Consider the following 144179-nt stretch of genomic DNA (forward strand, 5'->3'; position numbering starts at 1 on the left):
TCATGAATATGATAATGGATAACAGTTTCATGGTCACCATTACTGTGACTAGCTTTCAGTTCCAGATGTTATCAATTGAACTTAGCTTCCACCATTGTTCTGGCAGGTTTTGAACCTGTGTCCTTGGAAATTATTCTGGCCTTCTAGATTACTAGACCAGTGACATTATCCATGCTTGAGCTTACAAGTGGCAAGAAACATTCATGTCACACAAGTGCCAGGCAATGACCATCCCGAACAAAAAAGAATCTAACCATCGCCCGTTGACATTCGATGGCAGTAACATTGCTGGATTACCCACTGTTAAGATTCTGGGGTTTACCATTGACTGGTAACTGAGCTGAATTAGCCATACATATACTGTAGCTACAACTGCAAATCAGAGGCGAGGAAACCAGCAGTTAGGAACTCATCTCCTCAAACCCTTAAACCTGTCCACCATTGATAAGACACAAGCCAGGTGTTTGATGGAATATTCCCTGCTTGCCTGGATGGATGCAGCTCCAACAACACTCAAGACATTTGACACCATCCATGGCAAAGCAACACGCCTGACTGATGCAACATCCACAAACATTCACTGCCTCCAGCACTGACTCCTCATGGGTGTATCATCTACAAGATGGGTTACAGAAATTCATCAAGGCTCCTGAGACAGCAGCCTCCAAACCCATGATCACCTTCATCTAGAAGGACAAAGGCAACACACATTTGGAAACACTACCAACTGCCAGTTCGCCTCCTAGCCACCAACCATTTTGACTTGAAAACAAATTCCCCTTCCTCCACTGCTACTGGGTCAAAATCCTGGAATTTCATCCCTGAAGGCTTTGCGGGTCCACCTACGGCATATGGACTGCAGAAGTTCAAGAAGGCAGCTTACAACCACCTTCTGAAGGGCAACTAGGGATGGGCAGTAAATGTTAGCTGGCCAGTGATGCCCTTGTCCCACAAATGAATATAGAAATGATGTCAGCCTAAGCAGCATCAGGATGTTATTGTTAGCCAGGTATGGGATTGGAGAGGTTGAAGTTAATGGCCTGAATGGTGGGAGGTGAAAAGTTTGACCAGTGTTCCCATTCTTATTTGCTACTGAGCAACTATTGCTGAAATTGTACATGTATGGTTCTTAGGAATGTACACATTCAGACACACTGTAACACCCACTGTGGTTAGACAGCATGTCAAAACTCTCACCGAAAGAAATCAGTCTCTACAGCAGTGGACATGTAGTGGAAGAGAAATGGCCAGAGACAACACTGAGTCTAATTTGCTTTTAAATTCATTTACCTATTTTTGCTACACTGAATATCTATCTAAAGTCTGTCGAACTTAATGAGGAAAATTTCAACTCAACCAGTAGATGCTGTGGAGAAGCGGATGTGGGCAGACTGTGGTGTTAACACATTTTGAATTGCCAGTATGACCAAAAGTTATATTAGTTCTCATTGATTCCTATCAAAATCATGGATTTGGCATCTCCTGTTGAGGAGAGAATGAACAACAGGAAATAAGCAAAAAGAATGTATGAGATGGATCTGGAAGATGAGGTTAAAGATAATCCCAAGAGGTTCTATAGCTATATTAAGAGTAAAAGGGTGGCTAGGGAGACAATAGGGCCCCTTAAAGATCAGCATGGCCGTCTATGTGTGAAGTCTCAGGAGATTTTGGAGATTTTTAATGAGTATTTTTCCTCAGTGTTTACTGAGGAGAGAATCATGGATTGTAAGGAAATAAGGGAAATAAGTGGGAACATTTTGAGCCGCATACATATTACCAGAGAGGAGGTGTTGCAGCTTTAGACCGCATTAGGGTGCATAAATCCCCTGTGCCTGAGCAAGTCCATCCTCAGGCAATGTGGGAGGCCCTTGCAGAGATTATTGCTTCATCTTTAGCCACTGATGAAGTTCCAGAAGACTGGGGGTTGGCTAATGTTGTTTGATTGTTTAAGTAAGGTAGCAAAGGCAAACCAGGGAACTACAGGCCAGTAAGCCTGACATCAGAAGTAGGCATGTAATTGTAAAGGATACTGAGGGTCAGAATCAACCAACATTTGGATAGTCAAGGTCTGATTAGAGATAGTTGGCATGGATTTGTGAGCAGGAAAGCATGTCTGATAAACCTTTTAGAGTTTTTCAAACAGGTAGCCAAGAGGATGGATAAGGGTAAGGCAGTGGATGGCATCTGTATGGACTTTAATAAGGCCTTTGACAAGGTCCCACATGGCAGTCTAGTTATGAAATTTAGATCGCAAGGAGAGTTAGCTAATTGGATTCAAAACTAGTTCGATAGTAGGAAGCAGAGGATTATGTTTGAAGGTTGTTTCTAAGACTGGAGGCCTGTGTCTAGTGGTGTGCCACAGGGGTCAGTGCTGGGATCTCTGTTATTTGTTATTTACATAAATGGAAGTGAATACACAAGGCCTGATATTAGTAAATTTACAGATGATACAAAATTAGGAGGTATCGTTGGTAGCGAGGAAGGTTATCAAAAATTGCGGAGGGATTTTGATCAGATGGGGAAGTGGGCTGAGGTTTGGCAAATGCAATTCAATACAGATAAGTGTGAGGTGTTGCACTTTGGAAAGGCAAACCAAGGTAGGAATGGTAAATGGTAAGGTTCTGAGGGGTGTTATGGGGCAGAGGGACCTAGGGGTAGAAGTACATAGTTCACTGAAAGTGGCATCACAGGTAGACAGGGTGGTGAAGAAGGCATTTAGCATGCTGGCCTTCATCAGTCGAGGCATTGAGTATACGAGTTGGGAGTTATGTTACAGTTGTATAAGTCATTGGTGAAGCCGCACTTGGAGTATTGTGTACAGTTCTAGTCACCCTGTTATAGAAAAGGCATAGTTAAACTGGAAAGTATGCAAAGAAGATTTATAAGGATGTTGCCAGGACTAGTAGGCCTGAGTTATAGGGAGAGCTTGGCCAGGGTAGGACTTTATTCCTTGGGGGGTATAAAATCATGAGGGCCATAGATAGGATGAATGCATATAGTTTTTTGCCCCAGGGATAGGAAATTGAAAACCAGAGGACATAGTTTTAAGGATAGAGGGGATAGATTTAAGAAGGGCCTGAGGGGCAACCTCTTCACACAGAGAGTGATGCATATATGGAATGAGCTGCCAGAGAAAGTGGTTGAGGCAGGTACAATAGTGACATTTAAAAACATTTGGATAAGTAGACAGATGGGATGAGTTTAGGGTGATATGGACCAAATGCGGGCAATTGGAACTAGCTCAGTGGGCCCCATGGTCAGCATGGACCAGTTTAGGCCAAAGGGCCTGTTTCCATGCTCTATTACCCTATGACTCTATGACTCTAATTGATCCCTGGGCTCAGTATGTGTGTTGGTCCATGTTTCTTAGATAGTAACTCAACCAAAATCCAAGAAATATTCAGAACTCACATCATTTTCCACACATATGACTCAGATAGATGTTCTTGGGCGGTTTGTAGGAACAGGCTAAAGTTCATTTTCCATATGGACTCACTCAGTGTTTAATTGACAGATATGGTCTGCGTCTGAAACTGAATATTTGCACTCTGGGAATTTGTACATGAGAATATTTTCTCCAGTCCACAATTTTTGAAAATTATCACAGCAGACAGGAAAATCCTGTGCTGGGTTGGCCAACTAAATTTGTACAACTATTTTTTTATTTCTGTTTAGAATCTGAACTAATGAAAGCCCAACACTTAGCCCTGCAGAAAGAAATTCAGGAAAATAAATTGTAAAAGTCTTTCTATTCACCACAAAAGGTTACTATTAATGTTCCTGTTCTGTTCAAAATAAAGCTAGTGCCTATCAGGTTCTGTTCAATCACAGGGATCAGATATGTTCAAGCAGACACAAGCAAAAGCATTGCGTCCTATTAAAATGCCACTTAGTTTATTTATTCTTTATATAAATGACAAAATTCTGATTTAATAATGTCTGATTTAATAATTTAATAATTTAATAGAGGCTGGTGGTGGTGGGTGTTTTAAAACAAACTGGTCAAAATGTTTCGCATTGCTGTTAGTAAAACATATAGGATTCTTAGGATTTTGACAAGGGAGGCATGGAATGGTTGTTTCCCTTGGGGGGAGAGTCTAGGACCAGAGGGCATAATCTCAGAATAAGTGCTTGCATGTTTAAGACAGAAATGAGGAAGAATTCCTTCTCTCTGGGGGTAATGAATCTGCGGAATGTTTTAGCACAGTGGGCTGTTAAGGCTTTAAGCATATTCTAGATTGAGATATAAAGATTTCTAATTAGCAAGGCAATCATGGGAGTATGGGTATCGGGCATGAAAGTGGAGTTGAGGATTATCAGACCTGCCATGATCTCATTGAATGGCAGAACAGTCTCAGTGGGCTGAATGGCCTATAACTACTCCTACCTCTTATTGTCTTAATTTTGACTCAGTAACGATAAATAATGGCATATGTTTCTAAGTCAGTATGGTATTAGAATTTAAGGGATCCTTAGAATTGATGGTGATGCTTGTGTCACTGGATGGCAATTTCATGGAACATGGAGGTGTAGCAGAAGTAACCTTGCTAACTTGTTGTAATGTGTCCAATAGATCATAAAAACTACAGCTAATGTGCCAGCACCTGGGGGAGGGCAGCAATAGATTGTGAAACCAAAGCATAGGCATCAATCAGCTCGTCTGGTCTGTTTTAGATGGTTTGGGAGTGCTGTAGCACTACCCGTCCATGCAAGCCTACTAGTAAAATGGCTAACATTCAACACTGAAATACTGGAGCCATATTCCCATTGTGATGGCCCGCTCTATGCTGTAGCTCTGGCCCCAGCCCATCAAATAGGTCAGAACAAAAATATACCGAGACACGGATGTGCTGGGACTTGACCTCAGTTTGGAATTCTGACCTGGTCATTGAAGTGATAGAACCACTGCCTGTCCCTTTGCAAGCCACATTGTGTAGGTAAGCAACAGGCAATTCTTTCTATTTCCTTTGCCTGTAATGCTGGACTATGACAGATCCTGTGAGATGACTGTACTTGATTACAAAAAGATCTAAGTGGGCCCCAACAGCATGTGCTGGTCAGGGAAACATCCTGCATGCCGTAGCTTCATTGTAGCTCCTTTACAAATCATCAGGTCTCCTGGTGAGGAAGCAGAGAGGCCTTAACAATAGTGAGTTGGAGTTTCAACAGCCAGGGCATAAAAATACTGGAAATACCTCTGTGGTGGCATGGATATTCACTAGCTCTATGCAAATGAGGTGGCTCCCTGTTGACCCCATCACCACAGCTGGAGTGAAGTTCTGAAGGAGATTAGCAACTGCACAGGGTGTACTAACTGCAAAGAAATTGGTTTACTCACTCCACTGTGTTTTAAAAAGTGAGCCTGCAGAGTCCTTCTCTTCTTGTTTTTCAGATTTAATGAACTAACTAATGATGTCATTACTCTAACTTGAGGCAATTTATCCCAATTTGTGCAACCGATCTAAATTCCAATCACAATGCTGCCAGATTGATTGCACATAAGCCAGAGAGCGACAGCAGCAAAACTCACATTGGCTCCAACATCTTGACCCGCACCAAGGAGGCAGAAAAACTTGATCAGCTACCAGCAGGTGGCACTGAGGGAGAGCCTATTTCTGCACTGTCGGTTGCACTTTTACTTCATCCTCTGTAATAGTAACAAGACAGATCTATCTGTGTGAAGCGTCAGATTTAGACAGCTCGTTATTATGGCCTGTTCAAGGATGTGGATATGTTTCTCTCTCTCTCTCCTGTCCTGGAGGTACTGATTTTCTCTGGGACACAAGATAACAGCACTGTTGAGTGGAACCAGTCTGAGTGCAGCGTCCTCATTTGTGGCCCCCAATTAGAGCTCTCCAGTCAGAATCCTGAAGTAAGATTCGGAGCTGGTTTCTCAGCCTCCATTATCAACAGTAACTAATGTCAATCGTGTCACATCAGCAACTCCGCACAGCCCAAAGATTGAATCTGGAATCTTCCTCTTCAGTGTATTTTTGTGTCAAACTACCTGTGCACTCAGTGATTTAATTAGTTATATGGTTTCTCATCTGATTTCTACATTTATTTTTCCTTTGATCCCATTAGATCTTGTATTTCTGTATCGGTCTGAAAAAGTCATTGGTATTTTATGTAAGTGGGTGACATTGATGAAATATTATGTTGTAAGCTTCTATTTTGAGTGGTAAAACACATGGGATTTTTGATAACAAAGTGTGAAGCTGGATGAACACAGCAGGCCAAGCAGCATCTCAGGAGCACAAAAGCCGACGTTTCTGGCCTAGACCCTTCATCAGAGGATTCTCCAGCATCTGCAGTTCCAATTATCACATGGGATTTTTACCTATTCTTGCTCTTTCCTGTCATTGAATGAAATGTGACAATGAATCCTTATCTTCTATGTCCCTGGTAAGTGCAATGCTTCCTAGTTCATCTGATTGTGTCCTTTACCACATGCTACATGAATATAAAGCAGGATGTAGACACTAGACTGTAGTTGGACCTCACTCTTTTAAAAGACTGAAAGGCAGGACATCAGACTGTAACCAAGGAGACCATATTCCTATGCAAAAGAAGTACCATTTCCTGAGAAACAAGTTCAGATTGATTAACTAAATTCACCTTAATTGGATCTGGATGGGCCTTGAAAGAATAAATAATGAAGTCACATTAAAAAATCATTGGAAACCTAATAATAGAATCCACTACATAAACTGAGGTATACAAATCTCTTTGGGGTATTTGAGACCAACACTTTATTATCATGTTCTTTCAATTCCTGCACAGAAATGCAGAATAACAAAATCTAAATAGATTTTTGAGTCATCTGTACTCATTAATATTTAAACAAAAAGGCAGCTGGAAACAACTTCAATCGCACGGATTGACAGATATGGTTTAATTTTAGGAGTTCCGATGATATTCAAACCTACTCGTGTGTCAATCTTCCAACTGAAGATGTCATACAATATTTCTGTGGTACAGAGTCTGGGATTCACTCTGTCTTTATCTGCCATTCATTGCAACTCAGCTGCAGATTTGCTGACTGCACTTGTAATACTGGGCTGATAATTTGTTCTTTGCTCAACCTCTGTTTTACAAATATAGATTTTGGACCACATTTCTTTGTCTAAGTTTGCATTCACAGACAAGAACAACACAATGTGACACATCACTAAACTTTAGAAACAGATTTCTTTAATGCTGCATTGAACAGAACCTCTACATAAAATCACATGGAAAGAGGAGGCAAAAAGCAATTCAAAGCATTAAAACCTCATAATGTCAAGAAATGTGTAATTTGTATTGCATTGGGAGACTAAATAGTCAATGAAAAATTCCAAATCAGAGTATCTATTACTGGCTTGAACTGGTGAGTCCACATGCACTGTATAAATTATAAATCAGAGATCATAGAATCCCTTCAGTGTGGAAACAAGCCCTTTGGCCCAACAAGTTCACATTGACACCTGGAGCATCCCACCCCACTATAACCCACCTTAGCTACACATCCCTGAACACCATGTATAACTTAGCATGGCCAATCCACTAGCCTGCACATCTTTGGACTGTGGGAGGAAACTGGAGCACCCGGAGGAAACCCACGCAGACACCGGGAGAATTTGCAAACTCCACACAGACAGTCACCCAATGATGAAAGTAGAATGCAGAATCAATGCATAGCCTTGGGGTTGTATTCAAACAGCAGACTGAGGCTTAAATTACTCTTACTGTTGAGCAGGAAGGATCATATTTAGCTTTACAAGATAAAGCAATATATTTCACCTGAGTGAGCTTCTTTAGATATGCAGCCATTGACAGATTAAAGTCTGAGGCACAGATCGCAACAGAAGTCAGCTGTTAAAGGGTCAAAGGGTATTATTTGGTAGGTCTCGGAGTTTAATTGCTCTTCAGTGAGGGAATATCACAGCAGGGAAAGGGGAATCAGCATGAAGAGACTTTGTCTTCATGTTTATCTACAAATACTTTATACACATATTAAAGTTTGGCCTTGGCACAAGAATAATTGTTGGGCAAATATAATTTCATATTAATTAGAATTTATTGTTCTTCAGGCTGAAAGGGAGAACATCAGGATAAAATATCTTGAATCGATTTTTTAATGCTGTATGCTAAAGGCATTTTGAAGTCATATTCTGTTAATGAGTAAATTCCTGGTACATTTCAAATAATCACCTTGCCACATTGATTGGAAAAGCAATTTATGAGCTTCAGTTGCACAACACTGGAGATTTTCACAATCAAATGTACATAAATGTCACATTTGTCATATTGACTAGTCCTCGTGCGGATTGTAGACGGCAATCAAAGTCTAGTGCACCCTCTAGGTAAAGTTGGCCTGGAAGGCTGTGTAAAGTTGAAACAGCACATTCCACTTTTATGTTAATACCATGATTCCTGTACTTACATTTATAGGTTTCAATTTCATTACAATGTCTAGTTAAACAGCAGTATTGGAAAGTGAACGAGCCCTAACATGCTGGAGTTTTGTTCCAACATTTTCTGTTTTTTGTGTCAGATATAGAGCAGTTATCCATGAAGTTAAAATGGCTCCTGCACGTGTGCAGACACGGCCTATGAAACCAGCTAGTTACAATAGGCTGCAGGAAGTGTGCTCTTGTGTATGTGCCCTGTTGCCAAGCTGGATGTGAAGGGGGAGGTGAAGGCTTGGCTGGGCCATGGAGACTGAGGTCTGACAAGACAGAGCTTCCCCTTTCTGGCAGTGTTTGTGCAGTAGGTCTCCAATGGCTGCTGCTTCTTCACTACACTCACTCCACTGCTGTTCATCATAAATTTGATTGGAAATGTAAACAGATCCAATCCATAAAACACAACACAAGTGACTGTATTATCTTTCAAAATGTCTGCTGCTTTTCCTCTCGTGCAATTGACATCAGATTCCTCTTTATTAATGTGCTTTCTCTGTGTCACAGGAGGTGGTGTTTACAGTGTTCACAGCCTTTTAGATAAGTAGGGCTACAGTTCTTTGGCTAAAGAAATAGTAAGAACTGCCGATGTTGGAGTTAGAGATAACACAGCAGGCCCGGCAGCAGCAGAGGGGCAGGAAAGCAGACATTGCGGGTCAGGACCCTTCTTCAGAAATGGGGGAGGGGGTAAAGGCTCTGAAATAAATAGAGGGCAGGGGTGGGGCTGGGGAAGGTAGGTGGGATGTTAATAGGTGAGTGCAGGTAGGTAGTGGTGGGGATTGGTCAGTGAGGTAGGAGGGACGGATAGGTGGGAGAGAGGATGAACAGGTGAAGGAGACAGGGGTGAGAGGGAGGGTTGGTCATCGGATGAGGCTGGAGGTGGAGAGATTTTGTAGCCAGGAAAGTCCACATTGAGACCATTGGACTGTTGGTTCCCAAGGTGGAATATGAGGTGCTGCTCCTCCAGTTTCTGGGTGGTGTCATTGTGACACTGGGAGGAGGCCCAGGATGGATATGTCACCCATGGAGCGGGAGGGGGAGTTGAAATGGTTCGCGACTGGAAGGTGTTGTCGTCAATCGTGAACCGAGCACAGGTGCTCTACAAAGCAGTCTCCAAGCCTCTGCTTGGTCTCACTGATGTAGTGGAGGCCACATTGGGAGCAGCGGATACAATTGACCACATTGATGGATGTGCAGGTGAACCTCTGTCTGATGTGGAAGGCTCCACACTCCTCACAAGCTCTGGCACCTTTTCCAGCAACCACAGGAAGTGCTACACCTGCCCCTACAACCTCCCCCATCACCTCCATCCCAGGCTCCAAACAAACCTTCCATATCAGACAGATGTTCACCTGAGTGATCACCTAAGTGTGATCTCCATAGACCAAAGAAAAAGCCAACTGAAAAATTCCAAAGTAAAATATCTAATGCAGCCTTGAACTGGCAGTAAATACTGGAGCCATTTGGCTGCTCCTCAATCCACACCCACTGTATAAATCATTTAACTACAGAATCAATGTACAGCCTGGGGGTTTTATTAAAACTGCAGACTGAGGCTCAAATTTCACTTATTGTTGAGCAGGAAGGATCACTTTTAGCTTTACACAGAACAAACATTACCTGAGTGAGCTTCTTAAGCTATGTAGCCATTGACAGATTAAAGAGAACATGCAATTTTTGATTGATTATTTAGTCTCCTGCACTAGTCTGAGACATAACAATGTTCAGCTGTTAAAGGGTTAAAGGGTTCTATTTAGTAAGTCTTTGAGTTTAATTGCTCTTCAGTGAGGGAATATCACAGCAGGGAAACAGAAATCAGCATGAACTCTCTAGACTTTCATGTATGTCTTTTTTACGCATATTAAAGTTTGGCCTTAGCACAAAAATAATTGTTGGGCAAATATAATTTCATGTTAATTAGAATTTATTCTTCTTCAGGCTGAAAGTCAGAGCTCAGGATAAAATATCTTGAATCAATTGTTATGCCTTGTACGATGGACATTTTGCTTAATGAGTAATTAGTATGATGTTTTCTGTTAATGAGTAAATTTCTGGTGTACAATTCAAATAATCACCCTGCTATCTTAATTTGAAAAGCAAATTCTGAGCTTCAGTTACATCACATCAGGCATTAGGTGCTGCCAGAAGGTTGACGCCCTCCTCTTCTCCATCAGGCTAAGTGCCACACTTCTCTCTCTGGTACCTCACACCCTCTCTCTCTCACAGCTACTGTACCCACCTCACACTGTGGTTCATGCACTGCCATTCTCACTACTGCCTTCATTTTCACCCACTCGCTCCCATTCTCAAATCCCAACCCCCCAGCATCCCACATCACGAACTCTGCCTGCCCTCTGCACTGCCGACTCACTTGGAACACATCAGCAACTTCACAGCACCTCCACCAGCACTGACAACTGAGCCATCCACTTCCGACTCACTCAATCTCTCCCTTTCCCTCATTCCAGGAGGAGACAGTCCACAATAGGGCGGGCCGTGCCTGTGCAGGTGGAGGGATACCTGATATCAGGCTCCTCACCCATGCAGGGAAAGACCAGGACTGCTCCTGTCGGGGTGCTGAGACATCCATGTATCCATTAACTGAGTAGGTGTCACTCTTCATTCCACTGCAACTCTCAGAGTACCCTACTGTCAGCGTCATTCTATGCACAACACCTCTAGCTGTCAGCTGCAATCCCTCTCTCTCTTTCTCTCTGCTGCCTGGCAGTTGTCAATGGGTTGATCATGACGTCAGTGGAGGAACAGCTTCCTCTGGTCCTCTGGAGGCTAAGAATTCCACTGCCTCACAGGAATCATCAGCCAGATTGCCTGCTGCACTCCCACCACCTCAGGAGCAATGTCAGCCTGAGGAAGTTCGGGAGCATAATCGAGACAGCACCCCACTGGGACTGACAGAGGGGAGACATGCCCCAAGTTGCAGACATGCAGGATGCAGCTCGATACCAGGGCATCTGCTCAGGCCCGTGCAGGAGAGGGCCCAGTGGCGTTGGCAGTCTGGGGCTTTGTCCATGTGCTGAGAGAGGAAGAGAAGTGGCAGACAGGGATGTAGGAGGTGATGGCCCTCATTGCCCAGAGGTTACAGAAATGTAACTACATTGTAGCGACACTGCTGCCTCGTGAGCAAGTTGCTGGTTGCCATGGAGAGCTGGGTCCGGCTGCTAGATACACGCACAGGCCTACACATCATTGCCCCAGCCACTGGTTCTCAGGACAACAGGCATGGTGATGGAGGGGGCCGTGGTTATGGTGTTGAGAGCTCCTTACACACAAGGAGACAGGGCAGTGCCAGGGGATACCCAGCTGGAGGAGAAACCACACACAGACCCACTCAGGTTAGAGGTGTCCAGGTCCCTCACATCCCTGGCCGCACCAGCCCCCGCTTCACTGACCACAGAGCATCCCCTTTGCCTCTGACAAGACAACGCATGGCATGTGAGGGCCAGGTAGGCACACGTGCTCCTGGGGGCAACCAAGATGAACAGATCCCACTGCCACACAGGTTCCCTCCCCTCTAGCTGCAGGCCGCGAGACTGCACTGAGATGTTGTGAAAGGCAAAGAAAAAGTCTGTTTGAGCAAACCTTGGTGGCATATTTGCATAAATGTTATCGGTTTTATGATTATTCTGTTTGTTTGAGTTTCTGAGTAGCTCTTCATATAAGCCCCAGAGGATTCATACCTCTCCACGCCCCCACCTAACCCATCTACATGAACCTGACCCTGTCTTGCCTACCTTTCCTCTGGCATGAGCTGACGACGCTGGAGTAGGCAATCACTTTCTTCCCCCTTCAAGTCAGGGTGTTCCTGACTGGATAAATCTGCTCCACACTCCCCTCCAACCCCACCCGGCACTTTTCCCTGCAACCACAGGAAGTGCTACACCTGCCCCCACACCTCCTCCCTCATCCCCATCCCAGGCCCCGAGAAGACTTTCCACATCAAGCAGATGTTCACCTGCACATCTGCCAATGTGGTATACTGCATCCGCTGTACCTGGTGTGGCTTCCTCTACATTGGGGACACCAAGCAGAGGCTTGGGGACCGCTTTGAGGAACACCTACGCTCGGTTCGCAATAAACAACTGCACCTCCCAGTCGCGAACAATTTCAACTCTCCCTCCCATTCCTTAGACGACATGGCCATCCTGGGCCTCCTGCAGTTCCACAATGATGCCACCCAAAGGCTGCAGGAACAGCAACTCATATTTCGCTTGGGAACCCTGCAGCCCAATGGTATCAATGTGGATTTCAGAAGCTTCAAAATTTCCCCTCCCCCAACCGCATCCCAAAACCAGCCCAGCTTGTGCCCGCCTCCCTAACCTGTCCTTCCTCCCACCTATCCCCTCCTCTGACCTCAAGCACCACCCCATCTCCTACCTACTAGCCTCATCCCGCTCCCTTGACCTGTCCATCCTCTCCGGACTGACATATCCCCTCCCTAACTCCCCACCTACGCTCACCTTTACTGGCTCCACCCTCGGCTTTTTGACCTGTCTGTCTCCTCTCCACCTATCTTCTCCTCTATCCATCTTCAATCCATGCCCCCTCTCTCCCTATTTATTTCAGAATCCCCTTCCCCTCCCTCATTTCTGAAGAAAGGTCTAGGCCCGAAACATCAGCCTTCCTGTTCCTCTGATGCTGCTTGACCTGCTGTGTTCATCCAGCTCTACATCGTGTTACCTGTGAGTAAATCCTCCCTGCCACACAGCCCCATTCCCAACCTGCTTCACAAAAATTATCTCCCCCCTCCCTTCACACCTGTCATCTGTCCAACCTTCATCGACCACCCCCCAACCCAAAGCCTGGCAGGAAGAGGTTCCTGAGTCACCCTCTGATGGCAATGCTCCTTGCTTTCCCTAGTTTGTCTGAACAAAGCTGACAGACTGACTGCGGCCAATCCCGTTGAGAGTTCTAACCGGGTAAACCCTGGATGAGAAGTGCCCAGAACCCTGCCTCTTGCCTGTACAACGCCGTGGGTGTATTCACCCCACCTGTGGGCTGACCACTATGGGACCACAAGGCTGACCATGACCCACTCCCCAGTTTCCAGAGCCATGGACCCCTGAGTACAAACATCCTGACCAGATGCCTAACCGTGGCCAATTTCCTGGTTGATATTAAAGGTTCCCCTTCACGTTCAATGCCAGGCTCCCTGACTGACTGGTGTCTCCATGGACTTCAGTGAGGACTATTCCACTAAGACTTTGAAAGATTGGCTGCCTGTTGGACGACATTCTGTGTGTCTGCTGCATGAACTGCTGGTACAGTGGGACTGACGTAGCACGCTGCAAAATGTCTGACCCCTAGACTGAAGACCGCTGACCAGCAAGGCAAGCCACATGTTGAGAATTTTCAGCGTCTAGTTTGCTCGCAATGGGTAGTCGGATAGGAAGCTGTATATTAATGAGATGTACAATTAATAAGGCTGTTAACAAGCAATAATCCCCCTTAATAAGTAACTTGCCATTGCATGGTGAGAATCTCACCATGACACGCCAAATGTAGTTAGAAGATGCAGCAATGGCAAGATAGGCCTTGCTGGAACTCTGGCACAACTCTGTCAGATTTCTTGCCATAGCTCTGGTCATTCAGGCCCTTATAAGATTTCAACATGGAGCTATGGGGAATCTTTTACGAGAGAGTTTCCTTACTATGCAGGTAGAGGAGCTGAGAAACATAAATCAAACTCAATAGCACCACAACTGAAAGATATGTATAACTACAGAGACATGTTTCCATCAGCAATTATCACTGCAGAGGTGGTTCAGAAATCACACAACACCAGGTTATATCCAACCAGTGTAACCTGGTGTCATGTGATTTCTGACCTTGTCCAGCCCAGTCCAACACCGGCACCTCCACATCATTGTCAATGTGGACAAGGGAATTGGTGATGGGCAAAACTGATAGCAGGAAGTAACGCTATTTATCCAGGAAGTATGTGCAGACATAAGATTTTTAATACAGAAAAAGTCTTGATTTTTCTTTTGAAAATGTAACACAGTGTTCAAATATAGAAAGGCTGTGATAGCAAATATTCAGCTTATAAGCAAGTCATAAGAATATAAGAGGAGTTGGCCATTCAACCCTTCAAGCCTGTTCTGCTATACAATGACAGCATGGTGGCTCTGCTTTCCAGCCCTATTCTTAGAAATCAAAAATTTTTGGTCTCAGTCTTGAATATGCACTTTGTAAAATTAGTCTCCAGAGTGTTAATATGTTCCATTATAGAAGAAAGTGTACAGCGTTCAAGTTTCACAAAGATAAATGTTAATGGTTATGGTGTTAAATAAAATGTAGAACCACTTATACCAAGATCACTTCTTTCCTTTGCAATGAAAACACCCTAAAGTGGTATAAAAACATAAATGGGAGAACCTACATTTAAAGGAATGAGAGCTAATGCAATTGCAGCCAGTGGGAAAAGCAGCTTGAATAGCTCATCAAAACCAAACCTCTCAGCCATCATGAAATGGTTTTAATTGAATATTTTATGAAAGATATACGAAATGAATTTTTGTTCCTTGATCAGTGTCCTTCCCCGAAAGTTTGCAGTAAGATCCTAAACCTAACATCAGAGAGCTTTGTAAATTGCTTCTTTCCCAACTTGTTTTCTTTCCTACTGGTTAAGATCCCATCATATTTTATACATGCTTTGGTCTTGAGAAATCAAATTCCCAGGCTCTCATGCAATTGATTGTTAAATGTTGTGCAACCAACCAAAATAAGGAGAGTTTCAAGTCCCATCTCTACCTATCCAACTTCCATTTCCTGGTTGAGTGATTTTTGTTACTTATTAACTGGAGCCACTTAATTGAATCCCTCTTTAGACCGTTCGTAGTAGGTAATGGGAAAACTTATGAGGAAATTTTACGATGGTCACCGTTCACTTTAATTCCACTGCTTCCTGACCATTCTTGAAGTATATTGTTGCTGATGTCTTAGCAGTTTAGTTCTATGTTTACTTCGCTGGAGAATATCAGTGGTCAACTGGAAACACAGCAGGCAAAAATATGAACATCAAAAATATTTTCTCAAACCAAACTACGGATAAGGTGGGAATGTTGATTTGTTACTATATTTACCTTAAATCTGAAAACACAGTCTGATTATTCTGTTCAGCCAACTTACACCATATAATCAACGAGGGCATATCTGATTTGAAAAAAAAAATTAAATACAAGCTTGCTCCTTTTTGGATCAACAGATTGGGCAGTTAATACCTGCAGCCTGCAATCCCTGGTTGAGGACCCTCTCTGGAATAACCTGATCTCAGAAAGAACAGGAGAAAGATTGCACCAAAGATGCTGCATTTTGCCACAGAGAAATCAGCTATTCCTCATCACTGTCCCTGCTCCCAGATGGAGGTGAAGATGTGCTGATGTAGCTGAGGTCAAGGTTTGTCTAAGCTGCGATACCTTACACTTTTCCCATAGTTGGATATTCCCAATAACATGCAGGGCTATGGTGAGTATGTGTGTAGTAGCTACTCAAGTGAAAGGCCTACAAACTGACCAAGAACGGAAGAATAAATGACTTGCTGAATTACTAAAAGTAACCTGCAAGTTATGATAGCATGAGATCTTGGTAAGGCTGCAAAAGGATGATGTACTCAATGAAAATGATGTTTCATCCCAGCCCTATATTGCCACCCACTGCTCTAAGTTATTATTATCCAAAGTACTGGTAGCTGGGAGTTGTGCAGTAGCAGGGAGTGACATACAACAGGCTGGTATCTCATTTTGCCCCATTTCATATGGTTCATTTGTTTTGTAATTTCTAAATAAGGTACAACAATGCATCAGCAACAGGTCCTTTTAAGCATTATATGAGGAAGTGTACGATGAAGATGTTGCAGGATCAAATCATTGGGCGATAAATGATACAGGTGAATGTCCTTCATTCTTTACCATTGATGGAATCTACAGTCCTGTTCAAATTTTACAAATTTACTTCTTTGGAGGCAGAACATTTTCCTCAAAATAGCCCCGGTTCATGATGTTGCCAGCTGGGAAATATCTAGCGACTACGAACGTGGAGCCATCGGAAGCCGACGCCTTCCCAATGCCCAGCTTCTTGCTGCTTTTCCAGATCATTGCTGTAAAGTGACCTACAGAAGAAACAAGATGACAAGTTAAAGAAAAGGAGTTCCCTGTGAGAAATGACCATCAATAAGTGAGTACTCCACCCCTTCTCCCTCAGCTCCCAATTATACACCAGCCAAAGACAGGCCCAATTCCTTACAGCTCACCAGTTATTCTTCATCCAGTTCAGTGCACTTTATCAAACCACATGCTCTGAACAATCCTAGCACTGAGTCACAATATCTCGATGGCCCACGTTTTTGTGCATATTTGATAAGATGAATATTAATGAGGTGAGTTGTGCCATTAGTGTGTTTAACCAGCAATAATCCCCCTTAGCTGGCACGTCACCACTGCCTAGCGAGAAAATCACTTTTGCTGCCCAGCAAATCCATTAAAGATGCAGCAAGATTGTCTCAATGTCAAGATGTGCCGTGCCAGGCTTCTTGCCCAATTCTGCCACAAATCTTGCCATAGCTGCATTGTTCAGACACCTATACATTTCCGCTCTTAGTATATCAAAGAGTTGAGACAAGTTAAGAGAGAAAATAGTAACACGGGCAATGAGAATCAGTGAATGGCAGCAAGTGGCAGACAGAGAAAAGTCAAGAATACACCAACAATCAAGACTAGGTGTTACAAAAGACAAAGCTAAAGGTTCCAAATCTGAATGCGTACAGCATGTTTACGCAAATAACATGATCTGACAACATGGCCATACAGGTTCAAGAATTAGGTCCTGAATGTCAGATAGCCCTCACTATTCAAGAGAAATACAAAGCCATCTAATGGTAGAAGACTAACACTGTTAATCAAAGATAACATGTGTACAACAGTTGGAGATGGCCTAGATTCAAGACAACGGGGTGTAGAATCAATTTGAGTAGAGATGAGGAATGCTAAAGCAAAGAAATCACTAGTGGGTGTGGTTCATATGCCCCCTAACAGGAACCGAAATGTGGGACAGAATATACAAGCAGAAATACTGAGCGCCTGAGATGAAGGGACAGATGAAGAAGGGTCTAGGCCCGAAACATCAGCTTTGCTGCGCCTCTGATGCTGCCTGGCTTGCTGTGTTCATCCAGCTCTACACCTTGTTATCACAGTAATAATCATGGTAACTTTAAACCACATATAACCATAAAACAACACAGTGGCAATGGTAGATAACAAAGTGTGGAGCTGGATGAACACAGCAGGCCAAGCAGCATCTTAGGAGCACAAAAGCTGACGTTTCGGGCCTTGGCCCTTCACTCTTTTCTGAAGAAGGGTCTAGGCGCGAAACGTCAGCTTTTGTGCTCCTGAGATGCTGCTTGGCCTGCTGTGTTCATCCAGCTTCACACTTTGTTATCTTGGATTCTCCAGCATCTGCAGTTCCCATTATCTCTGATCACAGTGGCAATGGTTGCCTCGATAAGTTGTTCATAGAATGCTTTTAAAATAGTTTCTTATAACAGCACATTTTGGATACGACTAGACAGCAAGTTATATTAGACTTGGTATTATGTAACGTGAAAGGACTAATTAACAACCTCTGGGCAGCAGTGACCACATGACTGCGTTTTAGATCCAGTTTGAAAAGGAGAAGTGGAGAGAGACGCCTTTCAGTCAGAGAATCCTGGCACAAAGTCGGGTCCAAGGCAAGCATTTTAAACTTTAATAAGGTCAAACATCTGGGCATGAAAGCTGAAGTAGCCGAAGTAGGCTGGCAAACCAGACTGGTGCTTTAGATCAATAAAAACACAGGGCTGAATTTTACTAGTTATTGGCTAAGTGTCAATTTTGGCAAACTTCTTGGACGGTTTCTCTCCTCGAGGCCTAGCAAGATTTCTCAGCTATCGTCACAAACTTTCCCTGTTACCCATGCTCCATACTACTTGTTGCAGCTGCCCACTTTGTGGGCGGAAATACTTGTCACTGCCGGTGCCCCCTGGGATTACTGACACACCAGGGCCATTTTTCGGGCCCAGCCATGCAATAGGTCCGGTGCTTTCAGTGTTGGAGCTGCCCTGCATGGGTTCCCATCAATTGCCGGGTGAAAGAGAAATTGGTGCCTGCTTTGCTGGCAGTGACCTGGAGGATTGGATAGCCCAATGGGGGCCAACCTCTTCCCTCAGGATCAGCAGAGGAGACAACAGAACCAGATGCTGCCAGGCTGCTCGGAGCTTCCCCCTGTGGCGTGGTGCTGTGTGGAAGGTCCAACGGAAGCTCAGCAATGCTGGAAGACCGTCAATGACCTTCTCTGTTCTACAAAGGTAAGTATTATTATTCGTTGCTGCTACCTCACACGCTATCTCTTCTACCTCCTCCCACAGCTCAGGCTGTCACTCTCATATGCAACATCTTACCTTGCTCACTCACACCTGGCCAATTCCCCCCACCGTATTGAACGCACGGCCTCTGCACTGTCTACTTTTGCACTTGGCACCCCTAATTCCCTCTTCCCCATCTGCACTGGTTGCACCAGAAACTTTCATCTCACTCAATTCCTCTCTATGCCTCATTCCAAGAGGAAAAGGTTAACAATATGGCAGAAAGAGCCTGGGTAAATGGTGGGCTGGCTGACAGTCAGTATCTCGGCCTAAAAGAGTGGCTCCTGCCATGACCATCTCAAGCAGCCAACTTGCTCCCCCTGCAAGTCCCTAGATTGATATTGGAGGTTGCTCTGAATTGGCTGTGCCAGGATTCTCTGACTGAAAGGCGTCTCTCTTCACTTCAGCGAGGGCTACTCCCTTTAGATTTTGAGATATGGCTATTTGAAGCACATGCAGTGCGTTTGCTGCAGAAGCTGCTGGTATGTGGTACGGGTGTGACATTGACTTGGCACAGTGCAGTTCACTCACCCCCTTGCCTGAAGGTTGCAGACAATCATGTAAAAGATGCGTGGCCTTGTGTCTGTGCTAAAAGGCAAGGCAAGTGAGAATACTCAGAGTCTTTCAGCTCTGACAGTTGGGGCAAAGCATAAAAAGACCAGGCCAGAGAGAGATGCTGCGAGCACAAAGTTGATGTAGAGTGAGTGCATTCTAAGAACAAAGGAACAGCCTGCCATGGACCTGGTGTGATCCCTGAGGTGGGTGTTGGCCCTGTGGGATATCTCCTTGCAGCAGTGTTGCAATGAGAGGTGCTGTTGCACTCTGAAGTGCAGCAATAAAGTGCAGAACTGTGCTGTAAGTGGATCAGAGTTGCGCTATGATGGGGAGAAGATGTTGCATTTCCAAAGTCAACGTCTGGAGTGTGCCCTAAGATGATGGCGACTGCTGTCCATGTTAGAGGGCCAGAGGAGTGGGCGGTGAGCTGGAGTTGCTCCCACTTTCTGGTTGGGTACTGTCACCATATATTTTCTATCTGACAGTAAGGAAAACTGTGTGAATGAGAAAGTTGACATTAGAATGACAGAGCCTGAATAATTTTGACAAGGTGGACATGGAAAGGATGTTTTCTTTTGTAGGTCAGCCTAGAACCAAGAGTCAATGTTTTTAAAATTAGAGGCTACCCTTTTCAGCACTGAGATGAGGAGAAACCATTTGCTCTCAGGAGTTGGGTAACCTCAAAACTCCATGTCAGAAGGCAGTGGAACTGGGATAATTGAATATTTTTAGAGACAGATGTGGATAGGTTCTTGTTCATCAGGGGAATCAAGGTTTATTGAGGGTAGATGGGAAAGTGGAACTTGAAACACAAACAGATCAGCCATGCTCTCATTCAATAATGAGCAGGCTAAAGGGGCTGACTTGTCTATTTCTGCTTCTATTTCAGATGTTCAAATGGTTACTATATAGAACAGGATACCCCTTTCTTATTTACAGTACAACCAAAAACACCAGTATCAAGTATACATTGTCCTTTGAGTCAACATTAGTTCCTATCGGAATCAGTGTAAAGTGGCTCTCAGATCATCAGGGTGTATTTCTGATCTTTTCCTTTCCCAGGATAGTAATGTCTAATCCCAAAGCTGTCCTTCAACATGTCAGTACCACCAGAGAACAACCTCTCTCTCAATATTGTCAAAACTGAAGAGCTGATCATTGACTTCAGAAAGAAAGGAGGAGAACATGTCCCCATCTCCATCAACAGAAATGGGGTTGAGAGGGTGAAGAGCATCAAATTCCTCGGAGCGTCGGCAACCAACAACTTATTCTGGACTTCCCGTGTAGATGCAATAGCCAAGAAGGCGTAACATTGCCTCTTCATCCTCAGGCAGCTCAGGAAATTTGTTATGTCCATAAAGTCCCTCACCAACTTCTACAGATGCACTACTGAAAGCATACTGTCAGGACGCATAGCAGCCTGGTATGGCACCTGCTCTGCCCAGGACTGTAAGAAACTACAGAAGGTTGTAAGCACAGCCCAGACCATCACAGAATCCAACCTTCCATCCATGGACTCCACTTACACGGCTCACTGCCTCAGAAGGGCTGCCAACATCATCACAGACCCATCGCATCCTGGTAATGATCTCCTACAACCTCCTCTCTCAGGCGGAAGATACTGAAGACTGAACACATGCACCTACAGGTTCAGGAACAGCTTCTTCCCAGCCTTTATCAAACTGATGAATGGGCTTTCTAGCCTCAAACAACACTAATCTTGCTAACATTGATCTTGCCTAGCGCCTGCCCTGTGCAATATAACCTGTATGTCTCAGTCTAAGTCTTTTTGATCTATATATGCTTTGCTTACTATGATCACTGCTCATAAACTGAGCTTTTCAATGTTTTTCAGTACACTTGACAATAAATGAATTGATCAATCAAGAGATCCACCCTCTTGGGCCAGCTGGGTGAAACTTGCAATTTCAATTTAACTCCTCAAAAATGTGTGTTTTGACTCCTAGCACCTATCCTGATATGGTGAACCACAGAAATGTTTGAGATCTAGCGGCTTTTACTTATCAGATCCCAGCAGAGTAACTGTGCCTGATAGTTTTCAGGGATATCACAGAAATCCTTTCCTCCTTGATGCCCATATCCATGACAATGAGATTTCCAAGGGCCTCATATTCCACGTCGAGATGTTAATTAGCTATTCCTGAGAGTGCAAATGGATAATTTAAACAACTCCTATTGACAGCCCAATATTCTCAACAATTTTCTGGGACTTTACAGCCTCACGGACTATCCATGGTTGGCACACAGGCTGCTGCCAATTGTGTCCATGGGTAAACACCTTGCAACTTCTTCTCAGTAAGAAAAATCTGGGCCCCTTTTTACTTGTAACCACCAAATCACCCAGGGTTTGCTGTCAGGGCTAATGTTATAGCCAGTCACATGGACCCCATTCATTTTACCTTAAATTGAAGACACAATCCTAAATCATAATCTAACAAATTTCTCAACTGTAACAGCTGCCTGCTCAGATCCCACCTCTCCAAAAACGTTCCAAACACAGGATGGAGCTGGAGAACTAGCATACAGATCTAAATTATGACTTCTCCCACCTCTGATCCAGGCACCAATTGAAGCCAAAAACCCAGCTCTTACGATCTACATTCCAGAATAATACGAAAGGTTTGAAAAGATGGCTTAAATTCAGAAAGAGAGAAGCAGGGAGAGAGAGACAGAGGGAGAGTGAGCATGTGTGTGTGCGCACACGGATGTGTGCGTGTGTATATGTGTGCACGTATCTGTGTGTGTGGGGCTGGGTGGGTGTGTGACAGTATGGGTGCATATTTGTGTGTGTGTGCATCTCTGAGTGTGCATGTGGGTGCACGTGTGGATGCATGTTTGTGTGTGTGTGCATGTGTGTGTGTGTGTGGTGTGTGTGTGTATGTGGATGCATGCATGTGTGCAGATGTGTATGTTAGCATCTGTGGGGGTCGGTGTTTGTGTGCGAATGTGCATCTGTGTGGTTGCGTGTGTAGGTCAGTCTGCGTGTGTGGGCTAAAATGCCCTAAATGTATTGCACTAACAGTTGTGAAGTACACATCATAGTTTTGCTCCCATGCCCTACTATAATGTATAGTGACTTCTTAGGTGACTTCTCACCACACTCCAGTCATTGTTAACCCAGTTGGAGCGGTTAAAAGGCAAACTAGGGAATGTTTATACTGTGTGACAGTTTAAGGAGGATTTCACTGCACAATCGTTATGTTTGTGTTCCAGCTACAGAGTGTACCCAGGACCAGGAATACACTATTAAAAAAAAGTATTGGCGTCTTGGAATCGATTGTATCATGTGTCATCCAGTGTTAATGCTGCCACTTAACGGTGAGCAAACATCACTGACAACATTACCATTACCAAATCAGGAAAGCCTTCAGCCTCTGACAGCACATGATATTTTCCAGGCCACATTGTGAACTGCTGCTATTTAGAGGAAAATATTCCATCTCCTAATAAGTAAGTTTGTATGACGCCAGAGGTCCTTTGGGAGAGAGCTTTATAAGAGAAATTGTACAAGACTCCAAAGATTACTTGTCTTCTTGTGAAATATTTTGCTTTATTTCACCATAAACCATTAATGGCACCGTACACTTCAACACAGTATGACTCATCTTTTTGCTTCCGTGTCAGTCAGCAATGCATTATCTATCTACAGCAGAAGTCCTTTATGTTCTCTAATTCCCTCTCCCACCCTTTCCTGCGTACTTTCTTAATAACAGGTTGTATGTCCAATTTTTGTCAGTTCTGGTCCAAGGTCAGTGATCAGAAACTCTGGATTTTCTGTGATTGCAGAGTCAGGGCTGGAAATAGGGGCAGGGGTAAACCCTGCCCACCTATTGCACCCTTCCTGGAGCAGTCTGTGAACTAGATCGACTGCCCGCTCCACAGGCACAAAGTGGTACCATCGCACCATTTGACTAGCTCTGGGATGTTTGTGGAGGCTGCCCAGCTACAGGCTATTGGCTCACACACCTTCCCAGCAACAGGCCAGGCAGCCCTTGGAGCAAGAGATTCTATACCCCAATGATGGAGTCACGAGGATGAAAGTTAGCGACTGCAGCCCTCAAAATTTACGTGGAAGGGTCTTAAGGTTTTGGTGCCATTACCTCGTGAGTTTTCCAAGGATGAATCTTTGGCTTCTCCTCTTCCACATCTATAAGTCACTCTTTTTTAACCTTATCCAGAGTTTCCATTGAATACACCGTGGGAAGATCACAGCCTGCTCTTTTCCCACTCCCTAATACAAATTCTGTGGCCTCCGGAGACATAATGCAAAAGCAGGTAAATTAACTGAAGAGCGCACCAGCCAAGGTTTAATCAAATGGCTGAGTTGGCTTGTGTAGCTAATTGGCCTTCCCCTATTCCTTGCATTCCTCTGTCATCTTATCCAGCCTCCATCCACCCACTTCTGTAAATCAGCTTTTCCAGAACACCATCGCCCAGTACCCAATCCCACGTCTAAATTACATTAGATTATTCCCAAATCTAATCATGCTGGGTAGAACATTCTCTAGTCTTGATGTCATCGTACTGTTGGTTCACCGAATAACATCAACACTCTGCACCTTGCAAACTGATGTTTTGAAATGTCCAACACAAATTACTTTTCATTATTAACCAATTTATCAAGAGGAATCAAACAAAGTAAACTCATCTTAATTATGTATTTTAAAGATCAGAAGTCACATGACACCAGGTTATAGTCAAACAGGTTTAATTGAAATCACAAGCTTTCAGAGCTCCTTTGCCAGGTACAAAGCTTGTGATTTCAAATAAATCTAATGGACTATAACCTGGTGTCGTCTGACTTCTGACCTTGTCCACCCCAATCCAACACGGACACCTTCCCATCATGTATATTTTACAGTCCTTACACAGCAAATCATTCAGACAACTCTCTATCCAATAACAGAACTCAGGGCAATGACTGTTTACGTTTTGAGGAAACAAGTATTGCGGACTCGCTGAGAGGACAGATGGCCCATTTTGTAAAGTCATCCTCATTCTTCAAGTGACATAATACTTTCAAAAGAGAACTGAAAATATAACTGAGCAGAAACATTTGCAGACCTATGGGGAAAGTGCAGGCAAATGAGGCTTCACTGGGTAGCTCTTCGATTCTATGACAGCTCACATAGATACGATAGACTGAATGGTCTCCTCTGGTGCTGTAAGTTTTGATGTTTTAATGGCATGTGTACACTCGGATGGCTCAAGCTAATGGATTCCGGGAATGGCAGGCACTGAGCACATGAATGACATGGTGATGCTGTAGACAGGAACGCTACTTGGATTTCCAGGGAACCAGGTTCAGTTCCACCCTTGGGCGACTGCTATGTGGAATTTGCACATTCACCTTTAATCTGTGTAGGTTTCTTATGTGTGTTCTGGTCTCCTCTCACAGTCCGAAGACGTGCATGTTGGTGGATTCACCATGGAAAATGAAGGGACACAGTAGTAACTGGGTCTGGGTTGGATGCTCTTCAGAGGGTTAGTGTAGACCCGATGGGCCAAATGGTCTATTTCTACACATAGGGATTCTATGATTCTATGAATATAAACAGATGAGGGAGGAAGCATGAAAAGAGATGGTTAACAGGTTTAAGAGGCACTCACATATAGCGTGCGGGTAATGTTTGGCTTCACTTTCACACTATCTCTTGGTGTCCTTCCCCAGGCTGTCCTCCTCAGACCGGAACATTGGTTACTGTCCGCACAGTTACATCATCTGCATGAAGCACAGACTTCCAGAATAAGGTCTCTACTCCAAGTCCTGTTAAAGAAAGACAGCCTACTACAAGGGCAGAGAAAACACTTCAAGGAAATCCTCAAAGCCTTGCTGAGAAAGTGTAACATCCCCATCAGCTCGTGGGAATCTCTTGACCTGGATCAATCAGAACTGGAGTAGGAGTAACTGCAAATGTGTCACACACCTCAAAGATCTCCAACAGGAACAGATGGAGGGAAAGATGTGGAAACTGCAGGTGAAATCTCAAGGCTCCCCACTGCCTGCCTGACCACCTTCTGGCCAGCTGCAGCAGGGGCTGTGCAATCCAGAGTCTGACTGGTTCATCGGCTCACGAACAGATTCAAGATCAGCTTCACCCCCACTGTTATCAGACTTTTGAATGGGCCTCTCGAATGTCATTGTTGATCTCTCTCTCTCTCTGCACTTTCTTTGCAGCTGTAACACGGTATTCTGCACTCTGTCCTGCTACCCTGATGCACTTTTGTAAAGTATGATTTGCCTGTATAGCACGCAAAACAATACTTTTCACTGTATCTCGGTACATGTGACAATAATTAATCAAATCAAATTTTTAAAAATGTCATCCTTGGTCTCAAGGACCCCGTCAGGAGTAGGGCTGACAGACTGCATGCAAGAGACTGTTCAGTCTCCCACAGGGTCCATTGCTAACAGGAAGGAACTTCAGTCCGGTCAGGTGCAGTGGTTAGTATGGAATGAGTATAGTCAGCAGTCTATGGATCCTGCAGGAATGCGCACAATTCCCTGGAGGCAACCATGACACCTACATACTCAGGCATCCTTGGGTGCACAAATATTACATTCTCTCACGTACCTTCAATATTAGATTCTTGGTTGTAACAGCTACCCAACAAAGAGATGGTCATTAACTCCTGTGAGGTACTCAAGGGACGTATTTGCATTTGGCAAGATCTCGACATCATTCAGACATGCTAAAGAAAAAGGAATATTCACACCAGACAAGTGCCAGGCAATTACTATCTCTAACAAGAGACAAACTAACCATCTTGCCTTGACAATTAATGGCTATTGCTTCATTAACAACAAACTGAACAGGACTCTGATAACCTCTAAGGCCTGTGGGGAATCACTAATTAAACTCCCTGTGGAGCTCACTGAATATGAGTTCGCTTGGTAACCGGCATTGGCCTGCCCAGCCAGAACTCATCGCCTGAGCCCTTTATCAAGCAGACCAAGAATAAAAGAAACGCCGAACATGATTTACTAGTGGTGGTTAGTAGATTATAAAAAGCCATGGCGATTTGGTGATGGAAAGAAAACATCATTCAGTTGTGTGTGCTAACACTTCTGGATATGAAAAAAAAGAGAAAAATTAAAAATAAACAAAGCAGACCCAGGGATGGGTCTGCATAACTGTCTGGACCAGGCCAGGACTAGCCTGTGTACATCATGAGTAGTGGCTCGTTTTAGCTTTGGGGCAGCATGGTGGCACAGTTAGCACTGCTGCCTCACAGCACCAGGCACTTGGGTTCGATTCTACCCTTGGGCAACTGTCTGTGTGGAGTTTGCATTTTCTCCCTGTGTCTGTGTGAGTTTCCTCCGGGTGCTCAGCTTTCCTCTCACAGTCCAAAGATGTGCAGATTAGGTGGACTGGTCATGCTAAATTGCCCATAGGGTTCAGGGGTGTGTAGATTAGGTGGGTTATAGGGAAATAGATCTGAGTAGGATGCTCTGAGGGTCAGTGTGGACTTATTGGGCCGAAGGGCCTGTTTCCACACTGTAGGGATTTTATGATTCTAGTGTTCAATAATAAATAATGTTCTTTTCCAGTTGAGCTTCCTGCGTTATTACAAGGACCATCCTATAAATAATGTAGCTTCAAGAGCAAGTCAGAGTCTGGGAATTCTACAGTAAGTAGCCCACCTCCAGATTCCCCAAAGCCTGGCCACCATCTACAAGGGTCAAGTCATAGTGTAATGGCCTATTTGCCTGGATGAGTGCAATAACCACACATGAGGTCCCTTCATCCAAGTCATTGACATGATTGTAAAAACCGGAGGATCCAGCGCTAATCTCTGTGGCATGCCAATCATTACCCCCGGTCAATCAGAAAATGACCCATTTATGCCTACTGTCTGCTTCCTGTTAGCTCATCGAACTTCTGTCCATGCTAATATGCTATCCCCCTACACAATGAGCTCAAGAAATTTGATATCACTCAGACAAAGCAGCCGACACAAAACACATGCCATCCACCTTGTACATCATTCAGTCCCTTCACCACTCATGAGTAACAGCAGCAGGGTGTACCATCCAAAAGTTTCACTGCAGCAACTCACCAAGGGCTTTTTCAATAGGACCTTCCAATCTTAATGACCGAGAAGGACAAAAGCAGCTAGTATGTATCAGCACCATCACCTGCAATTTCCCCTCCACTCCGACGCACCATGTTGACTTGAAACTATACCATTATTCCATCACTATCGCCAGGTCAAAATCCTGGAGTACCCTTCCTAGCAGCATGGTGAGTGCTCCTACACTCCATGCATTGTAGCAGTTCAAGATGCCAGCTCACCACCTGTTACACGGGGAGAGGAAAATGGTAGGCTAGTTTCCATTCTTCATGTTCTTGGCTATCAGTAAAATGATCTGTTTTTTGAGGGAAAGGGAAATCATGTTTAAAAATTCATTGGATTTCTTTAGGAGTTTACATATGCTGTGGATAAAGAAGAATTGGCGGATGTGCTGTACTTAGATTTCTAAACAGCATTTGATAAGTTGGCACATCAAAGATTACCATGGAAAACAAGTTCTTTGTACAGAGGGAATCACGTTAGCATGGTCAGATGATTGAGGCCAGCATGGTGGCTCAGTAATTAACACGGCTACCTCACAGCACCAGGGACCTGGGTTCAATTCCAGCCTCGGGTGACTATCTGTGTGGAGTTTATGCATTCCCCTGTGCCTGCGTAGGTTTCTATCAGGTGCTCCAGTTCCTTCCCTCGGTCCAAAGGTATGTGATTTAGGTGGATTGGCCATGTTAAAATTGTCCATAGTGTCCAGGAATGTGCAGGCTGGGTGGATTAGCCATGGGAAATGCAGGGTTACAGAGACAGGGCAGGGGGTGGGTCTAGATGGGATACTGTTTGGAGGGTTGGTGTGGACGCGATGGGTTGAATGGCCTGTTTCCACACTGTAGGGATACTATGATGATAATGGGTCATTTACTGACTGGCAAGATGTAATGATTAATGTGCCTCAGAGATCTGGGATCTCAGATCGTTACAATCCACATCAATGGATAAAGGGAGCAAAAGTACGGCATTTACGTTTGGCGATGACACAAAGGTAAGGGAAAATAACTTGTGAGAAAGAAATAAGAAGGTTAAAAACCAGTACGATGTGGAAAATGTCTGGAAAATGGAATATAATATGGGAAAATATGAAATTGTCCATTTTGACAGGTAGCTGAGAAGAATCTTCTCTGAACAGCACAGGGTTGCAGAGCTCTGGGCTACAATGGGATCTGGGTCCCCTCATGCATGAATCACAGAAGATTAGTATGCAGGTACTGCAAGTAATTAGGCAAAGTAACAGAATGGAATTGTGTATTGTGAGGGAATTTGAATACAAAACTAGGAAGACTATGCTTCATTTATGCAGAGTATTATTGAGATCACATCTGGAATAGCACATAGAGAACTGGCATCACACTTAGGAAGGGATGTAAATACATTGGAAGCACTTCATTGAAGGTTTAGTAACCTAATAAGTATAGATAGACTAATACCACAGCAGTGTGGCCTCTGCGATCAGCCGGTAAGAATAAGATCCCATCTAGCTCTTTAGGTGGCTGGGCAGAAACCCTCAAGGTCCAGGATATCCTGTCCTATGCACACTCTGTGTGAGCCAACATCCATAATAAGCAATGGTACCTTCTTTCCCACAGCCTGTCCTGCATACAAGTGACACCAAAATCCTTACTTGACAAGAAGATCATCAACACTTATAGAATAGCCTGGGTCACACACTGAGAAGTTGTTCATACAAGTTTATTCAGTTACAGTGACTGCAACAGGACATTTCAGTTACAATCCACTTGAGTTCATGCACATCCTGAAGCCACCGTTACCTTCAGGATACAAAATCAGATCAGCATGAAGGAACAGAATGTAATTAGGCCTTAATTGTAAGCGGGTGGAGTATAAAATTAAGGAGGTTTGCTGCAATGTTACATGACACTGGTGAGACCACTTTTGGGGTCTTGGGGAGACTACTTCCGTACAGTTTTGGTCTCCCTACTTAAGGAATATTATACTTTTTAAAGATGTTTGTTCATGTGGGTACCCCCGGCTAAGCTAGCATTTATTGTCCATCCCAAAAGTGCAGAAGGCAATTAAGAGTCAACTGTGAGGCTGTGGGCCTGGAAAACAGATAAGGACGGCAGATTTCCTTCTCTAAAGGACATTTGTGAACCTGACAACCAGAAGTGCCGATAATACAGCTTCTCTGTACCAGGTTTTTATTGAATCCAAATTCCATTATCAGCCATGATAGAATTCAAACTCATATTCTCAGACTATTAGCCCAGGGTTACGGATTATTAGTCCAGGGACATTACTACTACATCATTGCCACCTTGCGAATTCGAAGCATTGCACTACCCTGGAAGCATTCAGTGAAATGTTACTAGGCTGATTCCAACGGTGCAGGGATTCTGTTTTGCAGAAAAGCTGAGCAGGTTAAATGCATTGGAGTTTAGAAGAATGAGAGGCAATCTTATTGAAAATATAAATTCTGACGGGGTGAGACACAATAGATGCTGAGCAGACATTTCGTCTCATCAGGAAATCTAGAACTCTGGGCAGAGTTTCAAAATAAAGTCTCTCCCAGTTTACTTGGAAATCAGGAGAACAGTCTTAACCAAAAGGATTGTTTATCTTTGGACTGCTCTTCCAGAGAGCAAATGAAATGGATTATTGATTATATTCAAGGCAGAGTTAGACAGATTTTTGACTAACATGGAGTCAATGTCATAATGACAGGCAAGAAAGTGCTGCTCAGGCCACTATCAGATCCACGCTGACATTACTGAATGGCAGAGCATGCCCAATGGGCCAAAGTGGCTGAGTCCTGCCCCCGGTTCTCATTATCTTCTGAATCCAATGAGAAAGAGTTCAGAAAAGAATATTTCCCAAATTCTCCCTGTTCCCATGCAGTTTCCACAACTTCAGGCTTTAAAGAAAATCTTGAAAGATTGCTTACTCTCTGGATGTTTCAAAGCGTGTATCTACAAACTATTTAATTTTGTAAATCATCAGTGTTCCAGAAGCAAGTGAACCAAACCAAACCTACTTAATGAACCAAACTCATCCAGACTGTGGCAGTAATGTAAGTGCATAAAATGAAATGTGCTTCCAGGTCGCAAGAGTCCAGGTTGCCCCACAGCGCATGGGATTCCATGACATTGAGTAAATTTAAGGAGGAGATCGATTTTTAATTAGTAACAGGTTAAAAGGTTTTGGAGAGTAGGCAGAAAGGTGGAGTTGAGGCCATAATGAAATCAGCCATGATGATATCAAATGGCAGAACAGGCTCAAGGGGCTGAATTATCTATTCCTGTGGTTAATTCTTCTGTTCTACCTGAGGCTTCTGTTGTGAGCATGGAGTTGTTGGAATGAGGGCAAAGGGTGGAGAACTAATCATCACGATCCCATTAGCATAGTATCATCTGCATTCATTTCACAGCATTGAGGCTGCTAGTGAAGTTCCACAGTGGTCTTGGTTGGGACCACAATTATTCATGTTATACATTAACCATCTGGGTGAAGGAACTGAGGACATTGTTGCTAGATTTGCAGATGACACAAAGTTACATTGAGGGACAGGTAGAGTCGAGGAAGCAGGGAGGCTGCAGAAGGGCTTGGACAGGCTAGGAGTGTGGGCAAAGAAGCAGCAGATGAAATACAACATGGGAAAGTGTGGAAGGGACTCAGAAGTCTTGGATAGGGATTGTCTTAAGGTTAACCAGCAGGTTCAATTGGCAGTTAGGAAGACAAATGCAATCTTAGCATTCATTTCAAGTGAGCTAGAATACAAGAGCAGAGATGTACTGTTGAGGCTGTATAAGGGTATGGTCATACTGCATTTGGAATATTGTGAACAGTTTTTTAAGGAAGAATGCGTCATTGGGGAGGTCCAGAGGAAGTTTACAAGAAAGATCTGGGGATGAACGGCTTGTCGAATGAGGAGTGAATGAGGACTCTGTATGCGCTGGGGTTTACTTGGATGAGACAGATGATCTTATTGAAACTTACAGAATATTGAGAGGCCTGGATAGAGTGGGCATGGACAAGATGTTTCCACTAGTAGGAGAGACAAGGCCCTAAGGGCACACCCTCAGGGCGAAGGGAAGACCCTTTAGAACTGAGATGAAAAGGAACTTATTCAGCCAGAGGAGAGCTAATCTGTGGAATTTATTGCCACAGAAGGCTGTGGAGGCCAAGTCATTGCGTGTATTTAAGACAGAAATACATTGGTTCTTGATCAGTAAGGAGATCAAGGGAGAAGGCAGGGGAATGGGGTTGAGAAACATATCAGTGAACAGTGGAGCAGGGCAATGGGCTGAATGGCCTAATTCAGCTCCTATATCTTATTGTCTTATGGCCACAATTTCCAGCTTGTTGGAGTCACATGTCACGTCAGCAAGAGAAGACTTGCACATAATTCCAATAAACATTTCCTCCTGTGCCATTTTGGATAGCTTATACTTTTAGGATTTCATTTTGAGAGTGTTTTCTTTCAAATATTTAAAGAATTCTGATGCTTAACGACAGTTGTGGAACATCAAGTGATCACGAAATATTCTGCTTATCCACCTTGAATTTATGTACATTTAACAGTGCTACAATCAAAGGAGAGGAATAAACAGGCCACAAGAATTTATGAACGTGCAGTTCTATCAGCAAAAGTATACAGACAGACTGATAGGAAATCTAGAGCTATGAGTCAGGATTAAATATTTTCATGTAAGGATCAACATTCTGCTGAAGTATCTGAAGCTTCTGGCTTTGAGAAGGACCAATTGCTCAAGTATATCTGAGACTCTGTTCCAAAATGTCTCCCCATGAGTCGTTTTCACGACAGCTTGTGAAACTTGCAGGTATCTGAAGTGACAGCACAGCTGGCAGCTGGCCCAGGCGGATGAACCAGGAACTCTTCTGCAGTCTTTCTGGAGACTTATTTAAAGTCTGTCCACTATTAGTACATTGGAAGTGTTAATATTTATGTAGGTGCTATGTCAACAATAACTGTCACACAGTGTGCTGAATGACAACGTTGCAGTCATAACAGTCACTTGAGAAGCAGCTGTTTGCTTCCATTCCCAACCATCCCATCTCTTCTCCTAAACTCTCTCACTCATGCTGCCATTGAATTGCAGGAGGTCCAGAAAACCTCTCAAATCTTGCACTGTCCTTAAGTAAATCTAGATGCTGAAAAAGGGCTGGCTGTTTAGTGTAGATAGTTTGGTGCAGAACTGATGGGTCGAAGCATCTCTCCTGTGCTGTGTGTCTCAATGACTATTCAAGTGCTACAGCCAGCATGATCAAGCTCATAACTATTTCTGTAAAGGGTTAACAAAAATACTTTCCTTCTTTCTCTAAAAGTCATCAACAGTGGAACAGGCAAGGGAAGATTGTGCATGTCATCTGTTGCAAACGCTGAAAAAGGCTGCAGAGGATAGGAGGTCGCAGAACATTGTGGCTCAACACAGCACTGAAATCTGACCACCATCCAGTTACAATGATGGTGTCCCAACGTCCCCATGCTAAACAAAGTTAAGTTCAAGCCTCTACCAGGGTCCATTTGCTAAGTCCTGCAATGATGGCGAAGTAGCGAAAGGGACAGGCCTGTGCACCTTGGAATCCCGAGTCAGGAATCTGTAGAAGGTGCATGAAGAGGCTGTTTGCTGGTGTCTTTGGAATCTATACTGGATCTATACTGATCAATCCTTTTCACAATACTGTCACTGCTCATCTTAGATGGAGGCAGAGGACAAAGACAGTGCCCTAAAAACAGACCATCCCTCTTGGCTGAGAAGCCACATATTACAGGATCACCAACTTTGTGGTTAAAGAGAGAAATCTTTAGATTTTACAGCTTGGAATGTTGGAAAATGCACAGACAATCTCAGAAATGATTGTCTGGAAAGAAGAACTGCAGTTATATTGAGTGAACAGTCAAGATTCCAAATCAACATCGCTGCCCACAATGAGGCTCATGACATTTCACTGGCAGCTCAGCCATAAATCTGTACACCACCTCAGTCTGTGCCTGTACCCTCACCCATGACTCTAATGAAGGTGTTTAGGGAAGCTACCACTAGCATTGATGATGTTCTCACCATATTCCAAAAGATAGAAAGATCATCTGTTGTGGGGATCATTAATGCCTGGCTTGCTCTTGACATTTGGTGAGGAACCATTCAAAAACTGGTTCAGGAAACACCAACCAAATAGTGACCTCCAGTATGACCTTATGATAACCAGAAGGACAGACACAAAACCACATGGAGGTGTTTGAAATCAAAGACAGGCATCTCCTGGATTCAGTCATTGTTGAATCAAAGATCAGAATAACATACGTATCACTTGTTGCATGTGGGAGACTGATGCTTGCAGGACACATCTTTGATTTGTTCAATTAGTGATGAACATCAAACTCTCAGCACCACTGTAGCCTGACCAAGGGTGGAATTTCATGTGCAGCTCACAAGCAGTCCGGAAACAGTTCACACATCTGACACAATCGCAGATCAGTGGGACCAGGCAAAGTCAGCCATTCTGGACTCCCGCACCCAGACCAACCAGTTCAACCTTACTGTCAGCAGGACTGATTTGACAAGACCACTGTAGATGTATGTGGCCTCCTGGAGCAAAACCAAGCACCACACAGCCATCGCTGCCTGCCAGAACAATACAAGGTCACAGGTCAAGAAGGTAGTACTCCAGCAGCTCAAGGCCAACACCAAAGATAAATTTATCCAACAGAAAACAAGAGCTGGCAGAGAAAGCCTGTGAGAATTAATGATGTGCTGACTGTCATAACCTGTGAAGATTTTTGACACTCACTCCTTCTACAGTCGAAATTAAATGGTCAAAATCCACTTTGCTCAAAGGATGGTGGTTGTCTTCATGACTGTGCCACCCATCAACATCGAAAATAATATTTTTGATAACTCCTCAACTGTGAGACCACATTGGCAGTGATAGTATCCACCAACAACGGGAGAGCTCTAACAGTCAACCAAAAATACAACAAAGCTCGTGTTCCTGATGGATTCCCCCCCGAGTTCTTCAAAGATGGTGGAATTCTGCCCACATCGAGCCTCCATGTATTCATCCTATGGATTGGTGCAGAAAACATACTCCTTCTCACTCCAGTTCAACATTTGTAACAATCTTCAAGAAAATATAATAATTCATTGGGATACATTCAAGCTATTTCCCTCACCTCCATAGCAGGGAAACACGTTTGCTCCTAAAATTGCCTACTTTCTATGGCTGAGGACAACTTTGAGAGAAGTTGTGGGGTTTCGGACCTCTTCTGGAGGAATCTCTGATCTGGCCTTCGTTGCCAGACAAATCCAAAATAAATGTCAAGAACATCACCACGAACTATCCGTTGCTTCATCAACTTGACCAAAGTATTAGACTCGGTAAGTCATGAGGCTCTTTGGGTTGTGCTGCAAAGATTCTGCTATCTAAGAAACATGTTCACATTTCACCAATAGCTTCATGAGGATCTGTTCACAACTGGGATGAACAGATGATTTAGTGACAGCGAATGGGGGTGTCTTAGAGGGCTGCGGGACAGCGTGGCATATGTCAGTACCAACAACTTGAGTTACAGACAAGATCCTGCAGGAATTGAGAGAGTTTGGTAGTTGATTAAAGAGAAACATTACAAAGATTGTAACCTTCAGATTACTTCCATTGCTATGCGTTACTGAGTAGCGAAGTAGGAAGATAGGTGAGATGAATGTGAGGTTAAAGGGATGGTGTAAGAGGATGGGTTTTGGTTTTTTGCATCATTGGGCCAGCTTTTGGACAAACTACGAGATCAGAGTTAGTAGGAACTGCTGATGCTGGAGTCTGAGATAACAAGGTGTAGAGCTGGATGAACACAGCAGGCCAAGCAGCATCAGAGGAATAGGAAAGCTGATGTTTCAGGCCTAGACCCTTCTTCAGAAATGAGGGAGGGGAAGGGGATTCTGAAATAAATAGGGAGAGAGGGGGAGGTGGATAGAAGATGGATAGTGGAGAAGATAAGTGGAGAGGAGACAGACAGGTCAAAGAGGCAGGGATGCAACCAGTAAAGGTGAACGTAGGTGAGGAGTTAGGGAGGAGAAAGGTCAGTCCAGGGAGAACGGACAGAATAAGGGGGTGGGATGAGGCTAGTAGGTAGGAGGTAATATGTGGGAGGAAGGACAGGTTAGGGAGGTGGAGACAAGCTGGGCTGGTTTTGGGATGCGGTTGAGGGAGGGGAGATTTTGAAGCTTGTGAAGTCCACATTGATACCATTGGGCTGCAGGGTTCCCAAGCGAAATATGAGGTGCTGTTCCTGCAACCTTTGGGTGACATCATTGTGGCACTGCAGGATTCCCAGGATGGACATGTCATCAGAGGAATGGGAGGGGGAGATGAACTGGCTTGCAAGTGGAAGATGCGGTTGTTTGCTGCGAACTGAGCGTAGGTGTTCCACAAAAGAGGCTTGGGGACCGCTTTGCGGAACACCTTTATCCATCTTCTATCCTCCTCTCCCTATTTATTTCAGAATCCCCTTCCCCTCTCCCATTTCTGAAGAAGGGTCTAGGCCCAAAATGTCAACTTTCCTGCTCCTCTGATGCTGCTTGGCCTGCTTTGTTCATCCAGCTCTACACCTTGTTATCTCAAATATCATTAGATAGGATGTGACAAACATAGACTGGGAGCAGCTCGTTGCAGGTAAGTCTACATTCAGAAAGTGGGATTCTTTTAGGATTAGTGCAGTGAGAATTCAGGGCCAGCATGTTCCTTAAGGATGAAAGGTGAGGGCAGCAAGTCCAGGAAACCCTGAATGTTAAGGGTTATTGAGAGTTTGACACAGAAAAAGAAGGGAGCACAGGTTAAGTATAACAGATTAAAAACATGTGAGTCCCTTCAAAAGTAGAGAGTGTAGGAGGTTGCTCAAAAAGGAAGTTAGGAGGGCAAAGAGGGGCCATGAAACATCTTTGGCAGATAGGACCAAGGAAAATCCCAAGGCTTTTTGTAAATGCATTAAGAGTGAGAGAATTACCAGAGAATGAGTGGGACCAATAGAGGAGAAGGGTTAGCCTGTGCATGTGTTTCACTAGAACGCATTTCAGATGTTTTAGCAGGCATAAAAGTGCATAAACCCCCAATACCTGATGAAATATATCCCAGGCTGCTACAAGAGGCAACAGAGGAGATTGCTGGGGCCCTGGTGGACATATTTAATACTACACTGGCCACAGGTGAAGTGGCAGATGACTGGAGGACAGTGAATGTGGTTCCTTTGTTTAAAAAGGGCAGCAGGGATACGCCAGGTAATTTCGGAGCCGTCAGTCTGATGTCAGTGGTAGGGAACTTATTGCAAAACATTCTGACGGACCTGATTAATCAATATTTGGAAAGGTAGGGATTGAACAAGGATAGTCTGCATGGATTTGTTAAGAGGGAGATCCTGTCTGTTGAATCTGAGACTTTGAAAAGGTAACTAAATATATTGATGGGGGTAGTACAGTTGATGTGATTTACATGGACTTTGACAAGGTCCCACATGGAACACTGATCCAAACGATAACAGCCCATAGGACTCAAGGCAAGTTGGTAAACCGGATCCAAAATTGGCTTACAAATAAGAGGGAATTGAACTGATCTGAATTAGCATAATTACCAAGGGGATTGTGAAAGGGTGATGGTGGAGAGTTGTTTGTGTAATTGTATGCCTGTAACCAAAGATATACCACAGGAACTGGTGCTAGGACCCTTAGTGTTTTTTATATGTATTGCATGGTGGCTCAGTGGTTAGCACTGCAGCCTCACAGCACCCAGGACTCGGGTTCCATTCCAGCCTCGGGTGACTGTCTGTGTGGAGTTTGCACATTCTCCCCGTGTCTGCGTGGGTTTGCTCCGGTTTCCTCCCACAGTCCAAAGGTGTGCAGGCTAGGTGGATTGGCCATGCTAAGTTGCCTGTAGTGTTCAGGGGTGTGTGGGTTATAGGGAGATGGGTCTGGGTGGTATGCTTCAAGGGGCAGTGTGGACTTGTTGGGCTGAAGGGCCTGTTTTCACACTGTAGGGAATCTAATCTAATCTAACAACTTTGATGTGAATATAGAAGGTTTAATCAGTAAGTTTGTAGACAACATGAACATCGGTGTTGTTGTTGATAATGAGGAAGATGGTCTCAGGTCGCAGTCTAATATTGGTAAGCTGGTAAATTGGGCAGATGATGGTAGATGGAATTTAATTCCATTAAATGTGAGTTGATACATTTTGGGATGCTGAACAAAGGAACGATATACACAATGAATGGTAGGTGCCTAGGAAGTACTGAGGAACAAAGGGACTTTGGTGTACAAGTGCACAGATCCCCGAAGGTATCAGCACAGGGAGATAGGGTGCTGAAGAAGCCATATGGGATGCTTGCTTTCATTAGTTAGTGCACAGAACATAGTCGCAAGGAAGATTGTAACAACTTTACAAAACATCGGTTAAGCCACAGATGGAATACTGCATGCAGCTCTGGTTGTCGCATTATTGGAAGGACATGATCGCAGTGGAGAGGGTGCAGGGGAGACTCACCAGATGTTATCTGGGATGAAGAGCCTCAGTTATGAGGATGGACTGGACAGGCTGGGCTTGTTTACCCTGGAGCGGAGGAGGTTTGTGCGAAATCTGATTGCGGTACACGTAATAATGAGGCAAAGGCAGAGTACACCGTGAGTATCCCTTCCCCATGGCAGATGTGTCTAAGACCAGAAGGAATAAATTTGAGGAGAGGAGAAAGTGGCTTAGAGGACATCAGAAAAAATCATTTTGATCCAGAGGGTGGGAGATATAAGGAATGTGTTGCCTAAGAGGGTGGGAGAAGGAGGTACTCTAGTGGTTCACTCGCCGAGCTGGTTCATTGTTCCACAGGCATTTCATTACCCTGCTGGGTAACATCATCAGTGCAGCCTCCGGTGAAGTGTTATGTTTTCCCGCCTGGTATTTAAACTCTGACGTCTGTTAGAATTGATTACCTCATTTCCAGTTTTCCTTCACAGTGGCGTACATATAGGGTCTAATTTTACGTGTTTGTTGATGGCCTTCGTGTTGGAGAACGAGACCTCTTGGAATTCCCGTGCTTGCCTCTGTTTAGCCTGTCCTAGGATCCTGGCATTGTCCCAATCCAACTGGTGGTTCTCCTTATCCATGTGAATGGAGATGAGTGAGTATTGGTCGTGTCTTTTCATTGCCAGTTGATGTTCATGTAATCTGGTGGCCAATTTTCTTCCTGTGTGTCCAGTGTAATGTTTGTCGCAGTCCTCGCGTGGAATTTTGTATATTACGTTGGTTCTGTCCATAGTGGGTTGTGGGGGGCTTGGTTTCAAGTTAGACTTGGTGTAGGGTTGGCATGAGTTTGTGTGCTACTCTGGTGACTAGTGGTTGTAGGAGTCTTGTGGTCAGTTCGTACATGTTCTTGATGTATGGTACGATGAGATACGAAAAGAAGCATCTGGTTGAGTGTTTAGAATGCTGGGTTATAAAATGCTACGGACCAAATGCTGGTAAATAGGATTAATGTAGCTCGGTACTGGTTGGATGAAATAGACAACGTGGGCCAAAGGGCATGTTTCTTCACTGTATGACTATGACTCAAAAACTTCAGAGGGAGATATGAAGCAGACACCTTCAAAATCCACATGAGCGTCAAGCAAAATTCTGAGATTGTCTCCATACTCTTTATAATCAACCTGACAGTGACTATTCGCTTCAATGATTAGCTGCCCTTTGGCGGGTATATTAAATATGGCCTAGATGGAAAATTCTTTAACCTTAGTCACCTCCATGTCAAACAAAGTGCCCACCAGAGATATACATAATGTGCAGTGTTGTAGCTCAATCTGCACCAAATTTGCAAGCTGCATTTGAGTTCTTCAATTCTGTGTCAAAGACACATGGACTGTACTCAAATATTGCCAAACTGAGACTCATTTTAACTGAGGCCTGCTCAGCCAAATATCCCACTTCCCATTAATGGCGAAAGAGAGGGTCCGGAAGATGTAAAGCACTTTCTGTCCTTTGGCAGCGTCCTCTTGCAAAAGGTCACCATTGACAAGGAGATTCAACACCAGTTCAGCCTCCTAAAAACTCTAACCACAAGTGTTCAACAATAAAAACTTCCACAAGTCTCCAAAAGTCCACGTGTGTGGACTGGTTGTTGTCACCAAATGCGTGCACTGCAGTGAGATGTGCACAGGGTATCAGTGACATATAAGAAAGCTACACTCCATCAGCAATGCATCGTTTGCATCCTCTGGATTCAGTGGGATGACTTTGAACAAACATTCATGTCCTTTTTGAAGCCAGATCTATAAGCATTCAGGCAAGACTCCTGCAAAGCGACCTATGATGGATGAGAGACCATGTCCAGGTGGCTGATGAGCTGCCCCAGCAAGTACTGGTTTCCCAACTCTCAAATAGCCAGTGTTCAAGTAGAGGCCAGAACAAACATTTCAAAAAACTCTCTGATACTCCCTCAAGATGTAGCAGCATTGACACTAATCACTCGGCAGGGCTTGCTGCTAAACATTCAATGGTCAGAACTTGTCCCTGGAACTGCATCATGTTTTGAGTCTAAATACCTTAATGATGAGGGAGGGAGTGGCACGGAAGGCAAGAAAAGGAAGCAAATCCTGAGCTCTAGATCCCACCATCTCATGGGACATCCTTCCCAACGTGCTCCACAGTCTGTGGGTTGTGAATGAATCTATTCAGTCACGTGAAAGCCAGCAGCAGAAACATGTGAATCAGGAGTGATGGCTGAGAAACAGACAGTGATCAGTTATCAGGCCTGGGTTATATCTTCACCCCACCCTTAACTGGAATATTAAAGCCAGTCTGGTATCTTCATCGCCAGCATGTCATTGAGAACAGCAATTTCATGAGAGAACTGCCACGGCCTTTCAGACTGTGCCTTCGCTGCTGAGCAACATCATTGTTAGACAGGAGCTGACTGGCCTATCTTTTACTCTTAAATACTATTCACATTATAGGAATTTTCCACAACTCAACATCTGTAGGAAATATGTGCAAAAAACAACAAAGATTACAAATCACAGCCAAATCCCAATGTAGACAAATCACTTTCCTACAGGACATGGGGTATCCTATGATTCACTCGAGTTCAACTTCTCTCAGCTGTGTTCTCACAGGGATGAAGCTAAAAGCCAAATTCATTTTAACCATTTGCAAAATGTGCCACATTTCTTTCTTAAGTGATAATCCTCTATTCGATAACATAGCCGCTCAGTTGTATGCACTGAAAATTCTTTAAATCCACAACTGGGAATTAACATCTTGAAAAATGTGCAGAAATATATTGGAAAAAGGAGATGAAGCCTGTGAAGTTTACTTTTGAGCTCTCTCTCTCTCATTGGCAAGATTAGTTTTCAGATGTTGGTCCTGTTTTCTGAGTTCGGTCAATTGTTAGTATGTTGGTTACAAACACTAATGTGCTGACTCGGTGCGCCACAATTTTCTTAAAGATACAGGCATGCCATTTGCCCAGGTTGCCTCAAGCATTAAAACAACGGTTTCTCAGAATTAATTCATGTCTTGTTCCTTACTATTGTCAAAATGTATTAAATTTCTTTTTCATAGACTTGGTTGAATGGTTTAATATAAATCATATACCTGAGAAAAGGCTACAAGGTGAGCGATTGATTAGATACTGAGAGATCCCACAGCAAGTGAGATGAAATTAGCCTGTGGTATCTCCAAGTCCATAATGGAAATGAAGGCTATGATTCTTAATATATAATGGGCAGCATCTCTGTATCAAGGTGAAAGTAACAGAAATTGCCAAAAATCATAAGTCTCCCTCAGAATAGGGCACTTGTCATTTTTGAGAGGCCGGGCTCCAATGATGCAGAGGTAGCTGACTATTTAAGTCATCAACTGCCTCCCCTGAAGTAAGATTTTGGGGTCACTGAGGTGTAAAACCCAAAGTGTCTAGATTAAAACTTTGTGGATTCATTTCAATTGACAGGTTACCCCTTTGGAAAGGTGCAGTACCCATTTAGATCTAGCTCCAAGGCACATTTTATGCTGGTAAGATACTTGTTACTGACGCTCAGGTGTCCTTTGTAATGGTTAAAAGTCATTATAATTATGCGTACAAAGCATATTAACCTACTACATTCACACTCATTTGGAATGTCAGCAGACGCGTCAAAATTAATTCCAAAACTGTCCAAGCACCAGTTCAAATTGTCAACAGTTCCTCTAAAAGTTTGCTGTCAATGGAATGTGTCAAAAGCATCAAGAAAACTTATTAAAAGGGAGCTATTAAAGCATTCAAAATCCCTGCTCTTTATATCTTTGAAAAGAATACCTGAAGTATTGAAAAAAACATCTCGCCTCCTTTTTCACTTGATCTGATAACATAAACATGAAGATTTCCATTGCTGGATTGGTGCTGCTTCACTGATTTCACACCCATCCATTATCACAGCAAGATGTCTGCCATTTCTTAATTTCTTTGTCTGCTAGATTTGGTTAGAGACTGTTTGAAGTGAATTGGCATGGCAGGTGAAAGACAGGGTGGTGGGACAGGACCATGGGTTGGCAAAAGGATGTAAATGGGCTACAGGGGTGGCAGGTGGGCACAGATTGGCATGAAAGGTCACAAAAGAGGCATGGTGAGTGTACGGGGAGGGTGAGCAGGTTTGTGGGGTGAGAATTGGAGGGATTTTAATTTTTTGAAAATTAAACTTCAACAGAGTGCCAAAGAACAGAAGTAGGTATTCCAAACAGCTCACCTCTGTACCCAGTGAACTCCATTCTCAGTCTAGTGAAGTCCAGCCCAATTCTTAGGAGACTCAGCCAGCCTAGAATAAAAATCTGACCTCTGGGCCGCTTTCTCTCTGGCCAGATTTGCAAAGCTGGGAAATATCCTGATCCTGCACTCCCAACCCAGCGGCAGATGGCCAAGCCAAAGGATTAAACACTGACAATCACTGTCAGCAGTTGATCCAAGGCAGTAAAGTTCTGTTTGACAAACTTCCTAAAACCAATAAGGGGGCATACCACACTAGATTCAATGACAAGTAAGGAGTCAGAGTTAGTTAGCAGGTTAATGGTGCATAACCATTTCCTAAGCTATAATCATAACATAATCAAATTCAACAGTGCTTGACAGGGAGGCAAATGAATCGGCTGTTAAGATCTAAAACTAGTTAAAGCCAACTTAATTTAGCAGGATGTTGCCTGGTCTGGAGCGCAGGCCCTATGAAGAAAGGCTGAGGGACTTGGGTCTGTTCTCATTGGAGAGAAGGAGGCTAAGAGGGGACTTAACAGAGACATACAAGATGATCAGAGGATTAGATAGGGTAGACAGTGAGAGACTTTTTCTGAGGATGATGACTTCAGCTTGTACAAGGGGGCATAGCTACAAATTGAGGGGTGATAGATTTAAGACAGATGTCAGAGGCAGGTTCTTTACTCAGAGAGTGGTAAGGGCGTGGAACGCCCTGCCTGCCAATGTAGTTAATTCAGCCACATTAGGGGCATTTAAACCGTCCTTGGGTAAGCATATGGATAATGACGCGATAGTGTAGGGGGAGGGGCTTAGATTAGTTCACAGGTCGGGGCAACATCGAGGGCCGAAGGGCCTGTTCTGCGCTGTATTGTTCTATGTTCTTGTTCTATGTTCTAATGGGCCGTAAATTGTCTACCGTAAAGTGGACAAGCCTGTTATTGTCAAATGACAGAAAATCATGGGAGTTCCCTGAAAGGATGACAATTTGGTCTAGAACCAGTTTATTTCCCTAAGGAGGGGAGTGATCCACACATTGAAAAAAAAGTCATGGACCACTCAAGTAGTTAGAAACAGCATAAAAGTAATAAAAAAGCTTGCAAATCCATAAACAGCACTGATGTTGATAAACAGTAACAAGAGAGCAGATGTAAGGACTTGTAAGAGTATATAAGAAAACTTGCAAAGAATATCAAAACCAATATTTATTTGAAATTGTATTTATTTTATTGGTTGTCATGTATATTTTGTTGCAAAAATGCAGTGAAAAGTGTTGTATATTGTTGCCACTCTCTGGTGCCATCTTAAAACACAGGAAAATAAACCAAAACATAAAACACAATGGCAAAGAAATAAAGAGATAAAAAAATGGCGTCCAACTTTACAGTCCTTGTTAAGCGCTCCGCCATGACTACAGGCCTGGTGCCAGCCATGAATCCCCTTCGCTGTGCCATTGCCGCTGGAGCAACAGTTGTTACTCTTCAGTGCCACTTCGCCTTCACCAATGCCGCTGGGTACCATCCAGCCTGAACTTGACTCCACTGCCACCATGGGCAAAGTCCACTTTGGGTTCACTTCATCAATGCAGCCAGGTCGTGTACTGTGCCCAAGCTCACCTCCGCCGCCAACTCCATGAACTTGAACTGGACACAATTGCCATCAGGAGCGCCAACTCGCCTCCGCTGCAGCAGGCATGAATTTTCCCAGGTGTTTTGAGTGTTTTCAGGAGAAGATAAGCCCACCATCCCCCTTGACTTTGTCACACATAAAGTTTATTCGCTGTGGATTAGAAATTGCAGCTTCTAAAGAGCTGAAGTTAGCGATTAAAAGCCAATTGGGCCCGCATCTGAAGCATACAGCAATTTTTCACAGTGGCACAATGGAGAGCTATGGGAAACAATGCTTCCTTTGATGGTGAAAATCTAGATGCCTTACTGTCACAGATACACCACAGGAACAGGCGTTTGTAGAGCGCTGTCCACAGAAATGTTAGTTCATATTGTCACTAAGTCTATCCAGTGCCAAAGGTTCTGGAAACCTGGCTGGGGGTGACTATGTTTGCTGGTATTAGCTGAGGCCAAATATAGTTTTTTGGTGCTAGTCAAAGAGGTTGTATATTTCCAAGTGCAACACCCACACATTGTGCTAGAAATATTGCCTGCAGCAATTACAGCTGGTTGCATTTCCAAACTCAAATCTGATTGAAATATTAAATACACATTAAAGCTTTCCTTACGACAACACTGCTTGTTGAGGCTATAAATAATGAAGAAGTGAGTCAGATTTTTTGATTTGTTAACTGATCAAATACAGAGGCCTATGATATAATATTAGCTTTAGCTTGCTATCACAGGCACTAGGGATAGTATCCATTCACAATTGAAAATATCATTGTGTTTTCACTGATTGACAGTTCTATAAATAGAAGCTGCCAAAATTCCTGAATGAATAGGATAGACATTGGTGACTGATTTATCTCCTGTGGAAGAATATTTTTACATTCCAATACAGAATCACTGTTTAATACACCTTCCACAAGAGGGTCCACGCCTATGCACCAAAGCAGATATTGTCTACAAAGATGACTTTTTTGAGCCAGCTTGGGGGTAGGTTATTCTGTACAAGTTGTACATGGTTGAAGCAATAGAAGTGCCCTGGGGTAGCCCACTTTTCTGATTACTTCAGACCCAAGTTTTGTCACCCCTATGGACCGTGACCTCATGTCCCCCAATATCAGGTCAATGGCATCAGTAATAGAGGAAGGTAGAACTTCTGATATTCTGATGAATAGGCCAATGTGCCAGGCTGGATCATACACTGCAGCAAGGTCAACAAAAAAAAATGGCCCTGTTTTCAGATTTCTTTGAAAGCCATTTACAATGAAAGTGGTTAATGTGTGAACATGATCATGTGCTTCTACCCTGTGAAAAGCCTGCCTGGTTCCTTCTCATGATGTTTTCTATGTTTGGGTTTGATCCAATGTAGCATTATACACTTTACTCACTTAAGGCGTGCTGATTGTAGGAATACTGGCTAAGAGTTGGATGATAATTTGGAATCTTTCCTGGCTTTGGGGGTCTGATGACTTTAGAGATGTACCTGAATTTTTTAGCAGTTTTCCCTCACATATAACCCTGGTATAGAACTGGGCCAACGAACAGAAGGCCCATGGGCCAGGTGGCACAGGAGCAAAAGGTTGATGTTTAAAATGATTCTTCATTACCATGGGATGCATGACTTAATTAACCTTGGGTCGAACAGCAGTAAAAGTTAGCGAAGAAAATATTAACTTCCTATCAGCGACAGTGGAGACTCCAGGTAATAATTCATTTCTCTGTGACAATAAGGCAGTATAAGCTGGGCACAAGCTTCTCTTTCCTGGACCAGTGCAGCCTTTACTGCACTCACAGCCTGGACAGAATCCTGGAGGGTCTCAAAGTTCATCAGCTGAATGTTTGCTGGATCAGATTGTCTCTTGTAACCATGGACTCCTGGAAAGATTTCATAGCCACCACAGGCCTGGCACCTGCATGATCACCCAACCCCTGTGCTCCCTCTGCATCCCCTGCCTTATTCTCTCTCCTATTTCCTGCTCCTGCTCCGAGAAAGTTGCACCTTCCTCTGTGTCTTTGCTTCTTCAGAGTTTGTTCCCTTTCTCTGGACCAAGTTATGAAAAATACAAGAGCTCGCAGCCACTGTGTAGGCAGTGAAAGCGGATCTTCAGCAGTGGACTGCTCAGTGAGTGTACTGCTGAGTCAATGGAATATTTTTCTATGGCGATCTTTGTGGTGCTCATGTAGTGAAGGTATCCCTTGTCCTTCAGAATCCATTCCCAGAACTAGGTGGTTGGGTGGAAGAGATGCGGTAGCTTTGAGGAGTAAAGAATGAAAATGTCATGGTAGCTTCCAGGAAACTGTGCACATCCCTGCAGGTTGGAGAAACAAGCCCTTCAGTCGACAAACCACTCTGCTCCACTATTGGTTGCCTTGATGGCAACATGAGTGCAGTTAATACCACCATGGATTCTGGGAACTTGGCAAAAACCCAGCACCCTCTGAGCTGGAGCTCGGGAAACCTGATGCAGTCTCCAGCCATGGCAAAGATGGCACCTGTGATTTAGATTCTGGAAGTGTCCCGTCAGCTTGGAAGGTATTGAATGTAACTCCTCTACTTAGCAACGCAAAAAGGCAGGAAGCAGCTAACTGCAGGTTAGTTAGCTTAATGTCTGTCTTAGGCGAAATGCGGCAATCTATTATGAAACAAGTTATAGCTGGGAACTTAGGGAATCACACTGCAATCAAGCAGAGTCAACATGATTTTGTAAAGGGAAATTGTGTTTAACAAGTTTATTAGAAAGTTTTGTGTAAGTAACAAACATTGAGGATAAAGAAGGACCCATGGATATGGTCTCATTATATTTTCAGCAGTGGTGTAACGTATGAGCAGGAATAGAGAAATGGTTAGCCAAAAAGACACAGAGGAGGTATAAATGGGGATTTTTGAATTGGCACGATGTAACAAGTGAGTGCCACAGGGATCAATGCTAGTGCTTTAACAAACTCAAATCTATTTCAATGACTCAGATGATGAGATTGGAGGTACCATTGCAAGGTGTGCTGATGACAAAGTAGGGAAGTAAGTTGTGAACAGAATATATAAGGAAGGGCAGGAGCTGGTCAGATAAGGTGGGCAAAAACTTAGCAAATGGATTATAACATGGGAAATTGTTAATTTCATTTCTTTTGCAGTAAGAACAAAGTATCATTATTTATTTATCATTACAGTATTTTTTTCAATAAAAAGAAACTGCACGCCTGTGGTCCAGAAGGATTTGGGGGTCAGGTACATGAATCACAAAATGCTCATCTGGAGGCGCAGCCAGGGATCAGGAAGACAGATGGGGTGTTGGTGTTTATTGCAAGGGGAAGGGAATATGCAAGTGGAGAATATTTTGCTACAGCTGTACAGGACATTAATAATACCACATCTTGAGTATTGTGTACACTTACGGTCTTGCAATTTAAGAAAGGACATAGTTGCGCTAGAAGCAGTTCAGAGAATGTTCGCTCGACTGATTCCTGGGATGGAGAAGGAGGTTATTGTTTGAGGGAAGATTGCACAGTGTGGCCCTTTATCAACTGGAGATTAAAGGCTGTGACATAGTCTTATTGAAACGTAGAAGTTCCTGAGGAAACTTAGCAGGTGGGTCCTATAAGGATGTTTGCTTCTGGAGAAGAGTCTTGAACGAGGGGATACAGTTTTAAAATACAAGGTCTCCCACTGAAGATGGAGTTGGGGAGAATTCTTTTCTCTCACAGGTTTGCGAGTCTGTGGAACTCTCATCCTCAAAATGTGGCGGAGGCAGGGCCATTGAGTTGGAAATGGGTTCTGGACCAACAAAGGTTTTGGGTTAGGCAGGAAAGCAGGGCTGAAGCCACAATCCGGTTCGTCACAATCAAATGGTAGAGCAGCCTCAGGGAACCAAATGGCCTCTGACTGCTCCTGATTCGTATATTGGTGCATTACCATGGCGAAGCAGCAGTTTGCAGTTGACTGAGAGATATTACAGGGGCCCACAGCTGTGAAGTGATACAACACTGAAGAAATTCAACATGATGGTAACACTGATTGCTGTTGACAGGCTGTGGCAGTGAGTAAGGGGTCAGCTCCTCAATAACAAAAGGGATATAAAAACACAATTGTCTTCCTGGAAAGATGCTGTACCATCCTGATGCCTGGATCCCTTCTTCAATGTGTGTGTGCTGCTCTTGAACTACTTTCATGGCTATTACTGCAGCAGCAGCCACCATTCCCAAGTACATCTTCCACACCGAAAGAGGCCCCTGGCTGGCCAGGCCAAAGGGAGCAAGGGCCTAACACTTGCCTCTATCTCGGTCTCCTTTTGGTGCGGTGATTGTAATGAGGTCAGCCAACTGGACCTCATAGAATAGGCATTCCCTGATTGGGGCTGTTAATCCGGTCCAATCAGAGAGCCTTGGCTGACAGATAAAAAGGTGAGTTTCAGAGATACCGACACTATGATAACTGACTCAGAATGAGGTAGTACTAGAGTCAAGGGCTGTTCATGTATAAATAAAGGGTGACTTTTGGTGATGGGGTAGTGGCTTCTTAGGAGTTATTTCAATCAACACCTTTGATTTCTCAATCCATGTAGTGAACCTTTTCAGCCTGTTGGAATGCTTTTGCCTGACCTTCAGAGTTTCCCCTGTCTTGAGTCACCTCCATTTCCAGTCAGACCTTTCCTCACTGGACACCAACAAAGACAGCCCCTGAATTCAGTCTCCACCCACAAGTTTCCACTGGGTGCAGATTTTTTCTAAATCAGCCTGTTCAGAAAGATGCTATTGCATAGCTCTGAGAGAGCACAAGATGAACCGTGGCCTCCTGGTCTACATTGCCACTACAGCACAAAAGTCCACATCAATTGGTTCTAAAGTCAAGCTCTCTATAAAGGCCTTAACAAGGTCAAATGGCCTCAAGTGTTTATTTCGAGCCATTGCCCTTTTCTGTATGACTGAATATGGTGGAAACGGGGAATTAACGTTGTCTGCGCCTTTCTGTGACAGCTTTAATTGTCTCCGTCCTGCCACAATTTTGTCTCATTATGATACAGCCATATCCAGCTCCGGAGGCGGCAGCTGGCAGTTGGGATTGAAGGCACATAAAATGCAAATCTGTCAGAAGTGGCACTGTCTGCCAAACCAGTGAGGACCGTAGCAAGGTAGGGTCTGCACATGTGGTTCAGTCAAGATGGAGGATGGAGTCGCAAAGAAGTTTGCTTTTAATCCATGAACAACATGGCTGGTATCACTAAGCTTTAAATGTGGATTTAGAAAAGTATAGCACAGTACAGGCCCTTCGGCCCACGATGTTGTGCCGTGGAATAATCCCAATCCAAAAATAACCGAACCTAACTTACATTCCCCTCAATTCACTGCTGTCCATGTGCATGTCCAGCAGTCGCTTGAATGTCACTAATGGCTCTGCTTCCACGACTTCCACTGGCAAAGTATTCCATGCACTCACAACTCTCTGGGTGAAGAACCTCCCTCTGACATCTCCTCTATACCTTCCTCCTAACACCTTAAAACTATGCCTCGTGGCAGTCAATCCTGCCCTGGGGAAAAGTCTCTAGCTATCGACTCTATCCATGCCTCTCATTACCTTGTACACCTCGATCAGGTCACCTCTCTTCCTCCTTCTCTCCAGAGAGAAAAGTCCGAGCTCAGTCAACCTCCTCAACCTGGTAAACCTCCTTTGCACCCTCTCCAAAGCCTCCACATCTTTCCTATAATAGAGCAATCAGAACTGGACACAATATTCCAGTGTGGTCTCACCAGGGTTTTGTAGAGCTGCAGCATAACCTCGCGGCTCTAAAACTCGATCCCCCTATTAATGAAAGCCAAAACACCATATGCTTTCTTAACAAGCTTATCCACTTGTGTGGCAACTTTGAGGGAGCTATGCACTTGAACACCAAGATCCCGCTGTTCCTCCACACTGCCGAGAATCTGCCTTTAATCCTATATTCAGCATTTAAATTCGACCTTCCAAAATGCATCACTTCGCATTTATCCAGGTTGAACTCTATCTGCCATTTCTCAGCCCACCTCTGCATACTGTCAATGTCTTGCTGAAGCCTGTAATAGCCCTCGATACTATCAACGGCACCTCCAACCTTTGTGTCATCAGCAAACATACTAACCCAGGCCTCAACCTCCACATCCAAGTCATTTATAAAAACTACAAAAAGCAGAGGCCCAAGAACACAGCCCTGCGAGACACCACTCAGCACTGACCTCCAGGCAGAATATTTACCATTTACAACCACTCTCTGCCTCCTGTCAGCCAACCAATTCTGAATCCAGACAGCCAAGTCACCCTGATTTCCATACCTCCTGACTTTATGAATGAGGCTGCCGTGGGGAACCTTATCAAATGTTTTGCTGAAGTCCATGTACACCACATCCACTGCTCGACCCTCGTCAACCTGTCTCATGACCTCCTCAAAGAACTCAATAAGATTTGTAAGGCATGACCCGCCCCTCACAAAGCCTTGCTGACTCCCTTTAATCACGCTCTGTGCATGTGCAACAGCACATCCAGATGAAATTTGACAGGGCAGGTCCTCGTCTTCCTGAAACAAATTTTCTGCTGTCTGGATAACTATGGGGAGGCTTCCAGCGCTTGGCAGGGGTAGCAATTGACATAGTTGCATGATTGGGACTACAGTAGGTGAAAATTAAAGCATTACCTACTCACTAACACTCAGTTGGGTTTCTACCAGGGCCACCCAGCTCCTGGCCTCATTGATGTCCTGGTTCAAATATGGACAAAAGAGGTGAGGGAGTGAGGGCGAGAGTGATTGTTCTTGACATCAAGGCCACATTTGACCAAATGTGGCATCCAGGGAACCGAGCAAAACTGGTTTTAATGGGAATGGGGGGAGAGCTCCCTGCTCGTAGGCGTCAGATTGAGTGCAAAGAAGATGGATATGTTTGTCTGGAGTTAGAATCTTGGCGGCACACTGCATGGAAATAAGCCTTTCTGCCCAACACATTATGCATCCAGAGATTATGACATTGAAGGCTCTGCTTCACGGTGCCAAATTCCTCATTACAACTATTCACAAACTTCTTTTTTGTCCTGCCTACAATGACTGGATTCTCCACCTCCCACCGCAAGGTCTTTTCCCGTCTGAGCAAATAAGACCGTAAGATATATGAGCAGAATTAGGCCATTCTGCACACTGAGTCTGCTCTGTCATTCAAGCACAGCTGACATACTCCTGAACCCCATTCTCCTGCCTTCTCCCCGGAACCCTTGATGCACTTACTAGTCCACAAACCTATTTATCTCTGTCTTAAATACACTCAATGACTTAGCCTTCGCAGTCTTCTGTGGCAATGGGTTCCACAGTTACAGACTCTCACTCTTTGCTGCACAGAATAGAGTCAATCCCACTGACTATCCTACGTTGCATTTATCAAGCCCCATTGAAAGTGTTTTATAACCTTAATTCACATACAATTCATGTCGTTTAAAAAATGATTATATGAACATTGTTGTGCTTGCAGACATTAACAGCAGCTTCTGATAATATCTGGAGGTTGGTTCATCGTTATGCAAACGGCCATTACTAATAACCCCAGGCCTTTGAATTATGTTCAACAGTCTATTAGCCAGAAGAAATGGTGAGAAGAGTTTCTGAAGAGCTTTGCTTTTCTGTCACACATTATGCTATTTACTGAAAACTGAGCTAGCCCCATGTTGAATGACACTAATTTTCTCTCTTCTAAACATAAAAATTGTAATAGATCCTAAATTGTGATGTATATAATCAATTACGGGTCTAGACAAGTGGACAGAATAACTAAATGCAAGTGGATTCGTTAATTTTCCATTGAACAAATAGTATAGCTGATTTATCACTGCAGATATAATCAAAATGGTGCAGTTTTGAGTGGTACTGACCCTGAAGGTTCTAGATTTGATCTTTTATCTTCAGAATTAACTAATACCTGTCTTCCTCCCTTCCCTTTCCCAAAACCTCATTAAAATAACAAAAATTGACAGAATCTGGAAAACGAAAAAGCACTCAAAACATCACCTAACATCACCATACTTGAAGTATGAACAGCATACAAAATAGATTTTAAAAACTGGAAATGTTCAGCAGAGTTCTAACAAATGGTCATCAACTTCAATATTATGACTGTCTTTCTCTGCTGCCAGACCTGCTGAGTATTTCCATACTTTCAGTTTTATGTGTTATTTCACAATCACGTTCTCACAGTTAAGTCCAAAAACCTCAACTTTACTGCTCATTTTCCAACCCTTCTATTCAAGCCTCAATTCCAACTGAAAACTACTATTATCTGCATGACTCAAGCTGTTTTCACACAAACACCCTCTCAGCACTGGTCAGTATGACAAAGACCAATTCCTATCACATCATCACTAGCACTCTCCATCTAACATTGTTCAGAATCATTATAACTGAATGGGTAAAGCTTGGCAAATGAAATAAATGTGAGGAAATGTGAGGGTATGCACTTTGGCAGGAAAAATAGAGGGAATGAATATTGTTTAAAATGGAAATAGATTGGAGAAAGCTATGAAAGAGAGAGTTGGGAGTCCTTATCCATGAATCACGAAAAGATAGCATCTAAGTTCAGCGGTAATAGGGAAAGCAAATGGAATGTTGGCCTGTATTTCAAAAGGAATAAAATATTCAAGTAGGGAAGTTTTAAAACTGTATAGGGTATCTGTCAGACCAGAGGTGGAATACTGTGAACAGTTCAAGGTATGTTATCTAAGATAAGATATACTGGCTTTGGAGACAGCCCACAGAATGTTCACTAGGCTGATACCAGGCATGCAGGGTGTAGTAACAAGGAGAGGTTGAGTAGATCGGACCTATACTTTTTTGGAATATAGAAGAATGAGAAATGGACCTTATTGAAACATACTATATTCTTACAGGATTTGATAGGATAGAGGCAGGAAAGTTGTTTTCTCTTGATGGGAGAATCCAGAACAGAGGACAGAATCTCAGAATTAAGGTTCACACATTTAAGACACAGATGTGGAGGAATTTCTTATCTCAGAGGGTTGTGATTCTGTGGAATTCTTTACCACAGAGGGCTGTAGAAGCCGAGTCATCCAGTGTATTCAAGAGTGAGATTGGCAGTTTTTTTAATCAGTAAGGGAACCAGGGGATGTGGGGAAAAGGCAGGAAATGAAGGATTATCAAATCAGCCATCATCTCATTAAAAGGCAGAGAAGATTCGATGGGCTGAATGGCCTATGCTCAGAATGTTATATACAGTCGTGGTCATTGCAGTACAAACTGGACATGCGCTGTTTGAAGAGGAAGGGGCTGAAGGGATAATTTAGGAGCTTTGAACATGTTTTCATTGGAAAAGAATGACAGGTGATAAGACTGCAATTTTTACAGTTCTAAAGCAACTAGGTAAGGCAGGCATAGGTGGGTGCAAATTCAAAACTACTCTACAGAAATATCATCAATACATTGTGGATCTGGAGGAACACAGCAGATCAGAAGGATCAGGAGAGTCGGTGTTTCAGGTTGGGACCCTTCATCAGGACTGATGAAGGGTCCCAACCGAAAACGTCAACTCTCCTGTTCCTCTGACCCTGCCTGACCTACTATGTTCCTCCAGCTCCCCACTGTATTGACTCTAACTCTAGCACCTGCAGTTCTTGCTATGTCTAGAGAAATATTTCAGTTAGCAGGTAATCAATCAACATCCTGGAGGTTATAATTGACCAGAAACTGAACTGGATTAGCCATATAAATACAGTGGCTATACCAGAACGTCAGATCTTAGAAATCCTACAGCGAATAACTCACCCCTTAATTCCGCAGAACCTGTCCAACATCTACAAGGCACAAGTGAGGAGTGTGATGGAGTACTCTCCACTCGCCTGGATGAGTGCTATACCAACAAAACTCAACAAGTTTGACACCATCCAGGACAAAGCAGCTCACGTGACAGGCACCACATCCACAAGTGTCCACTCCCTCTTCTACTGACACACAGTAGCAGTAGTGCAAACCATCTACAAAATGCTACAGAAATTCACCAAAGCCCCTTAGATAGCACCTTCTAAATCCGTGACCACCACCACCTAGAGGGACAAGGGCGGGTACATGGGGCCAACACCAGCTGCAAACCATTCCATCCTAACTTGGAAGTATAGTCGGCCTTCCTTTAGTGTCGCTGGGTCAATGTCCTGGAATTCCCTCCCTAACGGTGAAATGGGTGTGCCTACGTCACATGGGCTGCAGCAATACAAGACAGTAGATCGCTACCACTTTCTCCACAGCTATTATGGCTTAGCCAGTGATGCCCAGATCCTGTGAATGAACAACAATATCTTTGGAAAAGACTGCATAGGGAAGTAACAGAAGCAGATAGTGCAGACTCATTCAAATGCCACTATTTATTTATTCATTCACAGAGCGTGGGTGTTGCTGGCCAGGCCAGCCTGTATTGCCCAGGAGGCGGTTCAGAGTCAACCGCACTGCCATGGGTCTGGAGCCATATGGCCAGGTAAAGATGGAAGATTTCCTTCCCTAAAGGACGTTGGTGAACCAGATTGTCAGAAAAAAACTATCAACAATCAGTTTCACGCTCATCATTAGATTCTCAATTCCAGAATTCTGTTAAATTCAAGTTCTCTCATCAGCTACAGTGGTATTCAAACCTGAGTCCCCGAACATTAACTGGATCCCTGGATTAATAGTTTAGTGACAATACCGCTAGGCCATCACCTCTCCTTCAATGCCAATTAAGTAATAATCAAAAAAACAATATTTTGGGATAAAGTAAGATAGGAGGGGAGAGAGAGTGAGACTGAAAGAGAGAGTAAGGGAGGTTGAAAAGGCAGGGTGGAGAGAGAGAGCCAGTGAGAGAGTGAGACTGCAAGGGTGGACAGACAGAGAGAAAAGAAAGAGGCGATGGACCCTGCAGGTATAGAGTGAGAAAGGGGGAGGTTGCAAGGGCGATGGTATGGGAAGAGAGGGCTGCAAGTAAGACAGAACTGTTTGAAATCTGTCAACAAAGGAACAATTTGCTAACCAGAGCAAGAACATTTGAAATCACTGAGACAAAGAATTCCTTACAAATAAATGTGGATGCTTTAACTTTAACTCATGTTGCTCTGCTATGTAAACTCTGACAAGTTTAGTAAGTTTGGGAAAGAACAGGGGATTTTGAACTTTGTTTTCAAACTTTCCTATCAATGACAGTTTTCCTCATTTGTTTCCATTATGTGTGTAAAGGTGGGCAGCTATGTTTAGTCAATAATTCCATTATTGTTGTCTGAAAATGACTCCAAGTGTGGAATGTGAACTCGATGGACCTCAAACTTTGTTCATCCGGCAAACCCTGTGCATACACCGAATGCAGCTTAGTTCAAATTTGTCAAATACTGCTTTAGAAAAATTATGTTCAGAAGCAAAATTACAATGTTATTGAAATTGTGCACAGCTGTGTGCTTGCTGAAAGACAAAATTCCGCATGTTCCCATAATGTGTCTCAGAGAAGGGCAATTTTGGTTTAACAGTTGATTTAATTAATACATGAGAAAATGGCATGGCCAACAGCATTTTTTGCTAATCATTTTACCCTTATTAAAGAAAAATCTTTAAAATAAAGAACATAGGTCTCATGTAGTGCGTAACTGCATCGGACAGAGGTGCAGGAGTATGTGTCTGGAACAGTTCCTTGTAAGAATCACATTTTGTGACTTCCATTATATATCAAATAAACATATCCAAAATTTATCACAGTATCAAAATGTACAGCAAGAAAGATATTCTTAGTTGCAATACTGACTGTACGCAATGAAGGGCTATTTGACCAAACCAAGCCTATTCTGCTAACACGAAGACTGAGCAAACAATAGTTCCCCTTCCTTCGAGCTTGAACAGGAGCCTTTTTCAAACAGTCTGGAGTGCAAGTGGAATCTCACCAGATTATGCAACCCTGCTTACTCAATCTAATAAAGCCTAGAGATAAATGGCACAGACACAATCTCAGAATCTTTAACAATGTAACTCTATTGCTACTGTAGGGAGAAATAGTCAGCAATAAGAAAAAAAATGTCAGTTAGATCCTAAGTGTCAGAAAGTAAGCCTTTAATTCAATGGAAAGAATATTGATTCAAATTTTTCCCATTAAATGTCAGAGCAATAAAAGTCAAAGGACCACATATAGTTGCGAAGTACACATGGCCCAAATGCCCAGAGGAATTTTAAAATGAGGAAAGCCTTGTATTATACATTTGATTTTCTAAAAGGAGAAAACTGGCTTTTCACAATATGCCTTTCTTTCTCCTTGTTTCCCTATTCCACAGCTCATTCACTAACATCACCTTCAGTCCAATGCATATTAAACAATCAGGGTACCTCTCCCTGGTCTTTCCTGCTGGAAAGTAGCCCACAGCTCCCCAAATGATGCAATAACACCAAAGAGATAGCAATGCAATTTAGAAAATCAGCGTGCTTCCAGCCAACAGAGCAACTCACATCTTATCAATGAGTTGGATGCAAACCGATGCCCCAGAGGTGAACAGTAACATTGTTCAGTCTACTGACTTCTTAATTTGCAGATTTTCAAAGCCAACGGTAAAAGTGAAAGCTGCAGAAAAGTCAACACTCTATTAGTACTGGGGGAGCAAGGGGAAAGGAAGGTTTTGCAAGTACCAGGCACTGAGAGTTTAGTCATTCAGTTTTTCTGTAAAGTCTTTATTCAAAATGATTAAATAGATATAGTTATTTAACAATCGCTGTCCTGGACAGTGGGTACTAAGTATCTGCCCTTCTGCAACATCAGAAAATGTAGAATACACAGTTTCAAATTAACATTGAATAAAGTCTTACAGTGACTGTAAAGTTATTTGCATGATTGCATCTTTAGTTTTTGAAGCTGCAGAATAATCACCATATGAAGCAATCACCTAAATACGCTACTTACCTGTACCTGAGGAAAATCCAGGACAGTTAAAATTGTAATTCTTTATCTCACCATACCACCTTTCAGACACCTCCTTACCTGCAGGAAGGAATAAAGAGAAATGTTTCATTGTGTTTCAATTATGTTTGATTGAGAAAGGACTTTTGGAGAACAGAGAGAGAATTAAAGAACATTGCTACATACAACTCTACAAAGGCACATATCGTAGGAATATCCCCTTGAAATTGTCTTACATTGGAATATTAAGTTCTTTTCTAATTTGAATTAACGGACAAAGGCACCGCTAATGTGTTAGGTTTTACAGTACTTTATTTTTCAAGGCTCATAGTTAATTGTTCATAATTAAAGCAAAAAAAAGTCACATTCACCACATTTGAATGTGCAGGTCCTGAACCTAAAATATTAGCACAGATTTTCACTTCCATGTCAGACAACAGCAGGACTCCTAGCCTTATGCGCATGCCTTGAGAGAAATTCATTATAACAGCAGAGTCTTCACTTCACAGACAGAGACGGGCTATACACGGGTACAAGCATGAAGTTAGGCTCACCACCACAAAATGCAAATCAGACGCCTCTCAGAGCAGGCAATTTAAAAATGTCTACCTTGGTTATCTGGGTCTTTATCCTAGCTGTTTTGTCAAATGTTGGCCCTCTTATCCAAACAACCTCTCAACCCACCCCCTCCACCCCTATCCAAGATAACATATGCCCCTTATCCACCTGCTTGCCCTTCACATGCTCCATGCCAAGACATAAGCCCCTGCCAACTCCCGATGTCAACACATATCCTCCATTCTAGCTCACGTCCCACCAGCCTATTCCATGACAACGTAATGCCAATTCATGTCAATCTAGCCAAAACTCTTTCCCTGGACGTACTTCATGCCAAATCCCCCAGAGTTCATCATGGGCAAACTTCATCAGCCATATTGAAATTAAATAAAGTTCTAAGTATTTATTACAGTGTGCGTTTTATTAAAGAGACTTCCCATTCATGCAAGTTCATTAAAATCATTTAATCCCTTTGAACATTCCTTATAAAAACAAACAGACTTTCGGTGATAACCCCACAAAGACAGGAAATTAATAGTATCAGAGATAATGGGAACTGCAGATGCTTGGCCTGCTGTGTTCATCCAGCCTCACATTTTATTATCAGGAAATTAATAACCTCTTTAACCTGTAAAATCAGGACCCCTAATCAGAAAAGAAGTTTGCGTAAAAGAAATGGCCAAATGAAGAAGGGTCCTGACCCAAAATGTCAGCCTTTCTGCTCCTCTGATGCTGACTGGCCTGTTGTGTTCCTCCAGCTCTACTCTGTGTTATCTCTGACTCCAGCATCCGCAGTTCTTATTATCTCCAAGTGAAATAATGATATCCAATGAGTTGCTGTCAACTAACAGTACTATTGCAATTGCTGGAAGACTTTTTTCAACTCTCACTGACAAGAAGCCATTTTTCTTACTTGTAAAAGCCTTGAGATTTAAGTAACTTTATTGCTGGACAGTTCAACAGATCTTATCTACCTTTCAAGAGTATTTACATATGCACTAAAAATGTGCGACTTCCACACTTTGCATTAAGGCCCTTTCTGCAACAAAAATGAACTGAATTGAAATGGACAGCTGAGTTCAGCTTGCTCTCCACCAAACTCTTGTGTTGTTTAAGCCCACCCTCTTTCTCCTACAGGTAAAAAGGGTCATGTTGGAATTGGTGGTGAAACTATGGGATCTGCAGTCTATACCCTGCTTTGAAAGCTCTGTGCAGTCTCTGTAATTCAATGCAAATCCAGGCTGCCAACTTGGTTTCCTGTTCCACAGATGCTGGCAGACTTCTGCTTTTATTTTGGATATGCTGGGTTAGTTTTATCATCACTGACTGCAGGGAACAGACATAGGTTTATTCTGTGTTGCTGCCCGAATTGCAAGTTTCTATCAAGTAGTTTGATAATTGCAACAATTGACATTTAGTATTTGTGGTACTAATCCCACAAAACAGGATTTACCAAAGGAAAATTAGTTGGTCGGTATCAAACTACAGATAATGCAGCTGTTATTGTAGCTTCTACAAAGGGACAGCAACTGGGGTTATTTCACAATGGTGAGAAATTAAAAAAAAGAAACTGGGTGCCACAGAAAAGATTGCCTCAAGCAGATTGTGAAAAATGTATCAGACATAAGTAAGACAAGTAAAATTATTCCAAATGGAATGGAGTAACCAAATGGAATAAACTCCTGGGAAAATATGAGACAGTTAACAACTGAAGTTTTCATATCAAGGGTTTGGAGAAGCCTCAGAACACAAATGACAAGGTATTGTGCTTTGAAAGGGGAAGGGAAGTGATGGCGTAGTGGTAATGTTACTGGACTAGTAACCCAGAAGCCTAGGCTAAAAGTCTGGGGGCATGAGTTTGAATCTCACCATGGCAAACGGTGAAAACTGATTCAATATAAATTTGGAAATAAGCAGCTGGCTTAATTACAATGAGGTAACCACTGCTGGATGTCATACAATCCCATCCGATTCACTAATCACATCTCATTTTCTACTTGAGGACCCTGCAGCCTTCAGGACTCAATATTGAGCTCAATAATTTTTCAAACTGAACACCACTGTCTGTGGCCATTTCCCAGCCCCAAATCCTGGACCTTGTAGTGCCATGGGCTGCTTTCAGCATAGCCAACCCATTTTCACATACTCATGGTCGCTGGCATCAGCTTTCCTTTCTCCTAAGGATAGTACTGTCCATCCCTTTGTCTTCCAAACCATAGTGCTCTCTCTCTCTGGCTCCATTTTGACCCATCCTCTCACTTCTCCTCCTCCTCCTCCTTCCCCCACATTCTTCAGTATAAATACCACCTTTCCTAGCTACCATCAGTTCTAAAGAAGGGTCACTGGATTTGAACATTAAAATTGCTTTCTCTCCACAGATGCTGCCAGAGCTGCTGAGTTTCTCCAGCAATTTCTGTTTCTGATTCAATAACATCCATTAGGAAAGGAAATCTGCCATCCATGCCTGGTCTGGAGTACATGTCACTCGAGGCCCACAGTAATGTGGAATTAGCAATGGGCAATAAATACTGGCTTTGCCCTCCCATCCCCCAATGCCAACATCCCATGATTGAATAAAATACGGCTCAGACTGAGTTTAGCTGAAACAATGCAAGAGATCAAAGGTCAGCGCAAAAGGGTGAAGAAGTGAATTGGCAAATCTCAGGGAAGGTAGAACTAACCATACCTACTAATTCAAATGGTAATAATAACTCCTGAATTATGCAAACTGAGAGTATTTTAACAACACAGCAACACTCTTGGATTTGACAATATCAGCCTATCCAACCATGAGAAATTATTGCCACTTAGTAGCAATACTCGCTTAGACTTCTGTGTGCACCAACAAAACAAAGGCTTTCAATAAGTAAGCGGATGTGTTTTTTGGATGAAAATGACCGAGAGCTATGGCATTAAGTAAGTAGGCAGGGGTCAGGAATTTGACATATGGAAGATTTCAAGTGCAAATTCACATCCTATTATTCCATGGAATCATGTGGTACAGAAGAGGCCCTTCAGCCCTGTGAGTCTGTACCAGAAAAAAAACTACCTCCTACACCAGTCACACTTGCCTACACTAGGCCCGTAACCTTAAACGTTATGGCACTTCAAGCAGTCATCCTCGTACCCTTTAAAGGTTGTTGGGCTCCAGCGTCTCCAACTACCCTCCCACACCGTGCATTCCAGAACTGCTACTAACAACAACCTGTATGTTTGTGGTGTCATTAAAGGTAATTAAATGCCCTAAGAAGGTACTTCAGAACAGAAAAATCAAGTGATATTCAACAACGAGACATGTTAGAAGATATTCGGGACACATAATTAAAAACTAGACAGTTAGGTTTTTAGGAAGCATCTTAATGGATAAACAGGAAATTTGTGAAGTGGATTAGGGGAGGATTCCAGAGTACAGGACTCACTGAAGGAATGGTTGACTACCGATGGAGTCATCAAAATAAACAAAGCACAAGAGGCCAGATTTGGAGAAGCACAGAGGATTGTAGAGTAGGAGGGAAAGGGGAAAAGCCTTGTAAGAACATGAAACCATGGATGAGAATTTTAACATTGCAGCGTTGCTAAGCCAGGTGGCAATGCAAGTCACGATGTACATAGTGACGGGTGAATAGGACTTGGTGATTTATAATGTGGGTTCAGCAGAGTTTTGGATAAGGATTTAGTAGGAAGTGCCGATGCTGGAGAATCTGAGATAACAAGGAGCAGGAAAGTTGACGTTTTGGGTCTGGACCCTTCAGATAACCCGAAACGTTAACTTTCCTGCTCCTCTGATGCTGTTTGGCTTGCTGTGTTCATCCAGCTGTATGACTTGTTATCTCAGAGTTTTGGATAAGATTATGTTTATGTAGGGTGGAGAATGGGAAACTGGCCAGGAATGGAATTGTTAAATCTAAAAAGAAACAAAAGCAGGGGCCAAGTTTTCTGCAGCCAATGAGCCACGGCAATGAAAACCTGAGTGATGTTATGAAGATGGGAATCACTGATCCTAATGACAGCACAGACATGTGGTCAGAAGCTCAACTCCAAGACAAATGCAATATCTAGGTAGTGAATGGTGTGCTTCAGCCTCAGTCACCAACTCCATCCTTCTCCCTGGCAGCTGTCGACGAAATGAATTTTGTCTATTATCGCTAGATTATTAATCCAGAAACTCAGCTAATGTCCTGGGGACTTGGGTTCTGCCACGGCAGACAGTGGAATTTGAAATTTACAAAAAAGTCTAAAATTAAGAATCTATTGATGACCTTGAGAACATTGTTGATTATTGGGAAAAGCCCATCTGGTTCACGAATTTAAACTACCCCAGCTATTGAGCTTCTCTTTACACAGAACTGCTTATTCTGCACAAGAAGCTTCCGTGGTCAAAGGCTGTGCTCACCCTAGATCTTGCATCCATGCAAATCAACATCAGCAAACCACCAGCCTCACAACATCATCATGCTTGCTCTCAGCCCAATTCATCCACAACGTGAGGTCTTTAAACATGTACCTGAGAGTCCGTTAGAGCTGAGAGTCAGCAAGGACTTACTCGCTGATGGCAGGTCAGTTTGTGCAGAGGGGTAGCCAGGCACCTTCTGTTCTGCACACAAGTTTTAGCACAGACATGGAGTCAGACAGCCTATGTGTCTTACCCTGCTTTTTTACACACAAAGTTTTTCGCACTGAGTTAGAGACAGGCAGACTGCGTCTTAAGAAATAGTAGGAACTGCAGATGCTGGAGAATCTGAGATAACAAGGTGTGGAGCTGGATGAACACAGCAGGCCAAGCAGCATCAGAGGAGCAGGAAAGCTGACGTTTCGGTTCTAGACCCTTCTTTAGAAATGAATAAACTTATCAATCAGAGACAGGATGGGCAGATCCCGATCGGATGTCCCATTTCACTGCCAAGGCAGCACTGACCCAAGATAACAAAGTGTCGAGCTGGATGAACACAGCAGGCCAAGCAGCATCTTAGGAGCACAAAAGCTGATGTTTCGGACCTAGACCCTTCATCAGAAAAGGGGGATGGGGAGAGGGTTTTGAAATAAATAGGGAGGGAGGGAGAGGTGGGCCGAAGATGGATAGAGGAGAAGATAGGTGCAGAGGAGAGTATGGGTGGGGAGGTAGGGCGGGGATAGGTCAGTCCGGGGAGGGCGGACAGTTCAAGGGGGCGGGATGAGTTTAGTACGTAGGAAATGGAGGTGCAGCTTGAGGAGGGAGAAGGGGCTAGGTGAGAGGAAGAACAGGTTAGGCAGGCGGGGACGAGCTGGGCTGGTTTTAGGATGCAGGGGAGGGGAGATTTTGAAGCTGGTGAAATCCTGCCCTCTTGACCTGTCTCTCCTCCCCGGACTGACCTATCCCTCCCTACCTCCACATCCACACTCTCCTCTGCACCTATCTTCTCCTCTATCTATTTTCAGTCCGCCTCCCCCTCTCTCCCTATTTATTTCAGAATCCTCTCCCCATCCTCCTTTTCTGATGAAGGGTCTAGGCCTGAAACGTCAGCTTTTGTGCTCCTAAGATGCTGCTTGCCCTGCTGTGTTCATCCAGCTCCACACTTTGTTATCTTGGATTCTCCAGCAACTGCAGTTCCCACTTTCTCTGCAGCACTGACCCATGCAGTCATCTCTGCCCAGGCTGCCTGGGTCCTCTCATTGTGGTCAGTCAGGAAGAAGATTGATCTCCTCTGCATTACCTTGTCTACCAGTAACTCCAGATCTTTCACCATACAGAACAGGAAACAGTTCATTCTCTTTTCTTGAGATGGGCACACAGTGTGAAAGACAGCGCCTGAAGAGCTATCCAGCTGGCGTATAAATATAAAGGCAAAAGCCTTGGAGATGGGAGCACCCTCAGTCCTTTGCTTGCTCCACAATTCACCAAGCAACACAGACAAAAATGGCACTCACACGATGCAGAGAAACTAGTGGCTGTGCAAAATAATTCAGGTAGAAACAACACTATGAAACATCAGAGCTTCAAATTGGAAAAACCTTTCCATTCTGTTTTCAGATGATGTCACCGAGGGGCACAATGGAGATTCGGGGTGGGGGGGGCTGGGGGCATCAAAGCTAATGGTGTGCAAAGAGATAGGGCAGCCATTGCAAATGATACTCTGCCTGTGACTGAATAAGTGAAGAATGGATGTGCAGTGCCAGTCAGCTGGACAGCACTGGTCTGGCATCAGATGATGGAGTGGTTATTTATGTTAAATGCTGCAGCCAAGTTGAGACGGCAGTGAAGGGATAATTCACAATCGCCATAGTCACAAAGACTTTGGTTAGGCCTGCTTCAGTGCTGTGGCAGAGGCAGAAATCTGATCAGAAGGCCTCAAATAGGGAGTTTGAGGTAAAAAATGAATATTTTGGGAAGTGCCAATATGTTCAAGAGATGCAGAATTTATTGCGGACAATTTATCAAATATCACTTAGTCAGCAGTCATATGAACACAATGGCTACAAGAACAATCCGAATCTGGGAATTCTGCAGTAAGGAGCCTCCTGACTCCCCAAAGCCTGTTCACCAACAGCAAGGCACACGTCAGGTGTGTGATGGAATGTTCCCCACTTTTGGTTCTTACTTCCCACTTGCCTGGATGAGAGCAGCAGCTCCAACAACATTCAAGAAGCTTGGCACCCTCCAGGACAAAGCAGCCCGCTTGAGTGGCGACACAATTACAACCTTCAGGATTCACTCCCTCCACCACTGACACATAGTAATGGCAACCTCAAACATCCAAAAGGACAAGGCTAACAGATAGGTGGGCACGCCACGGCCTGAAAATTCCCCTCCAAGCCACTCACCATCCTGACTTGGAAATATATCACCATTCCTTCACTACCCCTTGAGTGAAATGCTGGAACTCTCTCCCTATCAGTATTGTGGGTCAACCTACAGCACATGGATCGCAGCAGTTCAAGAAGTCAGCTCCCACTGCCTACACAAGGGCAACGAGTTCCAGGCAATAAATGCTGGCCCCGTGAGCAACACCCACACTCCACAAGAGAATTCAAGAAAAGGCAGTTCACCACAACCTTCCCCGGGCCAAGTAGGGTTGGGCAATAGGTGGTCGGCGAAGTTCGCACCCAATGTGAATAAAAAGAAACTGCAGGGCTGACTGGAGGAAGCATGGCAGAGATCTGTCGGATTCACCTGTCACTTTAGAAACTAGGACCAGCGTGCAGCTTTTACCTCGGGGAAAACCAGCCCCCACAATGAACTAACCGCATCTACTTTGGGAACTAACAGGCCTCGTCTGTGAAGTTTGCACTCACCGGGTTGGTCATACGATGCCCAGGCGAGGTTCTCTCCGCATTGTCCCCGGCTGGATTCCGGGCTGTGTTTGAGCACCCGGGTGCTGGCCAGAGACTCGGCGTATCTACGCACAGACACAGACAGTGAGAGTCAATGCAAACAGGCAGCATCTAAACCCAAAACCGCCAGACAAGAAGAAGGAGCTTACTGTTGTGCATCTTTACAGAGTTTGCTGCAAAGTTTCAGTCCCGGAGCACCGTGTTTCTTCCTATAATCGTTGTGAGTTTTTAAAACTTCACGGGAAAACTCCTTGGAAGCTGAAATGATACGTTTACAGAAATCACCATTACAGAATAAACACCAAGGGGTTCATTTCAAATCCATATTGAAAAGACTGACCTGACTTGCCCATATTATGCTTCTAGCTGGAGATCTCTGACAGGAGTTAATGAGGGATTTGTTAGACAGCAGCCGCTGCTTACCTCACTCTGACCCGCCAGCGCCTTATATGGAGCAAAACGAAACCTTTTCCGGGATGGAGCAGGGGAACTGAGCCATGGCCGCTTCCCGCAGCATATCCAGCTGGACCAGCTATGTCCCGGTCACTCCCCTCCCCAGGGGGTGTAGCTCTGTCCCGGGGTAACTCCCCAACCCCACCCGAGGCGGTGTAGCTTTGTCCCGGGGTCATTCACATCCCCAACCCCACCCGAGGCGGTGCAGCTTTGTCCCGGGGTCATTCACATCCCCAACCCCACCCCACCCCAGGGGGTGTAGCTTTGTCCCGGGGTCATTCACATCCCCAACCTCACCCCAGGGGGTGTAGCTTTGTCCCGGGGTCATTCACATCCCCAACCCCACCCCATGAGGTGTAGCTTTGTCCCGAGGTCATTCACATCCCCAACCCCACCCCAGGGGGTGTAGCTTTGTCCTAGGGTCATTCACATCCCCAACCCCACCCCAGGGGTTGTAGCTCTGTCCTGGGGTCACTCCCCAACCCCACCCAAGGGATGGTAGCTGTGTCCTGAGGTCACTCCCCTGGGGGGTGTATCCCTTGTCCTGGGGTCACTCCCCACCCCCACCCCAGGGTGTGTAGCTCTGTCCCAGGGTCACACTGCACCCCCACCCCAAAGCTGGGGTAAGTAGCTCTGTCTTGGGGTCACTCCCCACTCCCACCCCAACCCCAGGGTATGTAGCTCAGCCTGGGGTCACTCCCACCCCAACCCCAGGGTATGTAGCTCAGCCTGGGGTCACTCGCCACCCCCACCCCAACCCCAACCCCAGCCCCAACCCCAACCCCAGCCCCAACCCCAGGATATGTAGCTCTGACCTGGTGTCACTCCCCACCCCTGGTGGGAGCAGCTCTGTCCCGGGGTCACTCGCTGTCCCGCATTTGTTCCTCTGGAAGCACAGGCCAGAAATACTCTCTCAACGTTCTGACTTCAGCTGACATTACTGTTATTGCTGTCAAGCTCATTTGTCTGATTTTTACAATGTAATTGTGGTACCAAGTATAATAACAGCAGGTTGAATGTGAAGATAACAAGGCATAGAGCTGGATGAACACAGCAGGCCAAGCAGCATCAGAGGAGCAGGAAAGCTGTCGTTTCGGGCCCAGACCCTTCTTCAGAAAGATATTCAGAAAAGAATGTTGAGGTCAGTAAACAAAACCTTCCAGAATCCACTTGCTTAAAGCTGAGGAACAAAAAAAAGCGAGTTAGCAGGCTACTTGGGGCATTCATAGAAGCGTTATAACACAGACATCGACGAGCAGCTCTACAGTGAAATCACAAAAATATACAAGAACTGTAGTGTGGTGATAGCGGGAGTGATTCTTATTTCCTACACGTAGTGATCAGTGGCTAGTTTGGTATATATTGCTCATCCCTAATTAGCCTGGAAAAGGTGATGAGCTGCCTTCTGGAACTGCTGTAGTCCTTGCATTATAAAGACACCTCCTCCCTGCGGAGGGATCCAGGATTTTAGCTGACCGACGGTGAGGGAGCAGTTCTCTAGTCAGTATAGTGATTGTCTTGCGGGAGAACTTGCAGATGGTAGTGTTCTTACATACCTGCTGCCCTTGTCCTTGCAGATGATAGAGGTCATGGGTTTGGAAGTTACTGATGGAGCCATAAGATCATAGGCATAGGAACAAGTAGACTATTCAGCCCATTGAGTCTGCTCTGCCATTCAATGAGATTTATGGTTGATTTGAAAATGCTCAAATCCATTTTCCTGCCTGTCTCCATAAGCATCGTTTCTGTTACTGATTCAAAACCTGTCCTCTCAGTCTTGAATACACTTAATAACCCAGTGATGACAGTCTCCCTGCAGTAAAGTATTCCACAAATTCACTAACCTCAGAAGAAATTTCTCCTCATCTCTGTTTTAAATTTGTGACGTTTATTCTGAGATTGTGTTCTCTGGTCCTGGACTCTCCCATTTGGTGAAACAACCTCTCCACATCCACCCTGTCAAATTCCTGTAGAGTTTTATATTTTAATTCTTAACCTCCATTGAAATTTAGAAGAGTAAACAGTCAGAGAAGTATATGCAAACTCAGCACCTTCTTCAAACAGCTTCTGCCTGACCTCTGGTAGAGCTGTGGATCAAGTGTTGCATTGTTAGTCACCTCAAGACCCATGACTCCAGAGTGGAGGAAAATCATTCTCTCTCTTTCAAGTGGCCGCCTAAGGGGGGGTGGGGGTGAGGTAATGAATTGGTGATGGTGGTGTCCAGCAACATGGGAACAGGAGTAGGCCATTCAGACCCTCGAGCCTGTTCCACTATTCAACAAGGTCATGCTGAGCTGTGGGATGGTAACACTAATAAAATCCTATCTTGCGAACAGTGCCAGGCTATTGATTGACTGACATATTAAACATGCGACCTAACAGAACAACTTGCTGGGCCATTTTAGAGCACAGTAAAGAGTCAGCCATATTGCCTTTAGGTTCACTATTACTGAGATTTGCACTGCTTTGAAGATTTATTAATTTAAATTCCACTCGTTGCCACTGATAGGATTCAAACCCAGGAGTATTCGCCTGGTGCCTCTAGATCATTAGTCCAGTGAGATCACCGCCACACTACAGCCTCCCCTAGTGTTAGAGGGCTGAGAATGACAGACGTGACAGCTTCTTTGGAGAAACAGTGTAAGCACAGTCCTAGCAACTGTACAGGTCAGTTAGTTTAACCTTAGAAGTGGATATGGATAAGATTTAACAAACAACATCAGAAGAAAATAATCAATAGACACTTAGAGGTGTTTGAGTTAGTTAGGGAGACCCAGAGTGGCTTTGTAAAAGGCAGACAGTGTTTGACCAATTGAATTGAAGTATTTGATACTGTAACAGGGAAGGTCAATGAAATGAATGCAGATATTGTCTGTACGTACTTTAAGAAAATGTTTTACAATGAACCACATAAAAGGTTGAGGCTGTGGCACAGGAGCGACAATGTCAAATTAGATTTTTCAAAGTGACTGAAGAACAGAAACTGTGAGTTTTTATAAGTGGTAACAGAGATAATGGGAACTGCAGATGCTGGAAAATCCAAGATAACAAAGTGTGGAGCTGGATGAACACAGCAGGCCAAGCAGCATCTTAGGAGCAGGAAGACTGATGTTTCGGGCCTAGACCCTTCATCAGAAATGGGGGAGAGGAAGGGGGTTCTGAAATAAATAGGGAGAGAGGGGGAGGCAGATTGAAGATGGATAGAGGAGAAGATAGGTGGAGAGGAGACAGACCAGTTAAAGAAGTGGGGATGGAGCCAGTAAAGGTGAGTGCAGGTGGGGAGGTAGGAAGGAGATCCCCTCCTCCCACCTCAAGCTGCACCCCGATTTCCTACCTACTAACCTCATCCCGCCCCCTTGACCTGTTCGTCCTCCCTGGACTGACCTATCCCCTCCCTACCTCCCCACCTACACTCACCTTTACTGGCTCCATCCCCACTTCTTAAACTTGTCTGTCTCCTCTCCACCTATCTTCTCCTCTATCCATCTTCTATCCGCCTCCCCCCTCTCCCTATTTATTTCAGAACCCCCTTCCCCTCCCTCATTTCTGATGAAGGGTCTAGGCCCGAAACATCAGTCTTCCTGCTCCAAAGATGCTGCTTGGCCTGCTGTGTTCATCCAGCTCCACACTTTGTTATCTTTGATAAGTGGTGATTTTTTTTTAGACTGGAGGATGATAGACCGTGTGTTCCCAAAGGGTCATTGCCAGGACCTGTGATTTTTAGTTGCTCTATATACAAGACTTGGATTTTAGAAAATTTCAAAATATACTGTGATATCAAACTTGAAAGAATAGTAAACTGTGAGGATGATATTGGTTGACTACAACAGGACATAGATTGTCCAGCAGAATGAGCAGACATGTAGAAATGGAATTTAGTTAGAGTGGTGTATCAGGTATTTTGGCTGAAGTTGTCAGGACAAATAATTAATTCAATAATAATTAAAGCAAGTAATTTGTTCTGAAGAATGTAATGAAACGGAAGGATCTGGGACTATTTGTGCATTTTTGAAGATGGCTGGACACACTGAGACAATAGTGAGCAAAGCATGGGAATAGAGGAATTGAGTACAAAAACAGAGAAGTCATGTGACCCCTAATAAAGCCCTGGTGAGACAATAGCCAGTGAATTAACATCCAGTTCTGATCACTGCAAGTTAGAAAAGATGTGAGAATCTTTGAGATGGAGCAGAAAAGATTTACAAGAATGGATCCAGGAACAATGGATTTTAGTTACCAAGTCAGGTTGGGGAAGCTGGGATTGTTCTCCTTGGAGCAAAGGCGATTAAGGGAGATTTGATAAAGGTCTGGAAAATTATGGCATATATATATGATAAACAAGATCCTGAGATGTAGGAACAAAAACAAAGTTGCTGGAAAAGTTCAGCAAGTCTGGCAGCATCTGGTTCCCCAGTTCTGAGGAAGGGTCACCAGACCCAAAACGTTAACTCTGTTTTTTTCCCTCACAGATGCTGCCAGACCTGCTGAGCTTTTCCAGCAACTTTGTTTTTGTCCCTGATTTACAGCATCCACAGTTCTTTCGGTTTTTATCATGAGGTGTAGGAGCAGAATTAGGCCATCGGGTCTGCTCTACCATTCAATGATCTAATAAGCCTCAATTCTGTTTTCCTACCCTGTCTCGATAACTGTTGATTTCTTTACTGATTAAAGCTCTGTCTATCTCAGCCTTGAATACACTTAATGACCCAGTTTCTGCAGCCTTCTGCAGTAAAGAGTTAGCCCTTACTCTGAGATTATGCCGTCTGGTTTTGAGACTCTCCTACCTCTGCATGTGCCTGTATATCACCTTAATTTTACATGTTTCAATAAGGATAGGTGACTTCTGGGGATAGACTGGCCACCAATATCTGCTGTAAACCTACCGGCTCCCACAGTTAGCTGGACTGTACATCCTAGCACCCTGCTTCCTGTAAAAACTCTACTCTATTCTCCCAGTTCCTCCTTCTCCATTGCATTTATTCTGATGAGGCCACCTTTGAGAAGACAACCTCCGAAATGTCCACCTTATTCCTCAACTGAGGATTGCCTAGCAGGGTTGTTAGCAGGGCACTCAATTGGGTCCAACCCATTTCCCATACTTTAGCTCTCACCCCCTCTCTTCCTTCCCACAAAGCGACAGGGTCCCCCTGGTCCTTACCTGCCATCCCACCAGCATCCACATTAGCTGCTATTTCCACTACTTCCAGTGAGATGCCACCACCAGACACATAGTCCTCTACCCTCCCTGTCCACCTTCCGCAGGGATCATTTCTTCTGGGATACCCTGGTTCACTTCCTTCACTCCCAACATCTCCCCACAGTCCTATGGTACCTTCCCCTGTAACTGGTGAAGGCGCAACACCTGCCCATTTACCTCCTCCATCCCTACTATCCAAGGGCCCAAAAATGCCTTCCAGGTGAAGCAACACTTCACCTGCAGTTCCCAGAATCTAGTGTAGCATGCGCTGCTCGCAGTGTGGTCTGCACTACATTTGGGAAACGAAGCATCGACTGGGTGACCACTTCATAGAACATGCGCTTTGTTTGCAAAAAGGGCCCTGAGCTTCCAGTTGCCTGCCGCTTCGTCATACCACCCTTTTCCCTGGCCAAGAATTCTGTCTCAAGGCTGTTGCAGTGCTCCAGCAAAGGTCAGTGCAAGCTGGAAGAACAGCACCTCATTTTCCATTTGGGGACCCTGCAGCCCTCCGGACTCAGTTTTGAGTTCAATAACTTTTTCCATGTCCTTCCATGTACTTACTCCAATCCCCACGTCCAGGCCTTGGTATCACACAGACTTCAATTATACACCACGCATTTGTTAGCCACTAACAGTTTCCATTAACAGCTATTGACCTTCCTCGCCAGATCATTATCTACTCCTTTGTCTTTCTAACAGCTCTTTTCTCTCTCCGGGCTCTATCCCCATGTATTGTTTACTCTTTACGCCCTCCCCTGCCCTATCTTCTGCATATAAATTAACTCTGCATTAACTCTGATTTCTCTCCACAGATGCTGCCATATCTGCTGAGCTCTTCCAGCAATTTCTGTTTTTGCTTCTGATTTATGGCACCCACAATTCTTCCGGTTTTCATTTAAGATAGGTGACTTTATTTATACATGTATAAGGGCACCCAAAACCGCTGTGCTGCAGATTTCTGTGGATTTTTCCCGTTGAAATAATATTCAGCTCTTCTGTTGTTGTCAAAATATAACACACTCATCGCTGGAAAGCCCCAGAAAATCATGCCATGCGTCTTTGACAAAACCTTTGGTCATCTGCCCTCCTACAACCTTACGGGACTTTTTCTGATTTTGTTTTATAATACCTCTCTGAAGCACCTCAAGATGTTTTATTATGCTAAAAGTGCTGTATAAATACAAGTTGTTGTTATATCTTGGCTCTGCCAAAAGTGAGTTGCTTGAAGAGGCAGCAATTCAAATACACAGAAGGGTTGGGGTGGATGTGGCAGGGAAATTTCTCCTCATTGTGGCTGTTTTCCAGGCAGAAAACAAGAGTAGTTGGGGTATAGTTGTGGAGAAAAGAACACCCGAAAGACATTTGTCCCATGTTGATTTTTCAGGCTGTTTTTAGCAACCACCATTTCCCCCCTTTCCTCACAGATTTGGGGTATGGGGTTTAGCAGAGATTCTAGGCAAGGGCAGTGGCTTGGACACACTATGGGACAATTTAGCGTGGCCAGTGTTGTAAATGAGCAGCCTCAAGCCTGATTTAAGACTGCTCTGATAAACCGGCCAGTGCTGGAGCATCTCCAGTCAGGAACCTTCAGCAGAGTAATCCTTTCAAAGAAGTTTGATGTGGAGCCAGAAGAGACAGCTGTCAAGAGACCCAATGTCAAAATCTCCATAGGACTTCACTGTCAGCTGCTGTAAGTGTGCAAAATAAAGTCAAATTCATCCACTTCAGAGGTGCAAGCTGTGTCCAGAGGTGCGAAAGCATAAAAACAGATTAGGTTGGCTCTGTTTCAGGAGTCAACCAGGTCAAGGCTAATCCATACCTCATTCTCGTACATAGATCATAGATCCCTACAGTGTGAAAACAGGCCCTTCAGCCCAACAAATCCACACTGACCCTCAGAGCATCCCACCCAGACCTGTCCCCCGACAACACACCTAATGCACACTTCCCTGAACACTACGATTAATTTAGCATGGCCAACCCACCTAACCTGCACATCTTTGGACTGTGGGAGGAAACCCATGCAGACACTGGGAGAATGTGCAGACTCCACGCAGACAGTCACCCAAGGGTAGAATTGAACCCAGGTCCATGGCATTGTGAGGTAGCAGGGCCACTCAGTTGCTTATCTGCAATTGTTCAAAATTTCTTCTTGTTTTCACCCAAAGGTCTGTAAGTACTGTCATTAAAATTTCAAATGGCCCTGGATCCTTAGCTCTTTTCACTCCTGAATGACGTAGCTCTAACTGAAAAATGATCCTTGACCTTTAGTCCCTCAACAAAGAAAAGTTTTTCAGTGCACAGATGATTTCAAAGCTTAATTCCTCTCAGCAGATTTAAAATTCCCTTATGAAGGAAAGGAAAAGTTGTTTTGATTTGGAACCTTATTAAGGTTGGCAATCCACCTCTCCTTCTATAGTCTAAAATAAATCAATATCCCCTCTGGGTCACATGAAATAAAAAAACTACCTGGAAACATGACAACAAGTTAATTTGAGGGGCAAAGCTTGGAGATGTCTTCACATAATATTTTAATTTAGGAACAGATTGAGTCATTTTTCGGATGAGATGTTAAACTGAGGCATTGTCTGTCCTCTTGGGTCAATATAAAAGGATCCTATTTCAAAGGGGAGCAAAGGCCTTATCCATGCCCTGAACCGATATTTATGCCAATAACAAGATCATTCAAACAGATTATGTGCTTATTTGTTCCATTACAGTTTATGGAATCTTTTTGTTTCTAGATTTGCTGCTCCATTTCATTCAGCCGTCCTCCATCAGCACCTTCCTAATCATTGACTACCACCATCTAGAAGGATAAGGGCAGCAGACTATAGTTCATCCAGAAGTGACCAAACTGGACAGTTCTGACTACCGCCTGAACATCTCCCTGACTAAATGTCTGACCCTCAGGCCGATCATTATGGGGACATATGACTGACCGTGACCTATTCCCCAGACTCCAGTAACTCAATCCCATGACCAAGAACACCCCGACTGGACACCTGACCATGGCCAGTCCCCTGGACTGGTATTGGAAGTCTCCCTTGAATCACTATGCCAGTGCAGCGCAGTGTCTTTGCTATGTAAGCTGTTGGCATGTGATATGAGGTTAATGTAGCGCAATGCTGTACAGCAAGATGTTTGCATTCTTGCTGACCAAGAAGGCCAGCTGCCTAGTTGTTCAATAACCCTAATTGGCACAGCAAGGTATGGCAGGGATCCTGTTAGCATACAGGTTTGTACTAAGTGAGAAAGCACTTAGACAGCAAGTGAGCAGATGTGAGATGCCCCATGCATCAATCCTTCTGGTGGAAGAAAAGGTCACTATGTCGGAACTTGCAGGTTTTCTATGTGTTTAAATCATAAGTTACAAGTGGTCAATATTGGCGACTTAAAGATCTCAGCTAAGGCACAGATGGGTAGCCTACCCTAGTCTGCACTGGCCATCATGTCGAATTATGGGTAAGTCTGTGGCTTGTGAGACTGTAGTCTAAAAACCAACCCCACCCCCAGGGAATTTAACAGACTTTGATGCCTGTAAATCCATTGCCAGGGACCTGTTAATCTCTGCCTTGGCGTGGGAGAAAACCTTGGTATGTCCAACCAACTAACCACCTTATTTTGCTCATATATTTCTAAACAACCTGAATCCTGTGTACATAAAAACATAGAAACATAGAAGATAGGAGCAGCAGGAGGAGGCCATTCAGCCCTTTGAACCTGCTCCGCCATTCATTCTGATTATGACTGATCATCTAACCCAGTAGCCTAATCCTACTTTTGCCCCATAACCTTTGATCCTATTTGCCCCAGGTGCTATATCCAGTCGCCCATTGAATACATTCAATGTTTTGGCATCAGCTACTTCCTGTGGTAATGAATTCGACAGGCTCACCACTGTTTGGGTGAAGAAATGTCTCGTCATCTCCATCTAGCTCCTTGCTGAAAGCTTTTATGATTTGGTTTGCCAGTAATCTGTTCTGTATGCACATTGCCCTTGTAAAATTTTCTTTTGTTTATCTTAATTTGTAAATAGGATCCTTATTTAAATATAGTGCATGACATAAAGCCTTACTTGAATCCAACTTCTTCACATCTTAAATAAAAACTGAATAAATTGTGGATGCTGGACATCAGAATCAAAAATAGAAATTGCTGGAAAAGCTCAACAGGTCTGGCAGCATCAGTGGAAGGATGTCAGAGTTAGCATTTCAGGTTCAGTTCTAAGGAAGGGTCAGTGAATCCAGAATGTTCACACTGCTTTTCCTCCACAGATGCTGTCGGACCTGCTGAGCTTTTCCAGCAATTTTTGTTTTTATTTTTGCTCGCACCTTACATCATCATAAACAGTCCTCTCATATCCACTAACAGATTTCCTTTTTCAAGAGACGAAAGTTCTGCAGAGGAAATCTGTTAGTGGATATGAGAGGACTGTTTATGATGACGTAAGGTGCGAGCAAAAATAAAACATGTTCCTCAAACATTCATCCCTTACATTCTGGAACAACCAGTGTAACTCCTTTCTGTATACCCTCCAGTAACTGAATATCCTTTGTGAAATGGGGAGACAAAGGCTTCACACAATACTCTAAATGTGAACCTAGGTTGCATATTTGTAGATGGCCTGACTTGATTTAATGCTCCACCCTTTGTTACACCTCCCAGTATTTTCTTTGTTTTTTTTAAACAGTTTGGGAACACTTCTTGCATTTATGGCTTGAGTTTTCTGGTCATCAAAATTGAGGATCACTCTCCTGTTCTAAAATATTAACTACATTCCCAACTAGCACAGTTCTTATCAATCTATCTCCTGCCATCCACCTTTCATTTGCTTGCACTAAACACGAACTGCCTCTCCCAATCAATCTTGTCAAAGTCCTAGTACATGTGTACATTTACTATTTGCCACTGACCTCAATTGGGTAGTGTATGCAAATTTGTACACTTTGTGCACAATGTCTTTCTCTAAATTAGGAGTGTCTGATATATGACCTACAAGCTCAGGATGCTCATTTACATTAACTTGCATAATAATTCTAACAGAAATAAGACATACACTCGAAAATGGATTCACAAGAAGAGACAAAATCATTTAAGTCAATTCTTTCACAACATTATTAGGATGAAAGCTTTTGGAACCATAATCCTTTCTTGTAATTTTAACATTGATCAGTCAACATTATCCATAAACTATGCCACTGATTCTTGGATTTCTCTCCCCATTTCTTTTTAGAACAGTAGCCATTTAAGATCTTCAAAACGTCACTTCCCCATGGTGATATTTTCAGTCACTAACTTCTCTTTGCACTCCTTTATTTGTTTACAACATACTTAGAATCATTTACTGCCCTGCTTCATGTTTCCAGGTAGGATTCTGTCACTATTTCTCTCTGTATTCCTCAAGCTATCTTTATAAATCCTATTCCTTCCCTGAATATTGAACAATGCTGTCTGATTCTCTTCCATTTCATAACTTTGCAAAAAAAAGTAGCCAAACTATTGTAAGATAATAAAGAGTGAAGCTGAATGAACACAGCAGGCCAAGCAGCATCTCAGGAGCACAGCTTTTGTGCTCCTGGGATGCTGCTTGGCCTGCTGTGTTCATCCAGCTTCACACTTTATTATCTTGGATTCGCCAGCATCTGCAGTTCCCATTATCACAGCCAAACTATTGTTACTTCTTTATCCAATTCTGGTAACATTTCTGAAATAAAGTATTTCTGCATCTAATGAAGGACCCCATTGAACTATTTCCTTTTTGCTCCTCCTCTTTCCCCACTTTACTATTCATAGGAATTCTCTTATACCCTTAATAAAAGTTTATTTCAATATCTGCCTTTTAATGTAAATTCTTGATGTTTTCTCCAACCTGGCGTCTCCAGAATAACATGCCTCAAATTTCTTGCTTCTGCTTTCTGAATTATTCTCTGCCCATTAGTGAGAATTAATTGTAATATTATGCTATCCTCTGTGGTCTCCATAGCAAAGTGTTTTAAAACAAGCTGTTCACAATTTCAACAAAATACCTATTTGCATGCACTATGCACTCCAAACAATCTCACTGATATACATGTGGTTACTGTTGTACCATGGCATAGATTGCAACCAGAAAGAATTTTAAGGCAGTTAGATGACATCGCATTCTGTGATAAGGGTACCTGCCTCACCTTCAGTTACTCTTTCTGCATAAAGAAATCAGTCTATTCAATCAATTATATGTGTATTACATACAGCAATGTCAATAGGCACAGAAAACACAAGACTGTTGTATTGTAGCCATGTCATTGGCTAGCATTATAAATAAACTTCAAGATATGTGACTCAACAGAACTCACCTTTCTGTGCCAAGGGTTGCAAAACCACAATCAGCATCAGTAGCTGAGATAAAACAGTGTGGAGCTGGATGAACACAGCAGGCCATGCAGCATCAGAGGGGCAGGAAGGCTGACATTACGAGGCTGGACCCTCCTTCAGTAGCTATTGCCTTATCATCTACCACAAAACTGCATCATGGTCCCTTTAATTATTTGGTGGATGGTAATGCATTCTAGTTGCTCATTGCTCCTTTACAATTTATTCATTTTATTCTGAGTGTTAGAGGCAATGTCAAATTTCTGTGTAAATAAGAACATACTAACAAAGAGCAAACGTAGGTTGCTTGAGCCTTCAAGACTGCTCTGCCATTCAGTAAGGTCATGGCTAATCTAATTTCAACCTCAATTCTACATTCTTGTATACCCTTGGTAATCTTCCATTTCCTTGGTAATCACAAACATTTTTATTCATTCATGGAATATGGGTGTCACTGGCTAGTGCCAACATTTTATTACCCACCTCTAATTGTCAACTGTATTAGTAAGAATCAACTATTATTATGGGTCTGGAGTCACTTGTAGGCCAGACCAGGTCAGGACAGCAGTTTCCTTCCCCAAAGAACATTAGTGAGCCAGATGGATTTTTTTCCCCCAGAAATCAACCATAATTTCATGGTCATTATTAGGCTCCAGATTTATTGTCAGATTTAAATTCCACTGCCTTCAATAGCAGGATTTGAATCTGGAACCCCGGGACATTACCAGGATCCCTGGATTAATAGTTAGCGATAATATCATTAGGCCATCCATTTACCTCTTCCTTAAAATATTTAACATTTCTGCATTCACTATAATTTCAGGAAGGGAATTCCAAAGACCCACAATCCTCTGAGAGAAATTTCTTTCCCTCCTCTGTTTCAAACAGGCACCCACTTATTTTTAAACTTTGACGCCCAGTTCAAAATTTTCGCACAAGATGAAACATCTTTTTGACATCCAAGTGGTCAAGTCCCCTTAGCATCTTATATATTTCAATTAAGTTCCTTCTGACTCTTCTAAACTCCAGAGAATACAGGCTAATCCTATCTAGTCTTTCCTCAACAAGTAATCTGCTCAGTTTAGATATTAGTCTAATAAACTTTTCCGAGCTGCTTCCAATGCATTAACATCCTTCTGTAAGCACAATGATCAGTACTGTACTCAGAACTCTGGATGTGGTTTTACCAATGCCTGTATAACTGAAACATAACCCCCCTATTCTTATATTTAATTCCCCTTGAAATAAACCATAATATTCTATCAGCTTTCCTGGTTACTTATTGTACCTGCATACTAACCTTCAATGATTCCCGCACTAGGATACTCAGATCTCTCTGCACTTCAGACTTCTGCAAACTCTCTCTATTTTGATAATATGCTTCTTCTTTATTCTTTCTGCTAAGTAGATATTTTCTTACTTTCCCATGTTATATTACATTTATCATATTGTTGCCCACTCAACCTATCTATATCTGTTTGTAGGCTCCTTATATTCTCTTCACAACTCAATTTCCTCCTATTTTGGTGTCATCAGCAAATTTAGCTACCATACCTTTGATCCCTTCATCCAAACCATTTGTATAAATTGTAAAGAGTTGAGGCCCCACCACTGACCCCTGTGATATAACACATGTGACATCCTGCCAGCTTGAAAAATAATCATTTCTTTTTCCTCTCCGCTTCCTGGTAGCCAGCCATTCTTCTAATGTGCCAATATGGTTAATCCAACACTATGAGCTTTTACTTTCTGCATAAGCTTTGATGCAACACCTTACCAAATACCTTCTGAAAATTGAAATACAATACATCCATTAGTTTCCCTTTATCGACACACAAGTTACATTTCGAAAGAACTCCACTAAATTAGTTAAACATGATTTTCCTTCAACAAAACCATATTGGCTCTGCCTGATTACCTTGAACTTATCCAAATGCCCAGATATAATATCTTTAATCATAGCTTCTGACATTTTCCCTATGACAAGTGTTAAGCTAACTGGCCCGTGGTTTTCTGCTTTCTCTCTCCCTCCATTTTTGAATAAAGTTCAAGAGTTGAATAGAGTTCCATGAGCTATTTCCCAGTCTGAATTAGCCTTTCCTGAAACTAATTAGGTTTGGAAAATTAACACCCAAAGAGCTATCTCAGGTGGCACAGTGGCTCAGTGGTTAGCACTGCTGCCTCACAATGCCAGGGACCTGGGTTCAATTCCACTGTCTGTGTGGAGTTTGCATTTTCTCCCCATTTCTGTGTGCGTTCCCTCTGGGTGCTCTGGTTTCCTCTCACTGTCCAAAGATGAGCAGGTAGGCTGATTGGCCCTGCTAAGTTGTCCATGGTGTCCAAGAGTCCACCTGTCTCACCCACTCCAACCTCTCCCCCGCACAACGTGCAGCCCTCCTCTCCTTCCACTCCAATCCCAACCTCACCGTAAAACCTGCGGACAAGGGAGGCCCAGTTGTATAATGGTGCACTGACCTCTACATTGCTGAGGCCAGACGCCAACTCTCCGACACCTCCTCCTACCGGTCCCTGGATCAGGACCCCACTCAAGCACCAAACCATCATCTCCCAAACCATCCACAACCTCATCACCTCAGGTGACCTCCCACCCACAGCCTCCAACCTCATTGTTCCCCAACCCCACACAACCCGCTTCTGTCTCCTTCCCAAAATCCAAAAACGCACCTGTCCTGGTCAACCCATTGTCTCCGCCTGCTCCTGCCCCACCGAACTCATCTCCACCTATCTGGACTCCATTTTCTCCCCCTTTTCCCAATTCCTTCACCTCCGCCGCATCTGCTCCCAAGATGAAGCATTCCACTCCCGTACATCTCAGATGTCCTCGTTTTTCATGGACTGCAACTCTCCCCCCCCCCCCCCCCCCCGACAGTGGTCGAGAACGCTCTCGACCATGTCTCCCACATTTCCTGCAACTCATCCCTCACACCCCGTCCCTGCAATAACGGCCAAAAGAGAATCCCCCTCGTCCTCACATACCATCCCATCAACCTCCAGATACAACGCATCATCCTCCGACACTTTAGCCATCTGCAATCCGACCCCACCACCAAAGACATTTTTCTCTCTCCACCCTTATCTGCTTTCCGGAGGGACCACTCTTTCCGTGACACCATTGTCCGCTCCACACTCCCCTCCAACCCCACCATACCCAGCACTTACCCCTGCAACTGCAGGAAGTGCGACACTTACTCCCTCACCCCGATCCCAGGCCCCAAGATGACTTTCCACATCAAGCAGATGTTCACCTGCACATCTGCCAATGTGGTAGACCGCATCCACTGTACCCGTTGTGGCCTCCTCTACATTGGGGAAACCAAGCAGAGGCTTGGGGACTGCTTTGCAGAACACCTCCGCTCGGTTCGCAATAAACAACTGCACCTCCCTGTCGCAAACCATTTCAACTCCCCCTCCCATTCCTTAGACAACATGTCCATCCTGGGCCTCCTACAGTGCCACAACGATACCAGCCGAAGGTTGCAGGAACAGCAACTCATATTCCGCTTGGGAACCCTGCAGCCCAATGGTATCAATGTGGATTTCACAAGCTTCAAAATCTCCCCTCCTCCTACTGCATCCCAAAACCAGCCCAGCTCGTCCCTGCCTCTCTAACCTGTTCTTCCTCTCACCTATCCTCTCCTCCCACCTCAAGCCACACCTCCATTTCCTACGAACTCTCTTCATCCCGCCTCCTTGACCTGTCCGTCCTCCCCGGACTGACCTATCCCCCCACACCCCCCCCCCCCCCACCTCCCCACCTACACTCACCTCTACTGGCTTCATCCCCGCCTCTTTAACTTCTCTGTCTCCTCTCCACCTATCTTCTCCTCTATCTATCCTCGATCCACCTCCCCCCCTCCCTATTTATTTTAGAACCCCCTCCCCCTCCTCCTTTTCTGATGAAGGGTTTAGGCCCAAAACGTCAGCTTTTGTGCTCCTAAGATGCTGCTTGGCCTGCTGTGTTCATCCAACTCCACACTTTGTTATCTTGGATTCTCCAGCATCTGCAGTTCCCATTATCTCTGTCCAAGAGTGTGCAGGCTTTGTGGCTTAGTCATGGTTAAAAACCCTGTATGGGGTTGTAAGGATAGGGTGGGTCTGGGAAGAATGCTCTTTGGAGGGTTGGTGCAGACGTGATGGGCCAAATGGCCTCAACTAGCATGTAGGGATTCAATCTAACTAGACCCCAGGACAAAATCTGTCGGGACCTAGGGACTTGTGAAATCGTAGTTCCAACCATTTACTCTGTACCACTTTCCCGATACATGTAACTTCCACTGAGTTCCTCCCTCCTGTTCAATTCTTGATTTACAGCATTTTCCAGGATGTTACTTGTATCCTTTTGAATGAAGTCAAGTGCAAGTTGTCTGAAACGAAAACAGAAATTGCTGCAGAAACTTAGCAGGTCTGATAGCATCGGTAGAGAGAGAAAGGAGGTCTAGAATATAGGCCTAAATTACTCAATCTGTCTTCATAAGACACACGCCACTGGAAACAATCTCATGAGCTTTTTCTCTAATGCCTCCACTGCTCCTGCATCCCGCAACTAGCTGGGCCAAAACTGCACACAGTGTTCAAGGTGCAGTCTCCCTAATGCCTCGTACAGTTGCAGCAGCATTTCCCTACTTTTATACTCTAACACTGTGCATACTTTTTAAAAAAAAATCTTTAATATTTGGTATGACTGTGGGAATAAAGGTAAAGGGTAAAGTTGCCATAGTCTGACCAGACTGTTGGGCTGCTCTCTCATTAGAGAGAGGGAGGGAGGGCTGGCAGTTTAACCTGAGGGTCTCCAAGCTTTAGGTGAGCGAAAGTGTTGACGTCGGCTTGTACAAGGGGGCATAGCTGCAAATTGAGGGGTGATAGATTTAAGACAGATGTCAGAGGCAGGTTCTTTACTCAGAGAGTGGTAAGGGTGTGGAATGCCCTGCCTGCCAATGTAGTTAACTCAGCCACATTTGGGGCATTTAAACAGTCCTTGGATAAGCATATGGATAATGATGGGATAGTGTAGGGGGTGGGCTTAGATTAGTTCACAGGTCGGCGCAACATCGAGGGCTGAAGGGCCTGTTCTGTGCTGTATTGTTCTATGTTCTATGATCCTTTGTCAGAACTGATATCTGTTCAATTCATTTGCCATCCCTTTATTCTCATTTACTAATTCTCCAGACTCATTTTCAATAGGACCAACACTTACTTTGTTAAATAACCTTCTAATAAATAATTCCATCCCGTATCCCGATTTCCCGGCACTTCTATAAACCATAGAACTAATTAACCACTTGATTTTAAGTAAGGGCCAGTCACTAGTGTTACATCTATTAATATTTAGGAGCCAGCACCTCTGGCTCATCTGCTTGGCTCCATATCTTCCATATTTCAAATGAGCACACTTGAGGATGTTTTTTTTAATCTTATTCTTTTTCCTGGTGTTTTTGAGAGGCAGAGCTAACTCGAAGGGTTGGCGGCCTGCTCCTGCTCCTACCAACACCTATTCTCTTAGAAAATATATTCAACCTGCAGACTGTTCTGCTCAGCCCTTCCCTTTTAATACTAATTGAAATCCATCCCCACAGCCTCATTCATCCTTGCTGCAAATACACTATTCATTCACATCGTATAAAGTTTATCCTTCCTGAACAACTTCACTTGATCTGGAACTGCTTCCAACATTTGAGGCATCTGAAATCTTCCCTGCTGCACCATCTTGCAGGCTGGTATTAATGGATCTATCTGTCTTTGAGTAAACTACCCAATTTCAAGGCATAACTAATGATCTCCATTCTGCATGCTATCTCCTCATACTGTTGTCATCTTCATTCTCAGCTTTCCTATGTATTAGTGCCTATGTTGAAATAGCTCTCTAACTGCTCTTTTTCCTTTTCCAAAGTCTTTTCCACCCAAAACATTAAACCCTACATTCTGCCCTGGAAAGTAAGACACTGTCACAACATCAAAATAGAGTGTATGACAAAATGTGAAAACGTTCACCACCACCACTTGACAATTTTGAATCTCATGCTTCTCCCCCAGAGTGATCATTTACTCCATGCAACCACTGTTATAATTTAGGCTGATTCCCTCCAGAAATCCCTGATCGTCACCATGGGCTCTGAGTTGAGATTGGCCGGTTTTGGATGGAGAGGGCTCCTTTGCTTTTCCTTCCTTCTTTACAAATTGTCACATTTCTCTTGTTCCTGATTCTCTGCTGTCTGTGGGTTAGCCAGTTCAAGGAAGCATTCCTTCTGTGTGATGTGTATAATGACCAACTCTTGAGTAACGGGACCTTTCACCACTTCCAGCATGTGTACGCCTCCTGATGTGCCTTTTAGATACAGGAAGGTTAATAATATCTGTGCCACATGCCAAACAGCTCTAAAATTGCAAATCTAATTCTTCTATGTTTGTGGAGAAAAGTGTTTTTGCTGAATGGGTCAAATAATCCAGACATGAAAGGGTTATTGGGAATTACTATGATGGGGGTGCATCCTATCTGTGGTGAGGTCAAATACAAACCCAGCCTGTGATTTTCCACATCATGCCACATGCAGGCGAGCGAATCCAAATATTAAAGGAAAATCCCAGCATTCTTCCTCTCTGAAATAATCATTGCTGCAAACATTGAACCTCAAATTCTCTGACTCCAAACTGAACCTGTAGCATTTTAACTCAAGTGTGCATGCTATCATCTGAATTAAATTAGTACTTGCCTAAAATATGTTTACTGTAACCTTAAGGAAACTGGAATATATGCTATAAAAGGGCCATAGCTATCCACTATTTTCATCTCTACTGTGGGAATAGACTTGAACAGAAAATTCATTCACACTGCAATTCCCAAGTTTCCCAACAGCAAATACTTTCCGTAATTGTTATATTCTCCACGTTATCATCTCTCCACTATAAAAAGCTACTCAAAGCAGTTTGTCAGTAACTTTTGGTCACATTTCCAACCTATTATACCAGAATCCAGTTCAACTTTTCTGGCTGTTCATCCTCCATCAGGATGGTCTCGGGGCTGTCCGCAACTTCTTAGAAACAAGGTCTGAGCCACCCCCATCTACCACAACCCTTCTCTGCGTGGCTGATCTCATCCTCACTAGGAACAACTTCTCCTTTAACTCCTCCCACGTGCTTCAGGCCAGAGGTGTGGCCATGGGTAACTGCATGGGCTCCAGTTAATCCTTGTTCCAGTCCTATTCCGGATCCCAGTCACAACTCTCCTTCCAGTATATCGTGAACATCATCAGTCAATTTCCCTCTCTCATCCGGAATTGGAAAAGTTAATCAATTTGGCTTCCAATTTTCTTTCTCACCCCTGTCTCACTTTCACCTGGTCGATCTCCGACTCCTCCCTTCCCTGCCTCAACATCGAAACAACTCCACAGAAGCCGGTATCCTGTCACCAAGACACTCCTTATTTACACATGAAGAGTCCTTGCCACTGATTCAGCTCCCTCAGAGACAGCTCTCAAAATAAACTGGATCTCTAACATAACAAAGTGTGGAGCTGGATGAACACAGCAGGCCAAGCAGCATCTCAGAAGAACAAAAGCTGACGCTTCGGGCCTAGACGCTTCATCAGAGAGGGGGATGGGGAGAGGGAACTGGAATAAATAGGAAGAGAGGGGGAGGCGGACCGACAATGGAGAGAAAAGAAGATAGGTGGAGAGGAGAGTATAGGTGGGGAGGTAGGGAGGGGATAGGTCAGTCCAGGGAAGACGGACAGGTCAAGGAGGCGGGATGAGGTTAGTAGGTAGGAAATGGAGGTGCGGCTTGAGGTGGGAGGAAGGGATAGATGAGAGGAAGAACAGGTTAGGGAGGCGGGGACAGGCTGGGCTGGTTTTGGGATGCTGTGGGGGGAGGGGACAGGCTGGGCTGGTTTTGGGATGCGGTGGGGGAAGGGGAGATTTTGAAGCTTGTGAAGTCCACATTGATACCATTGGACTGCAGGGTTCCCAAGCGGAATATGAGTTGCTGTTCCTGCAACCTTCAGGTGGCAGGTTCTCACATAGCACCCCATCAACCTCCGGATACAACCCATCATCCTCCGACACTTCGCCATCTACAATCCAACCCCACCACCCAAGACATTTTTCCATCCCCACCCTTATCTGCCTTCTGGAGAGACCACTCTCTCCGTGACTCCCTTGTCTGCTCCACACTCCCCTCCAACCCCACCACACCTGGCACCTTCCCCTGCAACCGCAGGAAGTGCTACACATGCCCCCACACCTCCTCCCTCACCCCTATCCCAGGCCCCGTGATGACTTTCCATATTAAGCAGATGTTCACCTGCACATCCGCCAATGTGGTATACTGCATCTGCTGTACCCGGTGTGGCATCCTCTACATTGGGGAAACCAAGCGGAGGCTTGGGGACCGCTTTGAAGAACACCTCTGCTCGGTTCGCAATAAACAACTGCACCTCCCAGTCGCGAACCATTTTAACTCCCCCTCCCATTCCTCAGACGACATGTCCATCATTGGTCTCCTGCAGTGCCACAATGATGCCACCCGAAGGTTGCAGGAACAGCAACTCATATTCTGCTTGGGAACCCTGCAGCCCAATGGTATCAATGTGGACTTCACAAGCATCAAAATCTCCCCTTTCCCCACTGCATCCCAAAACCAGCCCAGCCTGTCCCCGCCTCCCTAACCTGTTCTTCCTCTCACCTATCCCTTCCTCCCATCTCAAGCCGCACCTCCACTTCCTACCTACTAGCCTCATCCTGCCCCCTTGACCTGTCCATCCCCCCCTGGACTGACCTATCCCCTCCCTACCTCCCCACCTATACTCTCCTCTCCACCTATCTTCTTTTCTCTCCATCTTCGGTCCACCTCCCCCTCTCTCCCTATTTATTTCAGAACCCTCTCCCCATCCCCGTCTCTGATGAAGGGTCTAGGCCTGAAACGTCAGCTTTTGCGCTCCTGAGATGCTGCTTGGCCTGCTGTGTTCATCCAGCTTCACACTTTGTTATCTTGGATTCTCCAGCATCTGCATTTCCCATTATCTCTGAATCTCTAACATTCCTGTTTATATCTGTCAGCAAGGGCTCCCTGATTCAGCAAACTCATAATCTAGAAGGTCCACCTGGTTGACCTCGTTACAATTACTACGGACATCACTGTTTCTATTTCTAGTGATAGATTGGTCATTAACATCAACTACAAAACCACTGACCCCGTTTTACCTTGACTGTACATCCTCACACTATGCTCCCTGTAAGGACTCTATTCCATTCTCCTGGTTTCTCTGTCTCTGTCACATCTGTTCTAATGATGCCAGCTTCTCCAAGGGGGTGGGAGGGGTGCCTCTGAAATGTCCACACCGCCTTCCTCAGCTGAGGATACCCCACCTGTGGTTGACAGGGCCCTCAGCTGTGTCCGACTGAACTCCAGCACTTTTTCTCTCACCCTTTCTCATCACTCCTACAGCAGCAATAGGGTCCCCGTTGTCCTCACGTACCATCCTACTAGCATCTACCTCCAAATGACTATCAGCTGCCATTTCTGTCATCTCCAATGGGATACCACCATCAGACACACATTCCCCTTCCCTCCCTTGCCAGCCTTCCACAAAGACTGTTCCTCCTTGGACATCCTGGTCCATTTGTGCTCCACTTCTAACAACACACCACAGCCCCATGGTCCCTTCCCCTGCAATCACAGCAGATTTAATACCTGCCCGTTTACTTCCCCCCTCCTCACCATCCAATGTCCCTGACGCACCTTCCAGGTGAAGCAGTGCTTTACCTGCACTCCACACTATCTAGTCTGTTGCACTCACCGCTCACAATGTGGGCTCCTCCACACTGGGGATATGAAACACAGACTGGGTGACCGTTTTGCAGAACACCTACATTCTGTTCACAAAAATGGCCCTGAGATTCCTGTTGCCTGCCATTTCAATTCCCCATCCTGTTGCCTGGTCAACATCTTTGTCTCAGGCTTGCTGCAGTGCTCCAGTGGAGCTCAGTACAAGCTGGAAGAACAGCACTTCATTTTCCACTTGGCAATCTTGTAGGCTTCTGGACTTAATAATAGTTTCAATAGTTTTAGGACTTTGGCATCATCGCTCATCTCCTTATCCCACCTCCCACGCACCAAGCCTTGTCATCATATGGAATGGTACCACAACCAAACCATAATGGTCCCCATTAGCAGCTGTTCATTCTCCCAGCCTGACCTTTACCCATTCCTCTGTCGGAGCAACAGGTCCACAGCAGATATCATCTCCCTGGCCCTGCACTCATCCCTGGAGGGTCTGGATAACAAGGATGCCCACATCAGGTTCCTACTTATTGATTACAGCTCCGCCTTCAACACAATTCCAAACAAACACGTCTCTAAACTGCAAAATAAGGTGTTGAGCTGGATGAACACAACAGGCCAAGCAGCAGGTCTAGACCCGAAATGCCAGCCTTCCTGCCCCTCTGATGCTGCTTGGCTTGCCTTGTTTATCCAGCTCTACACCTTGTTATATAAAATTCTCCAGCATAGGCAGTTCCTACTATATCTCTAAACTGCAAAACCTCCCCTCTCTGTAACTGGATCCTTGATTTCCTACTTACAGACTGCAATCAGTAAGAATAGGCGACAACACCTCCTCCACCATAATCCTTAACACCAGTCTCTCGCAAGGCTCCATACTCAGCTCCCTAACCATACTCTGTATACACTATTACTGTGTGGCCAAATTCCACTCCAACTCCATTTCCAAATTTGCTGATGACACCAATGTTGTATGTTGGATCTCAAATATCAATGAGACAGAATACAGGCAAGAGATTAAGTGCTTAGCAGCAAGGTGTAAAGACTACAATCTCTGCATCAACAAGAGCAAAATGAAGGAACTGGTCATTGACTTCAGGATTGGAGTGGAGGGTGCATCCCTGTCTGCATCAATGGTGCTGAGGTGGAGATGGTCAAGGATCAAGTTCCAAGGAATGATCATCACCAACAATCTGTCCTGGTCCACCCAACTCAACACGACATTTAGGAAATCACAGCAATGCTTCTACTTCCTCAGGAGCCTGCGGAAATTCAGCATATCTACAAGGACTGTTACCAATTTATATAGGTGGACCATGAAAGGCATCCTAACTGGAATCATCATAGCTTGGCATGGCAACTGCTCTTCCTATGGCCTCAAAAAACTGTAGGAAGTTGTGAACATAGCCCAGTGCATCCGGCAAACCAGTGTTCCATCCACTGGCTCCATCTATACTAGTAGCTGCCTCAGGAAAGCAACCAACATAATCAGAGATCCTTCCTACCACGGTTGTACTCTCTTCCACCAGGCAAAATATATAAAAGTTTGAATACACATACGAACAGATTCAAGAACAGCTTCTTCCCTGCAGTTATCAGACTTTTGAATGGACCTCTCAAATGTTAGTTCTGATCTCTCTCACTACACCTTCTCTGCGGCTGTAACACTGTATTCTGCACTCTGTTCTGCTACCCTGATGCACTTTGTATGGTACGATCTGCCTGTATAGCATGCAAAACAACAATTTTCACTGCATCAGCATACATGTGACAACAATAAATCAAACTCAAACTCAAAAACTCACAAATGCCAACCTTTTCCTAGCTACGATCAGTTCTGAAGAAGGGCCACTGGATCTGAAACATTAACTCTATTTTGTCTCCATGGATGCTGCGAGACCTACTGAGTTTTCCAGCAATGTCTGCTTTAATTCTGTTTCTTTGTTTGTTTAGTTGTATTTTTTCTTCCTGTAAAATACCTTGGGACATTTACTGTGTTAAATATGTCATATACAGGTATACTATTGACACTGGCTTTTTGTGTACCCCTTTCCCATTGCCTGTCCATTGGCAACCGTACCTTCAGTTGGTCAGAACATGCACTGTGCCTAAACTTCTCTGTTTGTCTCTCTGTCTCTCTCTTTAAGTCTCTCTTTACAACTTAGTTTTGAATTAAACTTCTGGTCACTTCTCCCAGTAACACTTTCTTGGTCTCCATTGTTTATGTGACAAGTTTCTCAGGATGTTTTCGAAACTAAATATTCAAGTTGTTTATACAGCCAAGGCCAGTTGGCTTTCTAAACATTGAATCCCCTTAGCCTCAAAAAATCAGGAATTTATTTTGCATTCTCAGTGCATATCCCCCTCTGAGCCACACACTCTCACAACCTGGCACTTCACAGTCACTGGATTAAAAATTCGGAACTTCTTCCACATCAGCATTGTGGGTATCCCAAGGCCCTAAGAACTGTAGTGGTTCAAGAAGGAATTCACCACCACTTCCTGCAGGGCAATTTAGAGATAGCAACAAATGCTGGCCCAGCCAGCAACACCCATGCACCCATGTCCCATAAATGATTAAGAAGACATGTTTTTTAATCACTCCAAGAATATTGCTACAACTATCTGTTTCATCATGTTTATGAATTGTAATAAACTGTCTTATAATACATACACAATGGCATCATAAATGCAATGTATTACAGCTCACAGACATTATCAAACAGATAATTATAGCCATTTGGATTTTCAAAATGGCTTCAAAAAGATTTCACACAGGGCATTGGTAAATAACTTCACAGCACGTGGAATGGGGATAATGTACTGGATTGAGGATTGGTTAACAGAAAGAAAACAGAGACTAGAATGAATGGGTAATTCACATTGACAGATTATGACTAGTGGTTCACAATCTGTGTCAATGATTTGGACCTAGAACCAAATGTAACATTTCTGAGTTTACAAATTACGCAAAACAATATTTAGCTGTGTGTTGTGAGGAGAATGCAAAGAGGTTTCAAGGGGATTTTGACAGGCTGAGTGAAGGGGTAAGAACGTAGTAGATGGAACATGGGATAGAATTTTCCCTCCCTTGGAGGTGGCAAGAGAGGGATCAGGAAGGGAAAATGATTGAGCAAGTGTGCCCTGGAAACAAATGCAGCCCTTTTTATAACCTCAGCGTGCTTGGTGAGAAAATCCACGGGAAACTTTCTCAACTCAGTCAAGGCTCTTGTAGATAAGTCACTGAATGTTAATGTGCAGCTGCAGCAAGCATGTAGAAAGCAAACAGTATGCTAGGCTTTATTGCCAAAGATTTGAGCACTGGACAGAGAAGTCTTGTTTAAATTGTACCGAACAGCAGTGAGACTGCACCTTGAGAATTTTCTGCAGTTCTGATCCCGTTACCTAAGGAAACATATACTTGCCGCTGAGGGAGTGCAGTGGAGGTTCACCAGACTGATTCCAGGGATGGTGGGACATCCTATGAGACTGAGGAGACGAGACCTGTATTTTGTAGAGATTAGAAGAATGAGAGGCGATCTCTACAAGTTCCTAAAGGGAGAGACAGGGTAGATGCAGAAAGGAGTTTTCCCCTGGCTGTGGGGTTTAAAAGCAGGTGACATAGCCTCAGAATAAGGGTCAATCAATTCAGGGGTAAGATGAGGAGGAATAGCTCTACTCAGGGGATAGTGAATCGTTGGAATTCTCTAGCCCAGAAAGCATAGCGGTTCAATCACTGAGCATATTCCCAACAGAGCTTGATAAATTTCTCAAAGCTAATGACATCAAGGGGTGGGAGCATAGCACAGGAAAAAGGTACTGAGATAGATAGTCAGATATGATCCAGAACAGGGGAGAGGATGGAAGGGGCTGACTGACCTCAACCTGCTGTTATGTTTCTATGTTTCTATAGGCCTGATGCTGATTGAGAGATTTGAGTCAGTAATTTTTAACAAGTAGGTGAACTCACACATTTCTGGGAACATTGTTGGACCAGTGTTCACTGCCTCAAAATGAAAAGAGTAGCTACTGATTTCAGCTGAGTTTATTAAGTGGGGCAATAGTGTTTTCCAGAGTGAACAGTAAGAAGGCATGACTTTCCCACAAAGGAACAGCACTGTGATCGAACCCTCTGTAGCACCATATGCTCCACAGTTGTGAAGAATCCAGACCTGGAAGACACAACTAGACCCTACCAGCGTCAGATGGGAAAGCCCAGGCCGTTGTTTACTGCACTACATTACAGGCAACAAACTAATTGTGCCCTTGTTTCCAAGTTGTAAATCATTATTTAGTTGAAAATGGAAGTGTCTTGACCGTGTACCATTACAATCATTGTTCAAGTTCAACAAAATTTGTCAGCCAGGCAATCCCATGTTGCTTTGAAGGGTCTAGGCCCGAAACGTCAGCTTTTGTGCTCCTGAGATGCTGCTTGGCCTGCTGTGTTCATCCAGCTCCACACTTTGTTATCCCATGTTGCAAACAGGTTCTGTTCTGGAGTCCATTCACAAATCGATTTGTTCACAAGTTGGAACACAATGCAGGACAGAGTAAAGTTTGGAAGTACAGGAAATGTTTAAATGTCAGATCTTTAAAATTACACCACTGCATGGGGTCGTGTTCATAAGGATGGGCGTTCATTAAGTCAGGGATCCCCAGGATTGAAAACAGGAACAAAAGCAAAGTTGCTGGAAAAGCTCAGCAGGACTGGCGGCATCTGTGAAGGAAAAAAACAGAGTTAACATTTCGGGTCCGGTGACCCTTCCTCCCCTGGATTGAGTTGCCCTTGGCTCAGAAATGTGAAGGAGCATTTACACAAGCAAACCACGAGGTGGCACTGTGGGCAGGGCCGTGATACCAACACCGAGATAGTTTTAAAAACTGAAAGAACTGCGGACGCTGTAAATCAGAAACAAAAAGAGAAGTTGCTGGAAAAGCTCAGCAGGTCTGGCAGCATCTGTGAAGAAAAATGCCAGTTTTAATGTTTTGGGTCTGGTGACCCTTCCTCAGAACAGGCAGTGAGTTCCAGATATCCACCAACCCTCTTAACACACCAATAGGTACGTGGTGATAATGGGAACTGCAGATGCTGGAGAATCCAAGATAATATTCATCCCCACCATTTCCATCCCCACCCTTGTCTGCTTTCCGGAGAGACCACTCTCTCCGTGACTCCCTTGTTCGCTCCACACTGCCCTCCAACCTCACCACACGCGGCACCTTCCCCTGCAACCACAGGAAATGCTACACTTGCCCCCACACCTCCTCCCTCACCCCTATCCCAGGCCCCAAGATGACTTTCCACATTAAGCAGAGGTTCATCTGCACATCTGCCAATGTGGTATACTGTATCCATTGTACCCAGTGTGGCTTCCTCTACATTGGGGAAACGAAGCGGAGGCTTGGGGACCGCTTTGCAGAACACCTCCGCTCGGTTCACGATAAACAACTGCACCTCCCAGTCGCGAACCTTTTTCCACTCCCCCTCCCATTCTTTGGATGACATGTCCATCATGGGCCTCCTGCAGTGCCACAATGATGCCACCCGAAGGTTGCAGGAACAGCAACTCATATTCCGCTTGGGAACCCTGCAGCCCAATGGTATCAATGTGGACTTCACCAGCTTCAAAATCTCTCCTTCCCCCACCACATCCCAAAACCAGCCCAGTTTGTCCCCTCCCCCCACCGCACCACACAACCAACCCAGTTCTTCCCCTCCACCCACTGCATCCCAAAACCAGTCCAACCTGTCTCTGCCTCCCTAACCCGTTCTTCCTCTCACCCATCCCTTCCTCCCACCTCAAGCCGCACCTCCATTTCCTACCTACTAACCTCATCCCACCTCCTTGACCTGTCCGTCTTCCCTGGACTGACCTATCCCCTCCCTACCTCCCCACCTATACACGCCTCTCCACCTATCTTCTTTTCTCTCCATCTTCGGTTCGCCTCCCCCTCTCTCCCTATTTATTCCAGAACCCTCACCCCATCCCCCTCACTGATGAAGGGTCTAGGCCCGAAACGTCAGCTTTTGTGCTCCTGAGATGCTGCTAGGCCTGCTGTGTTCATCCAGCCTCACATTTTATTAATAGATACATGGTACTTGCTACCTATGTCAATGAGAACGAGGACTCTGAAATAGATGAGAAAATTGATTTTAACAGTATGGTGCTGGATGCATTAAAAGTGAGGGAAGTGAGAAGAATTATGGTAGTAGGTCAGGAGGATAGGCATTGTTCATTGCAGCTGTGACCTGGTGCCAGGACTGAAGACGACATCTCATAATTGGCAATGAACCTGGAATGGGCGGGTGAGGATCCAACAGTCATTGCCCGTGTATGAACCAACAATGTGGGTAGTGCTAGCTATGCCATTTGTGTTTTTGAGGAGTTAGGGTACAAATTAACAAAACCTCAAAATGATTTATCCCTGGATGTGCCAATTGACATGGTCATCAAACAAATTCGAGAATTAAACAGGTATCTCAAAGAATGATATGGGAGGGAGAGATTCTGGGTTTATGAGATGCTGGCACCAAGTGCTTGGGGAGCTGTTCCTTTTGAGATGGGGTGCCCTTAAACCTGACTGGAATCAGTGTCCCGGTGAATTCCAGAACGATGACTTGTGGAATAGGGCTTTTAAAGTTTGTTGGGGAATGGGAAGATGGGCTGGTTGGTTTCAAGTTGTGAGAGATTTAGAAATGTTAAGGCAATAGAAAAGTGTAGCAGTGTGGGACAGGCAGGAAGTGAGTGTTTAATGGTAATAGAGCGTCAGCAAATAAGGTTCGAAAAAAGAGTGGATAAAGAATTCTGTTGAAGGGTCTAGGCCTGAAACGTCAGCTTTTGTGCTCCTGAGATGCTGCTTGGCCTGCTGTGTTCATCCAGCCCCACACTTTGTTATCTCGGATTCTCCAGCATCTGCAGTTCCCATTATCAGTGGATAAAGTATGACGAAGTATGACCAAAGGTGACCAAGGTTAGGAAATAAGTTTTCCAGGGTAATTTTCATTCTGTCTTCAAAATGGTAAAAAAACAGAGAGGCCGCCCTGATAATTAGGCATGATGTCAGGACACTAGTGAGAAAGGACCTTGGTTTGGATGGGCAGTGGGTGGAGATTAGGAATACCAAAGGTCAGGAAATGCTGGTGGGGTAACGACTAGTGTGGTTCTGCAGGGATCAGTGTAGGGGCTCTTGCTGTTTATAGTTATAGATAAATGATTTAGACTTGAATGTGAGATGGTGATCAATATGTTTGCAAATGATACCCAAAATAGGTGATAAGTAATGAGGAGGATAGCCTTAGATGACGGGAGGCTATAGACAGAATGGTCAGATGGGCTGATCAGTAGTAAATGGAATTCATACAGATAAGTGTGAGGCAATGTCCTTAGGCAAGGCAAACAAAGCAAGGAAATGTATGATGGAATGGTAGGACCCTGGGAAGCAATGAGGATCAGAGGGACCTTGATGTGCATGTCCACCAGTTCCTTAAGTTAGCAGGACAGGTAGATAAAGTGGTTACAAGCAAATATATCATGTGCCTTCTTATTAGCTGAAGCACAGAAATTAAGAGCAGGAAAGCAATGCTGGAACTGTATGAAATATTGGCTAGACCACAGCTAGGGTATTGTGCGTTGCTCTGGAATCCACACTGAAGGAGGGGTGTGATTGCACCCTCTCCAGTGCGGAGGAGATTGACCAGGATGTTGCGTGGGCTAGGGAGTTTCAGTTTTGAGAAGAAATTGGATGGGCTGAGACAAAAACAGAAATTGCTACAGCAATTCAGCAGGCCTGGTCACTCGACTCAAAACATTAACTCAGTTTTCTCTCCACAGATGCTGCCAGACCTGCTGAGTTTCTCCAGCCCCCAATTTCTGTCTTTGTTTTTGTTTCAGATTTCCAGCATCTACAGTCCTTTGTTTCATATAATTGAATAGACTGGGATTGCTTTCCTTGGAGCAGAGAATAAGAATCATAATTTGTGAGCAAGTCAACTCTAGTCAAGCTGTTGCCATAGAAAATGCACCAGGGAACTTTCCTGCCCTAATCTCTTGTTTAGTTCAAATAGACAAAAGACTTCAACAACATGTCTGTTCTTCAATATGTAAATTCAGTACTGCCAAATAAACACTCATGTAGATCAGGTATCCCTGTGATACCTTTGGGAACGGCAGAGTCAAAGCTAAAGATAGTGAGTTGAAAAGAGTAAATTGCATTCAGTGTGAATTATTTTTATATTTATCACATTATTGTGACTGCTCTTCCCGTTTTTGTCAATGACAAAACGAAACAAATTGGGATTTGGCTGCAAAATTTACTTACTACTTTTAGAAAAGTATCTGCTTCAGTTGTTCCTGTAATTTTCCTTCTCTTGCCTCTTCGTTCCTTGGGACAGTATTTCTTGATGAAGTTCTAATCCAGATTGGCAGCTCACTCAATGACTTTTTTTTCTCTCTCAGGACCTTTAAAGCTCTGGTTCCTTAATCTCCCAAAATCTTTTTCATCTTGCTGCAACTAACATGCTTTTAAATCCAAAGTATGCAATCATCTAATTACTTTTTCTGAATCAACTTGTTATCTTGTATTTCGTGTTATTTTGCTCCCCTGCAAGGTAGGCATTGATCATTTAATCAAATTCAAGATTTTTTTCAAAACCAGTTTATATTATATGCACCACACTTCACGCAAATCTTTTCATGTTAATTGTGATATGCAACTGAATTGATTTTAACGTTTTCCCTGTTTGTTTCTTTTAAAAAGGTGTTCACGTTTTGAGAGATAACTTGTGTTCCGCAAATTGGGTTCTGCACTACAAGCACATGGATACAAGTAATTGGGAACACTTTATGATTGGATTTGGAATTCTTGATAATAAAAGTGAATTGAAGGGCTCTGATCCAATGGAATTCACTCACAAGGGAATGATTGGAACCATTTAATCCATTGATAATGGAGGTGAGTAAAAGCATTTGGTCCATTGGAATGTGCTTAGAAATTGAGTAAATGGAGGTATTTTGGTTCTTTTGGAATTTAATTACAATAGGAGAACATGGGAAGGGATTTGGTCCATTAGCTACATAATAGAACTGTATGGAAAAATGATGTAGCCAGTGTAGTCCAGTGCTTGACTATTCCTTTGCAATGTGGGTAAATGAAATTTCAAATTTGTAACAAAATTGAAGTGAGTTTTTTGAAAAAATGTGTTTGGACTTCAGTTAAATTAGTCACTTGTCTTTGGTAGAGATTCCAAAATTGGGCTGGGTATCTCCTGGATTAAGAAGATGTAAAGCCTAGCAGTGACCAAAATTCCAAAAGCTACACATTGATATTAACTGAGAACAGGATTGTAGTTGTGTGATATCTCCTATGGTCAATATTAAATGTATGTAGGTGGCGGGCATCAACTGGAGATTTGCTTGTGTTCCTGTAAAAGCTAACAGACTGTCCGATTCACTGGAGTCATAGGTTAGGATGTTTGGAATGGGTATCTCTAAATTAGGTTATAAAAGGAAGTAAAGATTTGACTTCAGTTCTATCTATCACCTGGCCTTCATCTGGACTATAACAACTATTGCTCATTAATTGGCTTGCCTGTGATGAATGGTAAAATGAAATGCACTGATGAAATTGTAGCTCTACATGAATTAGCAACTTCCAAAAACAGAAGGGGAATGTTAAGAATGAAGGAAATTCCAGGTGTACATTTAACACCAGTTCTGTAAAAATGTGCACTTTTGAAAAAGTATTTTTGGAGCTGAGGTGGAACTTGACAGTCAGTTATTAGAACTGTGGAAAAGTGCCCATGTATGTAACTGGGGAAATTTCTTGCTTTACCTTTTGGGATTCTTTCAAATCCAGTGGTTTATATTTTAGTATCTGCATTGTAGGGAACGATAATTTTCTTCTGTTGAAATAACAACCTCAAAATTGGGGAACAACTTCAATATGGAGAGTCAGAGAGTCATACAGCACAGAAAGAGACCCTTCGGTCCAACTTGTCCATGCTGACCAAGCTTACCCAAACTAAACTAGTGTCTCTTGCCTGTGTTTTGCTCATGTCCCTTTTTGAGCCATTCCTGTTCATGCCCTTTGCAAATGTCTTTTTAAATGCTGTAACCTTACCTGCATCTACCACTTCCTCTGACAGTTCATTCCACACATGAACCACCCACTTTGTGGAAAAAGTTGTCCCTCAGCTCCCTTTTCTAAATCTATCTCCTCTCACCTTTTAAAATTATGGTCCCTAGTTTTGAAATCCCCTTCATTTGGGGAAAAAAAAAACCTGCCATCACCTTATCTGTGCTCCTCATGATTTTTATAAACCTCTACAAGGTCACCTTTTATCCTCCTATGCTCCAGTGAAAAACATCTTTAGCCCATCCAGCCTTATAACTCAAACCCTCCAGCTCCAGCAATATCCTGGTAAATCTTTTCTGAACCCTCTCCAATTTAATAATTATCCTCCCTACAGCAGGGTGACCAGAACTGCACACTCAGTACTCCAGAAGAGGCCTCACCAATGTCCTGTACAACCTCAACATGACATCCCAACTCCTATACTCAGTTGTCTGAGCAATGAAGGCAAATATGCTAAGTGCTACCTTAACTACCCTGTCTACCTGTAACGCAAACTTGAAAGAGCTATGTATCTGAAACTTTAGGTCTGTGTACGACAACACTACCCAGGACCTTACCAATAACTGTATAAGCCCTGCCCTTGTTTGTTTTACTGAAATGCAACACCTCACATTTATCCAAATTAACTCCATCTGCCACTCTTCAGCTCATTGACCCAATTGATCAAGATCTCTTTATTGTAAACTTGGATAACCTTCGTTGTCAGTGATACCACCAGTGTTGATGTCATCTGCAGACTTACTAACCATGCCTCCTAAATTCTCATCCAAATCATTTGTATAAAATAACAGATAAAAGTGAACCCAGCACCTCTGTGGAACACTGCTAGTCCCAAGCCTCCTTGTGCTGACACTTACTCATCCAATAATAAAACTACAATAGACAAACTTTATATCTCAACACTTTTTAACAAGCTGGCAGAGCTTGAGGTGGTGACTAACGTTTATTAATACTTGTTGGAAATGTTCCAGAGTCAAACTGATGTTCATTTCTGTGGCAGGAATGACATTTGTGGGCGATCTCGCAGAATTATTAGAGGAAATGATATGCATAAGCGACGCACTCAACACTTTGGGGATTGTGAAGAAACCTTGCATTGGGGTTGCTGAAGCCAATAATCCAACCAAACCATCCACCTTGTCTAACTCTGTTTACGTTGGTCCAGTGAAATCGTGATGAGTTAAATTCAAAGAACCTGAAAATCCGATTATGAAGCTGTCAATCATTCCCACTGGTGGAATAGGAAATCCAGTCAAAGGATGCCTGTGAGCTGAAGTTCTATACCGATAACCCTAGATTAGCTGAATTCTTGGATGTTTGTCATATGATGCTACAAGCCAGTTGCATTGGAGTTAGGCTGTACCAGAGCTTGAAATCACAGGCAAGCTATCATTCAGTATAGAGGTAAAAGATGTTCAAATTTTGCAAATATAAGTAAATCTGTGAGAAAAGTTAAAAGTACTGTTGGTTGGGAACAAAATGAAGCGGAGGCAAAGACACTAGGCCTCAAGGAGTGTGCCTGCAGTGATGGATGGCTGGACCGACTCAAGGCCAGGAATATCCTTGTTCACTATGTGGTGAGAGTATGGCGGCTCCAGCAGCAATAATAGATTGGATGCAAAATGGTCTTGCCCATCTCCTGAATGAGTATGTACCAAGAGGTGTTTTATGAGAATGATGAAATGGACTGTTACTGTCTCTTACCTGATTGATCGATAGTGTTCCAATGGGAAGTGAAACAAGGATTGTTGTCTTTGTTGTGATCTGCACTGACATGGATGGCACCAAAAAAACTGCTCCTGCTAGTGATAGGAAAGCCCAAGAAGCTACATTACTTTGTGAATGTCAGGGTACTAATCACACTAACAAAACTGCCTAGATGACCTTGAGCATTTTTGTGTGGATCACAAAAGTGAACAGAAGATACAGATGGAAGAAAATGAACAACTGCCATGTCCACCCTGACGTCACTGGCCTCCAGCATCAAGCTAACCACCTTGCTTCCAAACCTTACGGCCACGTTCCTGCCAGTGGATTGGTTGGCGGGGGTGGGGAGGGGCGGGCATGATTCTAGGAGTCTAACAACCAATGTCCAATCATGAGAGGGCATTGATCGGGTGAACAGACCAGGTTTTTCCCCTAGGGTGGGGGAGTCCAAAATTAGAGAACACAGGTTTAAGGTGAAAGATTTTTAAGGGACCTAAAGGTCAACTTTTTCACGCAGAGGGTGGTCCATGTGTGGAACAAGCTACAAGAGGAAGTGCTGGAGGCAGGTACAATTACAACATTTAAAAGGGATCTGGATGGGTATATGAATAGGTAGGGTTAAGAGGGATATGGGCCAGATGCTGGCAAATGGGATTAGATTAATTTAGGATATTTGGTCGGCATGGATGATTGGACCAGAGAGTCTATTTCTATGTTGTACGGTTCTATGACTATGACTCTACGACTTGACTAATAAAGGCGAATATCTCATATGCCTTCTTAACCTTCTTATTGAGCTGTCCTCAAGTCATCATGGGATTATGATCAAGGCCCTTCTGATCCTCTGAATTTCCTCATGTACTCTGTTGTCTTGTTAGTCCTCCCAAAATGCATCATCTCACAGTTTTCAGAATTAAATGCTTTTTGCCACTGTCCTGCTCATCTGACCAGTCTACCAATATAATTCTGTCGTCTAAGGCTTAATTTTACCACACCACCAATTTTTGTGTCATCTGTGAACTTAGTGAATTATCTCCTACGTTTCTGTTTCCATTATTAATCTACATTACAAATAGCAAAGGACACAGCACCAAACCCTGTGATACACCATAGGACACAGGCTTCTAGTCACAAAAACACCCTTCAGCCATCACCCTCTGTTTTTTGCCACATTGGAATCAATTTGTCAGATTGCTCTGGATCTTAAGGGCTGTTAGCTCCTTACCCAGCCTGCCGTGAGAGACTTGTCAAAAGACTCGATGAAATCCATGTAGATGACATCAACTGTACAACCAGCATCTGCACAACAAAAACCTCTTCAGAAAGTTCAATCCCAGTCGTTAGACATGATTAACTCCTGGAAAAGCCATGTTGACTAGCCTTGATTAACCCTTGCCTCTCCAAGTGGAGATTAATTCTGCCACCCAGAATTTTTTAAGTGCAGTCAGTCCAGGTATTGGTGCTAAATCAATCAGGGAGCTGCACAGAAATCAGCCAGGGATCTTCTAACTCATCAGTCAGGGCCTTTCATCCATGTTGGCCAAGGGGTTGGGTCCTACCTAGCTCTGGGGATCTGTTCACTGAAGATCAAGAGGAGTTATCTGAGTCCACAGCTTTGCGTGCAAGCAGCTCACTCTGTGAAGAGCTCCCTGTGTTCCTCTCCAAACTTATCCAAAACACAAATATGTAATGGAACTGAAAAGGGCTACTACCACGCCCACAGTGCACAGAGTATGATTTTTTTCTATGTGGAGGAGTAGGCTCGACTTGTGAACCCTCTGAAGCCCTATAAAGGAGTATTTGCATTAATCATATTAATCCATTAATTGCATTAATGCACTTCCTTAGTCCAGGTTAAAGTCATCTATAGTCATAACACTCAGCATGCGATCTAAATACTGTGACCAACTATGGTGATTACAAATTCTGGCCAAAGGTAACGTTGACCATGTCAGTTGCCATTACAGATTGGTTACAGGCATCACTGTGAAGAATAATAATCACAGGTGACTTTTATAGTGCTACTTATGGGCTGCAATTCACAACAATAACCAAGGTATCAGAGGCTAAGGACATGGAGTTGTTTCCCTCTCACCTTGAACTGTAAGTATTCAACAACGTGTAGCTAAATGCAGTGCTGGCTTTCCTGGATGATATTGGATGTGGCATTGGGGGTACAATGTTTCAAGATAATAAAGTGTGAAGCTGGATGAACACAGCAGGCCAAGCAGCATCTCAGGAGCACAAAGTTGTCCTACCAGATTTCCTACCGGAACCAAGGATCCAGCCACAGCTGGGCTGTCGTCACTGTGCCAGTTTTTTACACAACTGGCTGCTTCCAAGGATCCACTGGGGACTTGTGTGGGATCTCTCAGTCCTCCAACGATAAATCTATTGAGGCTGTTACTGCTGCCAGCCTGTGCCAGATCACACTGTTTCACTTTGTTTCCCCATATTGAGGTCAGTGCTGCCATCTGGGCACTAGACTTTGCCAAAGTAGTTGGCTTCTGCTGTAGACAGTACACACATTGTGTTGGCAGGACCATATCATATCAGGGAAATGGGTTCCACTCTGTCACTATACAACCCATTTCTGATCATCAATGTCACGTCTTAGATGTACTGTACCATGTACAGTAGATGTACAGCACCATGTACCTTAATGACTGTATCCTTCAAAACTCCCATGTTCAGACTTCATTTCAAGGGTTAGATGCCTTACAAGGACAATGGGAAACTAGGACCACCTCCTGCTACCATGGCTGATGACTTCATTACACTAGCCCCTGGCTGAAGCAAAGCCTAGTTATAGCACGGGCCAGCGTTTCAGCAGGACCATTAAGAAGCAGATGATAGGATTCCTGAGGTGAGGCTCCAATGATTCAATCAGTCTGGGGTCTCTTGCAGTACACTCCAGACAGCGTGCGCCAAACAATCCCAGTGTGTGCCCTATGCAAATGGAGCAGGCAAAGATGGGGTGGTGGATGCTGGAGCTGTGAGAGTGGCAGCAGCATTCCAAGGAGGAAGAAGAGGACATTGAGCAGAACATTTAGCCTGATAGAGCAGTGCAGCATCAGATAAGACAAACCAGGCAGGACTTCACAGGTACTTGTCTCTAATAGATGTGATTGAGTGAAGTCACCAATCATTGTCTGTATATTGGTTGTTGCTCAAAAATGCAAGCTGCCCATAATTACTGTGGTAACTTCATTCTTCTAGTTGCAGTTACAATGACTGGTAGTCAGACAGATGATGATGTAAAGTGCCAATATATTTACAGATGTGGTATTCTACTTACAATGAAGTGTCACCTGTGCTACTGATATTTGCCCAGAAGCTTTTCTGTTTCATTCCCCCCACTATGTTACTGTATAGGACGATTCCTGACTGATAGTGTTTGATCCATTGCACAGCCTGGCTTTGAGTATGGTGCAGGAAGCACAAATTCAGGTAGAGTTAACTATTGTTTCAGAGATGGTAGGAACTGAAGATGCTGGAGAATCTGAGATACCAAGGTGTAGAGCAGGATGAACACAGGCCAAACAGTATCAGAGGAGCACGAAGTCTAACGTTTTGGGCCTAGACCCTCTACTGTGACTGCTTCAGACATTTCTGTGAGAATACCTCACAACTTAACAGGACTGTCACCATATTGAAAGCTTTTCTCCCAGTGGAAGAATATCAGAGCTGAGTGCAAAGTGCTACTGAAAGTGCACGACCCTGAGTCATGTTTTAGGTCATATTTTGTATGATTTTTGCGGCATAAATTATTTTCATTCCAATTTTGGGAATGAATTCCATGTTCATTAAAAACAATTTTTATAAAATTTATTTTGAATGCACATTAGACATTATTTTCCATTGCTGTTAAAATATTGATGCCTTCATTAGATTAAAGCCAACAAACAAATGTGTAGCGAAAAGCACAACCTACATAATGAACTTGCTTTGCGCTTCACTTGTGCAATGTCCTACAACATCAATGCTTTGCACTAGTGATTATTTTTCACAGTACAATAAGCAAGATTAACTCTGTTGTAACATTTTTAAAGGCATAGCCAACTGTGATTTGCTGGAATAGTTTAAGATCTTACACTGCACAATGACACTTAAGGACAAAGTTTTGAAATTACTCTGCTATGCTACTTGATTGCTTCACTTCAGGCCATACTTTGTACATAACATGGCAGCTGGACCAGATGGAAGGCCATTCTTTCAGGATTCCTGATCGCTGAACTGGGTCCTTTCACCCACTGCCTCCTTGGCTGCCCTTAAACATCAGCACACTTCCTAAAGAGGCAGAAGGTTTCTATTTAATACTTGGGCATACACAGCCTCTATCAAATCAATTTACATTCAAATGGAGTTATATGAATGGAGCTTTGGATTTTATGTAAGAATGGAGTAACACTTTATAGTGTGGACCAATGTTAAATGTGGCCTAAAACAGACATGCGCAGCTTGGATTTCTATCCCAAATGATTTCAGTTAAAGCATCATTCTAGGGCTAGGGAGAATCAGATGAGGTGATGTTAGAATCTTGTTCTAGAATCCACACTGTGTGGAGGCAGGCCATTCAGCCACACCAACCCTCTCCCCCTACCTATCCCCATAACCCTGCACTTCCCCTGGCTAATCCATCCAACCTGCACATCTTCTTACTGTAGGAGGACACTGGATCACCCGGAGGAAACCAACACCGACACGGGGAGAGTGTGAAAACTCCACACAGACAATCACCCCAGGCTGGAACTGAACCTGCATTCCTGACACTGTGAGGTAGGAGTGCTAACCACTGAGCTTCTGTACCACCCTTTCTATTGGCCACAGGAGGAAGTTATTGAAAGTGGGCTGACTCAGTATGCAGAGATAATGGGAACTGCAGATGCTGGAGAATTCCAAGATAATAAAATGTGAGGCTGGATGAACACAGCAGGCCAAGCAGCATCTCAGGAGCACAAAATCTCCTCCTGGACACCACCCCCAGGCCTCCTACCCTCCCTCGACCTCTTCATCTCCACCCTCTCTGATGAAGGGTCTAGGCCCGAAACGTCAGCTTTTGTGCTCCTGAGATGCTGCTTGGCCTGCTGTGTTCATCCAGCCTCACATTTTATTATTTTATGACTCAGTATGCACTCCACTTCTGCATAGAAATAGCACCCAGTTCAGCTCAACAAATATCTCTCTCCCAGTCTGAAAACGTTGAGCAGCCTGGGGAAAGAATCATTTTACATAAGTAAAATGTTCAGCCCAATTTAAACCATTTCTAACTCTGAATACATTCGACTTTTAAGACATGCTGTTTGCTACACAACAAAATCTGATGTGATCACAATGATAATCACAATGTGATCTTCACATGTTCAAAGAGCTCTTTTACAGTAGGGATGACAAACTAGTGTCAGTTTAATGTTGTGTATTCTGGTGCTGGGAAATCAATGTGGCACGCAGACTTCTATTGATTTGGAGCTGGCATTCTATCAACACAGATTACAAAGATAATGGCCTTAAACTCTCTAAAGAACTGTGGCTCTCACCTCTGCTTTTCAGAATTCAAGCTGCACTTTGCAATAACACCATTTTCTGCTTCTTGAGAACACACATATTAGTACGACCATAATGCTGAACACAACTTCGTGATAAGACAGCAGTGATGGAAAATTAAACATATACATCTCCCTTGGCCTGTGTAGATTAAGAATGTAGACAATATGGCATGAAGCAGTGAGCCAATAGGTAACATACAATTTGGCTTGTCACAGGCTGCCCTCAGCTGAATCTGCTGGTGAAATTTACATAAAAGCTCTGCCAAATCTCTCGCTGCACATGAAAGATAATCAGACCAGAACTCCAGAGTCTTACTTTAACATGATAATCCACGTTCTTCGAAGCTGAAGGATTACATTTTACAGCCCATAATCATGCCCTCCCAGTTGCAAGGGAGTGGTTATGTTGCAAGCAGCATTTCACCATCTGTCACTGTTTTTCTTATCACCTTTGAATGGTTCTTAGACAGATAACTGACCCTTACTAAATGAAGTAATCACAGGAGGACATTCATACAAGTGCTTTTCCTGGGGGTGTATTTCATATGTCTGTTAGCATGCTATAATAAATTCCTTCTAATCTTTAATTTTGCTCAAGGCATACCAATCTTGAACTTGTGTGGTTCTGAAATCTCAGTTTGACGTTACATGCCCTGATTACAATAGCATTATCTACATTTTGCAGCATTTTAAAGAGATGGACTGTGCCTAGACAAGTCAAATCTCTTTTTCTGGTGTTGTAGATTTACATCTAATTAGTTTCCTTTAAGAACATTTTTGGTCTTGAGCAGGGGAGGGATTCTTGAGGAGTATCATGTCCATAAAATATTAAAAATGAAATCTTTGGAAGATAGGAGCAGGATTTGTATATTACTGCTTGCCCTCTGTGTTAAAGGTAGAGATTTTCTGTTGAACAAAGCATTCTACTGTACACCAGTTTCATAATTTTATAAGTTTACATTTAATTGGGAAATTCCATTGTTAAAAGCCTCACTGATTTTTCATTATTTTAATCAATTTTTAAAATCAATTTTGGTTTGGAGCTGTGAACTGTGAGCCAAGAGATGAAAGTGACATTTGTACTATGAGCAGAAGTTTCTTAAACAAAAGATTACGACCAATCTGTTAAGTGTTTATGAGGCCAGGTCTGAAAGTTAATTTTAGGTTGTTTCTTGTTTAAAAAGGCTGTATAGATGCTTCGACTCCAGAGAGGCCTTATGTTCAAACAGATAGCAGATGTTGAATGTTAACTAAGACCTCATGGGGAGACAAACCAATCTAATATAAATAGGCCAGTGTTAGAACTGATTTTTGAACTGAGTTTAAGTCAGAAGGATTATGCCTCTGAGGGTGGAGCTTTGATTGCCCACTGCCTGTCCTCTCATTGTCAAATTATTGAAAATGCAGTGAATAGAACCTGAGGTAATTAGAACCAGGTCAGCCTCATTCACTATCTGATCCTTGATTGGGGTCATTAATCTGGGCCAGTCAGAGAGCCCTGGCTGACCAACATTAACAGGGGATTCAGAATTACCTCAGTTAAGGACTGATTGTAATTTGGCTGGCCATGGCCAGTGTACTGTGCACATGTAAGTAAAGGATGACGTAACTTTGTGCAGTTATTTTAGAATCACAGTTGTAAGTATGTGAAGCGAATATTCCTCAGAGTATATCAAACGCCAGTTGCATGTTTTGGTTTTGCCAGAAACTAAACTAGATACAATCCCACACACCTGTGACATTGTAAATTGTGAAAACAGCTGAATTGAACTGGCCAGTTACATTTCTTTTATTTTTTGCTTTTGACTTATTTGTTAATCATGTCTGTTTGTCTCTCTTTGTGTAAGAGTGGCGACTACAATCAAAGAGGATTGGGTTTAAATTATAGACATTAATCAGAGTACTTTGTGGTTTAACTTTTTTCTGTTAAAGTTACTGTATTACTGATAAATTGTTCAATCTTTTGTTTATGCTAAAAACTTGGTGTCTGGTATTGATTATTCAAAACATCTGGTTAGCGGGTATTGGGGTCAATTTTGAGGGTTGTTGAGTATTTGAGTTTTACTGTGGCGTCAATACAGGGATAGGAAGTCTGATTTAATTTGGCTGTCTGTCTCCAAGGCATAACACCATCTTTAGTAAACAGAAGGTGATAACTTTGGGAGTGTGACTATTTACTATCTTATCAAAACGGATATTGTAAAGATTCATGACAGAATTTCCACAGTCTTCCCATCTCCCTTGGAAATTCCAGACAGTTGGTGTAAACACCGAAGAAGATGTGAAAACAACCAACTATCCAGTTCTCTGAAGTTTGCATCAAAGTTATAGTGGGAGACCAGGTACCATCGATGCCATGTAAAGCTCATCTGTAACTGAGCAATGGGGATGTGACAACTAAAATGCGGTATAGTGAGTCAAATCACTAATGATCCAGGCCTGACTCTGACTCACTCTCTCAGCCTTGCACTGTGACCAACATTCCTAAAATACAACTTACTGATTGTTATTTGATTTTAGCCTCTAACTTACTCATCCTTTATGAGAAATGTAATGCTTATCAAGCTAAGGAATGTTAGTGCCGGAGGCATGACACTTCTACCCCCACCCACTCTCAGTGAAACAAAGGAATGTTTGTAACCTTGAATAGAACATAGAACATAGAACATAGAACAGTACAGCACAGAACAGGCCCTTCAGCCCACAATGTTGTGCCGACCATTGATCCTCATGTATGCACCCTCAAATTTCTGTGACCATATACATGTCCAGCAGTCTCTTAAATGACCCCAATGACCTTGCTTCCACAACTGCTGCTGGCAACGCATTCCATGCTCTCACAACTCTCAGCGTAAAGAACCTGCCTCTGACATCCCCTCTATACTTTCCACCAACTAGCTTAAAACTATGACCCCTCGTGCTAGCCATTTCTGCCCTGGGAAATAGTCTCTGGCTATCAACTCTATCTATGCCTCTCATTATCTTGTATACCTCAATTAGGTCCCCTCTCCTCCTCCTTTTCTCCAATGAAAAGAGACCGAGCTCAGTCAACCTCTCTTCATAAGATAAGCCCTCCAGTCCAGGCAGCATCCTGGTAAACCTCCTCTGAACCCTCTCCAAAGCATCCACATCTTTCCTATAATAGGGCGCCCAGAACTGGACGCAGTATTCCAAGTGCGGTCTAACCAAAGTTTTATAGAGCTGCAACAAGATCTCACGACTCTTAAACTCAATCCCCCTGTTAATGAAAGCCAAAACACCATATGCTTTCTTAACAACCCTGTCCACTTGGGTGGCCATTTTAAGGGATCTATGTATCTGCACACCAAGATCCCTCTGTTCCTCCACGCTGCCAAGAATCCTATCCTTAATCCTGTACTCAGCTTTCAAATTCGACCTTCCAAAATGCATCACCTCGCATTTATCCAGGTTGAACTCCATCTGCCACCTCTCAGCCCATCTCTGCATCCTGTCAATGTCCCGGTGCAGCCTACAACAGCCCTCTACACTGTCAACGACACCTCCGACCTTTGTGTCGTCTGCAAACTTGCTGACCCATCCTTCAATCCCCTCATCCAAGTCATTAATAAAAATTACAAACAGTAGAGGCCCAAGGACGGAGCCCTGTGGAACCCCACTCACCACTGACTTCCAGGCAGAATATTTTCCTTCTACTACCACTCGCTGTCTTCTGTTGGCCAGCCAATTCTGTATCCAAGCAGCTAAGTTCCCCTGTATCCCATTCCTCCTGACCTTCTGAATGAGCCTACCATGGGGAACCTTATCAAATGCCTTACTGAAGTCCATATACACCACATCCACAGCTCGACCCTCATCAACTTTTCTAGTCACATCCTCAAAAAACTCGATAAGGTTTGTAAGGCATGACCTACCCCTCACAAAGCCGTGTTGACTGTATTTGATCAAGCCATGCTCTTCCAGATTGTCATAATAAATGTGATGGATCTTTTATAGATTCTGTGTTGATGATAATCATTAGTTATTAGTAATTATATCAATTTGGGAAATTGTCAAGAGGGTAGTCAATCAATTGGGGAAGTACTCAGTTGAGTTGGAGTGGGGGCAGTTGGTTTGGAGTAGCTGGGTGCTCAGTTGGAGAAATTGGGGGAGTCAGTCATCAAGTTATTCCGTCATTAGACTGGATTTTAATCTGTCTGACATTTGTTGGTAGCCGGCAGAGTAAATTGCATGATATAGTCCAAGTTTCTGGCTCTGAATTAGAGCCCAAGAGCCTCAGCAAAGGGGACTCGGCCCATCAAGAGTCTATCCTCCCCATAAGTCCATGTGTCTGGACTCAATCACCTCCTGCCATTTGTCCCATCTCCAATGATCTAGACCCCAGAAGGTGTAATTATCAACACAAAACACAAATAAGTAATAGCTTGAGAATGATTTCAAGGTTCTAATATAATTTCATGGCCACTTTCTCACATAGAGCTTATCGTCTTTCAATAAAGATCCTCTGCTCTTCGTCCAGATTAGATTTTTCACCTCACCTCAATATTTCAAATTAAAAGTCACCAATAGCCTACTTTATACACTTAGACTGAGACTCCTGGTTCTGGACTCCTCAGTCACCAGGAACATCTTTTCTGCATCTATCCTATATTGTCCTGTGAGAATTTTTATTTTTTTTATGATTCCCCCTCAATGTTCAAAACTGTGGTCCGTATAATCTTAACTGATCCAGTCTCCCCCTGCTGTACATCAGTCCCACCATCCCAGGAATCAGCCCAGCAAACCTTCCTTGCACATCCTTGATAGCCAGAATCAGCTTCATCAGATAAGGAAACCGAAACTGCACACACGGCTCTAGTATGATCCAACAATCTCCTGAGACAATACAATACCTCACCTGACCCAAATATCCCAACTCAAATCCCCCTCAACTAACTCTCAATGTACCCTAAGTACACATTCATTTACCTGTATCATACCATCTGCCATCCAAACCACTGGGCACTCTGCTGACTCACCCTATGCCTCAACCCTCACTCTCCTACCACCCTAACCCCACCTAACGCACTTCCCTTTCAAAGGAGCTGTCCACGTGCCTGGCAGTGCTGCCGGGCGTTAAAATTACTGACAGCTGCAAATGCCCATCCTTCGTACTGTTGACTGTGTGGATCCCTGGCCTGGCTCATAACAGGAGGCCCTTGTCCAGGAATCTCCAGTGACAGAAGACATCAAAAGGTAAGTGGGTAATTTTTAGTCTGATCTGGTCAGAGAAAGGATTTCTGACTCTAATTGAACTTTCTGTGCCCAGGAACACAATTCCAGATGCAGGGTTAAACCATTTAGAACGGAGATGAGGAGAAATTTCTTCACTTGGGTTGGAGATCCTTTTGAATTCTCTACGCCAGAGGGCTGTGGAGGCTAGTCATTGTTTTTGAGATATTAAAGATGCCAAGGGATATGAGGATAATGTGTGGTGAGGTAAAGATCACTAATGATCTTACTGAATGTTGGAATAGGCTCGAGGGACAGAACAGGCCATTTCTGCTTCCATCTTCGATGTTCTTACTTTCACTGCCATTTCAATAAAGTGTGTGTTTTAACAGCTGACCCTGATACCAAGGAAGTATGCTTAAATCTGGCAAATTAATTCCAGGAAAGATAAATGTGAGGGGTGCACTTGGTAGGAACAGTAAAGAGGTTACATGCCGCTTGGATAATTTCAGTGAAATGGGATACAGGATTAAAGGAAGCCGGAGGCACAGATACATGAATCACTAAAATTGATTCGGAGGTTAATGAGGTCATAAATAAAGCAAACCAAATTCTACAGTTCATTTCTAGAGTTCATTACAGAACTGAAATTCAAAAAATGTTCCTTTAATTAATAGATAAAGTTGCTTGGTTGAATGACATTAATGTACTGTGCACAGTTCTAATCTCATATTATAAAGAGGGCCAGAGTGAAGGTGTAAAGAAGACTCACAAGGACAATAACAGAATGGGACCTATAAGGAAAGATTAAATATACTAAGGCTCTTTTCTCTAAAAAGGATGTGGTAGACATAAATAAAAATTTTGTCTTGTGGGAAATCCAGAACAACTATAGTACAGGTTGATAATCAGTGAATCCAATAGAGAATTCAGGAGAAACATTTTTACCAGAATGGTAATACCAGACATAGCTCTTGTGGCTAAAATGATCAAGGAATATGGTGGAGGGCAGGATTAAGGTATAGATGATCAACCATAATCATATTGGACTGACCTACTCCTGCTCCTATCTTCTATGTTTCTACAGAATGTGCTACTACAAGCAGTAGTTGGGGAAAATAGAATAGACATATTTAAGAGGAAGGTAAATAAACAACGAGGGAGGAGGAGAGATAAGGGTTTGCTGAAAGGATGAGGTGGAAGGATGATCACAGGAATGTAAATACCAATGTGGTCCAATCAGTCCTGCAGAATCAATGTATTTCTGTGTAAAGTCTTAACTATCTGTGCAAAATGATATTGTTTGAGAAATATTTGGCATAGACAGGTCTGTTATTGCAGTTCACTCAACAGCAGGTTTGCATTGCAGAGTAATGCCAGCAGCACAGGTTTAAATCATGTACTAGCTGAGGTTAGCATGAAGATCCCACCTTCTGCATCTCCCCCATTGCCTGAGGCACGGTGCCCCTTGGGTTAAACTCACCACAAGTGGTCTCTCCCTCTCTCTCTCTAATGGTCTTCTGAGGACTTTACCCATCTACTTGTTTCAGAATAAGATAGAAATATAATATTGTGAGTGCATTCTGCTCAGGATGTTCATTGCTAAAAATTAGAAATACAATGATTTTACATCCTAATTTTTTAACAGAAGTCTCAATATGCATACTCTAAACTACTCTTATTCTCAATAATTTTAAACATAATTCATCCAAAGCAACTTCAGCAGAACACCAGTGGTGAACACCTGTGGGAGTAAGTGAATGATTGAAATGGAATTAATGTGAAAGATCATACTGTTTAATTGGATTTTTCAAGAGAAAATGCCAGGAGCCATGGAGAACGCTGCTGCCTTTATTAAGTTGATGCATGTTGAATATGTTTAGTTAATGAATGTATTTATGCAGGACTGGCAGAACATGTTGCATCCTGCATTCATTAGATCCGTAACTGGAGACCTTTGAACCTTCTGGTTCACTCGTGGAGATTTCTCAGTGTGTTGCAAAGGGTAAACCTTTTAACCAGCATTTATGAGGCAGGTACCGTCAGAGGCATGGGGCTAGGGCTGGATTTTTGAGGAAGGATTTTTTCTTCAAGATACGAAAGAACAGGGTGCCTCAGTGAGATCCAATAAACTGAGATGTTGGAGGCAGAGAGGCCTATGCAGGGACACATGTGAGTTCCACTGGTGGAATTCAGACCAAGCAAAATCTGTTCACCAGATCACTTTGGATCTGGGCTCAATCAGACAAAAACAAGCATGCAGGAGAGTTTGAGATAACAAGGTGTGAAGCTGGATGAACACAGCAGGCCAAGCAGCATCAGAGGAGCAGGAAAGCTGACGTTTCAGGCCTAGACCCTTCTTCAGAAAAAAAGAGTTTCTTTGGGAATCATCTGTTGAGTGGTAGAAAGAGCCTGTAGTGATGTTAGTGTCCATCTGTCCCATGTTAATGAATAATTCCCAATGACGACTGGCCCGACCCAAACACAATCACAATGTGTTTGACATGGTCATGATTGAAAGTCTGCATCCTACAACATTGGCATTTCTCTTTAATCCTGAGGAACCACCAACAAATCCCTGCTTAGGTGCCAGAGATTCCAAACTGATGTGATTTGAATCTGTGATAATGTACATTTCCTGCATCAAGACTTGAGCTGAATTACAGTATTATATGCAATTTCAAATTGGTGACTGTTCTCAATATCTCCATTTCCTATCCACAAACAAAGCTGTGAGTTGGGCGACCAATGGCACAAACAGATGTGGCACAGCCCACAGGCACTGCCCACATGCACAGCCCACGTGTATCATGAACCTCTTCCTGCAACCCAAGTCTCCCAACATACTCACAGCTGCTTCAGTAGTCTCTCCAAAGGTCAAAAATTACATGTGCAAAGAAATAGAATTGCACAATCATAGAATAGGTACAGCACAGAAGGAAGCCTTTTGGTCCATTGTGCCCACACCAGCTCCCTGCAAGAGGAACTTGGTATTCTGTACTTGGTGATATTTGAATGCACCCTGTAGTCTTAAAGTACCTCTTGTTTCTCACCTCAAAACAAATAGATTCTTTCCTTAACCCTCTAGGTCCTCTTCTCTGCAAGAATATAATATTCTTCTTAAACAAGATTGCTAGCCCTTCTCTTCCTTTTCTTTCCTGAACACCTTATATCCAGCAATAATTGACACCTAATCCTGCCCTTTCTGACACAGGACTTCGTCATTGCCACAGATTTGTATTGCCTTTTGATTATTTACATTTGCAGTTCAGCAATCTCATTTACCACACTTCCTATGTTTACACACGTGCACTTTAAACCCAAGTTAGGCTCTAGTACATTCCTTCTTAGTCTGATCTTGTCTAATGCTGCACAGCACTATTTATTCCTCTCGTGCTATCTGTCTGACCTAATACTTTGTGCACCTTGTTTCTCCTTTCTAACATGGTTCCCATTCCCCCGCCAAATCAATTTAAACCTTCCCCAACAACACTTGCAAACTGCCAGACAGAAACAAATACTAGAGCATCTACCACGAAGCTTTGCTTGTACTCTATATATTCATGGCTCCTAGTTTCCCATCGATAGCTAGCTGAGAAAAGAAATAGAGAAAACCTCAGAAGTAAGGGAAAGATACTCTGGGTAATTTTCTCTCAGATAAAAACAAGTCCAGGATATCATACGTGCAAAATGTTATCTATAAAGACGTACAGCATCAATTTGATACAAATTCTGCTCTTGTTAAGAGCTGGTTCAGCTCGCTATTGAAGGTATGCAGAAAGTCAGCATCCCTCCCAGCAGCTGATAATGTAGGATACAGCACTCTAGTTATGACTGTGTTGGATGGGGCTAGAGTCAATGTGGTCACCAGGAGTTATTCATTAACATGGGACAGATGGACATTAACATCACATCAGGCTCCTCATACCACAAAAGAAACTCTCTAGTGTCAGAGGTAATGGGAACTGCAGATGCTGGAGATTCCAAGATAATAAAATGTGAGGCTGGATGAACACAGCAGGCCAAGCAGCATCTCAGGAGCACAAAAGCTGACGTTTCGGGCTTAGACCCTTCATCAGAGAAGGGTCTAGGCCCGAAACGTCAGCTTTTGTGCTCTCTAGTGTACTTGTTTTTGTCCAGTTGGACATTAGGGGGCGACATGGTGGCTCAGTGGCTAGCACTGCAGCCTCACAGCGCCAGGGACCCGGGTTTGATTCCAGCCTCGGGTGACTGTCTGTGTGGAGTTTGCACATTCTCCCCGTGTCTGCGTGGGTTTCCTCCGGATGCTCCGGTTTCCTCCCACAGTCCAAAGATGTGCGGGCTAGGTGGATTGGCCATGCTGAATTGCCTGTAGCATTCAGGGGTGTGTGGGTTATAGGGGGATGGATCTGGGTGGGATGCTTCAAGGGGCGGTGTGGACTTGTTGGGCTGAAGGGTCTGTTTCTACACTGTACGGAATCTAATCTAATCTAACTCATATTGATCTGGTCTGTAGATTTTGCTTGGTCTGGATCCTACCTGGGATGATGCTAGTGGACCACTGATCCAACTCTCAACACGACTGTCCTGGCTATTATTAAAGATTATGAAGAGGAACAGATAGTGATGGAGAATCCGTAGAGAGAGAGAGACAGTAAATATTTTGTGTTAGAGGACGCTTGTTTGACTCCCTGAGCTATGAGTAAGTGACATCTTTGTGTTTGGGAGGACTCCCGCCAGTGGAGAGGTTTAGCCCATTCACTAAGAATCCTTGCTAGTATACTTGGTTGAATTGAATTGAAGGGCAGTCACTTTGACGTCATTCCCGGAATTCAGCTCCTTTGTCCAATTTGGTGCAGGGCTACTGCAAGGCCTGGAGCCTTCTCATTCTGGCAGAAACCAAACCACAGCTGAGCAGGATATGGCTGAGCAAGTGCTGTTTAATAGCACTGCTCAGAACTCAAGCAAGTGCCCTCCTCTTCAGAAGGCTCTCCCGTCTCTCTTCTGTGGAATAACAGATCTCATTAAGACTCAGCGGGAAGGAGAAGTAGAGGCAAATGTGCAGAGGGCACCACAGTGACACAGTAATGCTGTTCTGTAAATACCACAGAAATGCATTTTAAATATTTCTTTTTCACTATTCGTCCACTTGTTTGTGTCTCTGTAAAGGGCCCAGATGCTTTGTTGCATCTTCCCGCATCATGTCATAGACAATGGGAGAATGGGCTGAGTGCCCAGTGTATCATGTGGGAGCAAGGTCATCTTCGTGTGTGCACAGCATTGGGTCATTCCAACACATTAGGCTCACATCCGTTCACCGCTCCTGATTGTTTGCATCTTTGTGCAGGAATGTAGCCCTTGTGATTTCCCAGCAGTCACTGTGTCAGGGAGGTGCAACCCACAAAGAGGATCAACTGTGCAGGATGGCCAGGGAGTTGAGACCCTGCGTACCTGTGTCACGCCCTCTGCATGGGTCTCCAGCCAATGTTTTTCAGCTGTGACAGCGCAATGACTGGTTGTAGCCCCTCCCTCACACACGTTGACCCACTTACCTCACCTGTTTCGAATGTGAGTGGTTTGTGCATGGAATGAATGGCCAGAGGATGTAGGTATAGTTACAACATTGAAAAGACATTTGGATATGTACACGAATAAGAAAGGCTTGGATGGATTTGGGCCAAATGCAGCTAAGTGGGACTAGTTTAGTTGAGAAAATGGTTAGCGAGTTTTGAGAAGATTTGTAGCTCAGGTTGAGGTTCTGGATGTGAGTTTGCTCGCTGAGCTGGAAGGTTAGTTTTCAGACGTTTCGTCACCATTCTAGGTAACATCATCAGTGAGCTTCTGACGAAGCGCTGGTGTTATGTCCCGCTTTCTATTTATCTGGTTAGGTTTCCTTGGGTTGGTGATGTCATTTCCTGCATTGGTGATGTCATTTTCTGTTCTTTTTCTCAGAGGGTAGTAGATTGATTTGGAGCCTATGTGCTTGTTGATGGAGTTCCGGTTGGAATGCCATGCTTCTAGGAATTCACGTGCATGTCTCTGTTTGGCTTGTCCTAGGATGGATGTGTTGTCCCAATCAAAATGGTGTCCTTCCTCATCTGTATGTAAGGATACGAGTGATAGTGGGTCATGTCATTTTGTGGCTAGTTGATGTTCATGTATCCTGGTGGCTAGCTTTCTGCCTGTTTGTCATGGTTGGCATGGACTAGTTGGGCCAAAGGGTCTGTTTCCATGCTGTAAGACACTCTGATTCTATGACTCTATAATTCCTCTATCACTCCCTGATGATTAAGATTGTTCTGCTTTTATGGATAGGATATTGTTGGGAAATGTTCTGCTTTGTTGGAAAAATGCCAAGGTTTTGGCTGTACTGGAACAGTTTGACTGGAGTTGCAGTTAATATTGTAGCACAAACCGTTGACATTGTTAGCTGGATACAGACAGGATCAAAAGTCTTCGCTGTGTCCAGTGTCATTTTTTTGTACCACACAGAGTAAATTGAATTGTCTAAAGGCTCACTCAACTCATTGCTGGGATGAAGGACTTAACTTGTGAAGAAAGGTTGAACAGTTAAGGTTTTTACCAGTTGGAGTTTAGAAGAATGAGGGGTGGCCTTGGCGAAATACATAAGTTTCTATGTGCGGTTGAAACGCAGGATACCAATAATGTATTTCCTTTTATGGTCGAGGCTTGGATTATCAGACAACTTTAAAAACAGGTCTCTTTTTAAAATGGAAATAGTTTAGATCTGATCATAGCATTTGTTGAACTTTTGTTACTGTTGGGAGAGATAGCAAATTGATTTTTTTTAAAATTATGTGCTGTTTTATTCAGAATGTTGTTGGTTGGTTTTGACCATTATGGATTGTCTCAACTGCTGGATTGGAATTTGTCACAGCTGTCAAAATGTAAGCATAGTTTTCAAAACAGATTGTTGAATGTAGATTGCCTAAAACCTCATCAGTGAAATGGAAGCTCTCAAAGGTTTCTATTTTCAGCTTTATAGTTATAAAGTATTCACCAGGCAAGGAGAAAAAAAGGTCAAGGAAGAACAATTGTAATTATGTTGAGTTAACATAGCACCATTGAGGTATACACTCTAATGAATGCCATCTTCGTTTTATGAATGCACCATGTTGTTCAGATGTGTACAGAGAAAATCATATTCACACAAACACGCCAACTGTAAACAGTACAGAAGGTAGTCAGGATCCATTGAAATTTAGGTCCTGCATCATTCCTACCAGATAGGAGGGGTCAAAAGCAACACTTATTTCTCTTTGTTGGATCATCTTTTAGGATGTTTCAAAATCATCCCCATGATGATGTATATTTCATTGCTTGCTGTCTACCATCTCTGCTAATCATTGAATGGAATAGATATTCTAACATCCTCTGTAAATGACATTTCAGGATAGTTTTATGTTATTATTTAATTTTGCCTCAAATGCACGACAGTAAGAAACTTGTAGTTAATTGTTATCATTGCAAACCTGCTGAATGAATTTTAATGATGACTTTCTAAATTATATTTTGCTCATTTCTATCCTTACCTTTCATATGTTAACTCATGCTGTGTAATTTTAAAATTTAACAAAATTTTTGCAAATTTTCAAATATTCAGGAACCTGATTCACATGTTGAGTATATTTGATCATTCAAGCTTCCATCGTAAGTAGGTCAAGAAAACAGCACAGTCTCTGTTTAGAAACATCTCACAGGAATATTATCACATTTTGGAGCCAATATTCTCTGTAATGACTGTGCCAGGCAATTTGCAATGTGAAATAATATTACCTCATTCACTTGCACAGTACTGTGTCTGTTTCAAGGGATTTGAATAAAATCCTCAGGCTTGTTTTTATTCTTACAACAGCATAAACAACAAAAGTAGATTGTACAGAGTTACAGGCAAAAGTGAGAGATTGCAGAAGACAAAAGGCAAATTTACAAGGTAGAAAGCAGTTGTTTAATTTTCCTGTTTTTGTAAGTAGTTATTCAGAGTCTCATCCGAGTAACTGCTTTCACATTCTGAACAATGGCAGTCCATTCAATTAGAAAGTTCACAGTTCAGAAAAAGCTGATGTTAAAACAAAGTTACCTTTATAAAGAGTCACTACTAAAAGATTAGGGACAGGAATGCTACTCAGACAGTAAGCCCTCACTTCAAGATATAGTTGCCCTCCTGATAATCTCACCTTTAAGTGAAACAACTTTAAGCAAAGCGTGGCTTCCCATTTGAATCAGTGTTAAGGACAGAGTTTGGTTCCTTAAGACATTTTTGCTCGGAAAACACAGCGTCCGCGTTTAACCGCTGTGCCATATATATGTGCCACTGTGCATTCCGAGCCAAAATGATTTGCAAATCAAAATAAATCACTGATTCTAACAGGAATACTGTCAGGGTTAGACAGTGTGAGCTAGAGTCAGAGGCTGAATAGGCCGGAGCTTTTTTTCCTGGAGCATCGGAGGCTGAGGGGTGATCTTATAGAGGTTTATAGAATCATGAGAGGCACAGAGAGAGGAATAGGCAAGGTCTTTTATCTGGGGTGGGGGAGTCCAAAACTAGAGGGCATAGGTTTAACGTGAGAGGGGAAAGATACAAAACGGGCCGAAGGAGCAACTTTTTTACACAGAGGATGGTGTGTATATGGAATCAGATGCCAGAGGAAGTGGTGATGACGGGTACAATTACAACATCTAAAAGGTAGCTGGATGTGTGTATGAATAGGAAGGGTTTAGAGGGATATGGGCCAAATAGAACATAGAACATTACAGCACAGTACAGGCCCTTCGGCCCTCGATGTTGTGCCGACCTGTCATACCGATCTCAAGCCCATTTAACCTACACTGTTCCATGTACGTCCATATGCTTATCCAATGACGACTTAAATGTACCTAAAGTTAGCGAATCTACTACCGTTGCAGGCAAAGCGTTCCATTCCCTTACTACTCTCTGAGTAAAGAAACTACCTCTGACATCTGTCCTATATCATTCACCCCTCAATTTAAAGCTATGCCCCCTCGTGCTCGCCATCACCATCCTAGGAAAAAGGCTCTCCCTATCCACCCTACCTAACCCTCTGATTATTTTATATGTTTCAATTAAGTCACCTCTCAACCTTCTTCTCTCTAACGAAAACAGCCTCAAGTCCCTCAGCCTTTCCTCGTATGACCTTCCCTCCATACCAGGCAACATCATAGTAAATCTCCTCTGCACCCTTTCCAAAGCTTCCACATCCTTCTTATAATGCGGTGACCAGTACTGTACGCAATACTCCAAGTGCGGCTGCACCAGAGTTTTGTACAGCTGCAGCATAACCTCTTGGTTCCAGAACTCGATCCCTCTATTAATAAAAGCTAAAACACTGTATGCCTTCTTAACAGCCCTGTCAACCTGGGTGGCAACTTTCGAGGATCTGTGTACATGGACACCGAGATCTCTCTGCTCATCTACACTACTAAGAATTTTACCATTAGCCCAGTACTTTGCCTTCTGGTTACTCCTACCAAAATGCAACCTACAGCATCCTTCGTCACTATCCACAACTCCACCGACCTTAGTGTTGTCTGCAAATTTACTAACCCATCCTTCTACGCCCTCATCCAGGTCATTTATAAAAATGACAAACAGCAGTGGACCCAACACCGATCCTTGCGGTACACCACTAGTAACTGGTCTCCAGGATGAACATTTCCCATCAACTACCACCCTCTGTCTTCTTTCAGCATGCCAATTTCCGATTCAAACTGCTATATCTCCCACAATTCCATTCCTCCACATTTTGCACAATAGCCTATTGTGGGGAACCTTATCGAACGCCTTGCTGAAATCCATATACACCACATCAACCGGTTTACTCTCATCTACCTGTTTGGTCACCTTCTCAAAGAACTCAATAAGGTTTGTGAGGCACGACCTTCCCTTCACAAAACCGTGCTGACTATCCCTAATCAATTTATTCTTTTCTAGATGATTATAAATCCTATCCCTTATAACCTTTTCCAACACTTCACCAACAACTGAGGTAAGGCTCACTGGTCTATAATTACCAGAGTTGTCTCTACTCCCCTTCTTGAACAGGGGAACCACATTTGCTATCCTCCAGTTGTCTGGCACTATTCCTGTAGACAATACTGGCAAATGGGACTAGATTTATATAGGATATCTGTCAGCATGGACGACGAGTTGGACCAAAGAGTCTGTTTCCATGCTGTCTGTCTCTGTGACTGTATAAATACTGTGCAATTTCAAATTATACATCAGTCTCAAACTCTCTTAAACAGTTGCTTTAGCTTAGAATGATTTGCTTCCCCTCTGGCTGATGGGTTTTCAGATGCTCATAATCCAATCCACATGTGGGCAGGTGATGCTTGAAAGGTCAGTGTCTCTCTGCATTGGTGCATTCCCAAATTAACATTTTCAAATAATTACAGGACCCGGCATTGTCATCGGGCATGGTGATGTCACTCAGGCAATGCAGTAGCCAGGAAGGGAGAGATTGAATCTGGCATTTCTAGGAGGAATGCAACCTTAATCAGGAGCACAGATCCAAAACAAAATTTGCAATAACATTGAATGGGAAACCTTAAATGAGTGCAGGTCTGGCAGCATCTGTGAGGGGAAAAACAGAGTTAGCAATTCGGGTTAACCGGACCCAAAACGTTAACTCTGATTTTGCTTCACAGATGCTGCCAAACTTGCTGAGCTTTTCCAGCAACTTTGCTTTTGTTTCTGATTTACAGCATCCACTGCTCTTTCAGTTTTTAACTTGAAATGAGTGCTTTGTCTGTGTTTTGTCCCTCCCTAGCCAAAGAGCACCAAAGCTGAATACAAATCACATGCCACTTAATCAACACAATTTCTGGATTGGCTCATGGGTTTTGTTTGTTTTGTGTAGCACCCGATCACACCATAGTGTAAAATCATGCACCAACTCATCAGCACGACTGCAGAACACAACTGTTTTTCACGAATGGGAAAATCAGAAAATACAACTGCTGTCAACACCGTTAAAGGGGTGATACTAAATTTATATAATGTTTATTTACCAACTTACATAGACTACAATGGAAATTAACCCCAGGTGCAGTGTAAAATTACATGGTGAGTTTAGTTCTTCTCAACAAATGATGAGTTACTCAAACAAAGCCACAATTTCAGTTGAAGTGTTCTGATGCTCAAACTCATTTTGTTACAGATTTCCAGCATACACATTCACAAAAGAAATGTCCTGTTGTACCACCTCCTGATCTTGGCCACATGATCAAAAGATGAAATTGTCTGTCTTGGGATCCAGGAGGAGGGTGAGGAATTTTTTTGCACAAGTTAACAGCCCGTGACAGAATGCTGCTGAAATAAGTGTGGGGTCATTGAGCCAGTGAATAGTGCAGAGTGTGACATTGGGGTTTAATGCTTTGCTCCTCAAGGACTTTGGTTTCCAGGGTGAGTCTGTGATCACCTATGTGCCAAAAGAAGGAGTACAGTGAGCACATATGGCTTTACAACAAGACAGGAGAAAGCACTCAGTCAGATGTCCAGGTCTACTCTTGGGAACATATTAGCATCCAATTTAAAAAAAACCCACTGAGAATCCTGGAAGGAAAGTGCCTACTTTCTCGTTTGGTGAATGCAGGTGAAACATAAGACGATGAATAAGATAATTTCTCTGGAGATTAAAACACTCCCTATTGTATATAATTACTAATATATTTTCTAGTCAGCAGCAACTCTGTTGGATGGGCCAGATGAGCCAAATGGGTAAATCACAAGGTGAAATACAAGGATGCCTTACATTGACCGGGATCAGCGTTAGTCTACGGGACATCCTCGGTGCTGACCAGAATATCTGGAGACAAGCAGGAAGAAAGACTGTGGGGATGAAAAAAAACAGAGGGCAAATGATCAGAAAGCAGAAAGGAGAATTCACCAGGAGGGAAACAAAAGGCTTGGGCCAACATTATTGATCTCTGCCAGCTGCAAAATGTACTGCCACTCATGGATTGGCCTCAGTAACCACAACAGACAATGCCCAATCCAGAAATGGCATACAACTTGGACACTGTCCATCACCTCCTGAAATGGGCAGATACCACCTTTAAAAGGTGCACACATTACAGCACCTGTCATGTCCACAAACTAAGGAGTCACAGATATTTGTTCATAATCCTGATGCAATTTCCCATCCTCTGTATATGAGTCAAGGGATAGTATAATGGAAATTAAATTCTTTACCGGGATGGAAGAAAAATATAAGAGCCAAACCTGAGACAGTTATAGGAAAGGTCGTTGCAGTGTTGTTAACTTTTTCATTTATCATCCAGCCTTTAACTAGCATTGGTGTGTGAGCTGGAAAGCTCAAGAAATAATGAGAAGTAACCTCATCTTTTAGTGAACATAATATGAAACTATACGAATAACTTCTCAGTAACGTTCCTTAAAGATTGATGGAAGGGCGCATTATATTCTTGCTTGCTAGCTGCTATTAGAGAGGGTGGTCAAGATGTAACTCTATAAATAGAGGAGAAAATCTATTCCATAGCTGCAAAATAAATCTTGACACTAGCAGCTTCCCACTGCTACTGCTTCACCTTTCCAATCACTTTGCTAACTTACTGTTTGGTTGTACTAAATGCAGAGGAGGTTTCTGCAATTAGGAAATTCCTCTTCAGCAACAGATTGACGCAGTTTGTGACAACTTGCCTCTGAGTCAGGTAAATTCAAAGCTGTTCTGGAGCTTGACTCAGTCAGAAATTGCAAGGAGTTCTCCATTGTTGCTGAGGTCATCCCTCGTAAAAGACTTTGAACCATGACCCTTTTTGCACTGCCAAGTAGAGGTTAAAGACTCACTGGGGAGTTTTCCTGCTTGTCTGCAGTAACTTCAGGATAATTGGTGTAAGTTCTGCAGCATATTTTCAATCTCCTTCTGCACCCCCTTTCAACCTCCAATAATGACACTATTCATAGAGGTTTGCAGAACATAAGGAGGCCAATTGCTGAGAATGAAACAAATTTGCAGAGCTTACAGTCATAAATGGGAATTGAACTACATGATTTATTTCAATGAATAAGCTCAAATATGCAATTCAAATAGACTGGATCTGATTTAGTTTTCTAAAACCCCTACTGAAGTCAGATATCACATTCTGCTTCTTTCCAATGTTTCCACCGGGAATGTTACTGGTGCACATCCTTTAATCATCCCGTCAGTGATATTATGACGTTAATCGTACATCACTCTGTAATTACTGAGAAGCAGCAAAGTGCATTCCGTCTTGTTGAACAAATGAGACCTGGAATGAGAAAATTTTACTGAAATAAATCTCCAATGCTTGTGAAAACTGAAAGAACTGAGGACTCTCTGAATCAATCTTCTTCATTTTCTTCACAGATTATGCCAGACCTGCTGAGCTTTCCCAGCAACTGCCGTTTTAGATCCAATACTTGTGAATGTTCAGTTTTCTCAAACTGCAATGGCATCAAGCTTTTCATTCAACCAGTATCCACCACTACCTTTAACCAAACTTTTAGATGCCAATTGTAATACCGAAGAAATTACTGGCCAGTGGTTGTGGAGCTAGTGCTATTTGTGCAGCTTCAGCTCACTAATTCTACTAAAACTGCCATACAAAAGGCAGGAAATTCCAATGGGGAATAAAGTAAAGAAGCTCACATTAAGTTAATGTTAAGGGATGATATTGAAATATTTTAAGGAAAGTTGCATGAAGCAGGAAAGTGAGAGAAGGCTCAAGAGGATAATTGCCAGTCAGCATTAGATAGTCTGAATGATTTGTCTCTATGCTCTATGAATTTATCATTTAAAATCCAACATTAGTAAGAGTATTAGTAAAAATCAAAGCCATTTATTAATTCAGAGATGGTAGGAACCGTAGATGCTGGAGAATCTGAGATAACAAGGTGTAGAGCTGGATGAACACAGCAGGCTAAGCAGCATCAGAGGAGCAGGAAAGCTGACGTTTCGGGCCTAGACCCTTCTTCAGAAATGGGGGACAGGAAGGGGATTCTGAAATAAATAGAGACAGAGGGGGAGCCAGGTAGAAGATGGATAAAGGAGAAGATGGGTGGAGAGGAGATAGACAGGTCAAAGAGGTGGGGATGGACCCAGTGAAGGTGAATGTAGGTGTGGAGTTATGGAGGGGATAGGTCAGTCCAGGGGGGATGGACAGGTCAAGGGGGCAGGATGAGGCTAGTAGGTAGGAGATGGGGTTGGGGCTTGAGGTGGGAGGAGGTCACAGGTGAGAGGAAGGACAGGTTAGGAAGGCGGGGACGAGCTGGGCTGGTTTTGGGATGCAGTGGGGGGAGGGGAGAATTAGAAGCTTGTGAAATCCACATTAATACCATTGGGCTGCAGGGCTCCCAGGCGAAATATGAGGTGCTGTTCCCGCAACCTTCGGGTGGTATCGTTGTGGCACTGCAGGAGGCCCAGGATGGACATGTCATCTGAGGAATGGGAGGGGTTGTTGAAATGGTTTGCGAATGGGAGGTGTAATTGCTTAGTGCTAACTGAGCGTAGGTGTTCTGCAAAGCAGTCCTCAAGCATCCACTTGGTTTCCCCAATGTAGAGGAAGCCACAATGGATACAGTATACCACATTGGCGGATGTGCAGGTGAACATCTGCTTGATGTAGAAAGTCATCTTCGGACCTGGGATGGGGGTGAGGGAGGAGGTGTGGGGGCAAGTGTAGCACTTCCTGTGGTTGCAGGGAAAAGTGCCGGATGAGGTAGGGTTGGAGGAGAGTGTGGAGCGGACAAGGGAGCCACGGAGAGAGTGGTCCCTCCGGAAGGCAAACAAGGGTGGGTGGGGGTCTTGGGTGGTGGGGTCGGATTGTAGATGGCGGAAGTGTCGGAGGGTGATATGTTGTATCTGGAGGTTGGTGGGATGGAATGTGAAGATGAGGGGGATTCTCTTTTGGCGGTTATTGCATGTAGGGGGTGTGAGGGATGAGTTGTGGGAAATGTGGGAGACATGGTTGAGGGAGTTCTTGACCACTGAGGGGGTGAAGTTGTGGTCCTTGAAAAACAAGCACATCTGGGATGTGCGGGAGTGGAATGCCTCATCCTGGGAGCAGATGCGGCGGAGGCGAAGGAATTGGGAATAGGGAATGGCATTTTTGCAGGAGGGTGGGTGGGAGGAGGTGTATTCTAGGTAGCTGTGGGAGTCGGTGGGCTTGAAATGGATATCGGTTTCTAGGTGATTGCCTGAGATAGAAACAATGAGGTACTGGAAGGAGAGAGAGGTGTTAGAAATGGTCCAGGTGAACTTGAGGTTGGGGTGGAAGGTGGATGAACTGTTCGACCTCCTCTTGGGAACACGAAGTGGCGCCAATACAGTCATCACTGTAACGGAGGAAGAGGTGGGGTTTAGGGCCAGTGTAGCTACGGAAGAGGGGCTGTTCCACATATCCTACAAAGACGCAGGCATAGCTTGGGCCCATGCGGGTACCCATGGCCACACCCTTTGTCTATTTTTGGACAGAAATAGATCACTTTGCTAACTGTTAAAATCTGCTTTGATATTAATAACCTGGGGCAGGATATTCAAGTATTCATAGAAGTGAGAAAATTATTGGATGCGTTTTGAAAAAAATATTCCCAATGGCATGGGATGTCCCTGGGATGTGCTTGATATTTCGAAGTGAGGGTGGCAGTCGGGGAGATGGGTAGCTTCCAATTAACAGCCTGTTATGCACCATTAGGGGTTTGTTAATGAGCAAGGTGGGCTCCAAGATCATTTTCAAGTTGCAATTCGCTGAAGCTGAACTGTTTGGCACACCTTAGTGAATAACTGTTGGGTTCAGTGCAGCGAACAAATAAATCACTTTGTTACAATGAGAAATTGTTGACACAGGGGGATTTTGTACCAGATCAGACCACAGCCTTCCTGTAATTGTTTGGCTGCTTCTTTGCACAGTGGAGTCCTTGGCCACCCACAGTGCTGCCTCCCCTCCTGTACAAGGCAGTGACAGGCACCATCTCTGGCGTATGGTCTGCAAGTAGTTTCCACTTGCTGATCATGGGAGCCAGGACTGCATCTATCCAATAAAGGGATTTTTGTGTGCAGATAGTGTTACATGAGCAGGGTGGATTTAGTACAAATCATCTAAATGCAGGATTCCTGTTCTATTGTTTTTATCAGAATCAGTGGCTGAAATCATGACAATTAAGTACACATCCAATGAGCCAAATTACAAAGGGTCTGGGCACAGATGGAGGTCATTGAGTCCATCATGTCTGAACTTGCTCATTAAATGACACCATTACCTAGCGCCAATCTGCTGTTTGTATCCAAATAATCACCAATGTCCTCGTGAATTCCTCAAATCAAGCTGCGTCCACCACATTTCCAAGCAGTGCATTCATTACCCTAACTACCTGCTGAGCAAAACTGTATTTCCTCACTTCCCCCTTGCTTCATTTGCAGATCACTTTAAGTCTATGCTGTGCTGTTCTTGTTCTTTCTGTGATCAGAAACAGTCTAGCCCTACTGACTATCAACCTGTTCATGCTTTTGAAATTCCGGGCCTCAGTACCTCTGCAGATATTGATAGACACACTCCAATATGTAAAGAGTGAGGGCTCAGCATGGATGTGGTTATTTGTACTCAGATAAGAAATGTAAAGGAGTAATAGCTAAAAATGGGACAATCTTTGACAGGATTTCCTTCTTCCTTCCTTCCAAATGAATCCAGAACAACTAGAAAACAAATTTTCATTTGTTTCTTTTTCTGGGAATGCGTATATTTGAAATATTTTCCATTGACGAATTAAACTGTTCAGGCTTTTGTAAATTAAATCTTGACAATGAAAGCCAGGTAAGCAGCAGCTGTCTTTCCTGTTATTTCTAACAGAAATTTCAAAATAATGAATTGATTTATAGCACTCGATGGAAAGTCCCTTACATCTTCCTTTTGTTTGCTGACAGGACTCTTTCTCTTTTCAAATCAGTGCTCAAAATGCTGTTGAAGGAAAAGTCTTGAGCCTGGATGCAGATGGAGGATTAAACCTGGCAAGATCGGCAGACTATCAGGAAACTGGCTTTAACCTGCTGACCTGCTTGCTGTTGAAATCAAGTCAGAATGATCGAGCACCACAAAGCATGTGGGTAGATCTCATTTGACTGTATCAGAGTAGCTGAAATTCCTGACGTCCTTATCTGCAAAGGCTCGGGATGCTGAAACTCCGCTTACTCACAAGACTTCCTCCCCTGCAGTTGTTGACTGTGTGATCTAGAGAGGACTTCCCTGGCCCCCTTCTCCACCAAGTCTGCCACATTTTGCCTGACATTCAGCACTCTCCTGCAAAGAATGTAAAAAAAAGTGTTTATCCAGCGGAGTGCAATTCATTGAGGCCAACTGTAGCAAGATATTACAAAAGGTTGAGAGTGAGTGTTTTGGCGGGAGGTTTGACAGGATGAGAGGTAGCATCAAGAAAGAGTGACCTGCAAACAAAGTGGGTGTGAGGAGAGGTAAGGCGTAGACTTGACAAGGCAGCAAGAGCAAGTGAGGTGATGTGCACAGCAAGGCTAATGTCCCACTGCATTCACCTTTTCTAACCTGCTGGGGTCATTACTCCACTCCCAAATCCTGGATTGTGACACTATGTTCCTGCTGCCTCACCTATAATCTCTAACCACATCCTGTTGATCTCCACTGGAGACTTCTTTGTCCTATTGGTAGGAAGAGTATCTCTTCCCAACTCCTCACAGCCCCCAGTAGAATATCCAGACCTGTTTTGGAGAAGGATCACTACACCTGAAATGTTAACTCTGACTTTTCTCCACAGATACTGCCAGACCTGATGAGTTTTTCCAGCCATTTCCATTTTTGTTTTTGTTTCTGATTTCCAGCATACACAGTTCATTTGTTTTTTTTTCACTTTGACTTGCATGTTTATAGAGTCTCTGCAAAGACTAGAGGGCAGTTTTCATCATATGTAGCCAACTGAAGGCAGTAGTAAGCTGACTGGGTTCAAATATCACTAATGGGGCTCTCGTAGTGTAGTGGTAGTGTCTTTACATTTAACCCTGTAGTTCCAGGTTTAAGCCTCACCTGCTCCAGAGTAAAACATAACATCATTGAACATAACAAGGTGTGGAGCTGGATGAGCACAGCAGGCCAAGCAGCGTCAGAGGAGCAAGAAAACTGATGTTTCGGATCTAGAGATAAATAGCAACTGTAGATGCTGGAGAATCAGTAATGGGGGAGGGGAAGGGGTTTCCGAAATAAATAGGGTGAGAGGGAGAGGCAGATAGAAGATGGATAGTGGAGAAGATAGGTGGAGAGGATTCAGACAGATGGTTTGGAGCCAGTAAAGGTGAGTATAGGTGGAGGTTAGGGAGGAAGGGCAGGACAAGGGGGCAGGATGAGGCTAGTAGGTAGGAGATGGGGGTAGGACTTGAGGTGGGAGGAAGGGATAGGTGGGAGGAAGAACAGGTTAGGCAGGTGGGGACAAGCTGGGCTGGTTTTGGGATGTGGTGGGGTGAGGGGAGATTTTGAAGTTTGTGAAGTCCACATTGATCATTGGGCCCAGGGTTCCTAAGCAAAATATGACATGCTGTACCTGCAGCCTTTGGGTGGGCATTTTTCCCTCCCCACCCTTTTCTGCTTTCCAGAGGGACCACTCTCTCTGTGACTCCTTTGCCCACTCCACATTCCCCTCCACCCCACCACACTCAGCACTTTTCCCTGCAACCACAGGAAGTGCTACACCTATCCCTAGACTTGCCCCCTCACCCCTATCCCAGGCCCTGAGAAGATCTTCCACATCAAATAAATGTTCATCTGCACATCTGCTAATGTGGTATACAGTATCCGCTGTTTCCGATGTGGCCTCCTCTACATCGGGGAAACCAAGTGGATGCTTGGGGACTGCTTTGCAGAACACCTACGCTCAGTTTGCAACAAAAAACTGCACCTCCTCCTCCCACTCCACAGACGACATGTCCATCCTGGGCCTCCTGCAGTACCACAACGATGCCACCCGAAGGTTGCAGAAACAGCAACTCATATTCCGCTTGGGAACCCTGCAGCCCAATGGTATCAATGTGGACTTCACAAGCTTCAAAATCTACCCTCCCCCGACGACATCCCAAAACCAGCCCAGCTCGTCATTCCACCCCCCTCCCTAACCTGCCCTTACTCCCACCTATGCCCTCCTCCCACCTCAAGGCCCACCCCCATCTCCTACCTAACAGCCTCATCCCACCCCCTTGACCTGTCCGTCCTCCCTGGAATGATCTATCCCCCCAACTCCACACCTACACTCACCTTTACTGGCTCCATCCCCACGTCTTTGACCTGTCTGTCTCCTCCCCACCTATCTTCTCCACTATCCATCTTCTATCTGCCTCCTCCTCTCTCCCTATTTATTTCAGAATCCCCTTCCCCTCCCCCATTTCTGAAGAAGGGTTTTGACTTGAAACGTCAGCTTTTGTGCTCCTGAGATGCTGCTTGGCCTGCTGTGTTCATCCAGCTTCACACCTTGTTGTCACAGCATCTGCAAATCCTACTATCTCTGAGCACATTGATTAGAAATTGTGGAAGTAAACAAAAACTGATTAACAGGTATGTCCAGGCTACCCTGAGGCTATCGCAAACCCACCCTCCCACCTGCATCTCAACAAAGATTTAAAATGAGGCCTGTTGTTTCTGAGACACGGTTACAATATTTTCAACTCTTGGGAAGTTGCTGCACATGTAAGGAAGAAAAGCGATAGCATTAGATGTGAAGAACAATGAATGCAAGGTGAAGAAACAGCAAGGGACAGAAAAAGCAATGACAGGCAGAGAGAGAGAGATCGAATGCGATTAATTCCAAGTTCTGAGTGTTGATCTGGGCAATTGGTGGCCTGTTTCCAGCTGTCAGGTGCTCCCTGACACCCACCCAACGTCATTTTGCCTTCCCTACAATGCAATGTGATCCGGTGTCATTAGCCAAGTTTTAGGATGAAGCCAGTTTTCAGTCTGGAAACCATTTAGCAAATGCTGCAATAACAGATTGTGCTTTTTCGTCTAATATTTCTCTCCTACTTAGTGCCAAAGATCACTCACATCTGTAAGCCCTCACTTCCTATAATCCAGAACATGCTTTCAAATGCACAGTTCTTGATAATACAGAAACTTTTGTTTCTGTAAAACCTCAGCAAGTTGTCACTAATCCCTACAATATTCTCCTACTCTTAAATTCAATCAGGCTATGCAACTTTAGTAATAAACTATGAAACAGGTTTACAGAAGTGAAGGCTATAAACAGTACTGGAAGGTTGATGCAGCATATTTTCACTTGTTTATGGAACTTATTTTTAAATAGGTTTCCTGTTGAGTACTGTAACAGCTGAATGTGCAGGTGGCAATATCTTAGAAGAACAGGGTTGTTTAAAATAAGACTTTGAAAGAAATTGTCATTTAATATAATGGCCAGCTGGAATGTTCTTTTATTTTTGGCTAGATGAAGTGAAAAAGAATTCTGACACTTCAGTGTTATTGTTAGTTAAAATCAAATATTGCCACTATGCTAAAGCAATATATCCTTCAATTTACTGTCAGCAAGAAATCCACTCAAGTTTCGTAAATGAATATGGAAATATGTAAAGGTTGAATTAGAAAAGCGACCGTCAAGCAATGTAAAACAGCAAAGTCAAGTTATTTTTAAATTTCCTATCATTTATTTTTGTTGACTAAACAAGCAATTCATCATTATTATAACTGTAGGATTTCATCCAGGCAATGTATTTGTTTTATGATACCTGAAAACACTGACTAGAGATTTGCAATTGTACCTTTACTGCACTAACTGGCTTGATGTAATCTTGTGATCTTTACATCCTTGATTAAGTAGCCTTCTGTACAGTTTTGTGGTGGTCATTAAACACATTATGTTTGCTGTGTAAGCTGCTGACATATGCTGCAGGTCTGACATTGATATTGCATGATACTATCCAGCAACATGTCCATGCCCTTGATTGTTCAGTGCTCCCTGCCTCTCCCCTGACAGTAACAGCAATGCAAACCACAGAGGTTGGTAACCTGCAAACTGAGTGCTGTAGTCTCTGTGTGCTGTAAATCCAGTGAAGCCCACAGAGGCTGGTAACCCTGTCAGTGAGTTCATGAACGTGTGCTGAGAAAGTGATGTGAAGTACGTTGAGGCTAACAGCCTCTAAATCAGCACAAACTGAGTGAGTGCCAAGAAACTAACAGCCATTAGGTGCACCCTGTGCAGATTCATGAGGTGCAGGTGACCCTATGGGTAAAGTGGTCTGGCAAAAACATGCAAGCCCTAGGTGTCCCTGAGCTTCAATATAAAGTGTTGAATAGAAGTGCTGTCTGAGGTGTACTGAAAGCAAGCATGATGGTGTGGTGAAATAGATGGGTTCACTCTTATGAACTTGCATGGGTTCAGAGGAAGGGTCATTCGGCCCCATAACATTAGCTCTGATTTCTCTCCATAGGCGGTGCCAAACCTACTGCACTTTTACAGCAATTTGTGCTTTTGTTGCATGGTTTGCCTGTTGAGTTTTCTCAACGTCAAGTTTGTTAGGGAGTTTGGTCAGTTGGGAGACTAAATATTAATAAGGCAGGTTGAGCTGTTAGCAAGATGTTTAACAAGCAATAACAACAATCATTTGGCATTTTGCTGCTGCCTAGACAGAAACTTGCTGGCTGCCTGTGAAAAGCATAAAAGATAGAGGGAGATGATCTAAATGCGGAGATGGGCCTTCCCTCACTAGTCACCTGATTCTGCCACATATCTCAACAAAATCCATATCATTCAGACCCCAAAAGGCTCTGCCTGTAGAAACTTTCCCTCAGATTATGGAGGCTGACCTGCCCGTGAGAAAACTCAGTGTAGACCGACCCTACAATGGTTCCCCTATGGACACTTGATCTCTCAAAGCCCATGCCCATAACAACATGAATCATATACATCTCATATCCAAGTAGACATGCTGCCTAGCTGTCCTTTACACACCGACTACTTTCCATCTTGGTTGTTTAATAAACTTGACATTTTGTACCCTGACAGTTTATCCAACATCAGCACAAATGTTTTGATCAGTGTTTACAGCTTTGCACCTTCTCTCCAATAAGCCAACATGTACTTCCCTTTAATCTTTAACATCCAAACCACTCCAGCTTGCAAATAATAGAATTCAGAACAGGTCACATTAAATCCTATATTCCTCTATTTTACCCAAAATTTAAAAAAAACAGTGTTGAAAAACAACCATCTTATAACACAGTAGGCCAAGCAGCATCTTGGCCTGCTGTCAGAGATAATGGGAACTGCAGATGCTGGAGAATCCAAGATAACAAAGTGTGAAGCTGGATGAACACAGCAGGCCAAGCAGCATCTCGGAGCACAAAAGCTGACGTTTCGGGCCTAGCATTCTCCAGCATCTGCAAGGATGAAGGGTCCAGGCCCAAAATGTCAGCTTTTGTGCTCCTGAGATGCTGCTTGGCCTGCTGTGTTCATCCAGCTCCACACTCTGTTATCTCGGATTCTCCAGCATCTGCAGTTCCCATTATCTTTCTCATCTTGTAACACCTCACATTTGGGACACGAGGCCCAACCATCTTAAACTGCCTTGTCAACATTATATATTCCATCATTACATCAATAGGAGATATATTTGCTGATGATGGCACCATGTCAAATACCATTTGCAGCTCCTCAGACAATGAAGCAGTTCATGCCTTCATTCGGGAAGGCCTGGACAGTTTTGAGCCAAAAAATTGCAAATGGCATGCTGTGACCATTTCCAACAACATCTCCTCTTAACATTCAACAGATCCCGCCTCCCAGCATCAAAACACAGCCTTTATCTCTGCATCTTCATTTTCACTGAGTCAAAATCCTGGAATTTCTTTCACAACAGCACATCTGGTAAGCCACTTTAAGAAGGCAGCTTACCACAAATGAGCCAAGTGCAATTCGGGATCAGCAATAAATGCTGACCTTTCCAGATCACGTGGACAAATTCAAAGTCAACATTATAGCCTGCAAGAATGTGAAGCATCTCCCACACTTTCAGAAGAGACATTTAAGGCACTTGTTTGCCATTAGCAAGAAACTTTGATCACTGTAATTTGGTAATCTGGCTTGTGCTTGATGATATGGCATAGACACTTATACAAAACTGATAGCTGGGTATGCTGCTTTAAGTGGATGAAAGCCAAAAGAAGGATACATTTCCAAGTTCTGTCTCCTGGGATTTTTGTTAAAATACTTGTAACTGGAATATAAAACAACATCATCCAAAACCAAATCTGTTGCAAATTATTAGGTGCCGTATAATCATAATCAAACTGTATACATTGTTTTTGTGTTTCATTGATGAAAACCAAGATGAAAGAGAACTGGCCTGAAGGCATATTAAAATTTTCAAAGGGTAAGTCTTAAAATACTTTGCAAATTAAAAATATTTTCAGTTCCAAGTGCCTGTGATTCTCCATTCCCATTGCCCTGCAGTTATATTCACTCTGAAAGTTCGCACCAGTGTTTGGTGTGACTTTAAATTAGGTGAACAAGTATTTAACAAACCCAATTTGTTCTTGTGGGTACTGACCCCTAATAATCTCAACACATAAGTACTAGGATCTCAATGTATATGTTCATATTTACAAATGAATAGTTCAGTTCTAATTGTTACTTCTTTAAATGCTACACTTATTTCCTTGTTTCTAGTCTCATATAAAAACAGGATGCAAATCAATCTCTCCCAATTTCATCCATTTCAAATCAATTCCGCCAAGTACCTTTTCAATTTTGACTTAACCTCATTTAAACTGTTCATTTGAATGATTATCAAGTACAAAACTCATTAGACTAGAAGATTCAACTTTTCAACTGGTCGTTTAGGTCACCTAAAAGTTTGCTCTATGCCAAACAAAACCAACCCAACATCAGTACTAGTTTTTCAGTATTTGTCTGTCTCCTTCTCTCAAGGGCCAATAATTGTGTTCAGCATACATAATTAAGCTCCTGTACAGAATGTGAGAGAAAAGAATTCTACGGGCATAAAGTTAGATTGCAAATGCACTAGAATATCCCAGCAGGAATTGAATGAGATTACCAGATGTCAATTCCCCAATTAGCGCATGAATCCTACTGGTTGGAACCAGCTTGCTCACTGGAAAGTTTGCTTGGTGAAAGGGCATTATTGCCCCTTGAGAATGTAGACACTCATGCAACCAAGCTGTTTCTAGCCATCAGAAATGTAATTTATGAGGAAAAATCAAGGATGAACTTCGTGGTTATCTGATATCACAGAGGTTATCAAGATTCCATTACATATCTCAGGTGTAATGTAACTAGTTACTAAGAAATATGTAATAAACATATTCCTTTTATCAAGATAAAGTCTCTATTTTGCTTAAATATTGTGTAGACATCCTTCCCAAAGGGGCCCAGTGGCTTAGGCTAATACTGTAAGAAAGATAGCATAAAGTGAAGCTAACATGGCATCCTAAGTGATTTCTAACAGAAACCAAAAAGATAGTAACAGTGATAGTACGAACTGCAGATGCTGGAGAATCTGAGATAACAAGGTGTAGAGCTGGATGAACACAGCAGGCCAAGCAGCATCAGAGGAGAAGGAAGGCTGACGCTTTGGGTCTAGACCCAGTCTAGGCCTGAAACATCAGCCTTCCTGCTCCTCTGATGCTGCTTGGCCTGCTGTGTTCATCCAGCTCTACATCCTGTTATCCAAGGTAGTAACAGTAGTGTGGAGTTCAACCAGACAATACTAGGCTGAGGAAATTTCGAATTCTACAAAACTTCAGACATCCAAGGAGAAAATAAAAATCAGAAAACTGAGTGTATCCTCAAATATTCAGCAGCCTAAAAGCCCATAGCCTGTCAGATTCTTCGAAAGAAGCAGCCAGCAGTGAAAAAGATGACAGGGGCAGTGCCAATACTAAATCTGCCTGTAAGAGCTCAAATCAACAGCGAAAAATGTCGTAAAATCTAGTAATGACCAAGCAGAGACCTACCAAAGCTCCAAAGGGAGAGTTCTGGCTTGTAATCCAAGAATACAGCAGTCAATATTGAGCCCCCAAAGCAACTTAAGCTCTTTGGAAAATTTGCATTTAAAAGAAAACTTTTGGATGAAAAGTTAAAAGAAGGCTTAAATAATTGTATTGCACAAATGACTAGAGTTGTTTAAAAAATATCAGACAAGGTTGCAAGAAAAATTATTCAGAAAATTAAGAGAAGAGCAGTATAAATCTAATAATTGTGGAAATATTTAAGATAGGAGAATAATTTATTAGAAGAAGTTTCTAAGGAAAAAATAAATTTTTATTGTATAACTGAAAATATTTCTTTGGGAAGCATTATCAACATGATTCTTTTGTTTCATTATAAAATGCTGTAAAATGTTTGGAGGAGAAGCAGAAGTGATGCAATTGCCCATAATCTTAACACAGTAATGAAAATCACCAAGAGAAAAATAACACAAAATAACAGCATTCCCACTGTCTTGAGAGAAGATATAAATGCAGAATTACTTCATTTTAAAGCATTTCAATTATGTTTAAACATTTGAAAACACTTTCTAAGCAAAAATTGAAGGATAATTCTGAAACATTTAGAAGCTTTTCAACTTTAACTAACAGAAATTGCAGAAATTTTCTGTAAAGGAAATTAAGAAGTTAAAAATCTTTATAAAAACAGCAAAGCTCTTAATGGGTCAAGCTTCCATAGCAGACCATCTTCATTGTTCAGTAATTAACAAAAATAATTACTCAGAAGTCCTTATAAAACTTGCTAAAGAAGATTTTTACATTTAATATAATAAAATCATAGAACAATTTAATGCTCCAAATATTAAAATAGGTTATTTGAAAGGAAAAGTAGTTTTCGAGTAAATCAGCTAATCAGGAGAAATAACTGCAGAAAGTGGAGCAAAATATTACACCTCCAAGCCAATTTAACATCACAGATCCTTCAGACAAGATATTGAACTGGACTCTGTGGAAGAGATAATTCATGCACTATAGAATTGCTTCAGGCTACAGAGAAAAAAAAGAGTTCTTAAGAGTTTTGTGGCTGTTTCCAATGCTGTCTGAGAACATAATACCATGAACTTACCCTTACATTGAGCCTAATGTCTCATAAGAAACCATTATGTATCTCAGCTGAAATTGAACTGGCTTTTAAGTATTATGTAATAAAAATGTTCCATTTATCACCACCAAGCTCCATTCTGCCTAAGTTATCAACAGTTTAGATAAGTCTCTAAGAAGAATAGAGGGCACTGGATCTACAAAAGGCATCATAGATGATTCCAGCAGAAACCATATACAAGACCCACCATCCTCTCCACATGTGGGTTAACCAAATGGAGGGAGCCTCCAAGTGATAGATCAGGCTAGTGGAGATTTCACTGAATAAAAATATGGCAGTGAGTAGGGAATGCAGGCTCATTAACCCATTGATTTTCTGAGAGGGGTTTCCCTTCCAGATCTCTGTCCTGTGGTTTAATAAAAGATTTTTTGGGCTACGCTGGTCTGTCAGCCTCAGTGGATAGACCTCTCTCACAGACTGCTAAACTGTTGACCTTCTGAGTGCGATATCTTCTGGCCATTGTTCCTAATCTCAGAAAGTGAGTCACTCTAAAAAATAACAGTTATCAAGAATTTAAAGATGCTTGACCAAGTAAACAAGTCTTTCAAAAGCAATGTTACCCTGTGAATGGAGTACCAATGCATGTTCCAGGGTGCAATATTCAGTCATTTAATATCATTTAATATGGGGAGGTGATGGCCTAGTGGTATTATCGCTGGACTGTTAATCCAGAGACCCAGATAATGTTCTGGGGATCAGGGTTGAATCCCACCTTGGCAGACGGTGAAATTTGAATTAAATAAATATCTGAAATTAAGGGTCTAATAATGACCATGAATCCATTGTCAATTGCCAGAAAAACCCATCTGGTTCACTAATGCTCTACAGGGAAGGAAACTGCCATCCTTACCTGGTCTGGCCTACTTGTGACTCCAGACTCACAGCAATGTGGTTGACTCTTAATTGCCTTCTATGCAATTAGTGATGGGCGTTAAATGCCCCCTAGCCAGCGATACCCTCATCCTGTGAATGGATAGAGGAAAAAAAATGTCAGGATGAAATTGAGACTTGTTTTGAAACTGCCCCAATTACACTATTTCTTGCTTTTGAGTGGTGCAAGATGAAAGAAAGTGTTTGCTGGCACTGTTTTCTGTACCATCTCAAAGAATCTCTCCAGACAAAGGGGTGATACTAAATCCAATTTATTGCTAGTTGTGTTCAGTGAATGTCTGATTACTGTACTGCTTGTCAGTTGAAACCTTTGACTCATGTCTGGAGCCTTGCACATTTAGATTAGTAAACAGACAGTCACTTCTTCAGTCACTGAGAAGCAAGTTTATTCTGGCTTTAAATGCACACAACTATCACAACTTCAATCTTGGTAATGATTAGAAAATGAATAGTTTTGCGAAGAATTAAGAACTACTGTTAGATTAGAGAGTAAGAAACTGCGAGCATTCTCTTGAATACTTTATAGGATCGATTAAGTCTGATGGCTTCCTCAGGCAAAGATGTTGAAAGCAGCAACAGCTGAGATGTTGCTGATGTCACTATTGTTCACCTAGAAAGTGTGTTTACTTTGCTCTATGCAAATTCTCCTTCTACCAATATTTTGATACCTATTTAGCATTTTCTTTTGCATTTCTGCCTGCTCCCTCTTTAGGTTTCCTGTGATACTGTCCCCTGGCTAAAGTCATAGGTTATATTTTCTTTTTACTTCTGCGCTCTATCTGCCCTGAAGTTGACATCTGGCCAATTCTTTCATCTTTCTCGCCTTCCCAATAACAGGCCTTGGCTCTGCTCTCTGCTCCCCCAGTGACACAGCTGGGAGTATTACATTAAGCATCATTCTGCCAGGGCACATTTGTGCCATTCACTGAGGCACGATGAAACAGGAGTAATTATGATTTCGTGCAATACTGGAAAATGGTGTGCGGTATAGAATTGGCAGCTCATTTTAAATCTCTCCTGGTTTGTTTCAATAAAAAAAAGTTGAAATTACATACAATGTGTTCTGCCAACAGAGGGATAATTCTCTTTAAATTTCATGCACAACATGACATTAAGCCTACTACACATCGGATGTAATCATCACAAGAATTTAAATGAGCCAGAAGTTTTCCCTTTGATCTATCTTTTGAATTGGATTAGATCCTGGGAAGACCAGAGCTGCTTTTACATTGGCCATGGAGGAGCGTTAGTGGTGCCTGTTCCATAAGTATGTGCCTCACATATTCTGTGGTAGAGGTAAAATTATTGGATTCGGTAAAGAGCTGGCATAATGTATTACCAAAACAGAGAGTACTGGAGAAACTCTGCAGGTCTGGCAGTATCTGTGGAGAGAAAAGAAAGTTAACCTTTCGAGACCAGGGGCCCTCCAACAAAACTGGAAATGGGTCACTGGACTCAAATTATCAACTTTGTTTCAACCTACTAAATGTCTCCAGCGCTGTGCTTTTTTTTCAGATTTCCAGCATTCACAGCACTTTGTGTTTATTTTAGGGCATAATATGCTGTTTTGTATTGATCAGCTTGAGCCATTGGGGATGTGAGTGCATTCACAATAAGCCAAGAGGCAGAAAGCACTTTCTTAAGTATCTGAAGGGCAATGTAAAGGCAGAAAGGGGGAGATCAAAAAGTGGAAGAGAGCAATTAGCTTTCTGATGGAAATGGTCTGGGGCACTTACATATCATTCCTGCCCTCAATACAAAGCCCACAACTCTTTACGGGAATAATAAGTGAAGTAACTCTGCAGAGGCTGGCATCCCATCACCAATTACTGTTTGTTTACAAATGCACAGCGTTTGCCAACAGTAGTGCCTCTCACTGAGTCAGGTATTCATGGGGCCCAGTATCCCTAACATTTACCCGTTCATGTCAGCCAAAGCTCCCTGATTGGGTCAGAGTAACAGCCCTAATCAGGAAACTCATATTCTGTGAGGTCTGGCTGGCTGACCTTGTTAGAATCACTACAGTTGTGGATAATGAATATGAAGAGTTTGAGTAAGTGTCCAGATCTACAAACGTAGCATAGAATTTTGTGGTGGGGTTGGGGCTTTGGCCGACTAGAGGCCAGGGTCACACCTTTTCAGGGAGGCTTGCTGCATCTTGTTCCACACAGGCCCTGGAAAGGCCAGCTTCAGCCAAGCGTGGAATTAAGAACCCGACAGCAGCAATCCAACTCACTAAGAACTGTCACCAAACCCAAGGCTGGCAGCTGTATTGAACAGAGGTTACAGTTCCCTGGGAATGTCACTAGTATTCGAGAGCTGCCACTAGTGGCACTAGTACTCAGGCTAATGTTCTGGATAATCCCACCATGGCGGATAGCGAAATTGGAATTCAATAAAAATCTGGAATAAACTGCATAACTCATGATGACCATGAAACCACTGTCAATCATCAAAAAACCCATTTAGTTCATTAATCCTCTTGGGAGAAGGAAACTGCCATCCTTACCTGGTCTGGCCTACAAGTGACTCCAGACCCACGGTAATGTGGTTGACTTTTAACTGTCCTTTGAAAAAGCCTGGCAGGCCACTAAGTTGAATCAAACTACTCCAAAACCTAAAGATAGGGAGAAAACTGGACATGTCACCTGTTATCAATCTAGGCAGCATAATCCATGACAGCAACATAAACCTCTCACCCCTGCAAAGTCCTCCTCACTAACATCTGGGGCCTAGAACTGTAACTGGGAGAGCTGTCTCTCAGACTGGACAAGCAATAGCCTGACACAGTCATACGCACAGAATCATACCTTACAGACAATGTCCCAGACGCCATCGTCACCATTCCTGGAGACGTTCAGGCCCAATGGCAGGACAGACCCAGTGGAAGTGGTGGTACAGTGGTACACCGTCAGGAGGGAGTTGCCTTGGATTCCTCCCCATGACATCTCATGAAACCATGTCAAACATGGGCAAGGAAACCTCCCACTGGTTACCACGTACCACGCTCGCTCGGCTGATGAATCCATAGTCCTCGAGAAAAGTACCTGGAGGAAGCACTGAGGGTGAAACGAGCACAGTATGTACTCTGGGTGAGGGACTTCAGTGTCCATTGCCAAGAGTGGCTCATTAGTATCATTACTGATAGAGTTGGCTGAGCCCTAAAGGATACTGCTGTTACCTGGGGTCTATAGTAGGTCATGAGGGAATGAACAAGGAGCACAAACATGGCAAAAATGGCATGAAAATGTCACAAGGATGCTACCAGGAAGCAGGCAGCTCCCCGTTCTCTGATGCCAGTCAGCACATTGTGTAATTGTGAAGCTGTCTTCTGCAGAAAGCAGTGGGAGAATAATCTCTCTTATGGCTCTCTGTTGATATATTTTTATGTTTATTTAAATACTCTTTACAGACATTCCCACTCTACCATTTTCATCACTTCTTGAAGAACTTGAATTAGGTTTGTCAGACATGACCCACCCTTTACAAATCCACTCAGACCAGTTGAAACATTTCAAAGTGTTCACTCGTTCAATGCTGTAATATAGACTTTAGTACTTCCCCAGAAACAGATGTTACACTAACTGGCCTATAATTCCCTGATTTCCTTACCTCATCTTTTTTTAAGCAGTAAACTGACAAGTTCCAGTCTCAACAAATGGAATTTAGTAAGCATCGCAGTTCGGACATCTGCAGTGTTTTCACCTTTTAACCTTATTTTCCTTACTATGCGGGGATTAAAAAGCATATGGTCTGTGATTTGAGAATCTTTAGTGCCATTATTTTATTCATTGCTGTTAATTTGCTTCTAACACTTTCGGTGAGCTGTGCCCTCTGAGTGGATATTTATTTCCCTGGGATGTTCAACATGCTAACCTTTCTCTTTACTCTAAAATCTGATACAATTTATTAATCTAATATGTTTCTTTTCCTTATTTTAGTTTATAAAATTATCATTGGGAGTTTTCAAGGGTCCCATATTTCAACCAATTTCTTTTTACCCAAACAAGAACAGAAATTGCTAGAAAAACTGAGCAGTTCTGTCAGTTTCTGTAGAGAGAAAACCAAATTAACATTTCAGGCCCAGAGACACTTCTACAGAACTTCATTTGATTTCCATCATCCGCAGTTCTTTGTTTTTTATCTTTAATATTTTCTCAATGTAATGGAGATGTATTGTTTGACATCACCTATCAGTTTCTTAGCATACTTGTTTGTAGTTCTTGTTATTTGGCTTTATCACCCTCTACCATTCTTCGTACCGTGCTAGTTTTTGCATCTTTCAATGTTTATTTTTTAAGCATTATGTTTATACTTTAGTCATTTTTTTGGCCTCTTAGGACAAACAAACCTACAAACTGGAAATAGGAGCAGGCCATTCAGCCCCTCAAGCCTGTCAAAGCAAGTTGGGAAGTCATTCATTGTGAACGCAAAGATATCTACGGTTTCAGGTACTACTGCAGATATAAGTTGACAATTAACTAACCAGACCTCAAGTTTCAAATCCAATAGCTAAAAGACTCCAAGGATTTTGAAACTCTGTAGAATTATTTTTCTCTGTCCGTATAAGGTATTCTCCCATTTAAACCTATTACCTGTAATTGTGTGTGTGTGTGTGTGTGTGTGTGTGTGTGTGTGTGTGTGTGTGTGTGTGTGTGTGTGTGTGTCTGTGTGTGTGTGTTTAACGTCAAGTTTTTGGGGTTTTTCTTGTGATTAGTGGGTAATAAAATTCTTCCTTTCAGTCAAGAAAGCCTTAGTAATTGGTTCCTTTATTTTCTAACCAACTACATATGGAGTATAATAGCTGTGTACAAAAGAAATCAAAATATTTGCAGTTATTGACTGAGGAGGTGTTAAAAACAGGAAGGTAATTTTCTATCCTGAGCTGATCATAGCACTAGATTCAAGTCCTACCCTGCTCCAGAACAAGGTGATTGTTTAAAAAGCTACAAAAATAAACTGTAATTAGTATTTTTAAAACAGAACAATCATTTGGGAGGACTCTTGTGAACCAGTGGTGGTGCCCCTAACTCTGGACTGGGAGGTCTGGGTTCAAATCTCACATGGTCCAGAAGTGTGTATCAATATACATTAATGATATAGATGAAGGCATTAAAAGTAATATTAGCAAATTTGCTGATGACACAAAGCTGGGTGGCAGTGTGAAATGTGAGGAGAATGTTATGAGAGTACAGGGTGACTTGGACAGGCTAGGTGAGTGGATGGATGCATGGCAGATGCAGTTTAATGTGGATAAATGTGTGGTTATCCACTTTGGTGGCAAGAACAGGAAGGCAGATTACTATCTAAGTGGAGTCAAGTTAGGTATAAGGGAAGTTCAACGAGATCTGGGTGTTCTTGTACATCAGTCAATGAAAGCAAGCACACAGGTACAGCAGGCAGTAAGAAAGCTAATGGCATGCTGGCCTTCATAATATGAAGAATTGAGTATAGGAGCAGAGAGGTCCTTCTGCAGCTGTACAGGGCCCTGGTGAGACCGCACCTGGAGTATTGTATGCAGTTTTGGTCTCCAAATTTGAGGAAGGACATTCTGGCTATTGAGGGAGTGCAGGGTAGGTTCACGAGATCAATTCCCAGAATGGTGGGACTATCAGATGTTGAAAGATTGGAGCGACTGGGCTTGTATACGCTTGAGTTTAGGAGGATGAGAGTGGATCTGATTGAGACGAATAAGATTATTAAGGGATTGGACAATCTGGAGGCAGGAAGTATGTTTCCGTTGTTGGGGGAGTCCAGAACCAGAGGACACAGTTTAAAAATAAGAGGTAGGCCATTTAGAAGAGTTGAGGAGAAACTTCTTCACCCAGAGAGTGGTGGATATATGGAATGCTCTGCCCCAGAAGGCAGTAGAGGCCAAGTCTCTGGATAGTTTCAAGAAAGAGATAGATAGAGCTCTTAAAGACAGTGGAATCAAGGGTTATGGGGTGAAGGCAGGAACAGGATACTGATTGTGGATGATCAGCCATGATCATAATGAATGGTGGTGCTGTCTCAAAGGGCCGAATGGCCTACTCCTGCACCTATTGTCTATTGTCTTTTGAACAGGTTGATTAGAAAAATTTTTTTAAAAATGAATCATTTGGGCTGCACATTCGCTTCTAATGTTGTTGCATCTCAGACATTTCTTATTTACTTCTTTTACTTTAATTGCTTGACTTCTTTGAGTTTTCCTTTAATTACAGTGTAACAGGCAGAACAATTCAGAATTGTTCTACTCATTCACTTTCTATTTTGAATTTTTATACATACTGCTTTTTTCAAATGTGCCTCTGCATCTCATACATCTACTTTATTAATTCAAATTTCTTTTGGTTGCCCTATCCAAATTGTTTACCAGGACCCCTAGTCCTAATGTTTCAGTTCTTTGCTATCCCAGTCCTGCTACCAATGGCCCATTAAAAGGAATTCCTTTAGCCATGTGTATAGTTTCTGCATGTTTTTGCCAAGACACCTTAAGGTACGACATTTTAACACAGGTCAAATCTCCCAATACTCTGTGAATAGGGCACCTTCCCCACTCTTGTCAACATAAAACACGACAACTAAATCCCCAACTTCATCATCTCCTTCCAAATCTATTCAAGGTGTCCCTCAGCCTAGCTGGGTATTGTGTGGGACTCTTGATCCCGATCATGATGGATGTTATCTGTTCCCATCCTCCTCCCTCTTTTAGTCAGGTTCCTGCTCGAAAGCAGCATAGTTATCATTCTGGCTGTCATTTCAACAAACGTCACCCTTATTCTCACAGATAGTACAGACCTTCTTTTCAAAGCAGTGTCCTTTGAAACTTATTTGTGTAACTGCATCAGTATATATTTCACAAAAAAAATAGGCCTGCCCAGTAACATCCAGGCTACTGCCCAGTCATGTACCCACATGGTCAAGGGGAACATTAGCGCCATGTATGTCAGATAGGATCAGTTTCTGCATTAATTCCCTTCACATTGTACATTTTTAATCCCCCCCAAACCTAGTCAAATCCTTTTGCTCATTATGAGGTGTGACTGAAATCCTGAGCGATTGACATTTCTCTGTCAATTATGTGACACAGAGACTCTAAGGTGACTCCTAGCTTCAACAGATTCACAACAGTTTTTAAAATTTCATTGAGGTGTTGGACCAGCACTTATTGCCCATTCCTAGTTGTCGTTGAGAAGGTGGTGAGTTGCCCTCTTGAACTGTTGCAGTCCATGTGCTACAGGTAGACCACAATGTTAATAAAGAGAGAATTCTAGGATTTTGGACCAGTGACAATGAAGCAATGACAATATATTTCCAAGTCAGGATGGTGATTGGCTTGAAGGGGAATTTGTAGGTGGTGGTCTTCCAATGTATCTGCTGCTGTTGCCCATGGTGATGGGTTTGGAAGGTGCTGTCTAAGGAGCTTTGGTGAATTTCTGCGGTATATCTTCTAGATAGCACATACTGCTGCTACTTAATGTCAGTTGTGGATTGTTGTGGATGTGATACCAATCAAGCAGGCTGTTTTTCCCTGGATGGTGTCAAACTTCTGGAGTGTTGTTGGAGCTGCATCTATCCAGGCCAGAGGGGAGTATTCCAACACACACTTGAATTGTGTTTTGTAGATGGTGGGCAGGCTTTTGTGGCGGGGGGCGGGGGGCGTGGTCAGGAGGTGAGTTTTTGCTTCAGAATTCTCAGTTGCTTTCTAGCAGTTTCCCAGTTGTTTGTCTCAAAAGGCTGTGCTATTGTGATTCTACACACGGTTTCAATCAACAGGCTCAGCCAGATGAAATTTCACTGTTGTTGATAGGGACATTCCTACTTTTGGCAAGATTTCAGAAACCCTAAACTGAAGGTAACAGTATTCAGAGCTAACAATTTTTTAAAAAAGTTACGTTTTACACAAATTCTTGAGCAATATTTTTTTAAATGGTGTATAAGCAACTTCGCAGCAATGTTTAGATACATTGCCATCTGATACTTTGAAACTTCTGAAGGAACTATAAACTTTGAAATCCAACATTCCTGATTAATGATAATGATCAGCGTAATAGCTCCTTTGGGCAAAGGTCTATTGTAAACAACTCTTCAAACCTAATGGATTATCCTGTAAAATATTTGCAAGCAATAAATTACCTCCATTGAAGAAATGAGGGAGACAGTAACAGGAAGCTGT

At 43.3% G+C, this 144179-nt stretch overlaps 1 protein-coding gene and 1 long non-coding RNA gene across 3 annotated transcripts; one reads left to right on the forward strand and one right to left on the reverse strand.

Moving 5' to 3' along the window:
- Positions 1-7172: 7172 nt before the first annotated feature.
- glipr2l (GLI pathogenesis-related 2, like) lies at positions 7173-65204 on the reverse strand. 2 transcript variants are annotated; one of them, XM_048523857.2, is made up of 5 exons: positions 64973-65198; positions 64782-64890; positions 64594-64697; positions 56770-56847; positions 7173-16572 (listed from the first exon to the last, which is right to left on the reverse strand). In XM_048523857.2, exons 1-5 carry the CDS (start codon positions 64983-64985, stop codon positions 16412-16414), a joined length of 465 nt encoding a protein of 154 aa, XP_048379814.1. In that variant the 5' UTR covers positions 64986-65198; the 3' UTR covers positions 7173-16411. The 2 variants fall into 2 exon arrangements, with proteins under 2 accessions (XP_048379814.1, XP_048379822.1); XM_048523865.2 differs by lacking the exon at positions 7173-16572 and adding an exon at positions 43495-46166 and having other exon boundaries at positions 64973-65204.
- A 749-nt stretch (positions 65205-65953) lies between these two features.
- On the forward strand, positions 65954-98576 carry LOC125447907 (uncharacterized). Its single transcript, XR_007246627.1, has 3 exons — positions 65954-66226; positions 95186-95380; positions 97563-98576. It is a non-coding gene; the product is annotated as an uncharacterized LOC125447907 (long non-coding RNA).
- The last annotated feature ends 45603 nt before the right edge of the window (positions 98577-144179 follow it).

This window comes from Stegostoma tigrinum, chromosome 2 (genome assembly GCF_030684315.1).
Source record: "Stegostoma tigrinum isolate sSteTig4 chromosome 2, sSteTig4.hap1, whole genome shotgun sequence".
Taxonomy (NCBI): Eukaryota; Metazoa; Chordata; class Chondrichthyes; order Orectolobiformes; family Stegostomatidae; genus Stegostoma; species Stegostoma tigrinum.

Bases quoted from the DNA above. Each gene is read 5' to 3' on its own strand.
- glipr2l (XM_048523857.2), bottom strand. The intron at 64,698-64,781 runs GTAAGCTCCTTC...GTCTGTGCGTAG, and splicing joins CTCTGTAAAGATGCACAACA to ATACGCCGAGTCTCTGGCCA. The intron at 16,573-56,769 runs GTAAGTAGCGTA...TTTCTTCTGTAG, and splicing joins TGGATTTTCCTCAGGTACAG to GTCACTTTACAGCAATGATC.